Below are 144179 nucleotides of genomic sequence, written 5' to 3'. Positions count from 1 at the left end.
AGGTTATTTCTGAGGTGCTATGTTAAAACTACTTTCCATTTAAACATATCACATGTTTTGGTTTGTTTTTGTGCTGATATCTTTGAATCCTATCACTGCTTTCCTGAATTTCTGGAATCCAGACTTTATATTCCTCTTCTTTGTTTGAGAATTTATTCCTGGATATTTGATCATCCTTTCTGTACCAATTTAACAACTGGATTTAGCTACATAAAAGAGAGACCTACCTACAGGAGCTTTGGCAAATAATACTGTTTTTCTCATGCAACTGAAGTCTGGAGTAGGCAATCCCGAGTTCATCTAGCTGCCAAATAAATAAATAAATAAATGAATAAATAAATAAAGCTTCCTTCTACTTTCGGTATTGAACCTCTGTGACTTTTTTCCTCATGGTCCAAGAAGGCTACTCTGACTTCTGTCTATGTTTCAGACAGAAAGAAAAGAACAGGATGAAGCCGAAACTTTTCCTACAAACTCACATCTACCGATTTTACTTCTTTTTGCTCAAGAACTATACCACAGTAGCTACAAGACAGTCTGAGAAGGTAAGCATATTTAAATGGATATATTGCCTCTTTGGACAAAAGTATGGGTGCTAAAGAAGGGGAACACTGGAAATCAGGGAAGCAACCAGTATACTCTAAAGGTTATGTTAATAACTTCCTTCCGGGTTCCTCAGTACAATCATAATAATAAAATCTCTTTTTATCTATATCAATGGCTTATGCTTTCCCAGGCAAACAAAACAATGACTCCCACACAGATCTTATTCTGTCAAAATCTCTGATGGTCTACTAAATGCACCTGCCTTCCATCTCAGGACATGTACATACTCAATAGTCCTATTGCACTTTCATGAAACCTCACATTGGTGTGAAATCAGAATCCAGAAAATTCAATTTCCCTGATTCTTTTTCCTCCAGACGATCACATTTTGTCCATTTCATAATCCTTTCTCACAGATCTGAACTATAAAATCCTTGATCTATATCAAGAATTTATTTGATCTTTCAGTATACTGTACCAAGAGAATTTTAAAAATGCCCTCTTGCCTTTTGCATAGGTATTGCTAATATTTTAAAGTCCTGCTGAGAAAAATTTGATATATGTCAACAAACTATTCAAAATGTGTAATATTTGACTATTATTTAATTTGTCATTTATCATTCTCCATCAGTCTGAAACTAACCTTTCATTTTTCTTTTGGGACCTGACCTAAAATAAACTTTTGAATAAAATATTCACAGGTTTTCTTCTTACAATTTTATTATCAATTGGCTATTTCTGACTCTTTATTTTAACTAGCTTACCCACAACTCATTTTATCTTTTCCTTCATGCATTTCCTTCATGCATTTCTATATTCCTCTTGAATACTGGAGTATGGACAGAGTTCAATATTTGCTTCAGTTTTTTTTTTTTGGTTTTTTTGATATAATATTCACATAAAATAAAATGCATATATCTTTTTTGTGTTTGTTTTTTAATTTTTTTATTTTAATTTAATTTGTTTTTTTTTAATTTACATTCAAGTTAGTTATCATATAGTGCAACAATGATTTCAGGATTCCTTAATGCCCCTTACTCATTTAGCCCATCCCCCCTCCCACAACCCCTCCAGTAACCCTCTGTTTGTTCTCCAGATTTAAGAGTCTCTTATGTTTTGTCCCCCTCCCTATGTGTTAAAGTCCTCATATGAGTGAAGTCATGATATTTGTCTTTTTCTGACTAATTTTGCTTAGCATAGTACCCTCTAGCTCCATCCACATAGTTGAAAATGGCAAGATTTCATCATTTTTGATTGCTGAGTAATACTCCATTGTGTGTGTGTATACATATACATATATATATATATATATATATATATATATATATATATATATGCATTCCCACCAACAGTGCAAAAGAGATCCTCTCTCTCCGCATCCTCGCCAATATCTGTTGTTGCCTAAGTTGTTAAGTTGTGGTTTTAATTTCTACTTCCCTAAGTTGCCTGTTGTTGCCTAAGTTGCCTAAGTTGTGGTTTTATTTTTTAAAAATTTTTTTTTTCAACGTTTATTTATTTTTGGGACAGAGAGAGACAGAGCATGAACGGGGGAGGGCCAGAGAGAGAGGGAGACACAGAATCGGAAACAGGCTCCAGGCTCCGAGCCATCAGCCCAGAGCCTGACGCGGGGCTCGAACTCCCGGACCGCGAGATCGTGACCTGGCTGAAGTCGGACGCTTAACCGACTGCGCCACCCAGGCGCCCCTAAGTTGTAGTTTTAATTTCTACTTCCCTCATGATGAGTGATGTGAGCATTTTTTCATGTGTCTGTTCGAAATCTGGATGTCTTCTTTGGAAAAGTGTCTATTCATGTATTTTGCCCATTTCCTTACTGGATTATTTGTTTTTTGGGTGTTGAGTTGGATAAGGTCTTTATAGATTTTGGATACTAACCCTTTAACTGATATGTCATTTGCAAATATCTTCTCCCATTCCATCAGTTGCCTTTTAGTTTTGCTGATTGTTTCCTTTGCTGTGTAGAAGTTTTTTTTTTGTTTTGTTTTGTTTTTTATTTTGATGAGGTCCCAATAGTTCATTTTGCTTTTGTTTCCCTTACCTCCAGAGACGTGTTGAGTAAGAAGTTGCTGCAGCTGAGGTCAAAGAGGTTTTTGCCTACTTTCTCCTCGAGAATTTTGATGGCTTCCTGTCTTACCTTTAGTTCTTTCATCCATTTTGGGTTTATTTTTGTGTATGGTATAATAAAGTGGTCCAGGTTCATTTTTCTGCATGTCGCTATCCAGTTTTCCCAGCACCACTTGCTGAAGAGACTGTCTTTATTCCATGGGATGTTCTTTCCTGCTTTGTCAAAGACTAGTTGGCCATACGTTTGTGGGTCCATTTCTGGGTTCTCTATTCTATTCCGTTGGTCTGAGTGTCTGTTTTTGTGCCAGTACCATACTGTCTTGATGATTAGAGCTTTGTAGTACAGCTTGAAATCCAGGATTGTGATGTCTTCTGCTTTGGTTTTCAAGATTGCTTTGGTTATCTGCGGTCTTTTCTTGTTCCATACAAATTTTAGTATTATTTGTTCTAGCTCTGTGAAGAATGCTGGTGTTATTTTGATACGTATTGCATTGAATATGTAGATTGCTTTAGATAGTATTGACATTTTAACAATATTTTTTCTTCCTATCCAGGAGCATGGAATACTTTTCCATTTTTTTGTGTCTTCTTCAATGTCTTTCATAAGCTTTCTATAGTTTTAAGTGTATAGATTTTTCAACTCTTTGGTTAGATTTATTAGAAGGATCATACCTCGAGATCATAAAAGCCATATATGAAAGACCTAACGCTAACATCATCCTCAGTGGGGAAAAATTGAGAGCTTTCTCCCTAAGGTCAGGAACAAGACAAGGATGTCCACTCTCACCACTGTTATTCAACATAGTATCAGAAGTCTTAGCCTCAGCAATCAGAAAACACAAAGTAATAAAAGGAATCCAAATTGGCCAGGAGGTGGTCAAACTTTCAGGCTTTGCAGATGACATGATACTCTATATGGAAAACCCAAAAGATTGCACCAAGAAACTGCTAGAACTGATCCATGAATTCAGCAAAGTGGCAGGATGTAAAACCAATGCACAGAAATTGGTTGCATTCCTATACACCAATAATGAAGCAACAGAAATCAAGGAATCGATCACATTTACAATTGCACCCAAAACCATAAAATGCATGAAACTTAAGTGCATTGGCTGAGTTTTGATAACCGAATATTTCCATGTAACCCAAATCCTTATCATGGTAGAGAACATTATCATGACCTCAGAAATTTCCTTTATTTCCCTTCCCATTCGGGTCTTACCCATACTCTTTCAAATGTTAGAATTGCTCTGATTTTCCCCCATAAGCATTAGTTTTACTTGTTCTACAAACTCATATAAATGGAATCATTCAATAGACATTTTTTAGAGAAAGCTTATTTCACCGAACAGAACATTCTTGAGATTTGCCCTGCTGTTGTATACATCATTAGTTTGTTCCTTCTCGTTGCTGACTAGCATTCCATTGTGTGAATAAACCTTATTTATTTAGCAATTCTCCTATTGTAGACATCTGGGATGTTTCCATGGTTTTGACTATTATGAAATAGAGCTGTCATTAACAATGACAATGATGCACATCTAAATTGTGAAAATAAGTTTCATTTCTTTTGAATAAATATCCAGGTGGGGACTGCTAGGTAGAAGAGTAGTTTGTTTTTACTTTAAAAAAAAAAGGGAAGAAAAGAAAGAAAGAAAAGAAAAGCTTCCACATTGTCTTCCAAAGTTGTTATCATTTTACATTCAACCAACTATATATTGGTTGGTTATTCCAATCAATGATCAGATAGGTTTGGTTATTTCACATTTGTGCTGACATCTGATGTTGGCAGTCATTTTAACTGTAGACATTCTGGTGGATGTGTGGTAGATCTCACTGGAAATTACATTTATGACTAATCATGTTGATTTGTGCTGTTTTGAGTCTGCTACAGGTAGGTATGCATGATTTCAGAGTCAGCCAGAGATTTTATTGGAATTTATACATATATGGAGCTCCCATCTCTGTATTTTCGCATCTAATATTTCCAATGGATTTTCTTTCATTTTTCTATTTTCTGCTAATACTTCCTATATTTTCTCTCATTATAAGTATATTTTCCTTTACTTCAATGAACATAGTCAAAATAATTATTTTAAAATCTTGGTCTGACAATGGCAGCATCCGAGTTAATTAGCATTTACCATTTGTTGATAGTTTTTTTCTTTGATACTAGATCATATTTTCCTGACTATTGAAGAATTTGAGTTTGTCCTAAGCATTATGAATAGTACACTGGGTACATTCTAGATTCTGTTATGTTGCTTCAAAGCTTGTTTGATTTAAATTGCTGATTCATGCCTGCAGTGAATGGCAACTTAGATTTCTGTTCAGTTTGTTAATCTTTGATTGCAAGGTGCTTTCAGTTTGAGCTTCATGTACCTTGTTCAGGGATCATTCAGTGACATGGACTGAAAATGATCAGGAGTTTTCTCCTGGCTTTCTTCTTTCTGGAGACTCCTTTCCCACTTTCCAGCAGCTCTGGTTTCCCGGGTCTCCTTCATTTGGTTCCTCCAGCTTCAAAGTTTTCACATTTCTCTATTAAATTTTGGAATCTGGTGCTTCCGCTTCTGTAACTATAGTGGAAATTATTCCAGTTTGTTTAATTCTTCTAAGTTCTGTCCCCCACTCCCTAGACCCCACTAAAAAAAAAAAGTATCATTTTTTTTAAGCTATAGAGTTCTAAGGTAGTATTTTGTTTTCCCCCAAAGTTACTAATAATTTATCTGTGGGAGGACTAGTGCTCATTCCTCCAAGCAAACAAATCCTGGCTTACTATGTAGAAATTACTTTTAGTGTCAGAAGAACACCCTGACATTTAAAGTGTCACATCACAAATATCAGCTAATTACTAAAGGGACTAAGCTATCTAAAAGTATTTTTGTGGACCTTTTTATTTTTCTTAATTTTTATTGGTTTTTGAGAGAGAGAGAGAGAGAGAGAGAGAGAGAGAGAGAGAGATGGAGCACAAGTAGGCGAGGGAAAGAGAGAGAGGGAGATAGAATCCAAAGCAGAATCCAGACTCTGAGCTGTCAGCACAGAGACTGATTCCAGGCTCAAACTCACCCACAGCGAGGTCATGATCTGGGCTGAGTCAACTGCTTAACCAACTGAGCCACCCAGGCATTCCGTGGACCTTTTTCTTTCATTTAAACTATATTACTGAACCAGAATCAAATGAAATCATGTGTTTGAAATAAGCAACCATTCTATCCGTTCAATTACTTCAGTAGTACCTTTCATTTCTATGATGGTTATAAATATTTAGACAAGTATGACATAAAAAAAAGGATATATGATGCAGGTAAAGGAACTGGAAAAAATGAGTATTAATATATGTCTATATTCTACTAAATAATTTGTTAGAGAAAGGAACCCTAAATTTCTGGTCTTGCCTAAGCTTAACCCAGCTACTAAATTTTTCCACATGGCTCTGATAGCAAAACTTCAGATTTTAACTATGCAAATTTGACTTAAGAAGTGCAAGTACAGATTCTGGGAAGATGGCGGCATAGGAGGACTCTGGGCTCACCGCGCGTCCTGCTGATCACTTAGATTCCACCTACACCTGCCTAAATAACCCAGAAAACCGCCAGAGGATTAGCAGAACAGAGTCACCAGACCCAAGTGCAGACGAGAGGCCCACGGAAGAGGGTAGGAAGGGCGGCAAGGCGGTGCGCGCTCCACGGACTGGCGGGAGGGAGCCGGGGCAGAGGGGCGGCTCGCCAGCCAAGCAGAGCCCCCAAGCCCGGCTTGCAAAAGCGGAGGGGCCTGACGGACTGTGTTCCGACAGCAAGTGCGACTTAGCGTCTGGGAGGTCATAAGTTAACAGCTCTGCTCTGAAAGCAGGAAGGCCGGAGGACAAAGGGAGTGTGAGCTCAGTTTGGCGGGGAACAAAGGCGCTCGCCAGCGCCATCTCCCCCGCCCATCCCCCAGCCAAAATCCCAAAGGGAACCGGTTCCGGCCAGGGAAATTGCTCGCTCCGCGCAAACACCCAACTCTGTGCTTCTGCGGAGCCAGACCTCCGGCAGCGGATCTGACTCCCTCCGGCTGCCCCAGGGCCCCTCCTGAAGTGGATCACCTAAGGAGAAGCGAGCTAAGCCTGCCCCCCCTGCCGCCGTGCACCTTGCCTTCCCACCCCAGCTAATACGCCAGATCCCCAGCATCACAAGCCTGGCAGTGTGCAAGGAGCCCAGACGGGCCACGCCACCCCACAGTGAATCCCGCCCCTAGGAGAGGGGAAGAGAAGGCACACACCAGTCTGACTGTGGCCCCAGCGGTGGGCTGGGGGCAGACATCAGGACTGACTGCGGCCCCGCCCACCAACTCCAGTTATACACCACAGCACAGGGGAAGTGCCCTGCAGGTCCTCACCACACCAGGGACTATCCAAAATGACCAAGCGGAAGAATTCCCCTCAGAAGAATCTCCAGGAAATAAAAACAGCTAATGAGCTGATCAAAAAGGATTTAAATAATATAACAGAAAGTGAGTTTAGAATAATAGTCATAAAATTAATCGCTGGGCTGGAAAACAGCATACAGGACAGCAGAGAATCTCTTGCTACAGAGATCAAGGGACTAAGGAACAGTCACGAGGAGCTGAAAAACGCTTTAAAGGAAATGCAAAACAAAATGCAAACCACCACGGCTCGGATGGAAGAGGCAGAGGAGAGAATAGGTGAACTAGAAGATAAAGTTATGGAAAAAGAGGAAGCTGAGAAAAAGAGAGATAAAAAAATCCAGGAGTATGAGGGGAAAATTAGAGAACTAAGTGATACACTAAAAAGAAATAATATATGCATAATTGGTATCCCGGAGGAGGAAGAGAGAGGGAAAGGTGCTGAAGGGGTACTTGAAGAAATAATAGCTGAGAACTTCCCTGAACTGGGGAAGGAAAAAGGCATTGAAATCCAAGAGGCACAGAGAACTCCCTTCAGACGTAACTTGAATCGATCTTCTGCACGACATATCATAGTGAAACTGGCAAAATACAAGGATAAAGAGAAAATTCTGAAAGCAGCAAGGGGTAAACGTGCCCTCACATATAACGGGAGACCTGTAAGACTCGTGACTGATCTCTCTTTTGAAACTTGGCAGGCCAGAAAGAATTGGCACGAGATTTTCAGGGTGCTAGACAGCAAAAATATGCAGCCGAGAATCCTTTATCCAGCAAGTCTGTCATTTAGAATAGAAGGAGAGATAAAGGTCTTCCCAAACAAACAAAAACTGAAGGAATTTGTCACCACTAAACCAGCCCTACAAGAGATCCTAAGGGGGACCCTGTGAGACAAAGTACCAGAGACATCACTACAAGCATAAAACATACAGATATCACAATGACTCTAAACCCGTATCTTTCTATAATAACACTGAATGTAAATGGATTAAATGCGCCAACCAAAAGACATAGGGTATCAGAATGGATAAAAAAACAAGACCCATCTATTTGCTGTCTACAAGAGACTCATTTTAGACCTGAGGACACCTTTAGATTCAGAGTGAGGGGATGGAGAACTATTTATCATGCTACTGGAAGCCAGAAGAAAGCTGGAGTAGCCATACTTATATCAGACAAACTAGACTTTAAATTAAAGGCTGTAACAAGAGATGAAGAAGGACATTATATAATAGTTACAGGGTCTATCCATCAGGAAGAGCTAACAATTATAAATGTCTATGCGCCGAATACCGGAGCCCCCAAATATATAAAACAATTACTCATAAACAGAAGCAACCTTATTGATAAGAATGTGGTAATTGCTGGGGACTTTAACACCCCACTTACAGAAATGGATAGATCATCTAGACACACGGTCAATAAAGAAACAAGGGCCCTGAATGAGACACTGGATCAGATGGACTTGACAGATATATTTAGAACTCTGCATCCCAAAGCAACAGAATATACTTTCTTCTCGAGTGCACATGGAACATTCTCCAAGATAGATCATATACTGGGTCACAAAACAGCCCTTCATAAGTTTACAAGAATTGAAATTATACCATGCATACTTTCAGACCACAATGCTATGAAGCTTGAAATCAACCACAGGAAAAAGTCTGGAAAACCTCCAAAAGCATGGAGGTTAAAGAACACCCTACTAACGAATGAGTGGGTCAACCAGGCAATTAGAGAAGAAATCAAAAAATATATGGAAACAAATGAAAATGAAAATACAACAATCCAAACGCTTTGGGACGCAGCGAAGGCAGTCCTGAGAGGAAAATACATTGCAATCCAGGCCTATCTCAAGAAACAAGAAAAATCCCAAATACAAAATCTAACAGCACACCTAAAGGAAATAGAAGCAGAACAGCAAAGGCAGCCTAAACCCAGCAGAAGAAGAGAAATAATAAAGATCAGAGCAGAAATAAACAATATAGAATCTAAAAAAACTGTAGAGCAGATCAACGAAACCAAGAGTTGGTTTTTTGAAAAAATAAACAAAATTGACAAACCTCTAGCCAGGCTTCTCAAAAAGAAAAGGGAGATGACCCAAATAGATAAAATCATGAATGAAAATGGAATGATTACAACCAATCCCTCAGAGATACAAACAATTATCAGGGAATACTATGAAAAGTTATATGCCAACAAATTGGACAACCTGGAAGAAATGGACAAATTCCTGAACACCCACACTCTTCCAAAACTCAATCAGGAGGAAATAGAAAGCTTGAACAGACCCATAACCAGCGAAGAAATTGAATCAGTTATCAAAAATCTCCCAACAAATAAGAGTCCAGGACCAGATGGCTTCCCAGGGGAGTTCTACCAGACGTTTAAAGCAGAGATAATACCTATCCTTCTCAAGCTATTCCAAGAAATAGAAAGGGAAGGAAAACTTCCAGACTCATTCTATGAAGCCAGTATTACTTTGATTCCTAAACCAGACAGAGACCCAGTAAAAAAAGAGAACTACAGGCCAATATCCCTGATGAATATGGATGCAAAAATTCTCAATAAGATACTAGCAAATCGAATTCAACGGCATATAAAAAGAATTATTCACCATGATCAAGTGGGATTCATTCCTGGGATGCAGGGCTGGTTCAACATTCGCAAATCAATCAACGTGATACATCACATTAACAAAAAAAAAGAGAAAAACCATATGATCCTGTCAATCGATGCAGAAAAGGCCTTTGACAAAATCCAGCACCCTTTCTTAATAAAAACCCTTGAGAAAGTCGGGATAGAAGGAACATACTTAAAGATCATAAAAGCCATTTATGAAAAGCCCACAGCTAACATCATCCTCAACGGGGAAAAACTGAGAGCTTTTTCCCTGAGATCAGGAACACGACAGGGATGCCCACTCTCACCGTTGTTGTTTAACATAGTGCTGGAAGTTCTAGCATCAGCAATCAGACAACAAAAGGAAATCAAAGGCATCAAAATTGGCAAAGATGAAGTCAAGCTTTCGCTTTTTGCAGATGACATGATATTATACATGGAAAATCCGATAGACTCCACCAAAAGTCTGCTAGAACTGATACATGAATTCAGCAAAGTTGCAGGATACAAAATCAATGTACAGAAATCAGTTGCATTCTTATACACTAACAATGAAGCAACAGAAAGACAAATAAAGAAACTGATCCCATTCACAATTGCACCAAAAAGCATAAAATACCTAGGAATAAATCTAACCAAAGATGTAAAGGATCTGTATGCTGAAAACTATAGAAAGCTTATGAAGGTAATTGAAGAAGATTTAAAGAAATGGAAAGACATTCCCTGCTCATGGATTGGAAAAATAAATATTGTCAAAATGTCAATACTACCCAAAGCTATCTACACATTCAACGCAATCCCAATCAAAATTGCACCAGCATTCTTCTCGAAACTAGAACAAGCAATCCTAAAATTCATATGGAACCACAAAAGGCCCCGAATAGCCAAAGGAATTTTGAAGAAGAAGACCAAAGCAGGAGGCATCACAATCCCAGACTTCAGCCTCTACTACAAAGCTGTCATCATCAAGACAGCATGGTATTGGCACAAAAACAGACACACAGACCAATGGAATAGAATAGAAACCCCAGAACTAGACCCACAAACATATGGCCAACTCATCTTTGACAAAGCAGGAAAGAACATCCAATGGAAAAAAGACAGCCTCTTTAACAAATGGTGCTGGGAGAACTGGACAGCAACATGCAGAAGGTTGAAACTAGACCACTTTCTCACACCATTTACAAAAATAAACTCAAAATGGATAAAGGACCTAAATGTGAGACAGGAAACCATCAGAACTTTAGAGGAGAAAGCAGGAAAAGACCTCTCTGACCTCAGCCGTAGCAATCTCTTACTCGACACATCCCCAAAGGCAAGGGAATTAAAAGCAAAAGTGAATTACTGGGACCTTATGAAGATAAAAAGCTTCTGCACAGCAAAGGAAACAACCAACAAAACTAAAAGGCAACCAACGGAATGGGAAAAGATATTTGCAAATGACATATCGGACAAAGGGCTAGTATCTAAAATCTATAAAGAGCTCACCAAACTCCACACCCGAAAAACAAATAACCCAGTGAAGAAATGGGCAGAAAACATGAATAGACACTTCTCTAAAGAAGACATCCAGATGGCCAACAGGCACATGAAAAGATGTTCAGCGTCGCTCCTTATCAGGGAAATACAAATCAAAACCACACTCAGGTATCACCTCACGCCAGTCAGAGTGGCCAAAATGAACAAATCAGGAGACTATAGATGCTGGAGAGGATGTGGAGAAACGGGAACCCTCTTGCACTGTTGGTGGGAATGCAAATTGGTGCAGCCGCTCTGGAAAGAAGTGTGGAGGTTCCTCAGAAAATTAAAAATAGACCTACCCTATGACCCAGCAATAGCACTGCTAGGAATCTACCCAAGGGATACAGGAGTACTGATGCATAGGGGCACTTGTACCCCAATGTTCATAGCAGCACTCTCAACAGTAGCCAAATTATGGAAAGAGCCTAAATGTCCATCAACTGATGAATGGATAAAGAAATTGTGGTTTATATACACAATGGAATACTACGTGGCAATGAGAAAAAATGAAATATGGCCTTTTGTAGCAACGTGGATGGAACTGGAGAGTGTGATGCTAAGTGAAATAAGCCATACAGAGAAAGACAGATACCATATGGTTTCACTCTTATGTGGATCCTGAGAAACTCAACAGGAACCCATGGGGGAGGGGAAGGGAGAAAAAAAAAAAAAAGACGTTAGAGTGGGAGAGAGCCAAAGCATAAGAGACTGTTAAAAACTGAGAACAAACTGAGGGTTGATGGGGGGTGGGAGGGAGGGGCGGGTGGGTGATGGGTATTGAGGAGGGCACCTTTTGGGATGAGCACTGGGTGTTGTATGGAAACCAATTTGTCAATAAACTTCATAAAAAAAAAAAAAAAAAAATAAAGAACACCCTACTAACGAATGAGTGGGTCAACCAGGCAATTAGAGAAGAAATCAAAAAATATATGGAAACAAATGAAAATGAAAATACAACAATCCAAACGCTTTGGGACGCAGCGAAGGCAGTCCTGAGAGGAAAATACATTGCAATCCAGGCCTATCTCAAGAAACAAGAAAAATCCCAAATACAAAATCTAACAGCACACCTAAAGGAAATAGAAGCAGAACAGCAAAGGCAGCCTAAACCCAGCAGAAGAAGAGAAATAATAAAGATCAGAGCAGAAATAAACAATATAGAATCTAAAAAAACTGTAGAGCAGATCAACGAAACCAAGAGTTGGTTTTTTGAAAAAATAAACAAAATTGACAAACCTCTAGCCAGGCTTCTCAAAAAGAAAAGGGAGATGACCCAAATAGATAAAATCATGAATGAAAATGGAATGATTACAACCAATCCCTCAGAGATACAAACAATTATCAGGGAATACTATGAAAAGTTATATGCCAACAAATTGGACAACCTGGAAGAAATGGACAAATTCCTGAACACCCACACTCTTCCAAAACTCAATCAGGAGGAAATAGAAAGCTTGAACAGACCCATAACCAGCGAAGAAATTGAATCAGTTATCAAAAATCTCCCAACAAATAAGAGTCCAGGACCAGATGGCTTCCCAGGGGAGTTCTACCAGACGTTTAAAGCAGAGATAATACCTATCCTTCTCAAGCTATTCCAAGAAATAGAAAGGGAAGGAAAACTTCCAGACTCATTCTATGAAGCCAGTATTACTTTGATTCCTAAACCAGACAGAGACCCAGTAAAAAAAGAGAACTACAGGCCAATATCCCTGATGAATATGGATGCAAAAATTCTCAATAAGATACTAGCAAATCGAATTCAACGGCATATAAAAAGAATTATTCACCATGATCAAGTGGGATTCATTCCTGGGATGCAGGGCTGGTTCAACATTCGCAAATCAATCAACGTGATACATCACATTAACAAAAAAAAAGAGAAAAACCATATGATCCTGTCAATCGATGCAGAAAAGGCCTTTGACAAAATCCAGCACCCTTTCTTAATAAAAACCCTTGAGAAAGTCGGGATAGAAGGAACATACTTAAAGATCATAAAAGCCATTTATGAAAAGCCCACAGCTAACATCATCCTCAACGGGGAAAAACTGAGAGCTTTTTCCCTGAGATCAGGAACACGACAGGGATGCCCACTCTCACCGTTGTTGTTTAACATAGTGCTGGAAGTTCTAGCATCAGCAATCAGACAACAAAAGGAAATCAAAGGCATCAAAATTGGCAAAGACGAAGTCAAGCTTTCGCTTTTTGCAGATGACATGATATTATACATGGAAAATCCGATAGACTCCACCAAAAGTCTGCTAGAACTGATACATGAATTCAGCAAAGTTGCAGGATACAAAATCAATGTACAGAAATCAGTTGCATTCTTATACACTAACAATGAAGCAACAGAAAGACAAATAAAGAAACTGATCCCATTCACAATTGCACCAAGAAGCATAAAATACCTAGGAATAAATCTAACCAAAGATGTAAAGGATCTGTATGCTGAAAACTATAGAAAGCTTATGAAGGTAATTGAAGAAGATTTAAAGAAATGGAAAGACATTCCCTGCTCATGGATTGGAAAAATAAATATTGTCAAAATGTCAATACTACCCAAAGCTATCTACACATTCAACGCAATCCCAATCAAAATTGCACCAGCATTCTTCTCGAAACTAGAACAAGCAATCCTAAAATTCATATGGAACCACAAAAGGCCCCGAATAGCCAAAGGAATTTTGAAGAAGAAGACCAAAGCAGGAGGCATCACAATCCCAGACTTCAGCCTCTACTACAAAGCTGTCATCATCAAGACAGCATGGTATTGGCACAAAAACAGACACACAGACCAATGGAATAGAATAGAAACCCCAGAACTAGACCCACAAACGTATGGCCAACTCATCTTTGACAAAGCAGGAAAGAACATCCAATGGAAAAAAGACAGCCTCTTTAACAAATGGTGCTGGGAGAACTGGACAGCAACATGCAGAAGGTTGAAACTAGACCACTTTCTCACACCATTTACAAAAATAAACTCAAAATGGATAAAGGACCTAAATGTGAGACAGGAAACCATCAAAACCTTAGAGGAGAAAGCAGGAAAAGACCTCTCTGACCTCAGCCGTAGCAATCTCTTACTCGACACATCCCCAAAGGCAAGGGAATTAAAAGCAAAAGTGAATTACTGGGACCTTATGAAGATAAAAAGCTTCTGCACAGCAAAGGAAACAACCAACAAAACTAAAAGGCAACCAACGGAATGGGAAAAGATATTTGCAAATGACATATCGGACAAAGGGCTAGTATCTAAAATCTATAAAGAGCTCACCAAACTCCACACCCGAAAAACAAATAACCCAGTGAAGAAATGGGCAGAAAACATGAATAGACACTTCTCTAAAGAAGACATCCAGATGGCCAACAGGCACATGAAAAGATGTTCAGCGTCGCTCCTTATCAGGGAAATACAAATCAAAACCACACTCAGGTATCACCTCACGCCAGTCAGAGTGGCCAAAATGAACCAATCAGGAGACTATAGATGCTGGAGAGGATGTGGAGAAACGGGAACCCTCTTGCACTGTTGGTGGGAATGCAAATTGGTGCAGCCGCTCTGGAAAGCAGTGTGGAGGTTCCTCAGAAAATTAAAAATAGACCTACCCTATGACCCAGCAATAGCACTGCTAGGAATTTACCCAAGGGATACAGGAGTACTGATGCATAGGGGCACTTGTACCCCAATGTTCATAGCAGCACTCTCAACAGTAGCCAAATTATGGAAAGAGCCTAAATGTCCATCAACTGATGAATGGATAAAGAAATTGTGGTTTATATACACAATGGAATACTACGTGGCAATGAGAAAAAATGAAATATGGCCTTTTGTAGCAACGTGGATGGAACTGGAGAGTGTGATGCTAAGTGAAATAAGCCATACAGACAAAGACAGATACCATATGGTTTCACTCTTATGTGGATCCTGAGAAACTTAACAGGAACCCATGGGGGAGGGGAAGGAAAAAAAAAAAAAAAAAAAAGGACGTTAGAGTGGGAGAGAGCCAAAGCATAAGAGACTGTTAAAAACTGAGAACAAACTGAGGGTTGATGGGGGGTGGGAGAGAGGGGCGGGTGGGTGATGGGTATTGAGGAGGGCACCTTTTGGGATGAGCACTGGGTGTTGTATGGAAACCAATTTGTCAATAAACTTCATACATAAAAAAAAAAAAAAAAAGAAGTGCAAGTACAAAAAAATGAGGAACACCTGGGTGGCTCAGTCAGTTAAGTGTCCAACTCATTTAAAATTTTTTTTAACACTTATTTATTTTTCAGAGACAGAGCATGAGTGGGATAGGGGCAGAGAGAGAGGGAGACACAGAACCTGAAGCAGGCTCCAGGCTCTGAGCTGTCAACACAGAGCTCGATGTGGGGCTCGAATTCATGAACCATGAGATCATCACCTGAGCAGAAGTCAGACACAACCAACTCAGCCACCCAGGCGTCCCCTTGAGCATCCAACTGTAGATTTCAGCTCAGGTCATGATCTAACAGTTCATTGGATGGAGCCCCGTTTTGGGCTCCATGCTGACAGTGCAGATCCTGCTTGGGATTCTCTCTCTCCTTATCTCTCTGCCTCTCCCCATCTTGTGCATTCTCTCTCTCTCACTCTCTCAAAAAAATAAACAAAAAAAATGGACTCTCTTTACTATATAATTGTCAAGTTTAAAAGTTGTCATAGTAATTTAGTATGTTTTAATAGAAGTAAGTTCAAACTTTATGTTATAATTCTGGAGACAGAATGGAAGAAAAAATGGGTTGATAAAATAAGTAAACATATAGAATAATGTCCACATGTAAAATAAAAAATTTAGAAAGATAGCATTTTCTTCATTTGTACATAATATGGCACCAAGAATAAATATGCCTTAAATTTTACTCAGGTTAATATTTGATGAACCTTTGTCTAACATGCTGATTAAAATCAATTTCAAGTGTCAATTTCTCTTTCTTTTCATTTTCATATCAAATGGATTTTATATCTTATGAATTAGTAAAAGGACATCTACTCCAGATTTTAGAAATAATGTACTGAAATATTATTTAACTTAAATAATAAATGAATCTTAGACTCCCTGTGATTATTTTATAAGTGTACCACTTTTGTTGTATATTTTGCAATAAACTGAACTTAAAAATGCAATTAGTCTTTTGAGTTACTCCATTAGTATTTTAATACATTAAAAATCACACTATAGTTAATAACAGACTGAAAAAAAAGTCTTTCTGTTTAGTGAAATCCAATTATTCTTTGTGCTTCAGTCTACTTTCATAGTCTTTCCCATATCCTCACTTCTGATGACATCATGACACATCATTCACTTGGAATTAATCATGTGTCATCTTGTGACCTCACTTTCATTTGTGGCATTATTTCTATTTTTCACAGTTATGTCCTATTTCCCTAAATGAACTTAATCTCAGGGAGATTACATTGTACTTCAAACCATTTCTATATAAAGACACACAAAATTGCATGCATAATCTATTGATTATATATAAAAATGAAAGATATTGGAAGAAAAATTGAAATCTATCATGAAAACATGAAATGTCTACTCTTTTTTGAACTTGATAGAAGATTTAACAGGAATCTTACCTTTCTGAAGATACAGCTAGCAAGATCATTCTATAATTCCTGCAACTGAATTTAACTAAATATATATATATTTTATTCTGTCATTCTAAAATTTTATTGTGTATACAGTTTAGGTTGTTAGGGTTTTGTTTTTTTAAAATAAACTTGACAGGTTACATTTTGTAAATTTAAGGTATACAGCATGTTACTTTAACACATTTATACATTATATGATTGCCATTGAAGCAGTATTTATCACATTACATTACTATAGTACAATGTTATTGTCTATACCCATACTGTGCATTACATCTCTATGGTTTGTACCCTTAAGCAACATCAATTCTATTCCCTCACACTCCATCCCTTAGTAACCACCATCTTACTCTGTATTTTTTTTACAAGTTTGACTTTTTTAGATTCCACATATAAATGATACCATACAGTACTTGTCTTTATATGCCTCACTTATTTTACTTAGCATAATGTGCTCAACATCTATCCATATCACCACAGATGATAGGATTTCCTTGTTTATCTATGGTTGAATAATATTCCATTCTATATGTGCACGTGTGTATGTATAGCACACCTTCTTGATCCATGCATCCATCAATGAACATTTAGATTAAGCTTAATTTGTTCCTCTTTTTCTAGCTCTTTGAGGTATAAAGTTAGGTTATTTTGTTTGCTATCTTTCTAATTTCTCAATATGTGAAAAAATTACTATAAAATTCCTTCTCAGGACTGTTTTTGCTGCATTCCAGAAAATTTGATAATCAGTCATATTTTCATTTTCATTTTTCAAGATAATTTTTTATTTCCACTTTGATTTCTTCTCTGATCCATTAATTGTTTAGAAGTATGCTGTTGAGTTTCCACAGATTTGAAGATATATTCACTTTCCTCTTATTGATTTCTAATTTCATGCCACTTTGGTCAGAGAAAATAGCTAGTATGATTTCAATTTTCTTAAATTTGCTAAAATTAGTTTTGTAGCCTAATATATATGAAGATCTATCCTGGAGTACATTCCATGTGCATTGGAGAAGAATGTATATTTTGTTGTTGTACAAAATGTTCTATATATGTCTTCTAAGTCCATTTGTTCTCAAATGTTGTTCAGTTCCAAGATTTACTTGTTAATTTTCTGTCTGGACAATCTATTCACTGCTGATAGTGGTACTGGAATTCCCTATTATTAATATATTGTATATTTATCAGTTAAGATCTGTTAGTAATTGCTTAATATATATCAGTGCTTGGATGGTGGGGAGTGTATATACAGTTGACCCTTGAACAACATAGGTTTGAACTGTGTGGGTCCACTTATATATGGATTTTTTAAAATAAATATAATACAGTAATGTAAATGAATTTTCTCTTCCTTGTGATTTTCTTAATAACGTTTTATTTTTTGTAGTTTACTTTATTGTAGGAATATAGTATATAAAATACATAACATACAAAACATGTTAATCAATATTTTATGTTATTTGTAAAGCTTCTGGTCAACAATAGGCTATTTATAGTTAAGTTTTAGGGAAGTCAAAAGATGTACACAGATTTCCTACTACATGGGGGGGGTTGGTTCCCCTAACCCCCACACTGTTTAAGGGTCAGCTGTATTTATGACTGTTATATCTTGATGTTTTGACCCTTTTATCATTATATAATGACCTTTTTGTCTCTTGTTAACATTTTTGGCTTGAAGTCTATTTTGTCTGATATATATATATATATATATATATATATATATATATCATATATATATATGGCTGCACCTGCTTCCTAACATGTGTTTGGAGTATCATCTTCTACCCCTTCACTTTGAATCTGTTTCTGGAGCTGACTCAAAGTAGTATTAGAGTAGGGTCTTGTTTTTTTTAATCCATCCAGCCACTCTGTGGCTTTTGGTTGGTGAGTTCAATCCATTCACATTTAGGGTGATTACTGATATATAAGAACTTGCCATTGCCATTTTGTTTCCTGGTTGTATCTCCATTGTTTCTTTTTCTTTGTGTTTCTGTTTATTGAGGTTGGTGATTTTCTGTGATGATTTTCTCAGTTTTCCCTTTTTGTATATTTTGGTTTTTTTTTTCTAGATTTTTGTTTTGTGGTTACCATTAGGTTTGTATAAAATGCCTCATGGATAAAATAGTATTTTTCTGATGATCACAATTTGTCTTTATTTGCCTCTACAGGTTCCATCATTTTCCTTCTATCCTTTTATATTTTTGTTGTCACATGTATCCTTTTAATTCTCTGAGTTTGTTACCAATTGTAGGAGCTATGCTTGTTTTTAATGCTTTTCTCCTTTTAACATTTATGCTATAATTAAATGTTTAACACCCTATTCCAAATTAGAGCTACACTTTTCTATTTCTGTTTACTTATCAACTTACTCAAAGTTGTGTGTACTTTTGTCATTTTGTTTCAGGTAGAAGAGCTCCTTTCAACATTTTTTGTCAGGGAGATCTACTGGTGGTAAACTCCCTCAGCTTTTGTTTGTCTGGGAAAGACTTTATTTCATACCTAACAGATAATTTTGTTGGATAGAATATTCTTGGCTGGAATTTTTATCTTTCAATACTTTGAATATGTCATTCCACTCTCTCTTAGCCTATAGAGTTTCTGCTGAGAAATCTGCTGGTTTAATGGGGGTTCCTTTGTAGGTTACTTTCTATTTTTCCCTGGCTGTCTTTGAAATTCTTTTTTTTTTTTTTAATCATTGACTTTTAACAGCTTAATTATAATGTGTCTTGAAGAGGGTCTTTTTGTACTAAGATAGTAAAGTGACCTATTAGCTTCATGGACTTGCATGGTTAATTCTTTCCCCAGGTTTGGGAAGTTCTCAGCTATTAGTTCTTTGAATAATCTTTCTGCCTCCTTCTCCTTCTTCTGGTATACCCATTATTTCTATGGTGGCTTTCCTAATGGAATCTGATACTTCTTGTAAGGTCGTTTCACTTATTTTAAATCTTAGTTTGCTCTCCTCTTCTACCTGAGTCATTTCCAGACTCTTATCTTCCAAATCACTTATTTTTTCCCCATCTGATCTGCTCTAGTTCCAATGCTTTCTACTGCATTCTTCATTTCATCTCTTGAGTTCTTCAGCTCCAAAATTTGTTTGATTCTTTTTTAAAAATTTTCATCTCTTTGGTAAAGTACTCTTTCACTTGGTTAATTTTGTTCTTGAATTTCTTCATAACATCTATTTGAATTCTGTCAGATCCCAATCTTCTGTGACTTTGAATCTGGTTGCTGGAGAATTGTCATTTTCTTTTTGTAATACTGCATTGTTGGATTTTTCACAGTACTTGATGAGATGTGCCTCTGTCAGTGATTTCTTATTTAAGTAAAGTTTTGTTTACTTTGATTTTAATAGTTCTACAGGTTCAGAATTAGAGGCCTTGCTTTTATATTCCAGCAGGTGACACTCTAGCACAAGTTTTTGGCTTCTCTTACCTGAGTTGATATTGTGGCTATATTTGGGAGTGTACACTTTCCATTCTCCACTTCCTCTGCAAGAAGGGCCACTGGCACCAAGGTCACTGATTGTGCTCCTGAGGTCGTCAGTGCTTGTCAACATTAGGGTAGCCAGAGTTGCGGGCATTGCTTCTCCTGCCAGGGTTATAGTCTCTACTGCTGCTCCTGGAACTACTGGGCTCACAGGCACCAGCGCTTCTACTGCTTCCCTGGCTCCACTAGATCCATGATATCTAATCCACTCACCTTCAGATATACAGACATATGGATCTTTCTGGAATCTTGGTGTGCTGTGCACACCTTTATTAGAAACCTTTGTTAGATTATGGGTATCCTACTGGTTGTAAATCTGAAGGGGAGAGACAAAGGAATGACTTATGCAGCCATGATGCTGATGTCCTTGCCAAAATATCTATTCTAATAATGGTTAAAAAAAATATATATATATATATGTGTATATATATATATGTGTGTGTATATATATATATATAATATGTTTAAAGAACAATTAAATCTACATACCTATTATTCATAATTTGTCTCCTCAATCAAGTATCAAAATTTCAAGACTAGTATAATAAATCATTGAAATATTTTTGTATTTAAAGATCTCATGTTGAAAATATGTGGAAACTAATTTTTAAGTGACTTTGATTATTTCCTTTGTTATTTAGTTACCTGCATACATTTAACATTGAAAAAGAAATTTAGAGATCTCATGGCTGGGCATCTCAGAAAATTTCTCTTTAAAAAACAAAGTAAATCAAAACATAATGATTTAGATATAAAGTTCTATCTGCTACCAGCTTGAATATTGCAAAAACATTTGTTCTCTAAAAGTATCAGGAACCATTCTAAGAAAAATGGCTTATTCTTTTGATATTAAATGAAAACTTTTTTTAATCATATAACAATTACCCTGCTTAAATCAGGTTCCTACATGGGTTCTTTAAGAAAGTGTCATTGATAAATATAAATGGAGTGTTCTAAATAGGATTTTGCATGGCCATAGTCACTAAGTATTTGCAAGTATTTATATATTGTACAGATTAAAGCAGCAGTTTTTCTTAGAGAACATGAAATTTCTTTGATCTAACTTTGATCAAACTTCTTAGAAGTGTAAAATGTACTTCAAATAATCAATTTTTATGAAAATATCTACTATATATCTATATATATATTTTTTCTTTATATATATATTTTTTATTTTCTCATATATATATATATTATGTAAGACAAGATTTGCCCTCATATTTAGCACATTTATAACTATGCCATATGTAGAATCAAACATAATTGCATAACATATATGGAGAGCTGTACTCTTAAGCCCATGGAAGAATCTTGTTGCTAGTATGTAAAAAATAGCACATTAAATTCTGAATTATATAGTACTAAATATATATTACTTGCTTATGTTAAGTTGATAGATGTTCATTAAAACTTAAATATTATAAAATAGAAATGTTTTTATACTATAAAAACTTTCACAGACATTAAGTTTTAATGAAAAGATTATTGGAATTACTCTTCACTGAAGCTCATATCTTCTCTTCCTCCCATATTTCCATTCTCAATAATTTGTTTAAGCCACAAATTTTGATGTCGTCTTGACTTTCTTTCCTTGTCTACCCTTATACTAATCAAATAAATCACTAACATTCTTTATTCTACTTTCTTAATATTTCTAGAATCTATACTTTTTCTCCATTATGAAGACAATAGTCAACTAAGCCCAGGATCTCTAGCTTGGTTTACTTCAACAGCTTATGAACTTAGCTACCTATCTCTTGTAAATGAACTCTTGTAATTCACTCTCTGTACTGCATTCCTTCACTCATTCATTGAACTAATATTTATTTAACCACCTACTATGGAACAATGCACTGTTCTATGTGTGACTAACCTTTCTAAAACTCAGAATTAATCATATTATCTTCCTTAAAACTCTTCAATGAATTCACTTACTTCTATGAAATCTAATTATTGGGAATTCCTTGTATATCCTCATTTCTTTGCTTTCTGTCAATACTGGTCTATTGCAAATGTTTAGATGTCTTCTCTGGCTAAGATCTTCCTTTCCCCCAGTGCTTTGTTAAGACTCTTATATATCCCCATGTAGTATTCATGAAGAGCACTCATTATTTAGTAAGTGCCTCACTAAAATGTCTCATCTCTTAAAAAATACGCTCCTTGATAATAGAGAATGTGCCTTAGTATTCATTATATGTAGACTATTCAGCAAGATTTGGAAACATCAGAATCTCAATAAGTAATTACTGACTAAACAAAGTCCTGCTCATATGCTAAGTTTACTTTTCCACCAATTATGTCAAACATTTTAATCTTAAATACAATATTAAAAGTATATACTGAAATGCTTATTAGGCAAATTTCCAGTCTCTCTCTTTTTTTTTTTTTTTTCCCCTAGAGTCTGGACCACTCAGGAAGGATAATAAACCAAGCGGTATTCGAACCTCACAAGAAAAGTAAAGAAAAATTCTTGTGACTGGCAGAATCCTCACTATTTGGGTATGACCTAAGAAGTCATATATATTGTGGTAACATGTTATGAGAGCTCACACTTCAACACTCCTATCAATAGTGGCTTTATAGCAGAGAAACCTGAAAATACCACCTTTGCCCAGTTACCTAAGTTAAGAGCACAAGTAGTAGGATAAACTAACTTCATCATCTCCTGATAAGATATACTGGGAAGAATGCAGTGCAGTATCTGTGGTAGTCCAGTCAAATATGCTTAACCTGAATCTAATCCCAAGAAAATATTATACAAAAACAAAATAAGGAAAATTCTTCAAAATAACAGGCATCAGCCGAAAATTGTATCAAGAACTCAAAAGAGAAGTAAAGACTAAGGAACTCTTCCATATTGAGGGAGTTGAAGTAGACATGACTTCTTTAACACATGATCCCAGATCCTGGGATCCTGGATTAGAACTTATTTGTTTGTTTATTTTACAATAATTGGTATCATTGGACAGTTGATGAAATTTGAATGAGATATTTGGATTAGAAGGCACTGTTAGTGTTAAATTTCTGATTTTGATCAATGTACTACATTTATACAGAGAATGCCCTTCCCTTTCAGTAATTATATGCTGAAATGTTTAGCAATAATAGAACATCATGATTTCAAATTGCTATCAATTGATTGAGAAAAATCTAATGGGAGTGTATGTCTGGGAACTTGTAGGTCTGTGCAGAAAGAGAGAAAGAGAGAACAAATGTAGTAAATGAGTAATACTAGAAATAACTGAGGAATCTGGAGGGGCATCTGGATGGCTCAGTCGGTTAAGTGGCTGACTTTGGCTCAGGTCATGATCTCAAGTTCCATGAGTTCAAGCCCCGCATAGGGCTCTGTGCTGACAGCTCAGAGCTTGGAGCCTCTCTTGGATTCTGTGTCTCCTTCTCTCTCTGCCCCTCCTCTGCTCCTCTGTCTCTCTCATTCTTAAAAATAAATCAACATAAAAAAAATTGGGGAATCTGGAATTTCTTGTAGGATTAATATTATTTCAAAATTTAAAAAAGTATAAATAACATCAGAGAAATGAAAAAAGAACTTAACAAGTGGAGAGCTATAGTCCATTAATATCCTTAAATGGAAAGCTGTTCCTGGAGTGGAAGACTCAATGCAATAATGTACCTATTTTCTTGAACTTGATCTATAGTTTCAATGCAATTCCAATAAAAATTATAGTACATTTTATTTTTGTAGACATTTACAAGCTAATTATAAAATTTATATGTAAATGCAAAGGGCTAATATATCTAAGATTGTTTTGAAGAAGAAAAACATATCTAGAGGTTATACCATACCACATAAATCTACAGTAATTGAGAGAGTGTGGTAAAGGTGCAAGGATAGGCAAATAGCTCAATGAAACAGATAAGCAACACATTGATGCGTATTTCATCACCTGATTTATGCCAAAGTGTCTCCGCACAAAAAAGAGAAAGGGTGGTTTTTTCAATAAATGGCATTGGGTCAGTTGGAATCTATATGAAAAAATGAGTGTTTACCCCCACCATACACAAACATCAATTCTAGGTAGATTATAGACATAAATTTGAAAGTTAAAATAAAGCTTTTAGAAGCTAACATAGGAAAATATCTTCAAGACTCTAGGATAGGCAATAATCTCTGAATAAATATATAAGAAGCAAAATATTAAAGGAAAGAAGGATAAATTAGATGTCAAAAACTAAGAGACTTTATCAAAAGACACCATCAGAAAGTTAAAATCAGGCTACAGGTGACAGAAGATATTTGCAATACATGGAAACAAGAAATAACATATTCAGTTACATGGAGAACTGCTACAAATCAATAATTAAAGGGGTGCCTGAGTGGCTCAGTCAGTTAAGCACCCGACTTTTGATTTCAGCTCAGGTCATAATCTCATGGTTCATGGTACCAAACCCCGTGTTGGGCTCTGCACTGGGTCTGGAGCCTGCCTAGTATTCTCTCTCCTCCCTTTGTCCCTCCCATGCTCACTCGCTCTCTCGCTCTCTCTCTCAAAAACAAAATAATAATAATAATAATAATAATAATTAAAAAGGCAGTTATCTCAGCAAGAAGTCAAAAAACCTGAACACTTCACAAAAGAGGATACACAAATGGCCAATAGCATATGAAGAAAGGTGCAACATCATTAATCATCAGAGAAATGAAAATTAGATACCCCTTCACCATCTACCAGAGGGCGAAAGTAAAATAACAACAACAACAGATTAGGCCAATTTTGGGTGAGGATGTGGGGAAGTAGAACTTTTTATGCTACTGGTAGGAGTGCAAGTTAGAAATCCACCTTGGAAAATAGTTTGCAGTATTTACTAAAGCTGAAAATATTCACGCTATTGCTCATCTATTCCATACCAGAAATATATTATGTGTATCAAAGAGCATGTACAAGAATTTTTATGGCATCATTATTTGTAATATCTCTAAACTGGAAAGAATTCAAATGCCCATCAATAATGAAATGGAAAAACACAGTTTACTATATACATACAGTGAAATATCATTCAATGAATGACTCCTATATGCAACAACAGGGATGAATCGCACAGACATAATAAGGAATAAAATCAGCCAAGCACAAATGATTCATACTGTTACACTCCATTTATGTAATATGCAAAACGTTTAAATTTCATCAATAGTGACTGATATCAGAATATTTTGCTTGGAGACATCACTGATAGTCTTCTGGTGTACTGATAACACTCCACATCTTGATCCAGGTGACAGTTACACAGGTGAGTTCATTTTGTAAAACTCAAAGACATATGCCTAATATTTGTGTATTTTACTGAGTATGCATTTGTGCATTTATATAGAGTATGATTCAATAGAAAACACTAAATGAATGATAAGAAATCAAGCCCTAGCTCACGCACAGTTTGGTCAGCTTCACTGCAATTGGTAGCTCAGCAAAGATTAATAGCACTAAACCACCATATATATTCTATTTATTTTATTAAGTTAAAGAAGCTGTTATAATACTTTTGAAAACAAGTATCAAATACAAATTGATGGCACTATGTGATGCTCAACATTTAACTAAAAAAAAACGTTTTTTCTAATTTTATACCTAATAGTTTTAAGATTGCATTCTTCATACCTTCAAAGATTACCTTCAAAGAAAGATTGCAACTTGGACTGACTTTTCTACCCAATATAGAAACACAAATATAGAAGAAAACGCTGGGAAGGAATTATTAACATAGTGTCATATTAAAGTTCTGATCACTTATTATTTGACTATTTATATTTCATTTTATTTTAAGCACATACAGCATCCTCTGTTGTAGAAATAAGAAGGCAAAATGCTTATTTGATCAAATATAAAGAAAACATTACCATGCTAGATTATCTCTTGGGTACTTGTCTCTATCATACATTTCAGTAAGGATAAGAATTACTACTTCTGGAATCTTCCCTGTGTGGCTCTAGGTTAAAATTTGCTAATGAAATTAATCTGTGTAAGATATGGAAGGCAGAAGTGAAGCAAAAGCCATTATTTTCAGAGATCAGTCATGGTGCTTTAATCAGAGCAACTCTGCAGATGACTTTACAGGCTCACACTGTCCACTGTGGCAGATTTTGCAGAACTCTCCATGAACTCCCTCTTCATGTCTCCATCTTTTGGCTAAATATATCTCATTATTGGACTTCCCTTTGAATACTAGTTTTTCTTCCTGCTCCAGTGTGTTAGGCTGAAGTTGTTAGTTATTGTTCCACTGATCTGGAGCATTCCAGATGTTCATACTAGCTCTTCCTGCTTTTGTGTCAGCTCTAATTCTTTTTATTAAACCCCTCACTCCCATAAAATTTTAATGACTCAGTTTTGCCTACTGAGAAGTCACTTTGATATTTCACATATTGAAGTTTTCTAACTTTACTGCCACATTCATGTATTTTTTAATTAAAAAAAAAGAACAAGATAACTTATTGACAGATTATTTAAGTATTTCAAAATAACTTAAAAAGATAAAACTCACAAAAATAAGTACAATGTATGAATGTTAGCAGGGAAAGAATATTTTCTATACTGTATATGCCAACTTTAGATTTCATTAGTATCCTCACTTAATAATGTAACAATCTTCCTACTTCTAAAAGTGAGTGGCTTCCTTTATTGATCTAAATGTCTTTGCAAACTTCACCAGGTAGTTAACAAACTTGAATTATTTGCCACAAGAACGATTATTTTTTTAATTCTTGCACTTTATCAAGGCTATAGGAATATTTTCAATAGTTTGGGTTTTGAAATATATTCCACGAAGCATAATAGCTATAGATATTAAGATACTACAATGTTAGCATTTGTCATGTTAGAACAATGTCAGTTAACAAAGGTCAAAAAGTATCCTTATTTATGATTAGCTTCAAATAAAGTAGGAATTTAAGTGTACTATCTAAGTATCTTTTGACAACCAGGTATTCAGAGGTAAAGAGTTTCCTCCTTAGTAACAATACAGTCTCCAAATAAATGATGAAAATTACTCTTTCAAGTAATTTCTGATAAAATTTGATAAAACTCATAGAAAACTGCATTATTTGAGTTAAAAAATATTGAGGAAAGTGAAAGTTGCTCAAAAAAAAAAACTGAATAGCATTTGAATCTTAGGGCCACAGGTAGGCATTATATATTCAAATTCTCACAATATTATTGTTCCATAGAAGGAAGAGGAAAAAAAACTATATAGAGGAGAAGAGGAGGAAAATAACATTTATTGAGGGCTATCTATAAACCTTTGCAGAGCTCCTTTTCATATGCTATTTCGTCTTCTTAATATCACAATTATTTAAAATAGACACTAGTATTATTATTATTTCCATTTTATAAATTAAAGAACTGAGATTCATAGTTCATTAAGGGTGGGTAGAGTAAAGATGAATTTAGGACTGCCTTGTATAAGTCTGTTAGGATTTTTTTTTATTAGTGTGACATAGTAAATTATTTTTATGTGCATACTAATACAGCAGAACGCTGGAGTGAGGGGCACCTAGGTGGCTCAGTCAGTTAGGCATGTGACTCTTGATTTAGGCTCAGGTCATGATCTCATGGTTGGTGGGATCAAGACTGGAGTCAGCAGCGTGGGATTCTCTCTCTCCTTCTGTCTCTGCTCCTCACCTACTTGCTAATGCACCTTCTCAAAATAAATAAATAAACTTAAAAAAAAAAAAAAAGAGCCCTGAGGTGAGGTAGGAATTATTCTCTAATTCTGTAAACTTGAGTAAGTTACTAACCCTGAGACGACACAAAGGATTCCATTTTAAAATCAGACTTACATGATTCAGAGATCTCATCCAGGATAAAGCTTTCCTAATAATTTCAAGAATACAATCAATTAAGCACAGAAAATCAAGGGAGGGGTCTTGAATCCTGTTTGTATTCACCCTCTGGTCCTTTATTTGTAAACTATATACATTATATAATGTATTTTTTTCAATTTTTTAATGTTTATCTATTTTTGAGATAAAAACATAGCACGAGTGGGGGAAGGGCAGAGAGCAAGAGGGAGACAGAATCTGAAGAAGGCTCCAGGCTCTGAGCTGTTAGTACACAGCGGGAGGCAGGGCTTGAACTCAAGCACCGGGATTTCATGACCTGAGCTGAACTTGGATGCTTATCCAACTGAGCCACCCTGGTGCCCCTATGTTATGTATTTTTATGTATTATATATAAGTATATAAAATATATATAATATACTATGCCTATATACATCATATATATGATTCTATATCTAATTTATAAATATCATACTGATATATGGTATATATCTACACCAAATAGAATACATATTAAATATATATGTAGGTGTATATATATATTTATCAGAGTAATAGATGAGATAATTAAATAAGATGTGCAGGTCACCCCACATCAGTTAGCATTTAGGGTTTGGTAATCTTCATTTTACTCCTAGAAAGTTACATACTTTGTGACATTTTTCAAGGATCCATAACACATAAATCCATAGATACTACATATGTTTACCATATACAATCTAAACCAGGGACATCCTGCTTAGAGCATTCCATACATAAGAACTCTTTTCTAAGTGAATACTATCAATTTAATCTTCAGGAAGCCAGTTGTTAGCATGCTTCAAATAAGCTTTTATGAAATCACCTGTCCTATTCTCTCCCAGAAGCACCCTCCACCTCTACCCTGCTATGGGAAAGAAATAAATAGCAGGTTTGCTGCTTTTGTAAGGATCCAATGAGTTAATTCATGTAAATCCACACTGGTAAAATACTAATAATGCCAACAGCAATTATTATCATTATTGGCTACACTATATTACACGGAGTTTACAAATGGTTTAAAATAATTTAATAAGAGCTAAGATGTACTTAGTTTTGTGAAATGCAAAACTGTTGGTATCCTCTTGCACTCATTTTGGTCTAATGACTTAGTGGAAAATATCTTTTTAGCAAGCATATTTTAACAAAAAAGCTACAAACCACAAATTACCATCTAAGTATTCCACAACAATGAATCAATAAAAGGAAGAAATAAGGAAAAAGAATGAGTGGGAAAGGTAAGAGACAGGAAGGAGAGAGAATGAAAGAATGAAAAGAATCAGTAATATGAAAGGTTTAGATAATTCAATTTGTGGTAACATGTTATGCTATGGTAACACACAAAATTTTGTCAGTAATTTGACACTTTCTTCTAAATGATTAACTCAAAGGTACATCACTAATAGTTCACTTTTATTTAATAAAATAAATAATATAAAACATACTTCCTTCATATTTCAATTATATTGTTTAATATTACCAACTTAGAGAAATTATAAAAATTATTTTCACTATTGTTATAATTATAATACCAATAATCCTATAAAGATATATTTACAAGTCTATATTTTGTTGCAAAGCAAATATATTTTATTACAACACTAAACCATTTGTGAGATGGAATTATATTTAAAGAAAGTTTTTAAATTGCACACTCTTGATAAAACATGGTGAAATCATCTAAACATTAAAAGCTAATTTAAGTAAATCAATTGCTTTATTCTCCTACTACTAAACAAAAAAAGAAAAAAATCTAGGGAAATAAGTTTAATAAGCTATTACCCAACATCCTAAAATCTTCCAGTGTAAGGATTGTTTTGCAAGACATAATTGTTTCCACATAATTAAGTACCTACACAAATAATGGTTTCAATGATTACCAAGGTTACCCAAGGCAAACACAATAAATTTAAAATGAGAACTAATCTAAAATGTGTTTCCAATATTCAGATCCATCAGAGACTAATAAGATCATACTTGAAATGAAGTAGCTATGTAAATGAGGGCACACAGAATATTCAATCCTTAAATGACAAACTTTCTCTGAATTTCCTCCTCTTTCTCACTTAAAGAAAACATTTTATTTTCTGTATTTTCAAGATCTTAGCAAGAAACAATGGCTCTGATGGCCTCTTAAATTTGGACAGAATTTTGAATGGACATTATTACCTTTTAATTTCCGTTCCCTGGGCCAGAATGAAAATGTTAAAGCATATGCTTATGAGTCTGTAATTCAAAATGATTTTACCATTCTATTTGTGTAAAGATATCTAAAAAAAATAGAAGCAATATTTACAAGGCAGCTAAGGTCTTTAACAAGGTTAATCAAAAGAGACAAAATCCTCTAAAGAATCTTAGTAAATAGCATAAACTAGTTTGATTGATTAGAATGTATATACAATTATGTTAATAGGTAAAAATGGGTTAATCTATTAAATTTTTAAAAATAAGGTTTCAAATTATCCCACAAAAAACACCAACTGTTTTCTGTATGTAAGAGATATAGCTAAAACAAAGTAATTCAAAAGTAGGTAGGCAATATTATAACAAACATGCAAACACTAATGATATAACAGGAGTAAGCTGCTAACATCAGACAAGGTAGAATTCAGACAGAAAGCCTCAAATAAAAAAGCAAAGAATTGGGAGAATTTTTTTTTTTCTACAGAATGTCTTCTAAGAATGTCTTCTAAGGTCATTTGTATTCCCACCTTCATTAGTTTTGGAATTGCTAAAAATAAAACCCTTCTCAGAGTGTTCACTAATTAGGTGAAAAAACTAACCATCCAAACAAACCAAAAAAAAGCCCCAGACCTGATAAGCTGCTTCCTGAAATAACCCTTCAATGTTAATATAAAGGGCCAGCTGGCAGAAGATGATAAGGAAGTAGTAATATTTTTAATTGGCACTTATTCTGAATACTTATAATACCAACTACACGAAAAGGTGAAAATTATTCCATGTTAACAAAAAACAAGTTTCTCTTAATTCAGTATCAGAAGGATTCAAAAGTAAAGAAATTACATAGCCACAATTAGAGGTACTTTATTTAAATGAATATTCTTTAAACAATTAGAAAAGAACAACCACATTTCTATGGTGATTGAACTTACTATAACAAATGTGTTTACTGGGAAAAAAAATAAACTTAACTTGATGCCAGTTTCAGTCTAATGAGTAGAACAGACCCCAAATTACATGCTGGGACAGCATGAAGCATAATATTCTCTTTAGCTGTATGATTTGGTGGTAAACTGACAGAAGACTTGAGTGATAATTTAAAGCTCCCACTAATCTAATTTGTAATTTTGGAAGACTTCACTTTACTGATCCCTTGTATCCTTACTTGTAAAATAAAAGTATCCACTTAAAAGATAACTAATAACCTTTTCTGTTCTAATATTCTGAAGGGTTTTCACTTTTTAGAATCTTTTATTGAGGGGTTCCTGAGTGGCTCAATCAGTTAAGCAGATCTCACAGTTCACTGGATGGAGCTCTGCATCCAGCTCCGTGCTTACAGTGCAGAGTCTGCTTGAGATTCTCTCGTTCCCTCTCTCTGCCCCACCCCTGCTCATTCCCTGTCTCTCTCTCTCTCAAAGTAAATAAATAAATTTTTAAAAAAATGAATCTTTTTTTGAAATATAGATGCTCATAATCCATTATCTTGTGTTACTTCAAAACACTCCTTCCTTAAATTCACAAGATATACATTATATATCGTACATATTTATATAAGCAAAATATGTAAGTTATATATCTATAATTAAAACAAATTTTCATAAAGTGATACTCTTGTTAAACCTGAAGCTCACTATTTTCTATTCTTTCCTCTTTTGTTGTAACTTTAAAAATATTGCCTTGATCTACTGAGTTAATTTCACAAGATACTAATAGTTTTTGTTCTTCCATTTAACAAAATAGCTACATTTATGCACATCAATAAATCCCGTAATTTATTTAATCTGCATATACTGATAGCTTTTGTAAGGATTAATATATGAATGCTGAACAAACATGATTAAAATATTCCAATTCAGTCAAGGAAACTATGCAACAAAGTTATTACTACAGTTTAATAATGTACCTAGTCTTTAATAAATGGATGAGATAAAGAATGGTAAGCCATCACATGGTGTTTTTACTATTCTATACATCATGTTCTTAACATTATGTAGGAAAACAGTAATTTAGGAGTTAAAAATGTGGGATTCTATCTAAAAGGAGACAGTGTCAGTTAGAAGTATGGGTTCTCAGAGATGGATAAAAGAAGAAAAGAAAAGAAAAGAAAAGAAAAGAAAAGAAAAGAAAAGAAAAGAAAAGAAAAGAAAAGAAAAGAAAAGAAAAGGAAAGAAAAGAAAAGAAAAGAAAAAAGAAAAGAAAAGCTATTCTGAAGCACACACTGGCACTATTTAAGCAGTGACTGGGGGTGGGGGGGGAGAATTGATTCACTTATTTTCTGAAGTGTTATTTACTAAATATCTACTATTGAGTTTTTTCTACCTAATAATAATTATTGGGTACTGCTCTAGTTATTGAAGAGTACATTGAAGAAGACAGACAAAAATTTTCCTTAAAGAATTTTCATTTTATTGTGATTAGACATACCCATGTCTTTACATGGTCTTCCCTCTATGCCTATCTGTGTCCTAATCTCTTCTTCCCATAAAAATACCAGTCATATTAGATTAAGATGCATGTTAGTGACCTCATTTTAACTTAATTACATGTATAAAGACCCTCTCTCCAAATACAGGTACTGACAGGATTTCCACATATGAATTTTAAATGGACACAATTCAACCCATAACAAAGCCCAAGGTTTTTAATGCTAGTTTATCATGTAAGCACCTGCTGCCTAGTACATATCAAATTTGCAGACCCCCAGACAGAAGGCATATGTCCAGCATAAACCATATTGATTTCATAAGCAGTTTAGGCACAGTGAACTAGTTATCACTTCATGAATGGCTCAACTACCAAGTTCCCCAACTCCAATCAAGAGAGAACTTTTCAAGTAGGCTTTTCTAAAAAATGCCAGTCTCAGACCAACTGCATTAACTCTTTTGCGCATAGTCAGGCTGGCAAATTCAGGTTTTTTTTTTAAATTTGTGATACATTTTAGGCCAAAAGTATACATATGTTTATTACAATTACTAAATTTTGCATTGATTTAAAAAAAAATACAAAAATTATCTTTTGCAAGTTAGTCCATACTAAGCAACTTGGTCACTACTTTCATTTTACTTATCCTCCAAACTTACATAATTTTAAAAATAACAGAAAAGTAGTGATTTTGCTTGAAGTTAGCAAAGATTTCAAAATACAAAATCAAAAATAAAGAGGGGAAAGAATCTCCACTGTCTTTAAGACAAGCAAACAAAATTAGAAAAACTAATTTTAGCCATTACTTGAAACCACAGCCTATGAGAAAGATTTATCCAACATAGAAAGAAGATATTAACAGCAGGCACATACCTTATCCAATCTCCATTTGTGGGAGGATAAACCACAGATAAATCACAAAGCAGTGTAATTTCTTTGAAGGAAACATGACAATATCTGTAAGAAAAATAAATGAAATCAACATACTCTTTAATCCAGAAATCTATGTAAAAGGATGCTTATTATAGAATTTTTGTAACAAAAAAAAAATCTAAAAATTCATAAATAGAAGACTGGTTAAGTAAATAATAGTAATGACAGCATTAAACACCACTTAAGTGTAGTTAAAAACTAAATTAAATCAGTGTACTCATATTGAATAATCTTCAAGACATACTGGTCAGTAAAAAATGGAACATGTGAAACATGCTTTATAACATAGATTTGCATATGTTAAGGAGGAAGATTTTCCTCTGTCCTTCAAGGTTCTTCTAGCTTGACTAAATCAAATTGACATGAGACAGATTAACAGGAGAAAATCAAATTTCATAGCATATGTACTAGAAATCCACACAGACATGGAAATTCCAAAGTGAGGCAACATGATGTTTTTGTGAACTATCATTAGCAGGAAGGTAAAAGGAGATGTTTGGAAACCACAGGTTGCTCTACTATTCAGATCAGTTTCTTAGGTAAAGAGGAATCTCTGCTAATAGCTCTCTTCCTGGTACAAACAGACCAGGGGAGGGAAAGAGATTTTTCCCTCAGATGAGGGGAGGGAAAGAGATTTTTCTGAATCTGCTGTGCTTAGATTGCTTTTAACTCAAAATAATGTTCATGCCAAAGTGGCCCATGAGGCAGGGGGGATGATCTTGGCCCCTACACATATGTATAATGACATACAGACTACTATTGTTTGCTTTTGGGTTGAGAGTCTTAAGATCTTGGAATAAGGGTAAATTATTTTACTTTATATTGTTTCAATGTTTACCCACACATGTTATTACTTTACCACTACAAAATTCTGCCTCCTCTGCCTCTGAGGGACACCAAAATGATTAAATAAATTATTGGAAGGCTGAAATTTGAGGACTATCATAGGAATCAATATCTCTTGGAACTTAAGATAACATAAAGGGTCATATTGATAATTCAGACTAACATCACTCAAAGATTTGACTCTGTATCAAGTTTTAAGTGTCAATTAGATACTAATAATTACAAGGATATATGTCATCATGAGTCACAGGTAAAACAAAGAAGTCTATGACCCCTAGTCTAGTTCCCCAAGTCCTATTATACCACATTGGATACACATGTTAATAGATGAGATTTCTATGAGGTTTGCATTTACTTACTTCACTTTCATATAATAATCCATTCAGGTTATAAGCAATTTATATTTTACACTGAGAGGGTTACATTGATTATGTAACATTTCCCAACCAGCTATTATCCATAACTTCATATATTCCAGTTTGTTTATCATAAACAAATCTAGACAATTAGGCACATCTTGCTAAAAGCATTCCATAATAAAAAAGTCTATTTTACCAGCAAAAACCTTTGTTGTTGCTGCTGTGCCAATAGGATTGTCATCAGTATGTTTCGAAGGGGATTAATTCAGCTTCCTTGCCTTTTTTTCTTTCCCTGGAGCACCCCCAATACAAGAAGAGACTGTATTGCAGACCTGCAACTTAACTTCTTTCTTTCCGGATGACAAGATACTTTGAACATATTGATCAAATATATTTACATTATAATGAGAAGACAGGTGGTTAATTCTTAAAAGCCAAGAAAGAAATTAGAATATAATTCAAAATGTAGTGAGTTTATATTCTTCTTAAGAACAAAAAATGACTAAAATGGATAAAAATAAAAATAGACTTTGATAAATAGATGAATAGTATCAGTGAATTATTGAAGTATGTAAAGTAGTTTTGAGATTATATCTTTAATATCTGAGACAGTATTGAGAAGAGAAATCAGTACATCAATCCTGCCCCTCATGTCTTATTCAGGCTTGGTCCAGATCATAATGGTACACAGTACAGATAATAAACTATATCATGTGGTAGTTTTATTGTTGGTTTTCTATTATTCCCACTAATTTTATACTGATGAAGTCTAATGTGAGAAGTACATAATGCATAGTTCATCAAGATTTAAGGGCAGGGGGATCTGGAGAAAGGTGGTCAAAATGTGAAAAGTTCCTGTTATAAGATAAACAAGTGCCAGGGATATAATGTACAACATGATGATTATAGTTAACACTGTGTATAATATATAAGAAAGTTGTTATGTAAGCAAATCCTAATAGTTCTCATCACAAGGAATTTTTGTTGTTTTCTTTTTTTTTTAATTATATCTATATGAGACAGTAGATGCTAACTAAACTCACTGTGGTAAAAATTTCACAATATATGTAAACCAAACCATCATACTGCATGCCTTAAACTTTTATTGTGATGTATATCAATTATATCTCAACAAACCTGAGGAAAAATATTTTTGATGTAAGATATAATTTTATTTAAAAAATGATGAGGAGACAGAATAATTGTTTGCTGATTAAGAATCCCTTAGAATAGAGCCAATTTCAGAGCTTTAAGATGACACGCAAATTCATTTTTCCAAGCCCAAATTTCCTGTTTGCAAAATGGAGATTGTAATAACTGTCTTACAATGTTAATGAAAGGGTTTCATAATACACACTTTGCTAACTACCTAACACAGTGAATGGTATATCATAAACATTAGTTATCTGTTGTTATGTAAAAAAACTGTCCCAAAATTTAATGGCTTAAAACAACAGACATTTAGTATCTCTCAGTTCTTATACCACAGGAATCTGGGCACAGCTTAGCTGTGTGCATCTAGTTCAAGGTCTCTCACAAGGCTACAATCAAGCTGTTGGCCAGAGCTGATATTTAAAAAAACAAACAAACAAACAAAAACTGTAGCTACTTGACAAATACGGCAAAATTACTCATTTTACTGGATAAAATTTTCCAATAATTTCAAAAATATTTTCTCCCCAAGCATCAAATGTAGACAACATAATCAATCTCATTAATAACAATGATTAGGACTGTGAGGGCAACATATGCCAACAATTAAAATGAAAAGAAAAAAATCTTAATAACCAGAAAGTCCATTCCCTCAAATATCTCTATGATTTTAAGCTAGAATACATAATACAGTGTCTAGTACTATACTTAGCTGGGCAGATTGCCCACCATTTAAATTAATCATGTCCTTCATTCACCATGATCAAATGAGATTTATCCCTGGGATGCATGGATGATTCAACATATGCAAATCAATCTGTGTGACACATCACATCGATAAAATGAAAGAAAAAAAAAACAAATGATTACCTCAATGGATGCATAAAAAGTATTCAACAAAATTCAATATTCATTCATGATAAAAACTCAACAAATTAGGCATGAAAGGAATATATCTGATATAATAAAGGTCTTCTATGACAAGACCACAGCTAACATTATGCTGAATGGTGAAAGGATGAAGGCTTTTCTTCTAAGATCAGGAAAAAGACAAGCGTGCCCCCTTTCACCACTCCTATTCTACATGGTACTGGAAGTCCTAGCTAAAGCAATCAGGCAAGAAAAGGTATCAGAATAAAGAAAGGAGCAAAAATGTCTCTATTTGCAGATGACATAATTTTATACATAGAAAATCCCAAAGACCAAAAAACAGTTATGTCTAATCAATGAGTTCAATAAAGTTGCAGTATACAAAATTAATACACAAAAATTAGTAGCATTTCTATATACCAACAATTAATTTTCTGAAAAAGAAATAAATAATCCCATTTATGGTAGCATCAAAAACAGTAAAATAACTTGGAGTAAATTCAACTAAAGAATAAAAGATCTCTACACTGAAAACTATAAGACATTGATAAAATAATAGAAGACATAAATAAGTAAAAAGGTATCCCATGTTCGTTGATTGGAAGAATTAGTTATTAAAATGTCAATACTACTAAAAGCCATCTGTAGGTTCAATGCAAGCCTTATCAAGATTCAAATGGCATTTTTTTTAAAGAATCAGGGGAAAAAACACTTTTAAAATTTATAAGAAACCACAAAAGACTCCAAATATCCAAAGAAATCCTAAGAAAGAAGAATGAAGCAGGAGGTATCACACTTCCTAGTTTCAAGCTATACTATAAAACTAAAGTCATCATAATAGTATGGTACTGGTATAAAACAGATAAATAGACCAACAGAACAGAACTGATAGCCCAGAAATAAACCCAAGTATATAAGGTTAACTACTATTTGACAGGGAAGACAAGAATACTCAATGGAGAAAAGACAAGTCTCTTCAATAAATGGTGCTGGAATAATTGGATACTCACATGTAAATGAATAAAACTCAACCCACTCACAAAAATTAACTCAAATGGGTTAAAGATGTAAATGCAAGACCTGAAACCATGAAACTCCTAGGAAGAAGACATAGGAACCAAGTTCCTTGACATGGATCATAGTAATGATTTTTTTGGATATGACACCTGAAGAATAAGCAACAAAATAAAAAATAAAACAGGACTACAACAAACTAAAAAGCTTCTACATAGTATAAGTAACTATTAACAACTTAGAAAATGGGAAAAAAATTTGCAAACAATATACCTGTTAAGGAGTTAATATCCAAAACAAAGAACTCCTACAACTCAATAACCAAAAAAAAAAAAAAAAAAAAACAAAAATTCCAATTCAAAAATGGGAAAAGAACCTGAATAGACATTTCTCCAAAGAAGATATATAAAAGGCCAAAATGTACATGAAAAGATGCTCAATATCACTAGTCATTAGGGAAATACAAATTAAAACCACAGTGAGATATAAATCACACCTGCTAAAATGGCCATTAACAAAAAGACCAGGAATAACAAATACTAGTGTGGATATGGAGAAAAGGGAACTCTGTGCACTGATAGTGGAATTTTAAATTAGCACAGCCACTATGGAAAAATAGTATAGGAGATCCTCAAATAACCAAAAATAGAACTACCATATGATCCAGCAATTCTTCTGAAAATACATGCAAAGGTAACAAAAAACACTAACTCAAAATCATGGTTCCACCCTCATATGTACAGCAGTATTATTTACAATAGCCAAGATGTGGAAACAACCTAAATATCCATCAATGGGCCAATGGATGAATGGCTATTTCACACACACACAATGGAACATTATTTAGCCAGAAAAAAGGAAACCCTACCATTTGTGACAACATAAATGGACCTTGAAGACATTCTGCTTAGTGAAATAAGTCAGACAGAGAAAGACAAATACTGCATGAGGTGGAATCTAAAACAAACAAACAAAAAAAAAACAAAGAAATGAAAAACAATACCACCCCCCCCAAACTCGTAGAAAGAGATCAGCCTTATGATGACCAGAGGTGGGGGTAAGGGGAGGGGGAATTATAGGAAGGTATCAAGGTATATTTCCAGTTTTAAGATAAATAAATAGTAAGGATGTAACATACAGCATGATGACTATAGCTAACATTGCCATATAACACATAGCTAAAATGATATAGAAAAATTATTAAGAGAATAAATCCTAAGAGTTCTCATCACAAGGAGAAAAAATTTTCCCCTTTATTCTTTCATTCTTTGTTTCCTTTTTATTGTATTTACATGAGAAGATGGATGCTAGCTGAGCCTACTGTGGTAATCACTTCATAATATATGTGAATCAAACCATCATGCAGTATGTCTTACGTTTATACAGTACTATGTCAATTATCTCTCAATGAAACTGGGGGAAACTTTTAATTAATTAATTAATTAATTAATCATTTCCCTATTAATGCTACTCAAAGTGATGCTTATAATAAAATTATCACCTATTGAGCATCTCTATAGACCATGCATTTTGCTGTTTTTATCAATTTAACTCATATAATGGCCCTATAAAATAAGAGTTAGCACTATACAAATTTTGGAGCTGAGGAAACTAAAGCCAAGAGTTGAAATAAATAGGATTTAAATCCCAAGTCTACACTATTAATACTGTACTATGTATTCCTGTTGCCTTTTACTATCATGGAATTTTCCCTACCTGTGACTGGCTACCTTAAATTTTATGTTATTCTCAATTGAAAGCTTAAACTGGACATAATGTTTGAACATTACTTTTTATTTAATATTTCATTATGATTCATTTGTGTTATCATCTAAAATATATATATTGAGAATATAAGAACAATTTTCCCAATTGATATTTAATTTGGTACCCTTCTTTCTGCATGGTCTGTACCACTTAACAAATCAGGAATATGTATTTAATATCAGCTTTTCATCATCAAGATAAACATAATATTAAAAAATAATAATTCAAGTGTAAAGTATTTAAATGGGTAGGATACTGGCAAAGAGATATACTTTATAATATGAAAAGATACTGTGTAGTCCTTACCAGACTCTGGTGTGTGTGTGTGTGTGTGTGTGTGTGTGTGTGTGTATGCACTATTTAGCAATTACTAAAACGTAATCAAGAAATGAGCAGCCTGAATGCCTAGCACAGTGCTGGGCACTGCTGACCCAGGGGATCCAATCAATGTAACTCTCATCAAAAGCACCTAGAATCTTATTAAGGGCCTAAGACCCACAGAGAGTCATCAAGTAATGAGAGATAAGGGCTAGGCAATAAAAAATCAGGTGCTAATTTGTTCTGCTGTAGAGGTAGTATTATACTAGTGATAGGGACAAAATTTCTCTTACCACATTTTTTAATATAATTTCCATTTTCTCTTTTGTAAAGATGATAATTATTTGAAAAAAAAATCTAAAGCACCAGCAAATAAGTTATTTTACAGAAATATAGAAAAGCAGTTAACATTTGATAGATTATATTCAGAGGATGGTTTACTTCAATATTTGAGTCAGTTCTGTTGGCAATAGGAGGCATGTTTAATCAGGCGCAGTAACTAATCAAAAGTTAAGTAAGCTTTTACCTACCCAAAACAGACCACTTTAGAAAGTATATGAGGGTGATACTCATTTATTCTTTTTGCCTACATTTACCGAATCAGTTATGGGAGGTTAGATAATACCATTCTATCTCTATAGGTTTTGGAATCACTTAGAAACATATACATCAGGATGATTCTGATATCTATAATTTTGTAATTTCTAGACAAATTCTTATTTTGAGTCCTCTGTCAAATCAATTATCCCAATAAAGCCTTTTTTGAAATGTCAATATATCATATTTTCTCCATTAGCAGGAGAACCTTTCTGTACTTGGTTGAATGGCAACACCCTAAAATTTAGTCCACTCAGAACCTCAGACTATGAAATTATTTAGAAATAGAGAATTTGCTGATGCAGTCTGGTTAAGATGAGGTCATACTGCATTAATGTGGGCTCTGATCCAAGGATTAGTATCCTTAGAAAGTATTATACTAGTGAAGATTTGAAAAGCACACTAAGGTTTAACCCTTCTTGATGCTGAAACCCCAAGACTTCCATGTAAAAAGCTTGATCTAACCACCTGGAATATGAAAAGAACATCTGTACAGAGTGGTCCAACATTCCCAACCACTCCAGCCATCTTAGTTGAGGCCCTGGACATGTGAGTGAAGCCAACTAGATTATTCAGCTCTGTGTGGGCCAACACAGAAGACCCCGAAGTTCATGAAACTTCAATCACATGCTCCTCTGTCATCTCTAAGAATACAACAAATTCTTCTTCAAACATAATTATCATGGGCTTTCTCTTCTCTATTCTTACTTTCTGCTTTCCATATAAAAAGAACTTAACCTGTTGGATGGGTTTTTTTGGGGAATTAATTTACTTTTCTGATTTAACAGTTCTTCTCTAAAATTCAAGATTATCTACTCTTGTCAGCTTCACCATAACAATCATCCCTCCAACTCTATTGTTTTTAAAGTAGGTGAGATGAGGAAGAAACCAAAGTTATTACAATGTTGCCTCAAATCCATTCTTTCCCCTTTATTCTTGTAGATTCCTTATTTCAGGACTTCAGTGTTTCTTGCCTATGTAACTATGCATAGTGAAATCTCTCAGGCCTTCTAACCCCAGAAATCCATCCCCCATATTGTCACCAGAATAATCTTCTAAATTGAGAATTTGCTTAAAACGCTTTGATGGGGGGGGGGGGGGCGCCTGGGTGGCTCAGTCTGTTAAGCATCTGACTTCGGCTCAGGTCAGGATCTCATGGTCCGTGAGTTGGAGCCCCGCGTCGGGCTCTGTGCTGACAGCTCAGGGCCTGGAGCCTGCTTCGGATTCTGTGTCTCCCTCTCTCTCTGCTCCTCCCCCGTTCATGCTCTGTCTCTCTCTGTCTCAAAAATAAATAAACATTTAAAAAAAAAAAACGCTTTGATGGGTTCTCATTCATGTATGCCCAAGTCAAGACAACAAAAATATACTGGGGGCTCACTAAATGCTTGCTAGGCACTATACTAAGTGTTGTGCATAAATAAGTGTGTGAATAAACCAATAGCTGCTTTCAAGGAGTTTCCATTCCCTTAAAGGGAGACTGACAGGTAAAGAGATATTTTTGATGTAATATGAAAAGTGCTAAAATGGAGGAAAGCACAGAGGAAGCAAATTTGGCCAAAGCTGAGAATGTCAGAAAAACTTCGTAGAGATGATGACACTTAAGCAGTCCTGTGACTGTGAATTCCAAGACCTGTGAATATGTGTTTCATGGCAATGAGGAATTAAGATTGCTAATGGAAATAGGGTTGCTAATCAGCTGACCTTAAAATAAAGAAATTATTGTAGGTCATCTAGATGAGCCTAATATAATTAACAGATTTTTAATTATAGAGAGGGAGGCAGAGGTCTGAATCAGAGAGACAATTGAAGATGCTACGTGCTGGATTTGAAGTGGGAGAAAGGGAAAGCTTCTAGAAACCATAAAGAGGTAGGTCGTAGATTGTGTCCAACAGCCTCCAGAAGAATGCAGCCTTGCCAACACCTTGTTTTCAGCAGAATGAGATTCATTTCACGCTGCTGACCTCAATTATTGTAAGATAATACCTTTGTATTGTTTTAAGCCACAAAGATTGTGGTAATTTGTTACAGCAGCAAGAGAAAACTACCACAGGGCCAAGTCACAGAGGCTGTTATATGCTTTGTTAAGTCTTAGGGCAATTGGAGATTTACTACAGGGGAGAGAGATGGCATCAGATAGCACTTTGATAAAAGATGGATTGCTGGGGTAAAGGTGGCAGAGAGATAAGGCTGTGGCGATCACACAGACAAAAGAATGATGAGTGGCTTAACTGAGGGAGTAGTGTACAGGTGGATAGGACAGGTCCAATTAATTTCAGTGATAAAATCATTAGGACTACGAGAACAACTGAATGTGGGGAATATGGGGAAAGTTAAGTATCTAGTACTATTTCTCAGTTTCTGGCTTGGGTAGATACTGATATCGTCACTGAGATGGGAAATGCAGGAAAAATAGGGCATTGGCTTTGTCCTGTTTCGGTAAAGGGAGGGGTTGAGATTTGAGTACGTGGAATTTGATACGATTGCGAGACATCTATGTGGAGAGGGGCAGTGGACTGTATCTTAAAATCAGAGTTCAAATTTAGGAGTACTTTGCATATGAATGCCCATAAAACAAATAGAACAGATGTAAAACTAGTGTATTGATTAAGAAACTGCCTCTGGGGCCATTATTAAATAGTAATTATAATTCTTCTTTAACCTTTGCAGAAAAAAGAGGCAACTATTGGGAAGGCTGTTAGAAAGATTAAATGTGGCAAGTGTTTAGCACAGTACCTAGAGTTAGTACATTAGTAAATAGTAGGTATTATTACTAAATAGCCCAGAAATAAGAAAGAACAACAGTGGGTTAAAGAATATTAAAGGTCTAAATCCACATTGCTGACAAATCAGATACAGTCTGGGCCTTCAAAGTACTTCTAGTCTAGTTAGCTCCTTGAAGGAAGGGGCCAAATTTCACTCACCACCGTATCCCCAGTGCTCCACTCAATGATGGGCCCAAGGAGTCAGGTATTTTATAAATTCTGGCTGGATGGTTGACGGGAGGAGAAAGAGGGATCATGGAGAAAGCGAGGGAGTCAGAAAGAAGGAGGGAGTAGGAGAGTGAGGGAAGAGAGCTAGAAAGAAAGGAGGAGACTAGAGGGAGGACAGGAGAAAGGCAGTGAGCCTCAAAGGAAGTCAAAGGATCTTATGTGAACCTGGAGTGGGAACCTGGGGATGGAGTGCGATCACAGTGTCTGTAAGGAGGCACATATAGAAAACCAGGCCTCTGTCCCTACAGTGGGCTGTACAATCACTCCTGGATTTTGTGTTTTGCCCTGTTACTCCACTTCCCCTCCCCCACCCCCACCCCCACTAACTCCCCCCCTCCCCAACCCGGGCCAAACCATAGCTTCTTGGAGGCCAGGAGAAATTAGACAGCTTTCAAAGTTTGGATTTTTGTTTGGTATGACTGCGGGGTACTGGTTTGAGACAGAAATGGTACACTGACTGTGACTCTCAGACCAGGCCCCTGGGACCGACTTCCCCGAGCCTGTGACGCTCACGCCGCAAGCACCTCGGGGAGGGCTCCACCCTTCCGGCGCTTCCAAGTTGGGAGCCTCGAATGCCAAGAGGGTGGGGCCTCGCGGACGCGGGGTACTGACCATTCTGGATCCAGTGGCGACGGAGGGACGACGACGGGGAAAGGGGTGCGAAGGAAGGACACAGGAGAGGGCGGCTGAGGGTAGAAGGGCCAGGGGCTGGCGATGGAGCTGTACCTCAGCGCCTGTTCTAAGGCTGCCAACGTCGCTGCCACCAAGACGGCCACCAGTGGCCTAGCCTCGGAGAGCCAGCAATGCGGAGACGTGAGTAGCAGCCAGCCCGGCGTCGTGGTCCTTCGCCCGGGCTTCCGGCCCTGTGGGGCGGGGGCAGGGATAGCCACCGACCGGTCTCGCGATTCCTAACCGCCCGCTTCTGGCGCCCTCGTGCGGCGCAGCCGGTGGTGGTGGCTCGGGTTGCGGTGGCCACACCTGGCTGTGGCGCTGGGGGCGAAGAGCGGGCGGTGTCCCGGGGAGCGGGAGGTCTACAGGGCTGTCTGGTAGGGCGGGACCCTTCGACCTTGACCGTAGGAGTTCATTTGGTTGGAGTAGGAGTACACTGGCCTAATACCTAAAAGGAAAGACCAAACTCTCCCAATTGCATCTGACAGGGCGTGCACAAAACCCACTTTCCAGGGGTCGGAGCGGGTCAACTACTGGATCTGCCTCTTGGGGTCAAGTTGCCTATGATCCCAGGAAGCAATACTTTATACTATACTACGAAGTTAGGTGAAAAGGTAAAGTAATTTTTAATTGTCTTACATTGGTTTTCTTTGCACTTTTCTACTTGCTGTTAGATACAGGAACTACATCATACAAAGTCCATTAAGGGAATCTGCACTGATATACAGACGAAAAAGATAACCAACCCCATATCTAACCTAAGATATTGCTTAGGATGCCTATCAGGCAACTTCATCTGTATAGTTTGAACAGAATCGTGGGCTAGAAAGATTCTTAGCTCTGTCTTAATTTATAATTTATGGAACCATATTAACATGTCTTTATACTATCACTTTACATCTACTTATTTAGTGAGGTTTTATTGCAAACATATTTGGTTGAGAGGGGGAAGGTTATCAGGGATAGCTGGATATTTGATTGTGTTATGATTTTAACCAATAATAACTTGGACAAAACTAATTACAGAACACTTTTCTACTATTTTATTTTGAGTTGCGTTCTATTTCATATACTAAGTGAGAAAGAAATGAAGTTGAAATGAGTTAACATGTTCACTGTTTAACTAATGACTGCATGATTTGCCCCAACTTCCTCATCCAGTTTTTTCCTCCAATCCAAAGCCTCAGCTTTTTCCAGTTGGGGTCTTTTATACCTACTCACACATACTGCATTAGTATTTCTGTGCCTTTGTTCCTTTGTTCTGTGCCTTGTCTGCCAAACCTGGCATATTCTTTCTTCTTCTGCCCAATCTATGAATCTGAACCATCTTTCAAGATTCTTTCTGAAGTATGATAGCCCCCAATTAGCTGTATTTCCTTAAAATTTGCATTGCTCTTGGTTTATATAGTTTCACTCAACAGTATAATTCTATGTTTATAATTTAAATCATACTGGGGTATAGTATGCTTCTCTCAAACTCTTTCATATTTTTAGTCCTCCATACCTCTACCCTCAAACCTCCCCAGCCTTTGACCCAGTAACTAATGCTGAAGAAAGTTCAGTGCATTCTTGTTCAGTGGTTCTTTGATCAATATTGAAAAAAAAAAATTAGGAGAAAGAATTCTGAGTGACCCCATGCCCTTCTTCTATCTATGATGTCATCAGAAATAAGCCTCCCCCCCCCAAAAAAAAGGGGGGGGAACCTGGGTGGCTCAGTTGGTTAAGTGTCCAACTCTTGGTTTCAGCTCAGGTCATGATCTCACAACTGGTGAGTTCAAGCCCTGCATCTGGCTCTGTGCTGACAGCAAGAGCTTGTTTGGGATTCTCTCTCTCCTTCTCTTTCTGCCCCTCCCACTTCATGATTCTCTCTCTCTCTCTCTCTCACTCTTTCTCTCTCTCTCTCTTTCAAAATAATTTTAAAAAAATGAATAAGGTCCCTTGGTATTTGATACTTGCCTAATAAACAGCTTTAACCTTACTGATCCTAATAAACATTATTTCTTAAAGTAAGTTTTGTTTTGGGGTATCTGGCTGGTTCAATTGTTAAACGTCCAGCTTTGGCTCAGGTCATGATCTCACAGGTTCATGGATTTGACCCCCACATTAGGTTCTGTGCTGACAATGTGGACCCTGCTTGGGATTCTCTCTCTCCCTCTCTCTCTGGCCCTCCTTGCTCATGCTTTCTCTGTCCCTCTCTCAAAATAAATGAACTTAAAAAAAAAGTATGTTTTTTTCTGGAAAATATCTAATTTTTCTTTTTAAAAACAAATTTGTTCTATTAGAACTAACTATGCCACCTCACACTGTTAGACTTAGTCACATCCAAACAAACTAGCTTTCCTAAAACATGCTTGAAACCTCTAATATCCCTTCTGAAGGCTAAGTGTAAACTTAGCCCTGTCTATTGTTTGCTTATTCAAATATATTGTTTGCTGAATTACCATTTCTGTCAAATAGTAATTCACTTGTCAATTACTTTTTTAAAATGTGTCCCCTCTATTCTTTATTATATTTATTTCCCCCAAACTATCTTGATTTAATCATAATTAGGCACCAGACTGTTTCCCTGGAGAATGACTTTGTGAGATCCTTCTTTTTCTTTCAGTACAATCTCCTCCATAAAGTGGTGCTTTATGTTTATACTTTTAGTTTGTATGTGTGTGTGTGTGTGTGTGTGTGTGTGTGTGTGTGTGTGTTTAAGGGAAACTAATCACTTTAATTGACAACAGAATGGTTACGCTGGCTCCAATGAATGGATATGTCTAAAAGGTGTTCTTTGTTTACAGGTCAGTAGCCCAGATTTGGTCTTGAGAAATATACTGTCATCACCGTTAACGTTCAACATCTCTTAGATGTTAACATCTTTAAAAAAAGATGTCAGTATCTTAGAAAAATATAATCGGTCCACTCCTTGACTCATGATTGTTGATTGTTCCCCTTACAGGAAAGATATGGTCTTTATATCTGGTCTCACTGAATTCAAAACATTGTCCAATGGGATTCTTTTCTTTGCCTCCTCAGAGAAGCATTGGTAACTGGGGAATTGTGCTTTATAATTTAGGGCCTTGGAAGAAATTGAAGCCTGGTGTCAAACAGGTCAAAAACTTATCAAGGAGGCTTTTAAATGGAAAAGCATCCTATCAGGTTCCCGCAGCCTGCCCCTTTGCCCACATGTGAAACATCCTCCCGCCTACCTTAAGGGAGTTCTTTATAGGGTCCCACCCGGCCAGGCTCGGTAGTATTTGGAATCTGACTGAGTTGGCTACTGCCAGACTGAACACAGAGGTCACAAATTGGTACCCGCAGGCAGATCTGGGTTGGTGTACAGTGTGTGGGGTCTTATCAGTTGAACTGAAGGCCCTCAAGCAGCACAGGCGCTCTCAGGGTCCCACATCTTACGCACATTCCAGTTGCCTTTCACTTGAGACAGCTGCTGCTTTGACTGTACTTTAGACTAGAACTTCCATTTTTCTGGGCAAGAAAACTTAAAGGAAAGCAGAAAGAAAGAATGCAAAGGCAATATTAGGACCACTTCCACACCCACTTGTATCCTCCACTTTTTCCCTTTGAGAAATTCCCCCATAACCCATTATCCCACCCTGCCATTGAAAAATGGACTAAGAACTCACACACAAAACAATCCACCTCACTTTGGTAATGTAATTTATAAATGAAAGTAGATAATTCATCCGTTTTCTCTAAAGTAACAGAGAAACATGACTGTTAGCTGATATTTCCCTTCTTTTATATGCTAATGATTATTGTATAAGGTGGTATTTGGTCTTTACACATATGAAGAAACTTCAGTCTTATCAAGATCTATTTTTTGACGTTTATTTATTTATTTTTGAGAAAGAAAGAGAGAAAGTAGCAAGTATGAGTCGTTGGCGGGGGGGGGGCAGAGAGAGAGGAGGGAGACAGATAATCTAAAGCAGGCTGTGCACTGTTAGCACAGAGCCCAATGCGGGGCTTGAACTCACAGACCATGAGATCATGACCTGAGCCTAAGTCGGACACTTAACAACTGAGCCACCCAGGTACCCCATTATCAATATCTTTTATAATTGGTTTTTCAATATGTTGAACTTTGTAAGACCTTGATTTTTTTCCTAACTGTAGCATTCAGGGATCGTTGGGTTTCTTGCCTTAGATAAGACCCCCCAATACAAAATAACTCTTTAATCCATTATCTTTAAAATCTGATTTTTACTTCTACTATTTTTGTTAAAGCTGTTTCTGGAGAGTGTTATGCTAAGTGAAATTAAGTCATACAGAGAAGGACAGATTCCATATGTTTTCATTCCTATGTGGATCCTGAGAAACTTAACAGAAGACCATGGGGGAGGGGAAGAAAAAAAAATGGTTAGAGAGGGAGGGAGCCAAAACATAAGAGACTTCTAAAGACTGAGGACAAACTGAGGGTTTATGGGGGGTGGGGGAAAGGGTGGGTGGGTGATGTGTATTGAGGAGGGCACCTGTTGGGATGAGCACTGGCTGTGGTATGGAAACCAATTTGACAATAAATTTCATAATAAAAAATAAAAATTAAAAACAAAAAAGCTGTTTCCATGAATCTTCATAAAAGACTTCTATTTTCTTCATTTTCAGTTTATTGATATATAATCATAATATTATCCCTTTATACTTTAAATGAAGTGAGTACGTTGACCTGGAAGAGGGAGGAGGAAAAGAAAGTTTTAGCTTTCTTTATACATTAAAACAAATTTTATCCTATTCCCTTTCTTTCCTTTCCCTTCTTTCTTCTCTGGCTCAGGGCCAAGGACTGATGGAGATCAGAGAAGGAATTAATTGAATGAGAGTAGGTTTTTAGAATAGGATCATGTGGAGAAAAGAGGGAGAGATAATAAATTTATGTTGCCTAATCCAAGTCTTTTCTGTTGCTGATTTTACTCCACACCAGATTCTTCATGCATGCTTTATTTTCGATGAACAGTGTAGTCATTTTGATAGGTTAACATTTAAAAGTGAATTTCATTAGTTTTCCCTTTATAATATTTTTAAATCTGTGTTTGCAGCTTTTTCGACCTTCTTACGGTTTTAACCTGACTGATCCTTACTGTCGACTTTTGGAAAACCAATATAAAAGTCTCCATGATCCACATTTAAGAGCATACTATAAGCGCAAAGATATCCTGAGAAGATTAAAGAAGGGTGGCTATATCACCAGCAATAATAAAGTGGGTTGAAGATTAATTCTTTTTAATCATTGCAAATTTCTAAGACTTGATAAGGCTTGCTTCTGTACCTTACGGTGTGTGGGGGGGAGATCTGTATCACCTTTAATTTGGTCAGAAGAAATACTTAATGGGAAATTTCATAAATTACTCAGTATTTGGGTCAAAGGAAATCAGACAATCGTTTTTTTCTAAATGAAACTACTTCTTCCCTCACGTTTTTTCTTTATAACATCAAAAGATGATTACCAAATAATTTGGGGAGGTAAAGGTAATTTTCCCAATTGTATCATAGTCCTCTTTCTCTGCCTCTAATGTCACTATATGCTTGTCAAGGATTATGTCCCATACACTTTTTAAAAACTTGAGACAAAATAGGAACCTAGCAAAATCAGTCTGATGGAATATTGATGGACTATTATTCTTACTGGGGCTGAACATTTTTATTACATTGGTCTTTTAATAACTCCAGTTGTGGGTACTAAATCCTCTATCATGGCATAATGCATATTAATAAAGTAATGGTTTGGAAAAGATAGTTCCTCTGGGTTAAAAATTATAGAGAGATCCTGCTTGCAAAATTGTTAGCACTTTATTACTCTTAATACCAAAATATTATCAAATGGTATTCCATTACTGTTCTTTCCTCTAGAAAGTAATTGTTAATGATTTTTAAATATTTGTATTCATATATTTTTGTTGTTATTATTTTGTTTTGTTTTTTAGATTGTATGTACCTTGAGGGAATTGAATAAGTACAGGCAATATCTTACCAGTTTAAAATTAGACTTTGAAAGAAACTATATGAGAGATCAAGTAAGTTAAATACTTAATATGGTTTCTTTACCTAGGGTTTGGAAGAAAGCTTTCTTTGTATGCAAAATATTTTCTTTTAATATTTTTACCTTTAATTTTGACAAACTACTTTTTCCAAATAAAATTTAGAAGAGGAATAAATAATATTTTGTTACCAACACAGTTGCTATATTGAGCTAAAAAAAAAAAGGGACCAAGTCATCTATTAATATGCCTGTGGTAGCTTAAATAATTTAGCAATAATTTAGCAACTCAGACATGTCACTTCTACCTGAGCGAGGACCAATAGGAAGAGTCTATTGGGCTAGCAAGATTCTTCATCCGTAACCCCCAAAACAGTGGGAATAACAGGAGAGGAAGTATATGATAGTTATAATGTCCCTACAGGTGACTCAAAAAACACGTACATTGTGTATGTGTACCCACACACATGCAGCTGTGTTCATTCAATAAAAAATGTTATTAAAGGTGAAGTGGAATGCCTTGATGTAGAATAAGTGGGTGTAGATAGTGACTTCCTTTCAATTTTTGACTCAAAGTTTGTGTGAGAGTGTGTACACACATGCACATGTGCATGAGTGAGCTCGGGTTTTAGGCTCGAGTGAGTTGGATAAAAATGAGAAATGTATGTGTATGTGTACTTTCACAAATTTATGTTCAAAGGTTAAGAGTTGTAAAAGAATGATAATGACTTCCCTATACTATTAAATGTTCTATATTTTCCCCAATTTTTCTCCTATGCCTAGAGCTTCTCTTCCCCCTTCTTTCTTATTTTCACTTAACTTTTTCAGAATAGGTAGAAAAATATGATGAAATATTTATCATTTATTTTCAGAGGAAGACATCTTTATTTTGGGTCAGTTGTCCATGTCTATAATAGGTTCAAATGCAATTAAACAGAAGTAGCTATTCACAAAGTACTAAGCACTAAATAAAAAGGCATATCGTAGGACAGTTTTATTTCTGGAGAATGCAAAAAGAGTTTATATACATATATATGTATATCTATATTCACATTTATGTACATATATGTCTATGTGTGTATATATTACATACTTTTTTCAATAGGAAATGCTTGCAAAGCAAGTAAATAAACTACAGGAAAACAGTCAAATACCTAGACGTTCTGATGTTGCACGGTTCCAAAATTGGTTGTTACAGGAAGACACCCAATCTATTAAGGACCAAGAACAATTAATAAGGAACAGGTAAGATTGAAGTTAATGCATATTTTATGTATATATTGTAGACCCAAATATGGAAGAAGGTACTAGAAAGAATTGAAAGTAGGAATTTTTTTAGATAACAAGACACTATTTAACTCCACTACTGTCCCCACTATGGAGAGGAAAGGAGACCAAGAGGTACAGGAATTGGGAAATTATGGTGGCAAAGGTATGAAGAGGAATTTCTACCAGAGAAGACAGGGTTTCTGGGAATCCAAAAGGTAATCCAAGCTGATAACTGAAGAACAAATCAGATCCAAAATCTTTCCTATTGTAGGAGATGAGGGAAAGTATCTTTAGCACATGCTTCCTTTTCTTTAATGTTTGTTTACTTATTTTGAGAGAGCGTGAGCAGAGTAGGGGCAAAGAGAGAGGGGGAGAGAGAGGGAGAGACTCCGTCGCTCTGCTGTCAGCGTAGAGCCCAAGTGGGGCTCGATCTCAGGAACCATGAGATCATGCTGGCTTGAAGGTCTGTGAACAGAGCTGATAGAAAGTCCATAAAATTCTTGTAGTTTAAGAAACAAAAACCAAACCAGAGGGTGGTTTGGGAATATCAAAGCAGATGAAGCCATCATAAGGGAAACAGCCAATACACCTTTACTTGTATTTGCACTTTTACTTAGATATTTGGATATGATAAGTAGGGAATTAGAACTTGAGCGTACAGCAGAAGAGCAACACCTGCTCCGAATGGATAGAGAAGAAAGACGACAGCGAGAACACACAAGAAGAAAACTTAGTCTTCGTAGAAAAATTGAAGAGGTGAGATAACAAATTTAAAGTATTGAGAGAAAAACTGTATACAACTGTTTCATTTGTAACTAGTTGTCCATCATAGTTCCTGAAGTCATTTCAGGTCTGAATCATATATCCCCATTAATCTTTCTTCACAGCTATAATATACAAGTTGTTACATAAAATAATGAGGCTGATAGCGCAAACTATGTATATGAACCAATACCTGCTCTTAAAGAGATGATTGTGAAAGTTAATAGACACTATTTAACTCCCTTAAAGTCTTCATTGTTGGCGGGGGCGGGGGGGGGGATTTTTAATTCAGCTTTAGTAAAAAATAACCATCTTGCATTGTTAATAGGACTGCAGTAAGGAAAGCCCATCCTAAACCCAATGTATGACTTTCATTATGCTTGACCTGATGTCTGTTGGGCCCCTGATGTGTTCTAATTTGCTTGGCGGTGGTGGGCAAAATACAAAGGTTTATTGTGAGCATGTACTGAGTATGTAACTCCGTGCTCCCTAGGAATGGAAGACAAAAGAGATGCTACTTCTGATGAGGATTGGAGAAGATGTTAAAAGAGAAGCTAGGATAGAGGAACAACGGCGTCGCAGCAGAGAAGAGAGTGACAGGAAGGTGGGGTGAGCTTTAAAACCTCTAACTGGGACTGTTTGAGGAGAAGCTTTTGCTAGTTTTGGTATTTGAAAGTACACTTTGCGAGATAACAATGGACCAGTTACCCCAAATGATATGCATTATACAAAACTGAAAGCTACGGATATATTTTGGCTATATTATATTCTGACTATAATCAAAAAAGTGCTGCCTTATTATTTGATACAACTGCTTTTGACTTTATCTCACGACGTAAACTAGTAATTGTTCTAGGAAAAAAATGATAAACTGATTTTTCTTACTCTCAGAATTTCTTGGAAAAAGTTCTCAATATTTCCCTACCAGCTAATTTTTTTAGAGTAACTATTTTTTATTTTAAATGATACATAATATTTTATGATTTAGAATGTAAACGAATGTAAACAGAAAGAAATTATTTGTAATCCTAGCACCACCTATTGTATGGTACATGCACACATTGTGTGATATTTCTATGAAAATTTATTACAATAAATAAATTCATGTTATTACACCTTACAGGGTGTTTTGTAGATTGCTTTTTCATTTAATAAAAGAACATTGACAACTCTCCATGTGGATTAATGCTTGTCTAAAATTACAAGTAATTTCAAAGCTTATTGGTTTTTATTTTTATTTATTTATTTTTAAGAGAGAGAGAGAAAGCAGGGGAAGGGCAGAGGGAGAGAAAGAGAGAGAGAGAGAGAGAGAGAGAGAGAGAGAGAGAGAGAGAGAGAGAATCTTCAGCAGGCTCCACACTCAGTGCACAGCCCAGCACAGGGCTTGATCCCACAACCCTGGGATCATGACCTGAGCCAAAATCAAGAGTTGGACACTTAATCAACTGAGCCACCCAGGCGCCCCTCAGTAGCTTATGGTTGACAAACTAGATGTAGTATAAGATATACATAATTTGGTTATATTGATATATACTGCTATGTAATATATTTTATTAATGTAAATTTAAATATGTATGATAATCTTTTATTCTACTTTGGTACATATACCTTTTAGTATTTTCAAGGTTCATATGGTGAGCTCAGCTTATCCCACTTTGTTGTAATTATTATTTTCTAATAATCACTTTTTTGCAATGGGAATTCTCTCCAAACTGACCTTTTTGTTTGCATCCAGACATTTCTGAAAGTATCTGGTTTGTAGAGCAACAGAATGTCCCAGGTCTCCCCTTTTTGCCTCATGCCAATTACTATTCAAGGAGTCCTGACCAATTTTCGTGGCAACCAGTGCAATGGGACAAGTTCTGGCACTGGAAGTGCTTTTAGACACTACCGCTGATGGTAGACATGGTGACAACACAGGAAGCTTGAGCCATGTTCATGGCAGAGAGATATCTCAATTATTGATATTTCCAATGAGTTATTCTAAATTGTTTCTCTTGAATTGTGTTTTAATAGAAGTTTTCAATTCATTGGTGTATCCTTCTTAATATTTTAATATTTTTTTCAGATTGACACCATTTTACATTGACATACATTTTACTCCAGTGTATGTGCTTAAATTACAATTATGGAAATCTTTAAAAGATTTGCCTTTGTATCTTTGTCAAAAATCAGTTGTATAGTGTATTTTTGTATTCTTTTCTACTCTTTGATCTATGTCTATTACACTGCTTTGATTACTGTACCTTTTATAGTTCTTTAAATCAGTAGTGCTAACCTTTTAAGTTTGTTCTACCATTTTAAAGTTGTTTTGGCTAATCTAAATCCTTCACATTTCTGTATAAATTTTGGAATCCGCTTTTAAGTTTCTACCAAGAAATCTTACTGAGATTTAGATTAGCATTATGTTGATTCTATTGGTCAGTTTGAGCACAGTTGATCTCTTGATAATATTGAGTCTTCCAACTTGTGGACCAAATATTTCTCTCCAATTATTTAGGTTTCCTTAATTTTTGCAGTTTTCAGGTCTTACACATCTTTTGATAGATTCATCCCTAGGTATTTCATAATTTTTATGCAATTATAATTGGTATTTTTAATTTTAAATTATGATGATTTGGTGTTAGTATCTAGAAAAGCAAATTTTTTAGTCTGCATTGACAAAATCATTCTAGTAATTTATTTCTAGATGCCAGTTGACATTCTACATAAATGATTACGTTGCCTATGAATAAAGGTAGTTTTATTTCTTTTCTTTGGATGCTTTTTAATTTTCTTGCCTGATTGCACTGACTTATAACCCCTGTTATAACCTAGACTAGAAAAAGTGATAATGGACATTATTATCAAATATTTCTTTTGTCCCTTCTCTCCTCAGTACAGGCATATATTAATTAGGTTGCTTGATGTTCCACACCTCACATATACTCTTTTCATTTTGTAACTTTTTTTCTCTCAATATTTCCTTTTGGATGGTTTCTTTTCCTTAATGCACTTTAATTAATCTCTTCTGCAATGTCTATTCTGCTATTAATGCATATCTTATATTACTCATCTCATACGTTTAAAAAAATGATTTTGGTCCTTTTTATATCTTCCATGTCTTTTCCTTACCTTGTAAATATATGGAATACAGTTATGCTTTAATATTATTACCTTTAATTCTAGCATTTGTATCATTTACGGGTCAATTTTAATTGATTGATTGACTCATTTTATGGATCATATTTCCCTGCTTCTTTATATGCTTGGTGCTTTTTTATTAGATGTCAGATATGAATTTTACTTTTTGGATGCTGAATATTTTCATATCCTTCTAAATATCCTTTAACTTTTTTCTTGAATGTAGATAATTTCTTTGGAAACAGTTTGTTTTAAGTCTTGCTTTTTAAGATTTGTTAGATGGGACCAGAGCCATGTTTAATCTTATACTAGTTATTCCTCACTACTGAACCAAGACCCATTTTAGTACTCTACCCAATGCCCTGTGACTTAAGACGTTTTTCTGGAGTGGATGGTGAAAATAGGCATGATAGACAGGTACCAAGCACTTTTCTCTCTAATCCTTTAGGATGGCCTTTGTTTGTTTCCTTGCATACCTGTACGATCCATTCTCTTGCTAAATACTCTAGGGAACCCGTGGAGGATCTCTAGGGTTCTTTCTCTGTGCAGTTATTTTCTTTCTGTTACATCGAGGGTCAATATTAGCCCAGAAGCTTAAGACAGGAGTGACTGTTGATTTCCAACATATACTCTCACATTTTAAATGTTTGTTTTGCATTTTTAAACAGAAAGCTGACATTAATTTTATATATCTTAATATTTTAGAAACAAGCCCTTCTAGAGAAAAAAATGGCTTATCATTTACAAAAAATGCAAGAAAATGGCTTTAAAAGAGAAGCGATGAGAAACAACACATTTCATTACAGAGGACAAGATGGAACATATAGTGAATGTGAGAATATTAAAAAGCTGATGGAGCTATGTAGAAAATGCTTATCTATGTATTTACGTAAAAATCCTTTCATAAAACTCTGATTGCTTACAATTGCTATCTGCTTTGTGTTAGGCACAGTTCTAGGAGTTTTTCTATTACGGTTCAAGTGGAAAAATAGACATATATGTAAAAATTAAAACAAAGTAAAATAATCTTATCAAGTGGTCTAGTAAGCAAGCTTGCCTATACTGTAGTTCTGACTTCCCTATACTAAAAATAATGTATTTTTTGCTACTGAAACTTTAAAAACTTGCATGTAAGATAATTGCTATTTTATAACCAACATGGTATTCTACTATTTTCCCAGCCATAATGAATAGACAGTACCAGAAGAAGGTGGGGGGGGGCAGGCAGGAGGTCGGGGAATAAAGAAGGGAGGAAGTGGAGAAGAAGGGAGCGTAAGGAAGAAAAGACAAAAGAAGGAAATGAAGAGTTTAAAGGAGGGATATCCAGTCATGACTTTGCTATGCCCAATCTCTACCAGCTTTCTTTAAGCTCATAAAATACATTAAATTTGTTAAATTAAATTAGTGATGTTAACTACAATTTCATAGCCAGAATGCAAAAATGTAGATTTGCTTTAATTATCCTATGTGGTATCAGGAAAGAACAAGATCATCCTCCGTCCTATCAATCCTCTTTCTAGACGAAAGCCTCCTTATGTCACTCCAGTAGATTACTAACTAGTTTTCATTGCCTCTTTTTTCAAACCTACTTCAAATCTATTTTTCAAACTGCTACTGATTACACTTTAAATCTGTTCTGAGGCTTTCTTCTGCTCCCAAAACATAAAGATGTCCATCACCTCTTAACTGAAGCTCAGACTTTTGAGGCAACCATTCATCACTACCTAGAGCCCAACTCAAACCTAAATTTTAAGCTTTATTTCATACCACCTCCTTGAAGAAGGCAGCTATGATCTAGGGGTGATGTACTTAGGCTCTAGAGCTAAACTGCTAAAGTCCATAATCTTTACTAAACTGCTTTACCATAATAATCTATCCATTCAAATAGCTTGGACAAATTACTTAACCTCTTTGAGCTACAGTTCATGATCTAAAAACAAAAATAGTACTCCTAAGTTCTCACAAAGATCTCAAAAGTCTATAGTAACTACTCAATTTATTTCATTGTCCAATCAAATGAGACTACTGACCATTCCTAACACACAAGGTCCTTTTCTTACTTCTGTACCTCTCTGTCCAATTTTCTTAGCCTGGAGTGATGTGCTCAGTGTCCATCTATCCCAATCCACAATTCTTTAAGCCCCACTGTAAGTGACATTCCACAAAGTCTTTCTTTTTTTTTTTTTTAACGTTTATTTATTTTTGAGACAGAGAGAGACAGAGCATGAACGGGGGAGGGCCAGAGAGAGAGGGAGACACAGAATCTGAAACAGGCTCCAGGCTCTGAGCTGTCAGCACAGAGCCCGACGCAGGGCTCTAACTCACGGACCGTGAGCTCATGACCTGAGTCGAAGTCGGATGCTTAACCGACTGAGCCACCCAGGCGCCCCCCACAAAGTCTTTCTTAACAGCCCTAATTGGAAGATCCTTCTTCTTTGAATCCCTTATAGTACTTTGTATTATTCTCAATACACTTATTACATACTTCCCACTGTCTTAATCACCCATAATATCATATCTCCCACTTTTGTTTTCACAGAGCAGATAGTACTGTATTTATGTATGTATGCATGTGTGTGTGTATAAAATATATATTTGCTAAATAGACTAACTCAATTTATTCAGCTCATCAAAATAATGAAAACAATCTCATGCTTCAGAAAAGAAATCACTTCAGTAACTATATACATTCCTACAAACTCAACTGTTAACTTTCTAAATAGGAAAAGAGTTCCAGGTAGACATTTTAAACATTTGTTACCTCAAATTCCCTTTTGAAGAAGATGTAAAGGGGGTGCTTGAGTGGCTCAGTTGGTTAAGCATCTGGCTCTTGATTTGGGCTCAGGTCATTATCTGACTATTGTGAGCTCAAGCCCTAGATTGGACTCTGTGCTGAGCAGGGAGCCTGCTTAAGATTCTCTCTCTCCATCTCCCTCTCCATGTGCCCCTCCTCACCCTCATGTGCATTCTCTCTCTCTCTCTCTCTCTCTCAAAAAAAATAAAGATAAAATACATTAAGAAGGTATAAATGAATCCAATTTATATTATCAAGGTGACACAAATATCTATCTTACAAAACAAACAATTATACTTCCAAATAATATTGTCATCTTCCACCAAGTTGACAACTTCCAGAGGGACAGAGAGAGAATGAAAGAGGAAGGGAATATTAGGTGAAATTTGCTCCAGTGGGCAGACAGATCACTCTCACATTTACATCTCTAATGAAAACCCGTTGAGTACCCATTATGTGAGGAGACTTTGCCCTCCTTACGTGGTTAAAAAGAAGAACTATAATTACCTCTATCACAAAGGAGTAATATATATACAGTTGCCTGTGCCAGGCTGGGAGGCACATCCAAGAATGCAATAGTAACTGTGGCCCAGTGGGTCTCTAGCCAGTAGTTACATTGGTATGCATCCCAGCAGATAGGAAATGACATGTTACAGTTTGTCTGGGTGTAGCTTTTCTCTCTACCAGAAGAAAATTCTGTCCCTTCAAGTATATCTTTTAACTTGAAGTGATAATATTTCAAGAATTATTACCTTCCCATTTCACATCTTTCCATCTTCTCCAATACCTCCCTATAATCCCACATACAAATTAGTATAAGGCTCACCTCCCTTGGGCTTGATAAAATAGTTTATCTTGGGTAATTCTGTCATCACTCTTACTAAAAATAAATGTTTTATTACATTTTTTAAGCTTATTCTCCAAAGAAGAAAAAGAAGTCTTTTGATAATATGAACTTAGTTTACCAAGTTGGTGACCAGAGACCAAATAAAGGAGTATATGGTAATTTAATATTTTGATAAGAAATACTGTAGTAATTTGAGAAAGACTGAGTTTGGATAGAATCTTTTGCTTAAATGCTTTAAATGCTTAAATCTTCTGTTTTGTGTTGTCAAATGACTGATTTAGAATGATGCTTACCAATAATGACACAACCTCTATTGCTTCCAGAATTTGATCTCTAGTTACTGATTTAGTGTTCTAAACTTAATATTATGTCATAATTTTAGAAAAATAAAATGAAAAATCTATTGCTGTTAAACAGTATATGATACCTAAAAAAAAAAAACCAAACTAATTTTTATAATGTTCAAAATGATTTTAGAAAACTCTGAAGTCAGTCAGAAATTAACTCCAAAACTACTCTGAACCCTATTGAATTTTACTTTATTATGTATCCTATACTGTTACTTCATGTTGTCTATTAGGGCTCACTGGATTAGACCAGGAACACAAACGGCAGCATAAAACTTCTCCAAATAATACACTATCAAAGTGTGGGGCTGTTAAAAATTGAACAATATGAATCTCCTCCCACTACCAAATTTCCAGGAAAAAATCAAAGCAAAAAAGTTAAATTACTTTGGCATTATTAATTCAAATTTAAAGAAGAAAAGTCCACAATCTTTCCTCCCTGAGTATGTAATTTGATTAGTCTCATCAAGACTCTGAAACCTGGGGAGCGACAGAGTTGTCTTAGCAGAGGATGTCTTCCACTTTCAGGACCACTGAGGTAGATTTAACTCTTAAGCTTCATGGGTCCTATTTTTAAAGCTCAAAGACTTTTTTAAAGACACCAATAGTTATTACAGGGCACACAATTATGACAACACCAGCCCCACCTCTACAAAATGTGTACATTCATCAGTTGAAGGAGATTTGGGTTGTTTCCAGGTTTGGGTGATTATGAATAGAAAAATCAGAAGTATTTGTAGTCAGCTTTTTATGTAAACAAGGGATTGTTGAGTCATAGTAAATGTATGTTTAAGTGAACGAAGTACTGTCCCAACTGCTTCCATAGTGCCTGTAATATTTTTCATTCCCATCACTAATGCACGAGAGATCCATTTGCTATGCATTCTTGCAACCATTGTATTATCAGCAATTTTTTACTTTAGTCATTCTAATAGATATAGTGTTAGCTCATTGTGATTTTCATTTGCATTTCCCTGATGGTTAATGATGATGAATATCTTTTCATATGCTATCTGCCACTTGTAAATCCTGCTTAGTAAAGTATCTGTTGAAGCTTTTTGCTCATTTTTAATTGGGTAATTTTCTTACTGTTAAGTTTCAGAAGTTATTTATATACTCTGAATACAAATCTTTTTCAGATATGTGATTTGCAAATATTTTCTCTCAGTCTCTGACTTGCCTTTTAATTTCTGTTCCATTGATCAATGTATGTGTCTATCTCTTTGCCAGTACTGCACTGTTAATTAGCATAGCTTTTTACAGTCTTGAAATCAGGTAGTATAATTCTACCAACTTAATTTTTTCCCCTCAAAATTTTAGGACTATTTTAATTTGCTTGCCTTTTGCATATAAATTTTTTGATCAGCTTGTCTGAAAAAATTAGGCTGAGATATTTTAGTGAAGTACATTAAATCAATCTACAGATCACTTTAAGGAGAAAAGAAACCTTCTACAAATCTTGGTCTCCCAATCCATAAACATAGTATCTTTTCTGTTTAGGTTATACTTGATTTCTGTCATAAGTGTTTTTATAGTTTTCAGCATAAAGATCTTATGTATGTTGTGTCATATTCATACATAAGTACTTCATTGTTTTGGTACTATTATACATGACGTTTTTAAATTTTGTTTTCCTGTTGTCCATGACTATACTTTTTACTATACCTCTTTTTACTTATTTTTTTAGTGGTTGTTCTAGACAACACTGTACTTATCTTTTCACAATTCCACTTCACCCTTTAAGTGGAATGTACATCTTTCCACTATCTATGACTTCTTATCCCCCAACCCTTTGTTATAGTTGCCCTATGTATTACATCTACATACATCAAACATCCATTCAGACAACGTAACATGTTTTATTTTATTTTTTTAAATTTTTTTTTCAACGTTTATTTTATTTTTGGCACAGAGAGAGACAGAGCATGAACGGGGGAGGGGCAGAGAGAGAGGGAGACACAGAATCGGAAGCAGGCTCCAGGCTCTGAGCCATCAGCCCAGAGTCTGACGCGGGGCTCGAACTCACGGACCGCGAGATCGTGACCTGGCTGAAGTCGGACGCTTAACCGACTGCGCCACCCAGGCGCCCCGTAACATGTTTTATTTTAAATAACTAAATAGAAGAAGACTAACATATTATATTTACCCAGATAGCTACCATTTTGAATGCTCTTTAATTTCTGATATTCCAGGTTTCTTTTCCAGTATCATTTTTTTCAGTCTATAGAACTTCTCTTTGTATTTCTTTTAGAACAGATTTTCTGGCACTGAATCATCTTATTTCCCTTCTTCTAAAAATGTCTTTATTTTACCTTCATTCCTGAATGACAGTGTTTTCATTCGATATAGAATTGTAAGTTGACATTTTTTCCAGAACTTGAAAACTGTTTTTCCGTTTCATTGTGTTTCTGTAGTTCTGATGAGATATTGTCTATATTTGAATAGTGATCCTCTATAAGTAAGGTGACATTTTTCTCTGGTTGTTAAAATTCTGGGGGGTGGGAAATAGCTTTTAGCAACTTAATTATGATATATCTTGGTGTGGATTTTTATTTTTTTGCCTGCTTTAATCTTCACTGAATTTCCTTAAACTTAAGTTTATATCTTTTGCCAAATTTCATTTAAGCAGACTTCCTTATCTCACAGAAAGAACTACTATCCAAATCTAGTGATTATCATAACCATTATTTTTTAAATATATTTTTTAAATATATTTACTACATGGGTGTATATCCTTAAACTACATATATACATATAGATAGAAATAAATACCATTAAAAATATTTTAATGTAACTGATATGCTGTTGTATCCAGTTGTATGTGATGTGCTTTTTACACTCAGCATTATGTTTCAGAAGTTTTATCTCTGTGTTGCCTGACATTTTATTTCATTACTGATATATCCCATTGTGTGAATATACCACAATATACATATATTTCTCTTGACGGAAATTATAAACATAATATTTATATTGTATTTTTATGTTATATATATTTGTATTATATGTTACTGATACTATATTTATATATTATATATTATATTTATATAAATGTTTATATAAATATAAAATCTCATGGTACTCATTGAAGAGATTCTCTAGGGGTTATATGCCTAGATATGGGATTTCTGCATCATGTTTCCTTTTCTGAGAAATCATATTTTCAAATCTCTTGTCCATTTTCCTAAGGGGTTTTCTTTCTCCTGTGGATGTGAAAGATTTTTAAGCCATACTAGATAATTGTGTTAATATATATATATATATATATATACACACATTACAATAAATATCCTCTTCCAATTGTGATTTGTTTCTATCCTTTCTTTTTATCTTTTGATGTACAGTTCTTAATTCAATATGGCTGATGTTAATCTTTTGTCTTATTTGTAGCAAATATTTCCAGTTTGTTAATGGCTTTTTTAGCTGTTCTTTTTTTTTTTAAGTTTATTTATTTATTTGGAGAGTGGGGAGCAGAGAGAAGAAGAGAAAGAATCCCAAGCAGTTTCTGTGCTGTCAGCATGGAGCCTGATGCAGGGTTTGATCTCAGGAAGCATGAGATCATGACCTGAAGCCAAAGTCAAGAGTCACACATTCAATTGACTGAGCCACCCACACACAACAGTTTTTCTTATTAAACATTTCAAACATAAATAAAAACCAGCAGAACCCATATGGTGCCTCCATCTGACTTGTTTCACTTAGCATAATACCTTTTCTATCTATAAAATCATGTCGTTCACAAATAGTGACAATTTTACTCTACTTTTCCAATTTGGATGACTTTTTTTTTTTTTTTTTTTTGCTTAATTGGAGTCCCAGAAGGTCCCTTAAGCTACCCATCAGTCTCTTAATCTATATTTTAAAATTCTTTTCTAGGTGCCTGGGTGGCTCAGTCGGTTAAGCATCCATCTTTGGCTCAGGTCATGATCTCATGGTTCGTGGGTTTGAGCCCTGCATCAGGCTCTGTGCTGATAGCTCAGAGCCTGGAACCTGCTTCAGATTCTCTGTCTCCCTCTCTCTCTGTCCCTCTCCTGCTCATGCTCTGTCTGTCTCCCTCTCAAAAATAAATAAACATTATATATATGTAAATTCTTTATCTCTTTTTGGGTGAGTTCCACTGCACTCAATTCCAGATCACTAGCCCTTTCTTCGGTTCCACCCATTCTGCTGTTGAACCCCTATAGTATCTTTTTCAGTTCAGTTATTGTATTCTTTAGCTCTATGACTTATGTTTCACACTGTCTTATATTTTCTCTTTGTTGATCTGTGTTCATCCATTCATCTCTCAAGATCTGTGAGCATCTTTATGATGATTACTTTGAACTCTTTATCAGGTAAATTACTTATCACTTTTTCATTAAAGTTTTCTTTGGGAGTTTTTCTTGTTCTTTCATTTGGAACACATTCCCCTGTTTCCTCATTTTGCTTGTTTTTTGTTTTTTGTTTTTTATGTATTAGGCAAAACAGCTATCTCTCCCAGTCTTAAGGGAGTGATCAAAAGAAGACTGGGTGTGTGTTTCACTTGTCTGTGCAGCATCCTGCCAAGAATTGGCTCTCCGATTGTTTCAGTCCCATGGGGCCCAAAACACAAGGACCCCTGGCCACTAGAGCCAGACAATCAAAGGGTATCCCTTGTGAACTGTGTGTACCTGCTGGCTTTGATAGGGCCACAGGGGAGGGGTTGGGGCAGGCACGCCCACCCACTGGCTTCAGTGGGGCAGGGCCACAGGAGTTTGCAGGGGTAAGGCAAGCAGAATTAGCAGGGTAGAGAGAGTGCAAAAATGGCACTTGGCAGTGCCAACACTTGCCAAGATAGGAGACTATAAAAATGGGAACGATCAGCACCTCCTTCCCTGGAGAGAGTTGGAACAAACTTCTACCATTCCAGAAGATGCTTTAAGAATAGCCAGTGGATCTTCTTCCTGTATGGTCTACATGCTTTTCAGCCCGCTGTACCTGTGCTGGGTCTTAGGGTAAGTAGTCTGTGTACTAACCTTTTAGGAACAGAATCTTATTTCCTAATGCCCTTTGAGTCTCCTGGATGTAAGCTATGTTGATGTTTTGTTTGGTTTTGTGTTTTTTTAAGTAGGCTCCATGACCAGTGCAGGACCCAACATGGGGCTTGAAATCACAACCTTGAATCAAGACACAAGCTGAGATCAAGAATCAGACATTTAACTGACTGAGCCACGCATGCTCCCCCATATTGATTTTTAAAGCCAGATGTTTGGAGGCTCATCTCTCCAGTGCAGGTCCCAAGGGCTAGGGAGTTCAAACTGCTTGCTTCTCAGGGATATGCTCCATATTTGTGAATCCCTCTCACAGGTCGGTTGTCATACCGCAGGTGGGGTTTTTGGCTAGACCACACCTCTGCATGGTGTATCTCATTCCCAAGCAGATGTGGCCTTTTTATCTTTTGTTGTGGAGGAACTGCTCAGCTAGCATTAAGGGCTTTTTCAGAGAAAGTTGTTGTGTATGTAGCTGGAGATTGGTGGGTCTACGGAAGGAGGTGAGGTCAGGGTCTTCTTATGCTACCATCTTGCAGGTTCAATTTCTCTAGCAAGACTGATTCATAGACGGTGGCATGCCTTTCCATCAAGAGGCATATAATATCTCATTTCCTTTCTCTTTGTACTGTTAGCAGCCATTTATGTTCAAGGCCTAGATCTATGAATTAATTAAGGGTTTCAAGTTGGGATAACTTAATTCTATCATTCCTTCTTCTTAGATTAATTGGAAAAGTTGTATTGAAAGAAATTTCCTCTTGGAAATTTCTGAGCCTGGGTGGCTCAGTCGGTTGAGCGGCCGACTTCGGCTCAGGTCATGATCTCGCGGTCCGTGAGTTCGAGCCCCGCGTTGGGCTCTGTGCTGACAGCTCAGAGCCTGGAGCCTGTTTCGGATTCTGTGCCTCCCTCTCTCTGACCCTCCCCCATTCATGATCTGTCTCTCTCTGTCTCAAAAATAAATAAACGTTAAAAAAAATTAAAAAAAGAAATTTCCTCTTAACTACTATTGGTTACAGTGTGGTATAGGATACTTCGGAAAAGCAGATTGAAGCTTAACATTTTACAATCATTTATCAGTTTTCAAAGTAGTAAATTGTTTCAGTAGCATCCTTCAACAGTGAGCAATTAGGTTTGTTTTTTTCATTGTGAATTTACAGATTTAAATAAATTTAATGTACTTCAATAAAATTATGTTAATGTGTTTATTAATGCTAAAAGGGTGATAGTTCCTGCCAGTGGGATCTCCCATTAGTATAACTCTTGAGTCCTTTGTGACATAACCCTAATGATTTTTTATAGCTTCCTTGCTATCTGGGAAGACAGGATTATTCAAGCTTATTTTGTACACATTTAATTGCTTCAACATCATTGAGTTTCACTGGCATCTTTTAAATGATAAAGTGAACATATATAGATGATAGACAGATAGATGATAGATACATAGATAGATAGATAGACCTATTTCTGGACAGTCTCCTGTTTTATTTATCTATTTGTTCTTACATGAATACAGTGTTCTCTTAATTACTATAGCTTTATAATAAGTCTTCAAATTTGGTAGTTTGAGTTCTCTAATATTTGTGGTTCTTCTAGATTGACTGTCTTGTGGTAGGGCCTTTACTTCTCCATATAAATTTCAGAAACAGCTTTCCAGTTTCTACAACATAGTCTGTTGGGATTTTATTTGGGCTCACCTTTCATTTCTTTTTCTTCCTGGCTAGCACCTCCAGGATAGTATTGAAAAAAATGGTGATTGTGTACATATTAATCTTGTTCCAAAATTTAAGGGAACATGATCAATATAGAGTGTCAGCTGTAGAGATTTGAAGATAGCTTTTATCACAGGAAGGACATATCCTCATATTGCTAGTTTGATCATGAGGTTTGATCATGAATGGCTATTAAACTTTATCATTTTTTCCCTGCATCTTTGAGATAATCATCTAAATTTTCTCCTTATTTCTTTTAAAGTTGTGAATAACTTTGACTTCTTTTTAATGTTATATGTTAAACCAGTCCCACATTCTTGGGATTAACGTTATTCATTCATCATGCATTATCTTTATCATATATTGTTAGATTCAATATATTTCATTTATAATTTTTGCAACTTTGTTCATGTAGGATGGTGACTGAGGTTTTCTTGTAATGTCTTTTAATGAATTTGGTATTAGAGTGATTTTGGTCTCAAAATATGAGTTGTGAGAGTAGAAGTATTCCTCTTTAATTTTCTGGAAGAGTTTGTGTATAATTAGTGTAATTTCTTCTTTAGATATTTGGTATAGTTCAGAAATGAAGTCAATTGAGCCTGGAGTTTTCTTTGTATACATGTTTTTAACTACATATTCGATTTCTTTAATAGATATGTAGTTCTTCATATCATCTATTCATAAATGAGATTAGTTTGTGTTTTTCAAGAAATTTGTCCTTTGTATATAAATTTTTAAACCTACTACCATACACTTATCATAATATTCCTTTATTATTATTTTTTAGTATTATCTATATAGACTTTTGTTGTGCTATTATCTCTAATTTTCCTGATGCTACAAATTTGTGCTTTTTCTTGGTAATCTGGCTTATCACTTTTATTGAACTTTTCAAAGAATTAGCTGTTTCATTATTTTCTTCCTTTTTTTTATTTCTTTGATATTCACTTCAGTCTTTACTATTTTCTTTCTTCTGCTTACTAAATATTGACAAGGAGCTGGAAGAATTGAAACTCTGATACACTGCTGAATGGCTTGTAAAATGGTATGGCAACTTTGGAAAACAGTGTGTTGTTTTGTAAAAGTTAAACATATACCCACTGTATGATCCAGTCGTTCCACTAATAGATATTTACCCCATAGAAATGAAAACAAAGTGACTTGTACACGAATTCTCATAAAAGTTCATTTGTGAGAGGCCAAAATGGAAACAACCCAAATAACAGGTAAATGAATAAAAACTGTGGCGTATCCATATAATGAAGCACTTCTCAGAAATAAAAAGGAACAAATTATTAAAATATGTGAAACCATTATACTGAGTAAAAGAAGCTAGGCAAAAAAAGAGTACATATTATATGATTCCATCCATATAAAAGTCTAGAAAATTCAAGCTAATCTTGTGTGAGAAGTATAGAGTGGTGTTGTCAGGATGGGAGGAGAAAGATAGATGGATTACAAAGGTGGATGAAAAAACTTTTAAAAGAGTATTAGAAAAGTTATTTGATTGTAGTGATAGTTGTAGACATATTTTAAAGTTGAAATATTTTCAATTTAAATGAGTATAGTTTATTATACTTCAATTACACTTCAATAGATTGTTAAAATAAAACAACTATGGTTTTTCTCTCTCATTTATTTACTTTTAGGGCCTGCAGCAAATGCCATTTATCAATCTCTAAGTAATACAAAGAATGTCGTCAAAAAATCAGCAACTTTAGTTGGCCAGTCAGATGTACAAGTTAATAGTACTGAACAAAAGGTATAAAATTATGTCTCAAACTTTTGTATGATGATTACTTATCTAGTTAATTTTTCACTTCTATGATCTCTTTCACTAGCATGATACCAATTGGTTAGGGATATTAGGGTCTATTCATGAGGCCAGATTTCTTTCCTTGGGCGTATTGAGTCACTATGTAATTTAACAGTAGTAACTAATCCAAACATTTAGCAATTACAATGATAATAATAGCTAAAACGTATTCACTGTTGGCCAAGCCCTGTGCTAAACCAGAAGGAAGGGAAAATGAGGAAATTTGGGACACATAAGATATAAAGATGAATAAAACATAATCAATTCTCTTGAGGACTCATTGCCTAATAGGACAGACAGACTCAAAAATGTTATCACAAGAAAATGATGTTCTCAAAATCAAAGAGAACTGTGTTTAATTAAGCTGTAGGCTGGATTGGAATAGGTTACATTGTATTTCCCTGAAATAGACTGAATGACTCTAAACTTTGTAAAACCAACCATTGAATGGATTACTATGCCTTTAAACAAAATATGGAATACTAGAAAGGGAACAATTTTGTACACTGCTACATATTGAACTCAATTTTAAACTAGTTAAATTTGAGATCCCTATAGAAAGTATTCCAGGAGGTTGTTAATATATATTTTCCTGAGACAATTTTCATGTGAGATTAGGGGATAAAAGAGAGAGAAACTATATTAATTTGGTTGATTGATAGTGACAAAATTTCTTTTATAAGTGCAGTTACTAATGAATGTTTTTCTCTTTAATGTACCATGTAGAAAGATGGAGTAACTAGAAAATCAAATACTTCTGATGATAGAGGTGAGAAAATGAAAAACAGTCATACTTGTTATATTGTTAATTTCATAATCATGACTATATATATATACACAGTTTCATAATCATGACTATATGTATATAATATATATATACACACTATATATATATATATACACACAGTTTTTCAATTTGTTTTGCTGATTATAACAATCATGGTTATTTTGGATAATAAAAAATGGTAAAAAAATTGTTTATGAATATAGATATAATTAGCTCACATGTCAGTGCTTGCTTGATGAGTATGGCTTTTGAACTTTGCTAAGTATGGAAAAGTTAGGGTCCCTGCTGTGGCTGTTTATAGTGATGGAGTACATTACTCACATATGTGACTCAGTAAGTTACAGTACAGAGAACTGTCTCTGGAAGGGCCCCACACTCCACTGCCATCAATTCTCCATAAACAATACATTGTATTTCTCATTTCCCCTTCAGTAGACTATACAATAGCTAAATTTCCCCATACCTTGTTAGATTTCTGGAAGGCACTAAAAATACTCATATGCATATCCTACATATACATAAAGAAAATATTAGGCACCTCCATTCAGTAGCCAATGATCACTTCAAATTCTATAGAATATCAAACTCATCATCTTCCTGATCCTTCTTCTGTTTCACCTAGGCACAAAATGTTAATTATTCTTTGACTCTTCTTTATTGTATTTTGCATCCCAAGGTTGCTACTTTCTTTCTAATCTACCCCCTTAATTTCTTTTGCCCTTTCCTCTCTTTTCATTCCCACAGCTTCTACCTTGTTTCTTTCATCCTTGTCTATTTCAGTACCTTCCCCCATTCTCCTCCTCCTCTTTTTAATCCCCATAAATATTGCTGTGAAAGCAATCTTCCTAAAACACAGCTTTGGTTATTCCCTTATCCAAGTAGTGAGTGGTTTTTGATTGCAGACTGAATGAAAAGAAAGCAGTTAATTCTGGCAGTGGTCTGTGTTTAATTATAGGGACTAAGCTAGCATAATATTAAATTAATTAGGATCAGAGGTTAAGGGTTTCAGACTTGTCTCTAAAGGCAATAATGAACCATTTGAAATTTGTAGCCAGTGAACACTAAAAACAGGTCATGTAATTCCTGGAGATACTTCTTTACTTCAAATAAACCCCTGATTGTGGTAATTCAATGATTGTTGCAGCTCAGCAGAGGGAACATTCGATCAAATCTATTCATCAGCATTCACCCTTGTTCCAGAAATATGATCTTCTCATATGTAAAATTAATCTCTTCTTTCTCTAGGAGCTGTAAACATCTCAACTCAAAATTCAATTATTTCAGCTCAAACTTCACCCACAAGAAATTGTCCAAGATCTTCACAGTCTTACTTGGATCCTCCAAAAAATAAGGTATATAATATTTCTTTTTGCCCCAAAGGCAAGCAGAATTAATGAAGTACATTCTTATGATCAGCATGAGTATAAAAATTTTCATTCATGAAGTGGCCATACAAAACAGCTTCTTCATTCCCTGAAATTAGTCATACCATAACAAAATTTTAACATCCCTAGGATAATCTTCCTAAATATAGGCTACAACATTGTAGTTCACAGTGCATACCTGCAGCCTTCAGAGGAAGTATTAATTTGGCTTTCTTTGGTTGTGCTTCTACTAATACGGATGGACTGTTCAGAGGTAGTCATATTCTCTCTCCCCTTTGTTTTTGACTAGCCATCAGTTACCTGCTTTTGGAAAGTTACCATCATAAATTCAAGGTGTGTCTTCTGATATACATTACATTTTGTTTTTCCTCTGTGAGTTACCAACTGGTTTTAGGAGTCAAAACCACATTCCATTACCAGCACAGTGTTAACTGGTTCACCTGTACTGAAGAGTTAACTTGGTTTGAAAATGGAAATTAACTGTTTTTCCCAAATGAATTTGTACTTGAATAGGGTAGGAAGTGGCATCATTTTCTGTTTCTTATAATGCACAGAAACTACACAAACTACACATAACTTCTAAGATGTATGTTTACCATAAAATGCTTTTCTATAGTGCAGTTTTGTTACAAACATTTTACAGTTCAGCATTTTACTGTGTCAATATCCACTTTAAGTATGCTAAGAGTCAAAAAAGAAATTTCTTAACAACTTTGACATTTAAAATTCTCAGATTGCCTAACAGATTCCAAAGGCCATGTCTTTTACTAAAAACAAACAAACAATGGGGCGCCTGGGTGGCTCAGTCGGTTAAGCGTCTGACTTCAGCTCAGGTCACGATCTCGCGGTCCGTGAGTTCCAGCCCCGTGTCGGGCTCTGGGCTGATGGCTCAGAGCCTGGAACCTGTTTCAGATTCTGTGTCTCCCTCCCTCGTTCATGCTCTGTCTCTCTCTGTCTCAAAAATAAATAAACGTTAAAAAAAATAAATAAATAAAAATAAATAAATAAAAACAAAATAAAAACAAACAAACAAAAACTCCTGTAAAAACAATCTAAAGTTTATTACTGACCTTTTTTGGTTAATGTGCATATTATTAAATTTGCCATCCATATTGATCTCAAATGAGTACCAAATGTCCACAAATTCCTAATTTATTATGAGGAAAAGCCTGTTTTATTATGCTAAGTATTACACTCTGTTTCCAACATGTTATACGTAGCCTACCACTGTCATAAAATATATTTTTTGTGACCTATGTTCAGCTCTCAGATCTGGTGGGCAAAAAAAGAAGCCTGCTTCACTTGATTTACCTCCTTGAGCAGATTGAGTTCTTGAGCAAGTCTAGAGAACCACATCCCTCTGTAATCAGAGAACCTGTTATCTGCTTTCCACCTCTAAAACTTTTGTTGTAGCTTTGTCAAAAAAGCACAATGAGGTGCCTGGGTGGCTCAGTTGGTTAGTCTTCTGACTTCAGATCAGGTCATGATCCCGTATTTGTGAGTTCAAGCCCCGTGTTTGGCTCTGTGCTGACAGCTTGGACCTGGAGACTGCTTCAGATTCTGTGTCTCCCTCTCTCTGCCCCTCCCCAACTTGCACTCTGTCTTCTCTCTCAAAAAAAAAAAAAAATACTTAAAACATTTTTTTAAAAAGCACACCTATTCTTTTATCCCACTGAGTTGATTAACATATTTACCAATCAGTGTATTCCAAAGATAGTTCATTTTAGGATGCTAGTGAATATCACTGTCAGAAAAGAGTTAAAACAGGCTTGAGACTTGTGTCTTTAGAAGGGCCTGTTTGCAAGGTTACCCCTTTGGCTAGCATTGGGAAGTTGACTTTTCCCAAGTCCTGAAGTAATATGGAACTTTCCATAGCTGAATGGATGGTGCACTGTACTGCAAATAATGTGATTTTTGCTGAACATCTGATTTCCTTTTAAGAGGCTGGAATTTTGATATGCACTAAGGCACAGGGTGTCCTCATGACCAGCCTTCAATAAAAACCTTTGAGTGCTGAGATTCTAATGGATTTCCCATGGTAAAAACATTGTACATGTTACTGAATTTTTTTTTTAATTGCTGGAGAAAAGAGCATGCATAGAGAAGGGAGCGAGCATAAGAAAAACTGCACATGGAGTTTTCAAGACTCGGCCTGCGCCTTTTCCCCTTTCTTTATCTTATAGTGTGTTCTTTTACTATAATAAATTTTAGACGTGAGTACAACTATATTCTGAATCCCATGAGCCTTAGAAAATCACCAAATGTGTGGGCATCTTGTGTATCTCCCATGATACAACTATGAAATTTTAAATTATGTAAATATCACAAAATGTGTGCAGTTCTTAAAAACTGACATTTAAGGGAAATTCTCAGAATCTTAAATTTCTGTATTTTAAATATATAAATAATAGTTGATGTTCAAATCATGGAGGGGGAAATCTTTTGAGGATGTTTGTTTTGTTGTTTGGATTATATAGAAGGAGATAAATGCTGAATGGAATGAACGATCAAACAAGAGATCAAGCTACTTCTGTGAACCAGGTAAACATCAGTAACAGCTACTGAGTAAGTTATGAGATCTATTAATTCATTCTTTTAACTAACATTTATTGAAGTCCTGCTTCATGCCTGGTATGGTGCTACATATTCCTGGAATGTTTGGTACAAATTACTGAAAAAATATTTAACCTCGCCCTGGCTCTCTTAGTAAGAAAAACGATTTTTAAACTACAGATTCAATTAAATCTGAAACTATTCATATTTTCTCTCTCTCTTATCCATATAAATTTTCAAACTTCTTGGCAGAAAGTTACCATATGTCCTATCCATATGGATTAGATTATTGAAAGGCAGTGTAGCATAATGGGTAGGAACATATAATCTGACCCAAATATTTAAGTTGAATCCACACTCCAACACTTAAAATTTATGTTTGGGCAAGTTACTTAACTTCTCTGTTCTTTGTTTTTTCCAACTATAACATGAGAATGTTACCTAACACAAGTTACCTAACACAAGTTCGCTGACCACCGCTGGAAAGATCAATAATCAAGAGAAGAGTTTTGATTGGAAAGGAATTTGAGCTTTATTCAGGAGGCTGGCAACCTGGAGAGAGATGTACTCTTGTCCAAGGTTTTTGCTTGGTCAAAAGATTTTAAAAGGGGTTTAATCAGTTAAGGTAAATGCAGTGGTCTGTGACATTTCTGGATTACCTTGCACACTCGATGGCACCAGTTATCTCAGAGCTTGGAGGTTGTTCAAGTTCTAGTTCCTTAGTGCCCAGGATGAGGGCTGTGCAAGAAGGGCCAGTTCCTTGGTATCCAGGGGTTGTGCAAGATTACTCTGTTCTTTCTGCATATGAGGGCAAGTTCTACTGATGTGCAAAGGGAGGACAATAAAGTTATTTGTGTGACCTTGCAAAAGAAAAATATTTTGCTAAAAGATTGCTGGGCCAATCAAAAAGCTAAAGTGGCTTCAAACAGACTTCTGGCCTCTGTGGCCTGGGAACGTTCAGGTCCTTCATTTCCCCCATGGCCAGTGGTCTGCAAATCTCAAAGAAAGTAAATTAGTTCTGCTACAGATCGAGGGTCAGGAAGCAAGGAGTGTGTTAACTTGAAGCAAGTTAACCCTTAGGACTGGCTGGAGTATTGTTACAAGAACAGGAATTGTACATCATTCATACAATTCCTATGGCGATTCAATAAGTTAATATTTGTAAAAGTGCTTAGAACAGTGTGTGGCACTTGATTTGTGATATGTAAGATTTTGAAATGTACTGCAAAACTTTATATGCAATATTTTCATTTTTTTTCTAATTCATATCTATATTCTAATTGTCTTATTTTGTATTTGTGAATTCGTCTTAAAATTTTAAGTATATTGGATTTCTAGGTTCCCTTTTGTTATTTATTTCCAATTTAATTGCTTTGCAGACTGAGATCATGGCCTTATTGTACCAGCTTTTTCTTTTTTTTTTTTTTTTGTTTATTTATTTTTTTTGAGAGAGAGAGAGAGACAGAGCATGAACAGGGGAGGGGCAGAGAGAGAGGGAGACACAGAATCTGAAACAGGCTCCAGGCTCTGAGCTGTCAGCACAGAGCCCGACGCGGGGCTCGAACTCACGGACCGTGAGATCATGACCTGAGCTGAAGTCAACCGCTTAACCAACCAAGCCACCCAGGCGCCCCTGTACCAGCTTTTTCAAATATCTGCAGGATTTCTTTACTGGCTTAGCACACGTGATTAGTTTTTAAGAGTTGTATATGGTTGAAAACAATAAACATCAATTTGGTAGTACCATGTTCTAAATATTTCCATTCAATCAAGATGTTTAATTGTGTAGTTCAAAAAATCTATATACTTACTTTTATTTACTCTGTTCTAAAAATCATTGGAATTGGACATCTGTGTGGTTCAGTAGGTTAAGTGTCCAACCCTTGATCTAGGTTAGTTATTAGGCACATCAAGGACTATCCTGATGAATTGAGGGTTTTTTTTAAGCTTTTATTTAAATTCCAGTTAGTTAACATACAGTGTAATATTAGTTTCAGGTGTAGAATTGAGATTTTTATTATTGTGTATGGTTTTTACCAGAAGTGATGCTTTTTGTCTCAAATTTAGTAGGTCTGATACTAATATAGCAACATTAGCTTTCAGTCTTAGTATATTTTATGGATAGATGTGGCTTTTGTAAACACTCTATCCCTGCATCTTGTTTCATTTTTATTGAGTCTTAGAATTTGACTTTTAACTGAATGTAAGCCACTTACATTTTGTTAATTACAACCTTTGGAAGATTTTTACTGCCATATTGGTGTTTTGCTTTGTTCTGCTTTTTGATATTTTGTTTTAATTTCTCCTTTCTTGCTTTCTTTCAGAGTATTAAATTTGCTCTGATATTCTCTTTTAATTTATTAAACTTATTTTTTAATCCAGTTTTCCCTCTACAGTTTTAGGAATTGTATGCTGTGTATATTCCTTTTGACAATTACCTTTGAATTTTAACAAGTATACTTAAAGTAAAAGTCAAAGTTAGAATAATTTACTTCTAAATCACTATCTCACATTTAACCAGTTATTTAGTTTTGATTTTTATTACCATCTAAATTAATATTCTGTTTTTATACATCCAGGTTTTGTTTATATTTTTCCATGTTTACCAATATTTTTTTGTTGTTGTTCACCATTCCTTTTTGCATTTTGTCCTTTACAGAATCACCTTCATTCTTCCTAAAGTAAATCCATTCTTCAGAAATGTCATTAGTGAATGTATTTTGGGAATAAATCCTCAGATTTTATTTGATAAAACTCTCCTTATTTTACCCATGTTCTGGGATATAATTATGGCTGGATATACAAGTTATTAAGAACAGTTATTTTTCTCTTAGCACTTTGAAGATACTGTTTTACTTAAATGTTCTACTTTTTCTGTACTTAATAATTCTTGTGTAAATGATTCTTCCCCTCCCCTCCATACACACCTCAGTCTGCTTTTAAGGTCTTGCCTTGGTTTTTCGTTAGTATCACCATAGTGAACAGGTCTGGACAAGTTTCAGCTATTTTTCTCTCCTATATTGCTTCTCTCCACTTTATTATGTCCTTCTAAAACTCCAGGTATATATATGTTAGATATCTTCTTTTTCTTCTACATCCTTTAACAACTATCATATTTTCCATCTCTCTGGTGCTGCATTCTGGTTAATTTCTTCCAATTTGACCTCCAAATCACCAATTCTTTCTTCAGTTTATCTAATTTACTATTTTATCAATTCCATGCACTTTGAAATTTTTCTGGTTAAACATTACATATATATATATATATATATATATATATATATATATATATATATCTGAGTAGATATTTTTCAAATTTGACTTGACTTTTTTGATAGGTTCTTGTCCCATTCCTGTATTTTCCAATTCCATCTTTATATATTTTAACAGATAAAATTCACTTTTTAAATATTCTGTATCTAGTAATTCAAATATTTTAAAACATTGATGTCTATGCCTAATGCTATTTTTTCTGCACTCATGGTGTTTCTTCATATTTGTCTGTGTGTGTAGTGTGTGTGTGTGTGTGTGTGTGTGTACAGGGCATTATTATATATGTGAGCTCATTTTTTAAATTTATTATTATGTTTTAAATGTTTATTTATTTTGAGAGATAGCAAGCATGAGCAGAGGAGGGGCAGAGAGAGAGAGAGAGAGAGAGAGAGAGAATCCCAGGCAGGGCTCAAACTCAGGAACTGTGAGATCATGACCTGAGCTGAAATCAAGAATCAGCTGTTAACCAACTGAGCCACGCAGGTGCTCCATGAGTTCACTTTTAAATTTTATTATTTATTTTTGAGGAAGATAGAGAGAGTGCATGCAGGGAAGGGGCAGAGGGAAAGAAGGAATCTCAAGCAGGCTCAGCATTGTCCACACAGAGCTGGACATGGGTTCAAACTCATGAAACTGTGAAATCACAACCTGAGCCGAAATCGAGTCAGACGCTTAACCGACTGAGCCACCCAGGTGTCCCTGTCTGTGAGCTCATATCTGGCAGAAATGTATCATTGGGAATTCCATATTTGGATAGTATATATTGCTCTATAGAATCAAATTAGACACATTAAATATGTTATACTTCTTTGATCACCAGTTATGGTTCAATAAAGCAGTTAAAATTTTACCATATGCTTCTGGTAGGCAACTGGGAGAGATATCAATACAGGTTTATTTAAATTTTTATGGAATATACAGTATATTTGAACCTCAAAGTTATATAAGAATTAATCATCACAGATTATCTCTTAAGAGATATTTCTGGGGCACCCGAGTGGCTCAGTAGGTTAAGTGACTGACTTTGGCTCAGGTCATAATCTCACAGTTTATGGGGTCGAGCCCGCGATGTGCTCTGTGCTGACAGCTGGGAGCCTGGAGTCAGCTTCAGATTCTGTGTCTCCCTCTCTCTGCCTCTCCCCTGCTTGCTCGCTCTCTCTCTCTCTCTCTCTCTCTCTCTCCCTCTCTCAAAAATAAAATAAACATTAAAAATTTTTTTTAAAAAGAGAGATTTTTATTTTTTCCTCTTCCTTTATCCAAGGCTGAAGCCAAGACATAATTTATTTGTGCTGCTACCTCTGTGGCATGAGTTTACGTTTAAAGACATCTCTTCTAACAAGGGTATAGCTCTTTGGGATCCCGTACATTTTTAGAGGCTCTTAGTTTTGATTCTCCACCTTGTTTGCAGGTATTGCCGAGTCTCATAAGGAAGACATCAGCTTTAACACTTGCTTACCCTTCTAGATTTGTGCTACCCCCAATTTTTTGTTTGATTGTTTTTAAGAGGTTGGTTTCAATGTTTTATATAGAATTTTAGGCAATTTTTTTAAATTTCTAACTCCCACATATTAATGGAAACCACAGAAAAGGTTTTTTTTTTGTTTGTTTTCTATTTTGTTTTTAAAATAGTACTGTCTTCACACTTAATTTCCCAGTTACTCACTCTTAATTCCAGTTACTTCTCCAAACCTAGCATACACAAAAACATACCCACAAAAACAAACCCCAAAAAGGTTCATGAGATTTAAATAAGACTTTTTCATGCACATGATTAGTACCTATTGATTACTCATTTATTAGAAGAAACAAGAGTTACCATTTAAACTTGACTTTGAACTGGTTCTAATTACTGATAATAGTTTCTGAAATCAGGGCATCCTTTTTGTCTACATCTTTTATTCATTTGGTTTTTTTGCATAGTTGACATATACCAATCCAGCATGCCTGTAGAGATGTACTGCACAGACTTCCTATATCACTTATATATAAAGTATTTACTAAAACCCAGTAATAGAATCATGCTGGATTATGTACAAAGCAAGTTAGCTAATATTCAAGCAGGAGGAGATTAATGGCAGATAAACCAATGAATAAATGGTGAGGAGCATATTAATCAAATAATGCATTCAACAAATAAATGTTACTGTATACTGTGTGTTAAGTGCTGAGGATATAGTGGTAAATTTATGTCATAGTCAGGAAGACAGAAGAGTAAACATTTAATTATGATATAACATAATGAGTTTTATAATAGAAACATGTGTAGAATGCTTTAGGAGCACTGAAGAAAGATATTTATTTATTTACTTAGGCAAGGGTTTCTAGTGGAATTAACACAAACTGAATGAAGCCTAGAAGACGAGAAGTTTAAAGAAGGCATAGGGTGCTTGAGACAAAGGAAATGGCAAAAACAAAGGCCCAGAGGCATGGAAAACATGTTACTCAGTAAACTATGTTATTGTGTGTCTCTGGACTATAGAACATACATGAATATATAGAGGCTAACCAGAGTAGACACTACAGAGGTAAGTAAGAACATCAGATTGTATGGTATATTTTATGTCTTACTAAGGAATTTGGACTTCATTGTGGAGAGTGTCTGGAGGCTTTTAAACAAAACAGTCCGAGAGAATAAAGATCTACTAGAGGATATTAATTTCCACTTTACAAGTTTCTGGGGAAGAATACAAACTAATTACAATTTTCTTTTTCTAATAATTAGGACCTCAGGTTCATGCCAGATCCAAGGGTACTTTCCCTTGTCGTATTTTCACAAATACGTAAGTATCTAAGAAAATTAGTGTATAATTATAAATTAATACTTTAATAATCACATGAGTGCTATTCAAAAGCAAATGATTACATGTAACCTTCTAGTAGTTCTACTGAAAACTTCTGTCTTTTGCAAACTCTCAGCACTAAGCGTAAACTGTAAAGCAGACAAAGCCAATGTTCTTCCTCTTCCTTTTCTGTTTCCTTATCCCCAGTGTGGTTCTACACTTCCACTATATTCAGAGCCTTCGTGCACCTTTCAAGTATATCCTACATTAACTCCCCCACTACAGGAGATTTCCAGGATCTAAACCTGTTTCTTTGCTTTTATTCCCTTTGAAGCATTTACCATTTCTTGGCTTTTTGAGATTGTTGGCTTCCTAAGGATGGTAAATTAGTTTATTCCCAAGTATTAGCTTCATCAGTTATTCTTCTCCTAAAGGGTATTTGCAGTATAATCCCAAATAATAACCACTAACATTGGAAATTGCAAGTCTCTGGAGAAGAAATTTTGGGGGCCTGGGGGATTTCTATTCCTCAAACTCTGGTGGTCACCTATTCTGTTAGTGGTTATGTACGATCTTCTCAACTTTAGAAGAAAAACTATTATTTTAGGTCCGTATCATCACCTTTTTAAAAAAGTAGTATGCCAAAAAAATGTCTAGCATATACTTTAGAAACCAAATCACTATGAAAATGGTTGGGTAAAGTTAAGTGATGTATGGCAATAGAGGGTGTCAAAATATTCAGATCAAGCTTCCTTGGAGGAAGGATCTTGATTTTAGGACTGATGTCAGTCTGACTGACTTACTGAGACTTCATAGGATATGTAGCACTGTAATAGATGCAGGAGGAAGAAAACTGACTAGTTCAGTTTAAAGCAATAGTATGGAGTGGAGGAATGATGATCATGTTTATATAATGACCATTTTTATTTTATTGAATAAATAAATTTTTTTAATTGAAAATATAAATACCTCTTCATTAAAAAGTTTGCAGGAGGTTCATAAATCTTAATTTTTGCCTTCTTATTTTCCCCACCCAAGATTACAGAACTACAGAATCATTTGAATCTTACATAGTAAATATTTCGGCTACTCTTTCATTAAAAATCTTAGCTTGGCTAAGATGACTAACTCAGTGCATGGCCTGGAGCTTCTTTACCAGTTCCTCCCAAATTGACAGGAATACTTACGGCTGCATTACCCAGCCTAACCTCAGGTCAGAATACAAATAAAACACAACTAAAGATACTTTCTGGTCTGACTATGCCCATCCATCATACACATATCACATTCCTCTTGTTCTTTTTTTTTAATTTTTTTAAATGTTTATTTATGTTTGAGAGGTGGGGTGGAGCAGAAAGAGAGGGAGACACAGAATCCGAAGCAGGCTTCAGGCTCTGAGCTGTGACCACAGAGCCTGATGCAGTGCTTGAACCCATGAACCATGAGATCATGACCTGAGCCGAAGTCAGATGCCTAATTGACTGAGCCACCCAGGTGTTCCATACATTCCTCTTGTTCTGATTTAACTCCATGGGGCGCCTGGGTGGCGCAGTCGGTTAAGCGTCCGACTTCAGCCAGGTCACGATCTCGCGGTCCGGGAGTTCGAGCCCCGCGTCAGGCTCTGGGCTGATGGCTCAGAGCCTGGAGCCTGTTTCCGATTCTGTGTCTCCCTCTCTCTCTGCCCCTCCCCCGTTCATGCTCTGTCGCTCTCTGTCCCAAAAATAAATAAACGTTGAAAAAAAAAATTAAAAAAAAAAAATAACTCCAGATTTTGTAAGACTTTACTATGGAATCATTATATCTGATCTACTGTCCACCTCCTCTCCCCTCCCTTTCTTCTATTGTTTAGTTCTAGTTTTTTCTAATGTCAATACAAAAGGCACAGAAAATTTTTATAAAATAGACATGGAAATTCAGGACCAAGAGAACGAAGACAAAGCAAAAATGTTTACCCCACGATAGCGGGGGGGGGGGCAGTAAACAGAGTTGCAATAATTGTGTACTGCACTTTGATAATGAGTAAGTTTTGCATTATTGGAATGGAAGATGTAAGGGGTAACAGAGTGAAGAAGGCAATAAGTCTGCAGTTGTGCGGACTGTGGTCAGGAATTTGTAGTTTATTTAATGGGTGGCACTCTGATGGTTTGGAGGGGGAAGTAATGGTCACATTAGTATGCATGATAGATAACTCTGACAGAATTATATAAGAAAAATTGAAGGCAAGAAACCAGGAACCAGTTCTCAAAGTCCATTAGTGGCATGCACTAATTTTGTATTAGACAGTAGGCCTAGATCCAAAAGACTTTAAATGGGAATTTATTTATCAAACATTTATTGAGAAGCTTCTATGTTCAAAACATAATGCTAAATGTTAGGCAGATACCACAATGAAGAAAACCATGCCCCTGTGTTTGGCAGGTGTTGCTTTTCACGGATATCATGGAGCTGGAGAAAGGGGATAGAAATAGGGCAAGTTAAAATAGCACAGAGCTCACTGTTTTTGTCTAGATCAACCATTTTTCTTGAATAAACATTCTCTGGCATGCTGAAAGCCTTTGGTTAATTTTCAGAGTTCAGAAAACTGAAAAAAAAAGACAATTACTATGAAATTGTAATTTTTTGCCAGTTTTTCATTACTTTTATAGAGGAGTAGATTTTAGAGCTTTTTACTCTGCCTTTTTCACCAATGTCATCCTTTATCTGGTTATTAAAATTGCTTGAAGCGTTCTTCATAAAACTTTATGTTATTTGGTTAATTTTATTCTTAGGTCTTTGCTGTTTGTTTGGATCCATATACAGGCCTTTGGGACAGAAAGCATGTTGGAGACAGTTATTAGTAAATAGGTTGGACTCCTTGAGTTCTATTTGGTCTCTACAGTATAATGTGAAGGGAACAGAAAAATGAATCTGGGAGAGCTAACTTGCAAAATATCTAAAAGAAGAAAACTATGCTTAGGTTGACCTGAGAAATCAGATCCTGAAGAAATAAAGAAGGCCAAAAGACATGCCACTGACATCAGCTTTCATTCTCCACGTTCCATACTGCAAAAAAGGTTTTAGTCTAAGTATGGTTTTTACCAAGCCCAATTTCTGAGCTGAAACCAATGAAGGTGTTCTTTGGGGTGTTTTTTTTTGGTGTTTTTTTGGGGGGGGTGAGGATGGGAGGGTTGGTTTGAATTTGGTTTTTGTTTTTTCTGCCAAGATTTAGGATGTAATTCCCAGTCTTGCTGTCTCTCATTGAATTTCAGACTTCAGGAAAAATTGAATTTTATAATGGATAGTACAGGCCTTCAAAACTGGAAAGGGGATGTCAATTTTCTTTTAAGAAAGTAGGAAGAGGGCCTATGTTGAAATATATGAGAATATCATATACCTGAATATAAGCAAAGAGCCCATGTTGAAATTTATGAAAGTATCATATGGTCTTAGAGCTTGTTTTATTAATGACTTGTTTTTCCTCTAATTTTAATTATTGTTATTTTACTTGTTCTAATTCAGAAACTGTGTTTTCTATTTCATTAGTGTGTGATGATAAATAATTCTAATTAGAAAACATGATAGAATATTTTCATATATAGAAAAGGTCTACATCTAAGTTGGTATTCCATGGCTAGAAACTAATTATTTTAACACGTAGTTATTTTTTTTTTTATTAAAATTTTTTTTTCAACGTTTATTTATTTTTGGGACAGAGAGAGACAGAGCATGAACGGGGGAGGGGCAGAGGGTCAGAGGGTCAGAGAGAGAGGGAGACACAGAATCGGAAACAGGCTCCAGGCTCTGAGCCATCAGCCCAGAGCCCGACGCGGGGCTCGAACTCACGGACCGCGAGATCGTGACCTGGCTGAAGTCGGACACTTAACCGACTGCGCCACCCAGGCGCCCCTTAACACGTAGTTATTGAATAATCATTCACATATTCCCTTCCTGCTGTTTGATGAGAGCATAGAGTTGTCAGAAAGGTCTTCTCAAATACCTTGCCACCTTATGGTGCCTTTTAGTGAACAAAAAGGACAAGTCCCCTTCTCTCTCCAATTCTGTGTCTTCCTCCAGAGAGCCACAAAGCAGGCATGGCAAAGGAGGGTCAGAAGTAGAATTTTTAGATAGATGTATTTTTTATGCATCAGCTACAATTCTATACCTTCAAGCAATAAAGTATGTGGGCCAGTATCAAAGGAGCAGGATAAATTGGAGAGAGGGGGAGGAGGTGACAAAAAATAAAGCTTATTCTTTCTTTTGAATTTCTATAGAAAAACTCTCAGATATAAAGATAAGAAGCAGGTGATTAATGATTAGAAATTTTGGAAAAAGTTATATCAATTCTTGACCCTAGACAATAACTAAATGCTCAACCTTTCTTGACTTTACAGAGAACAGAGCTTCTTACAAAATTGCTGGCAAGAAAAAGTATGTATCATTGATGAACAGCATATTAATCATACTTTCTAATGTGTCATAATAGAAAAAAAACTGTGAATAAAATAATGAGGAATCACCTATTGATACTAATGTCTTCCTCTGCCTTTCTTTAAAGTTTACTTTCAGTTAATTCTTAAATTTTTCAGTGATCTAAAGTTCTTATCAAAAGATAATGTTGGCCCTTCAGAGAGAAGTTTCATGGGTATAGAGGTGTGTGGAATGACATTAAAGGACATAGCCATCATGACAGCAACAAATACCACAAACCTATTTTATCATGGGAAACCATTAGGTGACATGGCTTTGCAGACTTGGCTGGTAAGCTGGGATGCCTGGGTCTAGCTCTAGACATTTTAGTAAGAAGTGGCCTGGTCACCATAGAATGTCACATTAAAAGGTACCTTGTCACCTATGAGTTGAGACTTGGAATAGGCAGATAATATGGTCCAATTTACAAAGCCCTAGTCTGGAACTAGTCAGACCACTCAGGAAATAGAAAGGGGTTGGAGAACAACACATACTCTGACATACTTTTTCCCATGGACACTTGCTCAAGTCATAGAGTGTGTAGCAAATATAAAAGCTTTGATTGAAGGGAATATTTCTTAGTTTAACATTAAAATGGAAAGCAAATGAAAACTAGGTTTTAATTCCTATACTTCACTACTTAGAAAACTTTTGGAATATCTCTCTTTCATATATAAAATTTAGAAACTCTTTCTCACACCTAGCCTAAGAATAATAATGTAGATTTTTAAAAAGTTATTCCTGGTAATGAAGTTTGAATACAAAAGTAGTGTATATAGAATGTCTTAGTTTATTATGTATTGCAGTGGATTATAACAATTACTTTTTCTGTTAAAATTTATATTTTATTTTAAAAATGTTTGATTTAGGATGTCATTATATAAAACAAGTATTATACAATATATTCCTTCATCCAAAATATGTTTTCAAATCACTAGCCATTGTACAATAAGTGAAAAAAATATATTGGAAGACTCATGAATTAGAATAAGATAGAATTGCTCTCCCTAGGGTGCCTCTAAATACTCTCCCAATATATCAGGAGAGAGTATGTTGTATAGATGTTAAATTTTCTTTGAATGTTGCCCTGAAATATGAATACTTCCATGCTAACTTAAGGTAATATGTGGGGTATCAGCAGCCTCTTTACAGGAATCATACTAGCCTTCCAGACTTTGAGGTCAATTACTTATGTTTATAGCCTTTATATCTTAAGAGTAATAACAATTTAAAAGCAGATTACTCATTTATTATAGGCAAAAGAATTTTTGCAAGCTCAAATTTATTTTCAGGAAATAAGTCGTGGTTGATAGAATTCTACACATGCATTCTATTTCTGCTTTTGGTCCAGTGTAATCTGTGACACCACCATTAACTACTAAGAAAATGGTTATCCAAATCTGGTCCTTGGGTTTATATTTCTGGCTCAAAATGAGGAATTCAATTTCTCTACCCTTCTCCTCTCCTGACTCTTTCAGACCCCAGTCTAGTGGAGCCCTTTTTTTTTCTATCTAATTTGTTCTTTCATTGCATCATCATTTCTCAGCCTTCCTACCTAAAATAGTTTGCATTGATACTCTTGTTCAATGCAAAGTGATTCAGTCTCCATAAGCATTTCCTTTTGTTGCTATCAAATAATTCTTAACGTTAGCTGCAGTCATTTCCATATATATATATAAATCACAGATTCACCTCTGCAGCAGAGAATGGGAAGGAGAGATGGCTTATTTTCATCCTTACATCTTAGCTAGACAGACAGATGCCTCTGAAAGCACCCAAATGTTTTGACCACATCTGTTTTGAGAAATACTTCGTTGTAAATAATCTGGTATATTACTAAACAATATTTCTGGGTTGTAGACACTGTTTCTTCTTGCCAACGCTTGCAGAAGCATTGTTATGTAGCTAGACAGCAGTTTGGTGAGATTTTTTTTCTATTTCATCAAAAAGTCATTTATCTCAGCAATGAATGCTGGGAAAAAACAATAAAAAACTTCTGAGGGAATGTGAATCAAATGAAAACCTACAAAAAATATTTTACTACAGTACAGAATAAGTCAATTTGAAATTAATCTGAGATTCTAAATAAATTCATTATGTTCTCTTTATGATAGTATCCAGCTATGCACTGTTCTATATAAAAAATTAAATGTTACCCTCTGTCCCAGAATAGAATAAGTTATTAAATGATTTTCTCTTCATTCTTCTTGCCTCATTTCCAGGTAACTTCTGAAGAACTGAATAGTATAATTCAGAATGTAATGACCTGGGTTGTAGCTACAGTGACCAGTATATTATACCCAGCCATCACGAAATACGAAGAAAGGTTCCGGAATAAAGCATACCCAGGGTCTTCTGACTCCATCCTCTCTTCAGAGAGTTCAAGTTTCTGTAGCACATGCAGTGGAGAGCTTGCATACAGAAGCTGCGCATTTGCTACTACTAAAACATTTCAGCAAGAGCCCTGTGCCTTTGAGGTTGACGTCTCAATAAGGCAACCAACCACACCTTTAAAACCACCTTCTGCTCACATCGAAAGAACATCTGTGGGAGAAACATGCCACATGAAAGGGCCAGCTATAACATCAGAACTCAAATATGATAAAACCAGTATGGTATATGCAAATCCTAAGCTCAGAATTTGTAAATCGGATAGCCACCTTTTAACATCATTTGAAACAGGCACAAGAAAATCTAAGGATGCTACTACTGAAACAGATGGCTTAGAGAGTCTACTTGTTCCTGATCAAAAAGCAAAAGCCATGGATGAAATGAAGAATTTGAAGAATGTTTTTGTTAACTTTAAATGCCACTTAAAAGGGGAAACTGAATTGATTTTGGAAAGCATTTTTCAAGAAATAATGTCTGATTTAACACAGGCCATTCCCTCTATTTCTTCTGTTACTGCTGAAGTTTTTGTGGACCAAAGTGAACCTGAAAAGGGAGACTTGCTTTACAATGTTGATATCTGCTCAACAGCCTCAGAGATAGTGGAGAATATGCTCGAGAAGCTACAGTCTGCAGTTGAGAAAAAATGTGTTGAGATATTTTCACAAGAAGATCTGTCAGTTGACATTAAGCCGGGCTTAATACCCAGTAGAGAATACCTCAGTCCATCAAATGGAAAACCTTTAAAAGCTTCACTGCCTTCTAATGTGGAACCCATGTGTGACATTGCAGAGGATATGGTACATGCCATTTTAGAAAAGCTGATGACTCTTGCATCTTGTAAGCGAAATGAACTGCCTCATCTTGAAGATGCAGTTGAACTTTCCGATCAGCAACCTGTGACAGACCCAACATACATGTCCCTCAAAAGAGCCGACAAAAAGAAATGTAGTCCTGAACCTGATGCTGCTAATTTAATTGTTAAAGATGAAATAAAAAGTTTAATGTCAAATATTTTTTCCCAGTCCTCTTTGGTCGGCTATATAGAGGAAGCAATCAGCACTATACTAGGATACATACAATCTGAACTTAATGACGAGAGACTTATTGCATCTGAAGAAACAGTAATATTCCTTCAGCTTCTTGATGATATTTTCACTCAACTGCATCAGGAGCCAGGAAAAGGAGATGTTAAACAATGTAGACACTCTAGACTAAGAAGTCCTTCTGACGCTGAAGGAAAGTACAGACTTACTGGCACTAGATTATCAAATGGCCCTATGTCTAGAAGACCATTTCCACCTGTTAATGTTCCTGGCATGGTCCTTTATTCTGAAGATGATAATGAAGAAATAGACAGAGTTGTGAAAAATGTGCTTGATTCATCTTTTAAAGATGAAAAGCCAAAATCTCCGGAACAAGTTCCTGAGAATTGGTTTAAAAAAGGAAACACTTGCTTTGAATACAAAAGGAATAGCAAACCACTTAAAGGAGCTACTTCTCAAAGAAACAAAGTTGCATTTTGCGATGAGGGATTAAAGACTGGGCTACCATCTTTTAATAATAAAGAAATTGTAAAGGAAAAACCCTGTCTGAATAGAGACAGTTTGATTTTCAGCCAAGATGAAAAGCATCACATACAAAAGGCTTCAGAAAACATAGTTAAAAGTATTTTAACAGAAATGCTCAAGGACCTATCTTCTGATCACTTAGACAGTAAAAGTGGCAAAGCAGCTTCTTCTGTTCTTGTTTCAAAAAAATCTCAAGGACTGTCACATCAAGAATGGACGGACAAGATGTTCTCCATGTCAGAAATTGGTGCAGTGGCTCAAGAAATAACAGACGCTGTGTTAAATATACTCCATAAGGCCTTAAGCTGCATTCCAAATACCACCGAAGGTTCCATTTCATCATCAGTTCAAACTTCTCTAGATAGTTCTGATACTCCTCACATGGTCAAAGAAGCACCAAATAAAAAGCCATTAAAAATATGGCTTGACAGTGAAAAGAAAGTGAAATATTTATCTTCATTCAGTGTAGATACTGTGAGGCCTTCTCTGTTAAAATCTGAAAAAAGTGAACCTCAACCCATAGATGACATTGCCGATAAGATCATTAATACAATTGTTAAAAAGCTGAAGTTATTCATTTGTCAGAAATTGCAGATGGTCTTTAAACCTTCAGTTGTGAGGCAATCTTCATTACAATCTCAACTTAGTACTTACACAACTAAAGTGGTAAACATTGTTTTGCGTGCTATCCAGAATGAACTAGAACTCAGTAACAGAACCCTAAATCATAGGGAAATAGACCCTGCCAAATTGCTTACAGGTAAAGGATTTTTTGCTGACACTGATAAATTAGAATCTCTTGTCTCAAATCTCAATGATGACCTTATGGAATCTCCGTTATTAACTTGTATTTGTGAAATGTTATCTAGTGGACATTCAGATCAAAGCAATATTTCACTCCCTTCAGACCAGCCAAAGCCTGCAACTTCCTATGGATCTGACGATGTTGATGAACAAGACATTTTGCCAAGTGGGCAGGATAAAAAATCTTTTCCCAAATGTTTGGCTACTCCCTGTGCTCTCCATAGTGTTGTAAATGCAAAAGATCTCAAAGGCAATGCCAGATTGCAAGTGTTAGACAGTATTGGAGAAATACTATATGAAATGTTATGTAAGCTCATAGGAGCCCATCCTCACCATCAGCCACCTTGTGGTAGTAAACAAGGCAGAGAAGAGAATGAAAATCCTCAAATGGCTCCTGCATTGAAGTCTAATATTCAGATCATTTCCAAAACAATTTTGGAATACATCCTTGCAAAATTATGCAGTTTTGATACGGATACCAGTTTTGTAAGTTCTGGATTTAAAGCTGTCTCAGAGTCTCAATCTCTTGATATCGACAGCCTGTCATTTGCTTCAATTATTAAGGAAATGGCCAAATGCACTGGCATGATCTCCAGCATAGTTTCCAGGATGATTCAGGAGGGTAATAAAGAGGTGACAAAAAGCACAACAAAAACCATGGCTTCGGTGACTTCCAAAACAGGAAAAACAAAAGAAATGCATCCAAATGAACTGAAAAATGTAGCTTCAGATATTCTTAATATGGTTTTTGCTAAACTGGAAAGGTTTGCTAATGGAAATTTAGAAACTCTGGGTTGTGTTAATGATGGAAATGAAAAAAGCAATAAGATCGACTTGGAATGTGAAAGTCCCAGTATTTTCACAGACACACATGAAGAACTATTGCAGTCTGCTTTATACATGAATGCAAAAAAGATATCAAGTACTATTTTGAAAGCTATTCAAACAGAATTAAATATGAACTCATTAGATTTAAGGACAAGTGTAAATACCCTACCACCTGAGAAACAAGTGCTTAAGAATATAGTCAATTTAATTTTAGATGCAGTGTCCTCAGATATGTTTAATGAAACTGAATCTGAAGAGGGAGTCACTAAAACTTATCAATACAGGCCAACCTATGGAAATTTTCTTCCTGGAGGTGCTGAATCAGATTCATTTCCTGAAGATGCCTCACATACAGAGAAAGAATTCACTGTGGAGAGAACATTATTAAGAGAAGAAACTAAATCAGATTCTCTTAAACAGTGGGTTCTAGAGAGAGCCTTAAGCAAAATTGAAGTGAAACTCAAAGAACCACAGAAATCTCCAGTCGTTCCCATTATAAGAAACATTTTGAATGAAATTTTCCACAGTGCGTTGGTCAATCAGTTAAACGTGCTTTCTCTATCCCACTCTCATTTAAGTGGTATCTCTCACAACACTGATGAGCCAATTCCTCAAACATCTGTTCAATTTATAGATAAAATAGATAAAATGATGGGTCCTTTAGTGTCTGAAGCAGATGTAATCATAGTGGCAGATGATGTTGTTAGAACTGTATTTCATAAGCTTTATGCAGCTGCCATGCCAGAAAGAAACACAGGTGAAAATAGGTATAAAACCATCACCTTTAGAGCAAATGTTTCTTTACATGAACACACCAATGGAGGGAAGTCTTCTGTTACTGTGCTAGACAAGAACCCTTGTACTCCTAAGTCCAGATTCAGTGTTGACAAACAGGCTAAAGTAAATGTAGTTGAAGATATTGTACAGGCAATATTAACAAATTTAGAAACTTTTGCTACTTCCAAAGTAAAATCTCTCTTTTGTCCCAAAATCAACTTCACAGTGCCAGTGGCTTTGGATAAAAATGCATTAAGCAAAGCATTATCAGTCAAAGATTTGTATTCTGAAGACCAATTTTCCCCTTGCTCAGTGGATCGTATTACCTCAGAAAAAACCAACTCAGTGTGCCAACTCTCCTTAAATAAATTAAATACATATGCAACAGAAGTGGCTAAAAAAATTTTACAAGGACTCAAACATGGGTTAGATAAAGAAAGGGGAAGAAGTCCTTTCTTAACACATAACATTGTGGTTTCTGAAAATATTGCAAGTCAAATTGTTAACACGGTGTTAGATATTGTGTCATCTAAAGGAAAATGTGACGAAAACAATTCTGAGGAAGAGATTAATTCAGATCACCAAGAAGGTATTATTGAAAAGCTGTTTAATAAGACTGAATATAGAAGAGTACTTCAGTTTCAAATACAAGATACCATTGAAGGTATCTTATGTGATATTTGTGAAAAAACACTGTATCAGAATAATCTACCTTGTGCCACATCCACTCGGAAATGTAGCATAGCTAGAAAACATTCTGGAGCAAACTCTGAGATATTCACTGAGGATGCAAATAAGATTATCCCAAAACTTTCAGTGCCTAAATCAGATGTCATTTTGATATCTAATGATATAGTGGATATTGTTCTTCATAATCTCAGTTCTATTGTCATGCTTAGCATAAATGCAAAGAATCTTACTTCTGCAAAATTGCCCCTGACTGTTTGTGACATATCTTCAAAAGTAGAGTGTCAACAGCCTCCTCTTATGGGGTCAAAAAGTGAAAGACAAACAGAGCATTGGCCATCCTCAAGAAATCTGGAATCAGCTTATGCTGATGATTGTCAGATAACAATAGAGAAAGAAGACAATAAATCTGCTCCTGACCCATGTGAGGAAAATGCCAACTTCATTACTAAAATTATTTTCAATAGGTTAGAAGCTTTTGCCACAGAAAGAATAGATTCACTAATTATTCTTGCTTTCCAGCCTAAAGAAGAGTCATTTGATAGCCTGGAACTGGAAAATTATAAACAAGATGATAGCATCTTTCATGAATCAAGCCAAGTGGAATCAAATGTCCTGAAAATATCCACTAAAACTATCCTCAGCCAAGAACTCACAGATTCCACTTTTGCAAGGTACAGAGAAAATCTTGAGTCCCCAATTCATCTATCACAAGCTACTCTTAAGGAATATGCTGATATCATTGCCAGTGCCACTTTGAAACTTATTAAAAATGACTTAGACTTAGAAATCCAAAAGATGTATCCATATCCAAACAACATTTTATTCCAAGAAAACATCATTGTGAGTGGAATTGTGAACAGTATCTTAGAGAGTTTATATGATAAAAGATCTGCAAAGGAAATTAGTGTTTACTCAAAAGACAATCCTCAATTATTTTCACAACTAACTGTATCAAATGAAATATTGCTAGGACAAAGAGAGCAAGAGAAAAATAAACTATCTCAGTTTTCAAAATATCCTTTAGAACAAAACCAAATGGCATTGGAAAAAGAAAGCCAGAATATTTTTTTGGAAGAAATATTTATGAGAAATGGAAAATCAAAACAAAAAGAAAAGGCTGCACTGCTCAGTGCAGTGGAAGAAGTGTTAACTACAGTTCATCAAAGAATAATGGAAATCATAGGCCATTTGCAGCCATTTAATGAAATCCCCCACTTTGTATCTAATTCTAAAATTAAAACGTCAGACATAACACAAAAAAACTTTCAATCACAGATTAACAGCGTAACAAATAACATAGTCGAAAGTGTTTTGGGGAAAATGTACTCTATAGTTACATCATTAAATGAAAGTAACAAAAAAGAAGCATCTGACAACAATGATACCTTGTCTAAGAAAGCAGCATGCATCAAAGAAACTAAACAAGTAGGAAAAGGGTGTAATCCCACCAGATGTGTGATACCGCAGGTTTATCCTTATGCAGGCAGTCAAAATGTCTCTCTATTAGAAAACAATTTTTTTCAATATTCACCATTGCAAGTGGGGAAAGATTTAGTCCAAATAGTTCTTAATAAGATCATACATTTTGCCTCAACTCATCTAGAAGAGACCTTGTCCCCTGAAAGTTGTTCTGATGAGTTGCAACCTCTAAAGCTACACAGTTCTAAAGTGGGCTCTAAGGGCAGCCCTAAACCAGATTTTAAAACAAGTTTAAAAGCAAAATCAAAAGTTACTCCTTTGCCTAAATTTAAAACAAAATCACACCTAGGACCTAGTGGTTCTAAGGTCAAGATCAAGACCAAGTTAGGTCCTAGAGAGAAGACTCCAAAAGGCAATCAGTCCAAGGTTACCACTGGGCTGCCACACACCCAATCAACAGGTGATGCCCAAAACTTACTGGAAATGAAACTGCCCACTTCAGAACTAAAAATGTATGCCAAAGATATAGTAAGTAATATCCTGGAAACAATTGTGAAAGAATTTGAAAAGATGAAGCAAACTAGAGCAATGATAAATGTTAAAGCTTTACCATTCGATCAAATCATGGCAGCAAATAAAATAGTTAACACAGTTTTGCAAGGATTATATGCTACAAGTAACCGCAATGTGGCTTCTCCAATCAAATGCTCACATGTGGATGATCTCAGACTTACACAGGGGAATTCGGATGCAGAGTATATTGCCAAACAACAAGCATGTTTTTACTTGGAAAATGTTTCTTCACAGCTAGAACAGATTTTTCCTAAAGAAGGTGTATTTAAAAAATTGTTTGACAAATGGCAAGCAGAATCAAATGATATGGAAAATGAAAAGTATACACTAATGACGATAGCTGAAAATGTGCTGACTGAAATCCCAATAAAAACAAAAGAATTAGAACATTCTCTTTCACTTTTAAATTTGCCACATCTTAAGGATTGCGAAAGCAGGTTCTATAATCATTTTAAAGGAACCTCTACTAGAGTTGAAGACACCAAAGCACAAATTAATATGTTTGGAAGGGAAATTATTGAAATGCTGTTTGAAAAATTACAGCTCTGTTTTTTGTCCCAGGTGCCCTCTCCAGGTAGGCAAGAAACTCTAGCAAGTAGAAAAGAACATATTAGTACTAAAAGTAAATATGATTTGCCAATCAAGGACATCCTCGGCAGTGTACCAATATCTAACACAAAGACAATAAACCAAATTTCTCTGGGATCTAGCAACCAAATTGTTAGAGAAATTATAGAAAGGGTTTTAAACATTTTAGAGTCATTTGTAGATTTGCAGTTTAAATATATCTCTAAATATGAGTTTTCGGAAATAGTGAAAATGCCTATAGAAAACTTTTTCCCTATCCAACAGAGGCTATTAAGCAAAAACATGCTGCCAAAATTACAACCATTGAAAAAGTTTTCTGATGAACCCAATTCAAATACTATTATTTCCAAGGAAAACATACAGAATACCCTTCTACAGGTTCACTCATTCCATTCAGAATTATTTACATATGCTGTTAATATTGTGAGTGACATGCTTGGTATAATTAGGAACAAGCTAGATAAAGAAATAAGCCAAGTGGAACCATCTTTAGTTAGTACACTGAAAGAGACTGTTATAGCAAGTGAGATCATTGGCACACTAATGGACCAGTGCACTCATATCAATAACCTTCCAAAGGAAAGTTTGTTCCAAGGAAAAGAAAATACCTATATTGTTAATCAAGTTGAATTGGCAACCGATATGAAAATGCCCATGTCAAAATTAAAGGAAGTTACTTTGGGAAATAATCCTTCACAAATCAGTGTACCTAGTTTTGTGTGTTATCCAGAGGAAAATACGAAAAAAAGGCATAAGCCTTCATCGAACTTACCCTCATATTCCAGACCCTCTGTAGAAGGTACAATTAAAAGCTCAGAGCCAATGGAAATGCTTGATTCAGAAAATATAACATCATGCTCTAGAAACCCAGTACAAGACTACAGCCCGAGGGAATCGAACTTTGGCCTTTTTGACCAAACCATGAAAGGAATCAGCTCTCTCCCTGAAGGAAGTGTCTTACAAAAACTGTTTAATAAAGCAAATGAATCCACAGAAGCAGCATTAAAACAAGTCATGTCATTCATAGAAATAGGAAAAGGTGAAAATCCAAGAGTATTTCATTATGAAACTCTAAAACCAGTTGAGCCAAACCAAATTCACACAACTGTATCTCCACTCAAAATATGTTTAGCTGCAGAAAATATTGTCAGTACTGTGCTATCAAGCTATGGTTTTCCAAGTCAACCACGCATTAATGAAAACATGGAAACAATGAAACCATTTTTCATATCAAAGCAAAACTCTGTGTCTATAATATCCGGACAAAAGAATGAGGAAAAAAGTCTGCTTAGAATGTGTGATAAAAAAAACAGCTGTATACCTGAAGAAGAAAATAAAAAACCTAAAGCCAGTAGAGGAGATTTTTCTTTATTGCAAAAATGGGAAAGTAAGAGATACCCAAAGATAAAGACCCTGAAGGAAGTTAAAGTCATCACTTTTGCTGATCACGAGCTGGGTCCAAATGAAATTCATTTGGTAGCAAGACATATCACCACATCTGTGGTCACATATTTCAAGAACTTTGAAACTAGAGGTAAGCAAGAAACAACCTACTTTAAAAGTTGGTATAATTCAGAAAAAAATAGATATGTATAAAAGCTCTTCTATCCAAGAAGCTGCATTTATTGTTTTTCTAAAAATAGCCTTGGAGGTGGAGTATTTAATTACTTCTTAATATATCAGGATACAAAAAAAAAAAAAAAGAAAGAAAGAAAAAAAGTTTAACATACACCTGGCTTGAATCTGAACAAGTAAGTCTATTGCTGTTTTCCATATATGCAGATGAGAAAAAAATGGGATTATTTTAAAGGAGGGGATTTGGGTTGATTATGAGATACAAGTTCCAAAGCGTTTTTAAAGTTGTTTTTTTTTTTTTGCATGACTTCTTTATACCCATACCAAATACACAGTTAATTGATTGAAGGTTAGCAATTTCTCTTTCCAAGGTGTACAGTTGAATTCTTTGCCATTATTAGTCATTATTTATAAGGACAGAGGTATTACCAATCTTGTTTTGTTTGTATTCCACTATTCTTACAATCCTTAAAGTCTAAACATATGTTCACAAAGTTATTTTCACTTCTTTTCTAAGAGGTTAAATCATATGTAATAGCCATTTTTGCATCTCAAAACCTATTGATTATTGGAAATTTCATAAAATTTAATGTAATAATACTAAAATGTCCCTGAACTGGATCAATAATTGCAATAATTAGTTGCTGTAATATCAGTTCATATACATCACTTGCCAATCATTTTAATAGGAGAACACATACTACCAGTCCTACCCACCTGCATAGGGAGATCATTTCTCATCCTTAAAACTGAAATTCTTTTTTTTAAATTTTTTTAAAACATTTTTTACTTATTTTTGAGAGACAGAGAGAGAGTGCAAACAGGGGAGGGGCAGAGAAAAAGGGAGACACAGAATCCAAAGCAGGCTCCAGGTTCTGAGCTGTCAGCACTGAGCCCAACGCGAGGCTCAAACCCATGAACCATAAGATCATGACCTGAGCCAAAGTCGGTCACTTAACTGACAGAGCCACCCAGGTGCCCCAAAACTGGCATTCTTTCAAGATGGATAGTTGTGTGTCTGCAATTTCAAGCTCATAAACAGACTTTCTCCAAACATAGCCTAACTAAATTTAGAGACTAATAAAGGGGAAAAAAAAAAGAGAAGATTCATGAATTCATCCCATTGGTATTTGTCCCTTTCTATCAAATCTATTCTCTATTTCCAGACATGTTCAAGGCCTTCCAGTGATTTTACTCCTGCTCCTCCTTCTCCTTAGAATACTCTTTTTCCTCATTCCCTTCATCTCAATATGACCAAATCCTGTCTAGCAGTCAAAGCCAGGCTTAAAGCTTCCATCTCCACAGAGTGTTGCCTGACCTTACATGCAGATATATAATAGATGATTACATTTGGAGGATATTTTGAGGAAATAATAGTGTGTTTTTCTGGCTGCCACTTCCAAGAAGCTGGCCATCCTAAGTAGGTATATGATTTTCAATAAATACTTTGTTGAATAGAAAAAAGAGTAGAGTTATGACAAACTATAATCGAGGGGTTACAGTTCTGCTGACATTGCAACCTATCCCCAACCTTCCTAGCACATTTTCATTTCAATCAAGTCATTATTGCATCACATCCTAAAAGTAATGAATAGCCTAACATTAAATGTTTTCACTAAAAAAATTTAATTACATGAGCTCTCTAGAGATCACTGGATACATGATAGATTATAACATTAAACTTGGAAATCATTTCTCTGTATGATTTGCAGCTTCTTAGAGCCCCTACCCATTTAAGCAAGACAGATATCAGCACTTGACTTGGAGACTTGAATTCTTTAGGATTATTTTCTCAATTTTTTGGCTAAAATTAAGATTCTACAGGTGAGGAAAAAAAAAAGATTCTACATGTGGGAAATAAATATCTGAAAAAAAATCCAATATCTTTCTTGATTATGTTTTTCATTTTCTTTAGTGAGATATTCCATAGGTGAAATTTATATGTAAATAATTTCCAATATATTGAATTTTATATATTTCTCTTCATGTGTGCTAAAAATGATCATGTTTTTTTTTTTCAGCTTCCAGTGAGGAGAAATCTATTATTTCTACATTATCAAAGAAAAAATGTGAATCACAACAGCCTCTAAGAAGCATATACAATGATTCTTCACTTAATCAATTTTGTGAACATCTTACTGAGTCTGTCATTTGCCATTTAACTTCAAGCATTTCTGGTAACACCAAAGATAGTAGAGAAAAAGAGAAAACATTGGAAAGCCAAAATGCAACATTTAACAAGATTATTTCAATTGATTCTCAAATGTTTGAGAGTAGGTCAATTTCTATTGGAGAACTTGCTTTAAGTATTTCTGAAATCATTACCAAAATCCTCTTTAACAGTAACATTATAGAGGTTGACATTGCACAACAAATGTGTCCTTTAAAAACAAAGTACATTTACTGCCCAGGAGTAGCTGCTGATGACTTTGATAATCTCTTTCAGGATCTTTTAACAGGAGTAATTCATGTAATGTCCAGAGAAACAGGAAAAAACCATCATCTTGAAAGCAATGGAAGAAAAAAATCATTTTCCGTGCTTAGAAAAAATAGTGTGCCCATTTGCAATGAAACAAATACCATGGAAAGACAGAAAGGATCCAGAAATTGTGAAGCATCTACTTACCAAATAGATCGTCTCCTTCAAAAAAATAAATTAAATTATCTGGCATGTAAGTTAGACAATCTGGTTGGTAGTCTAAAAACTTGTGAATCCAAAGAAGTAGTCAATAAAGTTTTTAATATTGTTTTAGATTTATTTTCACCAGATGAATATCCAGGTGAGGCCATGAATTCTAATAAAAAAGCAGGAACATTTTCCTCATCCTCAAATGAGCAGCAAACTAATAGCGTACTTGGAAATAACTTTGGCCTCACCCCCAAATCAGTTTTTCTTCTCAATGTCGTGTGTGAGAAACTTATCAGAACACTTTTGGAAAAATGCACAAGCACTGTTTTTCTTGATAATAGCCCTCTTTCTGATGAAATATCAGCAGAAGAATGTAAACTTTTAAAAATACTGCAAAGTGTAGAAGACAAAGAATTTGATTATTGTAAGGGAGCAATGGACTGTGAACAATTTCAAGGAGATTATATGTCAGACTATTTGGAAAATCTGGCAGAAATGGATCAAGATTTATTATCATCAGACTCTATGCTTACTATTATTTCCCACAGCTTGGTTAAATCATTGATGGACAAACTATGTCACAGTACACAACTCCCCCAAAGCCCACCTTTTGCAAACAAGCATTTGAGGCACACAGGAAGAGAAATACAGTCTAGTTTCATAAATGCACAAAGGCCAGAATTAACAGAATTAGGACAAGGTAAAGCCTTTTTAGGATTCATGAATTATGAAGGTAATGCTTTGACAGGATCCCTGAATAATCTCAGAGGGTTTAGCCCCCAAAAGCAATCACCATTTGGCAAGAAATGTTCAGTAAATTCCACTTCTGTGTCCCTTCTCAAAAGACAGGGAACAAAGGATATGGATTCAATACCCATCCATAATAAGCTATATCCAGGAGATATAAATATCGGTGTGTATTCAGCCACATTTTTGGAGGAGATAATTTCAGAACTGTTTTTTAATCTCTCTACTTCACTGTGGGGAAAAAATGAAAACATCACCGAGGGCCGGCTCAATGAGATGAATACATTATTTGTCAATGGTGTAGTAAATAAGTTTAATAACGCACAAGTCATTGTCTTACGGGATGTTGAAGAAAGGCTGTGTTTTCCACCAATCCATAAAGAAACGATTAGTAGAATTGTTGACTCAGTTTATTATGATGTTTTACAGCAATATAAATTGAAAGTGACTTGTGATGATAATCTGGCATGTGACAATACCTCAATAGCAGAAAAAATAACTAATAACATATTGTTAGAGATTTTAGACTACCAACTCCCATCTTGCTTCAGAGAAAAGCTCATACCAAATTCATATTACCCTCTCCAAGCTGAAATTATATTGCAGAAACTTCAAAATAACTTGAGAAAATTTACTTCCCAGTTCAGGTCTTCAACAGGCTACAGCACCATGTTGTCACATTCATTTTTAGAAGACATCATCAGAAGACTTTTATCTCAACTGATTCCTTCACCCAACAAGACCTCCCCTTTGGGAAACAAATATTTCATGAGTTCAGATTTCAATGAAATGTCTACTTGTATAATAAATAAGGTTATGTCAGCCATTTCAAAACATAAAATTTGGTTCACTATATATGATAATCAGTATCTATGTAGCGGAAAAAACCTCCAGAAGATGGTGGATACCGTTTATCACAATATTATGCAAATGTCTGATTCTCTTGTTTCAATACAGAAAAGTATAGCCAGCCGAAGCCCAATTATGATTGACCGAATAGCCGGTTTTATTATCCAAGAGATTATTGAAAATCATCTTCAGCCATTTTTGTGTGGAGAAGGTTTACCTCGTCCAAAGACTCCATCGGATGCCGTATCAAATATGGTTAAACAGGTTCTCAATGAAGTTATAGAGTCACAGAGACCCCACACGCCATCACCCTCAGGTATTTATCCTGATACATTTGTAGGGGCAATTGTTGCCAGACTTTTATCAAAGATTTTCAGTCCAAAGCATAACACTAAAATTGAACTAGAAAATATGACCCAAAAAATAGTAAACTCAATAAATAACCATTTTAACAAAGCTAAAATTCACATTCTATATGATGGCAAAGAACAGTCTTACACCTCTACAGATACAGATATTGTGGATAAACTTGTCACCTCGATTTATAGAAATGTTTTAAAACAGCATGGGCTAGACCCTGAGGTTGATAAAGAGTCTGAAGACAGTGATATTTTTGTGGAAAATATTACAAAGTTAATTGTAGCAGCTATTTCAGATTACCTTCTTCATCCTCTATTTTCTGGGGATGTGTCATCATATTCCTCTTCTATTTCAATGGCTGAGAATATTGTTCAGGACACTCTTGGTAACATCAGTAAATCTACCAAGACAAGTCAGAATTTATCTCCATATAACACCTTGCTGCCATACACGTTTTTGGAAGACATGGTAAGAGTACTATTATCTAGAATCTTTCCTCCTGCATCTAGCATTGTTCCAGATAGAGAAAGCCCAAAAGACAGATTAAGAATGAATTTCAACGAAATTGCTTCAGAGATAATCAGTGATATTAGGATGAAAATTTCCCAACATGAAATTCGGTTTTCAAAAAATGAAGAAGAAACCAAGTTTGTTTATTCCGAAGATGATGTTCAGCATCTCGTGGACTCAGTATTCAAAAATATTTTGCAAAACTCTGAGTCTCAAGAATTAGTTGAGCAAAATATCACAAGCAGTAATGATGTTCTTATTGATAGAATAGCAGGTTTTATCATTAAACATATCTGTCAACAACATCTTCAGCCATTTGTGGATGGAAAGTTATTACCTTCTTCATCATATAAATATTTTGATGATGAGAGAAAACAGTGGTTTTATGCCAGTGTTTATTCCTCAACTTTCTTGGAAGATGTAGTCTCTGGGGTTTTAAGCAAAATATTCCACAGGGTGTTAGGCATTGTACAAACAACATCAGGAAGGGATTCAGAAGATGAACTGTTTGATAAAGCTGAAAAACTCATCCATTTGATAGCAGAGGAATTCTCAAAAGTTGAAGTTAGCATTCTAGAGAATGCTGAGGAACAACTGTGTTTGCCTCCAGTGGAGAGAGATGCAGTCAAGAACATTATTGATATGGCATACAGCAAACTTCTTCAAGAATATGAAATGGAAATAATGTCTCCTAAAGATTTTCTAAATGACACAAAAACATTGGCTGCAAGGATAACTAAAATCATCCTTGCTGAAACTTTTGATTTCCAAATTCATCCACACCTCATAGGAAAGATTCCTTTTAAGTCACACTCCAAACTCAATACTAATGTTTTAATAAAAAGACTTCAGTGTAACATTACCAAATCAAAATTTCAAAGGCAGGCATCAACAATATATACTACCATGCTATCACATACTCATTTGGAAAAAATTGTCACTCAGCTTATATCTCAGATGACTCCATTGGCCTCCATGACAGAACACCCAGATACTTCTCAACCAGACATAAATAATACAGTCACAAAACTGATAAATGAAATTATGTCAATAATTTCAAAACATGCAATATGTATTATTAAACATGGGAATGAAAAACAAAGTATGATTTCAGAAAAAGATATCCAGTCTATGGTTGATTCCATTTATGCTGATCTTTCATGTTCAAATCTATACCAATCCCTTACAAGAGATAAAAAAGGTATAAGTAATATAGCTGTTTCAAAAATAGCAAGTTTTATAATAAAAGAAATCTTTAACCACCATCTTCAGTCATTTTTATCTGAAGATAAAACTCTTGTTTCAGCTGCAGTTGATCAAACATATAAACAGAAAGCAATAGATCCTAAAAAGAGAGAGTTATCTTTCATTGTGAACTCGGCTGTGTTTTGGGAGGAGGTAATTTCTGAGCTTTTATGTAAACTCCTTTATGCATTCTCACACAATTTCTTGGCTGCTGAAAACCCAGATACAGTAAAAGCCAAAATTACTGGTATTGTTACAACATTAGTAAATTCGATTGTTCTGGAGTTTACCACATCAGAGGTTTTAGTTGCAGATAACTTTGATGATGACATGTGTTTTTCAGAAGGATATAAAGAAATTGTTAAAAACACAGTCAACCTAATTTATGAAAAAATTTTAGATGATTATAAATCTCTGATGCAAGTATACAGGGCTGTACAAAGTGACACTATTTGTTTTGGGAGAAAAATATATCATTTGCTATTGGAGGAAATTTATGAATATCAGGTGCAGTCATTAGTTTCAGGAGAATTAGTGTCTTCTTCCTATTCTTCCCCTCAAGCTGATAATATCATCAGAAATGTGCTCAATGTCATCACAAAGGATAGCCATACCTTGCCATCATGTATTACTGTGTTGCCTCGTTCTCTTTTGGAAGATATGATTTACAAGCTGCTAGTGCATATCTTCCCTTCAACTGACACTGAAAGTGAACTAAAAGAGGAAGAAGTTATATCCGATTGTGAGTTTGTAGATGCAACTTCGAAACTGACAGATGAAATTATCAAAGAAATTTCTGAACATGAGATCCGCCTTGCCACAGCAGAGGAGAGTGCAGAAAGTATGCAATTAGAAGTGATTGAGAGTTTGGTTGACTCTATATGTAATAATATTTTGAAGAAATCTGAATTTCAAGCTGAAGTACAGAAAGGTACAGACAAAAAAGGAGGCTCATTCCTCAGTAAAATAGCTGGATTCATCATGAAAGAAATCGTGGATCATCATCTGCATCCATTTTTACATGGTGAAGAACCATCTTCCAGTGACTTCTCTGATTATGAGCATGTGTCTGTACTTAGTAAACCTGATAAAGAAAAGACACAGCCTGCTCTTTATTCAGCTACATTTTTGGAAGATGTAATCGTTGAGCTTGTTCATAAATTTTATTCTCTTCCAAGTATTACTAAAGATTCTAAGAAAAAAGAAATGGTAGAGCCAGACCTTGTGGGCTTAGCTATAAAATTTGCAAACTCTCTGATAGGAGAATTTAGGAAAAGTGAAATTAAAGTTCTACCAAATGCTGAAGAAACGCTTTCTTTTCCACCAATTCATAAAGAAACAGTTGACAAAATATCCAATTTTGTGTATGATCAGTTCATAGGAAAGTATGGATCTAGTGATATTCAGAAGGTTGATAAAAGTAACATTGTCATAGAAATGATTGCCACTTTAGCTCAGAAGGCAATCTCTGCTTTTAAGATTCAACCACTTTTTTCAGGAGACTGGTCTTCCACCTTCTTTTCATTTCTAAATCCAGATAACATCACCCAAAGGGTTCAGCATTTACCGCAGCAAACCTCTACACAGATAAACAAATGCTTAAAAGGGAATGAACTTGCTTTACCAAAACATTCATATAAACACAGTTTTGCAACCATAAACGAGAAAAACGTGCTGGACACTTTGGAAATAGACAGAGGTACAATAAGTAGAAAGACAAGACTCAAAACTGAAGAGACCTCAATGAAAAAAGGTGACATCCAAGATCCAATAGTTCCCTCTGCAACTAGAATTATGAAAAGCAACATAGTTAACCTGTTATCAGGGTCAGCTGAAAGTGTGGCAAACAAAAAGAAAGAGACAGAAAATAAAATGGAAACTTCCATTAAAAAACATGAGAATTTATCAAGAGTTACTTTTCCAACCACCAGTGTGAAAAGTAAAGTTATGCAGGAGCCAGATTTAAAGATAACTCTAAAAAACAATCACATTGAGAAGAAAAACATACCAGTTTCAAAATATAAGAAGAGACAATATAATAATATAGACGTACAATTTCCTACTGATGATACAGAATATAAGGAGGAAGTACTTGGACCAAAATTTGAAATAAACATTGAAAAGAAGATTGACTATACAAGAGAAAATACACTTAAAAAAGAAGACACGCCCTTTCAGTTATCTTTGACATCTGAAGCAAGAAATACAGAGACCACAGCAGAGAATTTTTTGAAAACAGTTACCCAAAAGCCAAATAATGAGGATGGAAAAGACTCTCCATCTCAAACAGATATAAGTGAGAAACAATACTCAGATTATGAGTATGTTCAAAATGTCACTGAAAACATTTACGACAATATCTTCGAAATATGTAATTCTCTGGAATCAGCAAATTATTCAAAACCCCGCAGTCTCCCAAATGATACAACATTGCTTGCAATTCAAGAAGTTGGTGAAGATTTTACACAGTCTGTTTCAACAAAGGATTCATCCCTCTCAATTAACAAAAATCTCCCTGTCAAAGAGAAAGAGAGAAATAAAGAAAGAGAGAGAGAGGAAGAAAGAGAGAAAGAGAAAGAGAGAGAGAGAGGGAAAAAAACAGAAAAAGTGAAAAGTAAGGAGATTAAAAATGAACCCAGTAAATCAGACTGTCCTCACTACCCACCAAAAACTAAACCCGGAATTGCTCCTGCTAAATTTTTAGAAGATGTTATCACTGAAATGGTTAACAAATTGATCTTTTCTTCCTCATCAGAAACACAAACATGTGATAGACGTCAAAATGTAAGAGATGATGAAAATCAATCTGAACTTTATGACACAGCTGCGAAACTTATGCACTCACTGTTAAAGGAATTTTCAGATGCTCAAATTAAGGTATTTAGGCCACATAAGGGAAATCAGTTTTTTCCACCTGTAGATAAAGTGTCATCAGTTCCTAAAGCACTTCTTTGGCATAAAGAATCAACTACAGATGAAACACCATCCAACATTAAGAAAATAACTGTGGATAGAATGCCACATGTGCATAAAGTGACTAGAAAACCCTCATCAAATAAGATATCTTTAGATAAAATACAAGCAATTGATAAAACACTGGTTGACAAAGTTGTTCATTCTTCTGTATGCAATATTTTGAAGGAATATGGATCTCAGGATTCCATTTGTAAAAATATAAAGAGTAACGGGGAAAATTTAGCAAGAAGACTAGCCAGTACAGTGATAAATGAAATTTTTCAACATCAACTTGATTTCATATTTTGTGATGAAGTTCCAGCTTCAGCATGTTTGCCTCTGGAATCTAAAGATGTTAAAAACATCCGAAAGGTGGCACAAACAGCCAGCAAAGAATGTCAAACATTATCACCATATACCATCCTGCTGCCTCACAAATTTTTGGAAAATGTGATTTTTGCTCTTTTATCCAAAATTTTCTTAACAGAATCCAACACGGAAGTAGAAACATCTGAGTACAGTTGGTTCACAGAATTGGACTTCCTTCAAATGAATTTATTAAATACAGTTACAACAGCAATCTCCAATGATAAAGATATGACTATACAATATGTGGAATGCTTGCATCCCAATGATGATGAAATTATTCAGTTAGTGATGCATTCTATTTATAATAACCTCTTATCACAGTTTGGATCACAAGAGATTATACAAAACTGTGTAGCCAGTGGATGCAGAATCCTTTCAGAAACCATAGTTGACTTAGTTATGCGAGAAGTGGCTGGCAATCAATTGCAAAACTATTTTTCTGGAGAGCTAACTCCACATCAGTGTGCAGAAGTTGACAATGTTGTTGAAAACATTCTTAAAGATGTTATCCAAACTGCTGATGCTCCCCAGCCTCAACCATCACATGTTCATATACTGCCTTATAACATGATAGAAGAAATTGCTGTAAAATTTTTATCAAAGCTTTTATCTGTGTTTCCAAAAGTGGATAAGGAAAGAACCAAATCTCTAGAAACTGACATGCAAAAAATAAGCTCAAAAATAATAAATTCAATACAAGAATTTATCTCCAAAAGTAAGATTAAACTTGCACCGCCAGCCAAGGAATTGCCTACTGTACCTTTAGCCAACAATGAAACTATTGAAAAGGTAGTTAATTCTGTTTACACCAGTGTTTTAAAGCACTCTGGCTCACACACTTCTATATTTAAGGATTTAATGGGTAAAAGCAATGTCCTCTCTGATGTAATAGGTTTTTTAATGGTGAAGGAAATTTCCAACTCTGAATTTCAACCTCAAGTAGAGGACAAAGCATCAAGTTCAGAATTAGTTCTGGAAGCTGTCAAAATTATGGAAAAAGTGGTCAAAATTGTTGATGAATTTAAGTCCCAGGAAAAGTCTTCATCCAAAAAAGAGTCTATGTTAGATGCCAGGTTGTTAGAGGAAGCACTGGCCTTGTTCTTGGCTAAAATAGTAAGGTTGCCAAGTGCCTCAAGCAAAGATGCAAAAAATTTATCAAAGCCTGAGTTAAATAAAATTGCATCTCAACTGACAAAATCAGTGACAGCTGAAATTTCCCAAAGTAACATTAATCTTGTTGCTGCTGATCCTGAAGGACACTTTTTAAATCCAGAAAGCATAGAAATGATTTCTCAGGTTATTGATTCTGTATACAGTAAAGTACTGCAACAATCTGGAACCCATAAAGAACTCTATGATGATATAAAAGGTACAAACACTGTTTTCTCTAAAAACGTGGCTGGTTTAATTATTAATGGAGTTTCACAGTTTCCATTAGATACAGTTAGCACAAAGAATTCAAATGCTAATCTCTGTGGAAATCTAGATGTTAATAAAATTATTCAAAAGGCACAAGAGCATGTGGCTATTGATACACTCCCTGAGTTAGAGGAAGAAGAGGCAGATCAAGATTCAAATGAAGAGAATTTTCCAATTAAAATAGTTCCACACGTTGGGAGTAAAGCAATCAAAATAGATCCAGAAATTATCTCAGAACACTTAGCAGTACTTTCTGTAAAAACCCAACCTCTTGAGAAACTCAAGATGGAGTGTTTGAGAAAAACTGGACATAGCATAACAGAACTGAGAAAAGCATCAATAAGCGGGAGAAGCTACTCCTTACCAGACACATCTAATGTAGAAAATATACAGAGAGAAAGACGTATCTCATTGAATCAGGTGGGACGACTGGATGTAAAACCCTTCGAGGTAAGTGCAAAAGCAATAGCAAAACCATAAGTGAATAGTGATTGTCCTGTGATTTCCTTCCTCCAACAGGTATATGGGAATGCACTTTTTGTTGTTATTCCATGCCCAACAGGAAAACTGGTTGCACAGGTTCATTCCTTTAGTCACATGATTTACAGAGACTTGCCATGTCAGTTCAGTGGATCACTCTAAAAGTCTCAGGCTAGTTTTCCTAAGGAAATCAGTTTAAACTGGCATTTTTAAAGAACAGAAATACAGGGAAATGCCCTTAACAGTAAAATAAGGATGACTGAAATTATAATCTTCATTTGCAGATTCAGAGGAAACACAGTCTCCTATAGTTCCTGTTATTTTTTGTGGATATCTACATTCTTTATTGTGGATAGCTAAAGCAGTTTTTAAAGGCCAGTTAAAGAATATCAGGATATATGAGGTTTCAAAAACTATCTAAAATAGTTTTAATTTCTCAAACTTACGACTCTATAACAGTGGTACTCTTTACTTTTAGCAGCGTTCACTAACAAACATTACATTACAAATGCTAGATTATACTTGTTTGTTATCATTTTATTTTAATTAGCCTTCCTCGATTTTTTCTATATCCTCTATAAGTGCCCAGTTTCCTCTTCTGTCCATATTTGAGACCCAGTTGCCCTAATGCTGCCATTTTGGTAAACTGGACCTAGTTCTGCCCTAAATTAGCTACACACTAGGGCATCAAACATATTATTTGATTATGTGATTAAATATATTATTTGATTAAAGTCCTAAGGACTTTAAAATGTCAAAATGATGTCCTTGTTACATGGAAACTATAGCACTGAGGACAAAGGAATTGTCTGGCCTATAGAGTTACACTGATCTACACGTTTTGATTTTTGTCAATCCCCTTAAATTGATGGTGTTCACTCATCAGAAGACTGGGTATGCTTAGGGATATAATCTGTGGCCTGGAAAATGAGCAACGTTTGATAGAACCCTTCTCCCTGGAGCATACACTTGAGGTGAATGTTTTGCCAGTACTATCTTGTAAGGCACTGAATTCCATCTTAGGGTCGGTAAGTATGTTAATTAGTGCTTTATATTTTCATACTCAAATACTGAGATCACCATGGGCTGAGGCACTAATTTAATCTCCTTTGCCCTAAATTTTCTGGACCAGATGACAGTTCCTTCCAGCTCTAAGATTTACTCTTCCATATGTGTTCTCATCACTGTATTAGCATATTGCTTAGCAGTCTTCATTTATATATAAGTAATCCCTTGGGGTAAGACTTGTATGAACAGACTGTAAACTAACAGTACTCAAAATCTGTTTTTAATTATCTGTAGAATTGTCTGTCACAAATCTTACTCTTAGTTAATGCCTCTCTTTACTTAAGTCATTTATAGACCACACACAGTGGGAAAGAGAATATTTAAGCCAAAAAAATTACCCCTGTCCTTTTAAGGGGAAGAAAAGCCATCCTAAAAAAAATTTTTTTAAAGCAGATACATAGAACTTTATCAAGACATATTATTTGCACGAATCTGGGTTCCAATACTGGATATCTTTAGCATAGGGACAGAAAAGAGACAAAAGAACAATAGATTAGTTCAAAGAATCTAAACATTTGTTGGCTCCATGTCAGTACTTTGTTTTCTTTTTTGAGTACTATAAATTCCCAACACACTAGGAATATACATATCAAACTATATATAATAACAAATTCCAAAGCCATATGGAATTATTTTTGATTTCTAAACCACTAGTTCCCTCTACTAACACAGAAAATCAAAATTGATTGTGTTTTATCTTCTTGAAAAAGCTGTTTCTATATTTTGTTTCCACAGAAGATATTTTTTTAGGGCATCATTATCTGAAAAACTGGATCACAGTGTTACAAAGGGATGTTGAAGTCTAAGATTACTAACTCAGTTTGGAGGTTCTGTGGCATCATCAAAGGCTACAGAAATTAGAGAAATTCTGTTATTTAATTATCATTGTCTTTTCTTTGATCTGTCCTTAAACATTGAAAATGGAAAGCTTTCCACTGACTTGACTTGGGAGGGTAAGAAAAACATTAAGAGTTATGTTGTGAAGATTCTTTTGGAAAATATAACCAGGATCAGGAGTGGAAGAACAGGGATTGAAGAGTCAAAGACCTTCACAAGTTTGGTTATTCATCGTTTTTAAAAGCCAATATCAGACAATACCTTGCTTTTTTATTACAAATATGTACATTTGGATTCTCTATGACTGCCTATGTAGAATTTTAGAAAAGTGGATTATAGTGTCTACTTCTGTCCCCAAACTTCAAAGTCAATGAAAAAACAAAAAGTAAATTATTATGCAACAAAATATAAAATTTAAGCTAAATAAATAAATAAATAGAAGGAAAGAAAGAAAAAGAAAAAGACTAGAAGGAAACCTATGTTAGACCTTCCTCTATACTTGGGAGTAAATTCTGGCAGATTAATGTGATCTCTGGAATATTAAAAAAAATGCTAGATACTGACAAATATTTTTTATAACTTTCATTTGTTTCTTCTTTATACGAGTAGTGGCATTGAAAGATAATACTACTTAAATTGAAACTATAAATCATATTAAAATAGCTATATTACAATAGAACCACAGAAAGAGTGAATGAAGCATTGGTTTTTAATATTCATTGTACCTTCAATTCCAGGCTGTTTGCAGAAATTCATTTCAGAATATAAGAAAGCCTGATATCACCAAGGTAGAGCTTTTAAAGGATGTTCAGACCAAAAAAGATCTTATCATTCGGTTAGTAGCTCATGATATTGATCAAGAAGATTCAGAAAGTATCATAGAAGAGGGACTAATGTCTGAAGATGAAGTTGTTTTAAGAGAGGTTGTAAAAGAAGAACACTTCAGAGAGCAATTTGAAGACCAAGTGAAAGAAGCCATGAAGCCAGTTGAAAGCAAAGTTGTTTCTCCCAAGCCAACACTAAGCACAAACACCCTGAAAAAATTTTTTTCTTTAAGAAAATGTTGTCAGTCCACATCCAGTGCAAATATTGAAAGTACTGAAGGAACCTCAAATCATATAATAGAACTTCAGGGGAGAAAAGTTAAAAGAACCATTGCTGAGTTTGACATGGCCACGTGCTCAACAGCCGTGACTGAAACAGACTCTTGGAAGAAAAAGCCACAGAGTAAGGTGAATGAGAAACATAACTGTCAGTGACCAGATATCTATGCAAAGAATAGAGATCTTCAGATATTCTGTCCATGAATGTATCTTAATTAGGCAGTAAAGAATACTTACATGGTTCCAGTCTCTTCCCAAGCCTGGTATTAATTACAGTATAACAGAATTATTAACAGATGAAACCATGAAACTCAAATGAGGGAAAGCAGATAATTGAAAGAGACCTAGATTAGTTAGAAGCCCAAGGAGAACAGAAAATGAAAACCACTGAAAAGAAATGCAAGCTACTTATTTAAATATATCATTTAATCGATTCCAGTCCTTTTTGTTATTTTGGCTGGTAAATAACAGCCAAAATTGAACATTTTGTGTAAGAAGACTTACACAAGTAGGATAGGACTAGATTGGGTCAACATAGGAGGAAGTGAAAAAAAGATCCATACAAATTCAAATTGTCTGGGTTTGATTCCTGACTCTCCTTTAATAGCTATGTTTCCTTTGGGCAAGCTACATAGCCAACTTTTTTCTTAAAAGTTACTTAGCCAACATGCCCAAAATAAACAGGCTAATCAAAATATTTTAAGTATCATCCTTGTAATCAGCCCATAAACTCCACCATTATCGTGGGGCATAGCTCTTGTCCCTGGAATCATAACTCTGAAATGACAGCCTCAACTTCAGTGATCATAGGGGGTTGGCCATGTCCAATAATTAGTACCAAAACATGTTTTTGTAAACTTTGTATGATTTGGGATTTCCTGGTGAGACAACTCTATTGATTATCCAATTAAAATGATTCATGTGTAAATACAGAAGCTGAGATGAGCCAGAGAAAAAGAAAAGAAATACAACTGTGTTCAATTCAGAAGCTTAACAAGTAAATTATCTTCACACAAATTTTGATCTATTTGTTGGGAAGCTATGTGTGATTTCATGACCAGATGCAGTCTGCAGAATAGTTTTATTGAGCCTCATATTCAGAAATGCTGGCTTTATAGGTAGCCAAAGAAATGTTATAGCATATAGCATAATTTTATATAGCAAACGTATAGCAAATTGTATATAGCAAAATTCAAAATGGATTATATGAACAATAATCTCAATATTCGCTTTTTTTGAGATTTTAAGAAAAATCACAATAATGATATTCTCGTAAAAAATATGGTCATGAAATCACACGTGACTTCCCAACAAATAGATCAGAGTACATGTTAAGATAATTGATCTGAAAAGCATCTGAATTGAACAGAGTTATGTCTCTTTTCTTTTCCTTTTTGAAGTCGGTAAGGTATGATTTAAAATATTTGTAAAGTGCAGAAATGGAAAACTATATTCTTCAAACAATCTGAAATTTAAAATCTATTCAAACTCCCATATTATAATAGATCATCCTCACTAAGTCATTCCCCAAAAAATACATATTGGAAAGAGATCTTTTAATGAGAATCATGGGGTTCATCCATCTTTTAAGTGATTTCTAGATATTTTTTTCATTGTAGTGTAGACTAGAGTTTAAAATATGCCAATAAGGTGAGAAAGTACATGTCAATCTCTATGTGACAAATGTTTTTCACTTTTCCAGAAAGAAGAAAGGAATCTTACTACTGAACCAACACATCACTTCATACATAGAATTATGAGTTCATCTTCATATAACCTAGAAGATCTGATTTCATCTTCCAGGTATGTGAAATTTAAGCAATATAAAAACAGAAGTTTGAGATGAAAGTATTACTTATTGGAAGAATGAGGCCCCTGGTAAAACTATGGTTGGGCAGTATTCAGCCTTAGACTTTCCTTCATTCCTTCATATTCTTCCCACCTATAGCCTCCCACTGTGAAGACTTCCTGAGGCATTCCCCCTTCTACCTGATCCCTAATTTATAGTTACCTGGTTTGTACATTTTTTTTCTTGTAGAGCAGTATTTTGGATCAAGAATTTGCATATATATATATATATATATATATATATATACACACACATATATATATATTTTTTTTTTACCCTGGGAGACAGGCATAACAGTATCTGCACTATCAGCCCAAAGGGTTCCTGTTCAACTCTCTTCATGAATTAAATGTTCCAGTGTATATAACTGCCTGTAGGAACGATTCAAAGATGAAAGGGAGCAGTGTAAGGTAGACGGTTCATAGATGAACTCTAAAAAACAATGGAGTTTGATGTCCTCTAAGGATAGAAAACATTTACATGAAAAGACAATTCAGGTTTGGACGACTATAGAGGCAAAGTCTGGAGTATGTGGCAATTATAGAGGACAGAGAAAAGTATACTGTAGATTTGAAATCTAATAACTGTATCTAGAAGAGCTCAAATTTCTTCAACATTGTTCTTAAGTTTATAAGACTATAGGAGATGCAATAGGTATAAGAAGAAAAACTTGCCTGGTTACAGTTCTTTCCACATACCATAAAGGAACTGTTTATTTTCAACAGTGACACTATTTTTGTGACATCTATTCCTGGCCCATCATTGCCTCTTTTTCCTGCATAATGGTTGTTTTAAAATACACTAGTAATGCAGGCACCTCTCTACTGTTTATTTTAATGATGAAGACAGAAGGCACAGATAACATCAAATAAATGTAAATTTAGAGCAAGATGGCAGACCAAGAAACTGCAGTCCCTTATTTCCTCAGGAAGACAAACAAAAAAAAAAAACAACTACATACTGATAAAACAACTTTATACGAGCTCTGACAAGCAGTCAAATATCTGCAGCAACCAAGTGAATGTCTCATCAAGGAAAAGGCATATTCAAACCAGTAGGAAATTCCACAGATTTTTCTTTGCCTTTGCCCAATCCTCTCTGCAATGTGACAAGACACAGTTGGGAAGAAATGGCTCAATTCTCAGTTCCCTCCCTTGGGTTGGAAAGAGCAGACTGGAACTTGTTTGCATTGTTCTGGCCTACCTGTCAGGTGCCTGAGGGAATGTTTCTGTCTCACCTAAATAGACTGAGACAGTGGCACAGTTTGGATCCATGCCTGAAATCACAGAAGGCAGCTGATGGGTGCCACAGTGCATGAAAATCACAGGGGACTGCAGATGCACCTGAGAGTAAGAGCTTACAGGCAGGGGGATGTAATGAATATTAAAGGGCCTGAGAAGAAGTATGATGGGAAGCATTCCTGGAAAATAAAATGTTTAAAAGCATATCAGACAGAGGGAGTCTTTGAAGTTCAGCTGAGAAGATGGCAGATTAGGAGGAACCTAAGCTCATCTTGTCCCATGGATACAACTAGATAACACCCATGCCAGCCATAATTAAACCAGGAAGACTGGTACAAGAAACTCCATAACTAAAGGCAAGGAAGAGGCCTCATCAATAAGGTAGAAAGGGTAAAAACATGGTGTGCGAACAAAACAGACCATGGGCTTCTGTGATAGGGAGGGAACTGGTGGCACCTAGAAGGGCAGAATACAGACTTTCACACAGGGAAGCCAACAAAAGAGGAGAATGAATCTCTGTAATATTTGCCTTTGAGACTAAGAGGAGTCAAATTTCATGAGTTCTTAAAACTAGCAAGACTTAAAGTCTGGAATTTTAAAAATCAGCAGGTTTGGCTATGATAGAGCTCAGAAGGTGTTAGGAAGTGGCATCCTTGCCCTAAAAGAGACAGCATGACAAACAGCCCATGCAGATACAGCATAGAACCAGCATTTTGAAAAATTCAGGGGGCAGACAGGGGAGAGAATGATCTGCTCTTGTCAGAGCACAGCCCAGAGACACAAGGATCTTGGGTAGGCCCCCTCAGGAACAAAGGAGCTAGCAGGTGCCATTTCCCTCCCCTTCCCCCCAGCATAAACAAGGGCCACCTTCAGGAAACAACACAGCAGTTCTTGCCTAACTTGCTTGCACCAAGCATCCCCCCATACTTCAGCAGATCCACCCTTCCCAGTCATGCTAACCTCAGTCTCAGCACTGCAGGCCCCTTCTCCAGAAGACCAGCACAAACCCTGTAAATACCACATTATTTGACCTCTCAAATTTTTCAGGACCTCAGTTCCAGCAGTAGCAGGGGCAGGTCTCATTTTGCAAGCAGACCATTGCACATCTTGCTGCCCACAATAGGCAAAGACAGCCTCCGCAAACAATTGGACTGAAGGAAAAAGAGGCCAAGACTCAATAGCAGAGCACACGCAATACACATAAGAGATATTCCCTGAAATGCCAGGCCCTGGGGAACAAGGATACTGCACTGCAGGGCACTACAGGACATCTTCTCCATAAGGCTATGATTATTAAAGAGCAAGGAGTGGCTAACTTTTCTAACACATAGAAACAGACCTAGTCACATGTGACAAATTAATGACCTGGAAGACAGAGTAATGGAAATCAAGCTGTCAAAAAGAGAAGAAAGAAAATTACACAAACTGAGAATTATCTCAGGGAACTCAGTCACTGATTACTTGATACTTAAGAAAGTATCAAGTATAATAACATCTGCATTATAGAGATCTCAGAAGAAGAAAAAGATAAGGGGGCAGAAAATTTATTTTAAGAAATATAGCTGAAAACTTCCCAAATTTGGGGAAAGAAACATATATTCAGATCCAAGAGTCACAGAGATTCCCCCACAATTCAACCCAAGGAGGTCCATACCAAGACAGAGCAATTAAAATGGCAAAAACTGTGATAAAAACATTTTAAAGCAGCAAAAGAAAAGAAGACAGTTATATACAAGGGGAAACTTCATAATGTTATCAGTGGATTTTTCAGCAGAAACTTTGCAGGCCAGAAGGAATTGGCATGATATATTCAAAATGCTGATAGGGAAACATCTGCAACCAAGAACACTCTATCCAGCAAGGCTATCATTCAGAATAGAAGGAGGAATGAAGAGTTTCTCAGACAAACAAAAACTAAAGGAACTTGTGACCACTAACCCAACCTTACAAGAAATATTAAAAAGGACACCTGGAGTGGAAAGGAAGACAATAAGTGAGACTAGGAAAAGTAAAAAACACAAAAGAAGTAAAAATAAATATTTCTGTAAAAATCAGTCAAGGGATTCAAAAATAAAAGGATATGAAATATGATACCATATATCTAAAACATGGGAGGGAAAGGAGTAAAAATTAGATTTAAACATAAGCCACCATCAACTTAATATAGACTGCTCTATACATAAGATGTCCTATACAAACCTAATGGTAACCATAAATCAAAAACCAGTAATACATATGTAAAGAAAAAAGAGAAGCGTATCCAAGTGTATCACTAAAGAAAGCCAACAAACCATAAAAGAGAGCAAAAGAAGAAAGTATCAGAGAAAACATATAGAAACAACCACAAAACAAATAAAAAAGTGGCAATAAATATCAATAATTACTCTGAATGTAAATGGACTAAATGCTCCAATCAAAACATATAGGGTGTCGGGATGAATTTAAAAATAAGACCCATCTATATGCTGCCTACAAGACACTTCAAAGAAAGACATCAGTAGACTGAAAGTGAGGGGATGGAGAAACACCTGTCATGCAAATGGATGCCAAAAGAAACCTGGGGTAGCAATACTTATAGTTGACAAAGTAGACTTTAAAACAAAGACAACAAGAGACAAAGACATTATAAAATAAGAAAGGCAACAATCCAACAAGAGGATATAACAATTGTAAATATTTATACGCCCAACATGAAAACACTCAAATACATAAAACAGTTAATAACAAACATAAAAGAGATAACTGATAGTAAGACAATAATAGTAAGGGACTTTAACACCCCACTTACATCAGTGGACAGAGCATCCAAACCAAAAAGCAGTGAGGAAACAATAGCTTTGAATAACACACTGGACCAGATGGATTTAACAGACATATTCAGAACATTCCATCCTAAACATCAAAATAATACACATTCCTTTCAAGTATACACAGAGCATTTTCCAGAATATATCACACATTAGGTCACAAAACAAGTGTCAACAAATTAAAAAAAATCAAAGTCATACCATGCATCTTTTCTGACCACAACACTATGAAACACTATGAAACACAAGAAAAAAATCTAGAAAGACCACAAATATGGAAATTAAATAATATGCTATTAAACAATGAATGGGTGAACCAAGAAATCAAAGAAGAAATTACAAATTACATGGAAACAAATGAAAATGAAGACAAAATGGTCCAAAAATTTGGGATGCAGCAAAAGTAGTTCTAACAAGGAAGCTGGTCACAACACAGACCTCCCTTAAGAAACAAGGAAAATCTCAAATAAACAACCTAACCTTAATAGAAGGAAGGAAATAATAAAGTTTAGAGCCAAAATAAATGATATAGAAACAAAGAAAGAAATAAAGAAGGAAAGAAAGAGAGAGAAAGAGAGAGAGAAGAAAGAAAGAAAAAGAAAGAAAGAAAGAAGGAGGAGAGAAGATGGCAGAAAGAAAGAAGTAGGAGGACACTGGGCTCACCGTGTCCTGCTGATCACTTAGATTCCACCCACATCTGCCTAAATAACCTAGAAAACTGCCAGAAGACTAGCAGAACGGACTCTCCAGAGCCAAACGTAGACAAGAGGCCCACGGAAGAGGCTAGGAAGGGCGGAGGTGGTGTGCGCTACACAGACTGGTGGGAGGGAGCTGGGGTGGGGGTGGGGGTGGATGGGCAGCCCGCCAGGCAAGGCAGAGCCCCCAAGTCTGACTTGCAAAGTGGAAGGGCCGGACGGAGTGAGTTCTGACAGCCAGCGGGACTTAACATCTGGAATGTTATAAGTCAACAGCTCTGCGCGGAGAGGGGGAGAGTGAAAGGACACCAGGAGGGAGAGGTGTTGAGCCCTGGAAGACAGAGCTCAGCTCCACAGGGAACAAAGGCGCTGGCCAGCGCCATCTCCCTTGCCCATCTCCCTCACCCATCCCCCAGGCAAAATCCTAAAGGGAACCAGTTCCCATCACCAAACTTGCTTGCACTTCACAAACACCCAACGCTGTACTTCTGTGGATCTATCCCTCTGACTGGTCGGCCTCCCTCCCTGGTGCTTCGGGGCCTCTCCCGCAGGGGACCACCGATGGCAAAGCGAGCTAAACCTACCCCTCCCGCCCCTGTGCACCTTGTGGATCCATTCCAGCTAATACGCCAGACCCCATGAAAGCAGCACCACAAGCCTGGCAGTGTGCAAGTAGCCCAGACAGGGGACACAGCACTCCACAGTAAGTCATCCCCTGGGAGAGGGAAAGATAAGGTACACACCAGTCTGACTGTGTCCCCAGCGCTGGGCTGGGGACAGACATCAGGTCTGACTGCGGCCCCGCCCACCAAGGCAAGTTACTCCAGAGAGCACAGAGGAAGTGCCCCGCAGTTCCACGCCACCCCAGGGACTATCCAAAATGACAAAATGGAAGAATTCTCTTCAACAGAAACCGCTGGAAGTAGCAACAGCTAATGAATTGATCAAAAACAATTTAAGCAATATAACAGAACAAGAATTTAGATTGATAGTCATAAAATTAATGGCTGGGCTTGAAAAAAGTTTAGAGGACAGCAAAGAATCTATTGCTACAGAGACCAAGGGACTAAGAAATAGTCATGAGGAGTTAAAAAATGTTATAAATGAGGTGCAAAATAAAATGGAGGTGACCACAGCTCGGACTGAAGAGGCAGAGGAGAGAATAGGTGAATTAGGAGATAAAATTATGGGAAAAGAAGGGGCTGAAAAAAAGATAAAAAAATCCAGGAGTATGAGGGGAGAATTAGAGAACTAAGTGATGCAGTGAAACGGAACAATATCCGTATAATAGGAATTCCAGAAGAGGAAGAGAGAGAAAGGGGCTGAAGATGTACTTGAACAAATCATAGCTGAGAACTTCCCTGATCTGGGGAAGGAAAAAGGCATTGAAATCCAAGAGGCACAGAGAACTCCCTTCAGATGTAACTTGAATCGATTTTCTTCTCAACATATCATAGTGAAACTGGCAAAATACAAAGATAAAGAGAAAATTCTGAAAGCAGCTAGGAATAAACACGCTCTAACATATAAAGGGAGACCAATAAGACTAGTGGAAGACCTATCTACTGAAACTTGGCAGGCCAGAAAGGAATGGCAGGAAATCTTCAACGTGATGAACAGAAAAAAATATGTAGCCGAGAATCCTTTATCCAGCAAGTCTGTCATTCAGAATAGAAGGAGAGATAAAAGTCTTCCAAAACAAACAAAAACTGAAAGAATTCATCACCACTAAACCAGCGCTACAAAAGATCCTAAGCTGGATTCTGTGAGTGAAATGTTGCAAGGACCACAAAGTACCAGAGACATCACTACAAGCATGAAACCTACAGACATCACAATGACTCTAAACCCATATCTTTCAATATAACACTGAATGTAAATGAACTAAATGCGCCAACCAAAAGACATATCAGAATGGATAAAAAAACAAGACCCATCTATTTGCTGTCTACAAGAGACTCATTTTAGACCTGAGGACACCTTCAAATTAAGAGTGAGGGGATGGAGAACTATTTATCATGCCACTGGGAGTCAAAACAAAGCTGGAGAAGCCATACTTATATCAGACAAACTAGACTTTAAATTAAAGGCTGTAACAAGAGATGAAGAAGGGCATTATATAATAATCACAGGGTCTATCCATCAGGAAGAGTTAACAATTATAAATGTCTATGAACTGAATACAGGAGCCCCCAGATATGTAAAACAATCACAAATTTAAGCAATCTTATTGATAACAATGTGGTAATTAAAGGGGACATTAACACTCCACTTACAACAATGGACAGATCATTTAGACACAGGTTCAATAAAGAAACAAGGCCCCTGAACGATACAATGGATCAGATGGACTTTACAGATATATTTAAAACTCTGCATCCCAAAGCAACAGAATGCACTTTCTTCTCAAGTGCATATGGAACATTCTCCAAGACAGATCACATATTGGGTCACAAAACAGCCCTTCATAAGTATACAAGAATTGAGATCATACCATGCACACTTTCAGACCACAATTCTATGAAGCTTGAAATCAACCACAGGAAAAAGTCTGGAAAACCTCCAAAAGCATGGAGGTTAAACAACACCCTACTAAAGAATGAATGGGTCAACCAGGCAATTAGAGAAGAAATGAAAAAATATACAGAAACAAATGAAAATGAATATACAGCAATCCAAATGCTTTGGGATGCAGCGAAGGCAGTCCTGAGAGGAAAATACATTGCAATCCAGGCCTATCTCAAGAAACAAGAAAAATCCCAAATACAAAATCTAACAGCACACCTAAAGGAAATAGAAGCAGAACAGCAAAGATACCCTAAACCCAGCAGAAGAAGAAAGATAATAAAGATCAGAGCAGAAATAAACAATATAGAATCTAAAGAAACTGTAGAGCAGATCAATGAAACCAAGCCAGACAGAGACTCAGTAAAAGAAGAGAACTACAGACCAATACCCCTGATGAATATGGATGCAAAAATTCTCAATAAGATACTAGCAAATCGAATTCAACAGCATATAAAAAGAATTATACACCATGATCAAGTGGGATTCATTCCTGGGATGCAGGGCTGGTTCAACATTCGCAAATCAATCAACGTGATACATCACATTAATAAAAGAAAAGATAAGAACCATATCATCCTGTCAATCGATGCAGAAAAAGCATTTGACAAAATTCAGCATCTTAATAAAATCCCTCGAGAAAGTCGGGATAGAAGGAACATACTTAAACATCATAAAAGCCATTTATGAAAAGGCCACAGCCAATATCATCCTCAATGGGGAAAAACTGAGAGCTTTTTCCCTGAGATCAGGATCACGACAGGGATGTCCACTCTCACCACTGTTGTTTAACATAGTGTTGGAAGTTCTAGCATCAGCAATCAGACAATAAAAGGAAATCAAAGGCATCAAAATTGGCAAAGATGAAGTTAAGCTTTCACTTTTTGCAGATGACATGATATTATACATGGAAAACCTGATAGACTCCACCAAAAGTCTGCTAGACTGATATATGAATTCAGCAAAGTCACAGGATACAAAATTAATGTACAGAAATCAGTTTCATTCTTATACACTAATAATGAAGCAACAGAAAGACAAATGAAGAAACTTATCCCATTCACAATTGCACCAAGAAGCATAAAATACCTAGGGATAAACCTAACCAAAGATGTGAAAGATCTGTATGCTGAAAACTATACAAAGTTTATGAAGGAAATTGAAGAAGGTATAAAGAAATGGAAAAACATTCTGTGCTCATGGATTGGAAGAATAAGTATTGTTAAAATGTCAATACTACCCAAAGCAATCTACACATTCAATGCAATCCCAATCAAAATTGCACCAGCATTCTTCTCGAAGTTAGAACAAGCAATCCTAAAATTTATATGGAACCACAAAAGAACCCAAGTAGCGAAAGTAATTTTGAAGAAGACCAAAGCAGGAGGCATCACAATCCCAGACTTTAACCTCTACTACAAAGCTGTAATCATCAAGACAGCATGGTATTGGCACAAAAACAGACACATAGACCAATGGAATAGCGTAGAAACCCCAGAACTAGACCCACAAACATATGGCCAACTAATCTTTGACAAAGCAGGAAAGAATATTCAATGGACAAAAGACAGTCTCTTTAACAAATGGTGCTAGGAGAACTGGACAGCAACATGCAGAAGGATGAAACTAGATCACTTTCTTACACCATTCAATAAACTCAATGGAGTTTGCGTTCAATAAACTCAAAATGGATAAAGGACCTGAATGTGAGACAAGAAACCATCAAAACCCTAGAGGAGAAAGCAGGAGAAAACCTCTGTGACCTCAGCCGCAGCAATTTCTTACTTGACACATCTCCAAAGGCAAGGGAATTAAAAGCAAAAATGAACTATTGGGACCTCATGAAGATAAAAAGCTTCTGCACTGCAAAGGAAACAATCAACAAAACTAAAAGGCAACCAATGGAATGGAAAAAAATATTTGCAAATGACATATCGAACAAAGGGCTAGTATCCAAAATCTATAAAGAGCACACCAAACTCCACACTCAAAAAACAAATAATCCAGTGAATAAATGGGCAGAAAACATGAATAGACACTTCTCTAAAGAAGACATCCAGATGGCCAACAGGCACATGAAAAGATGCTCAACTTCACTCCTTATCAGGGAAATACAAATCAAAACCACACTGAGATATCACCTCATGCCTGTCAGAGTGGCTAAAATGAACAAATCAGGAGAACTATAGATGCTGGCGAGGATGTGAAGAAACGGGAACCGTCTTGCACTATTGCTGGGAATGCAAACTGGTGCAGCCACTCTGGAAAACAATGTGGAGGTTCCTCAGAAAATTAGAAATAGATCTACCCTATGACCCAGCAATAGCACTGCTAGGAATTTACCCAAGGGATACAGGAGTGCTGATGCATCGGGGCACTTGTACCCCATAGTTTATAGCAGCCCTCTCAACAATAGCCAAATTATGGAAAGAGCCTAAATGTCCATCAACTGATGAATGGATAAAGAAATTGTGGTTTATATACACAATGGAATACTACGTGGCAATGAGAAAGAATGAAATATGGTCTTATGTGGATCCTAAGAAACTTAACAGAAGACCATGGGGGAGGGGAATGGAAAAAAAAAATAGGTTAGAGAGGGAGGGGGCCAAAACATAAGAGACTCTTAAAAACTGAGAACAAACTGAGGGTTGATGGGGGGTGTGGGAGGGAGGGGAGGGTGGGTGATAAGTATTGAGGAGGGCACCTGTTGGAATGAGCACTTGGTGTTGTATGGAAACCAATTTGAGAATAAATTTCATATTTAAAAAAAAAGAAAGAAAGAAAGAAAAGAAAAGAAAGAAAAAAGAGTAGTTCAATGAAACCAGGAGCTTGTTCTTTGTAAAGATCAACAGGAGTGCCTTGATGGCTCAGTTGGTTAAGCATCTGACTTCAGCTCAGGTCATGATATTGTGGTCCATGATTTCAAGTCACACATCAGTCTGTGCTGACAGCTCAGAGCTTGGAGCCTGCTTTAGGTTCTGTCTCCCTCTCTCACTGCCCCTCTCCCACTCACACTCTGTCTCTCTCTTTCAAAAATAAATATATATTTTTTAAAAAAGAAAAGATCATAACCTCTAGGAAGATTCATTTAAAAAAAGATATCCCAAAGAAACAAAATTAATAATGAAAGACGAAAAATAACAACCAACACTACAGAAATACAAACAATTTTAACAGAATATTATGAAAACCTAAATGCCAAAAACTTGGACAACTTACAAGAAATGGATAAATTCCTAGAAACATATAGCCTACCAAAACTAAAGCAGGAAGAAATAGAAAATTTGAACAGACCAATCACTAGCAATGAAACTGAATCAGTAATAATAAAATAAAAAAAAACCTCCCCAAAAACAAAAACCCAGGACCAGGTAGCTTCACGGGCAAATTCTACAAACATTTAAGAAGCGTTAATACACATTCTTGTTAAACTATTCCAAAAAATACAAGAGGAAGGTAAACATCCAAATTCATTCCATGAGGCCAGCATCAGCCTGATACTAAAACCAGATAAAGACACCACATGAAAGGAACTACAGGCTAATATCTCTCATGAATAGTGATGTAAAGTCGCCAAGAAAATACAAGCAAAACAAATCCAACAATAATGTAAAAAATCATATACCACAATCAAGTGGAATTTATTCCTAGGATGCAAGGGTGGTTTAATATGCACAAAGCCATCAACATGATACATCACATCAATAAGAGAAAGGATAAGAACCATATGATCACTTCAGTCAATGCAGAAAAAGCATTTGACAAAGTACAACACACATTCATGATAAAAACTCTGCATAGTAGGTCTAGATGGAACATATCTCAACATAATAAAGGCCTTATATGAAAAACCCACAGCCAACATCATTCTCAATGGTGCAAAACTGGGTGTTTCCCCCTAAGGTCAGGAATAAGACAAACATATCCACTCTTTCACTTTTATTCAACAAATTACTGGAACTCCTAGCCATAGCAATTAGACAACAAAAAGAGATATAAGGAGTCCAAATTGGTAAGGAAGAAGTAAAACTGTCACTATTTTCAGATGGCATGATCCTATAAATAGAAAACCATCAAAACTCCACCAAGAAAAGACTAGAACTGATAAATGAATTCAGCAAAGTTGCAGGATACAAAATCAATGTGAAGAAATATGTTGCATTCCTATATACTAATAATGAAGCAGCAGAAAATGAAATTAAGAAAACAATCCCATTTACAACTGCACCAAAAACAATAATATGTCTTGGAATAAACTTAACCAAAGAAGTGAAAGACCTATACTCTGAAAACTATAAAACACTGATGAAAGAAATTTAAGGTAATGCAAAGAAGTGGAAAAGAATTCCATACTCATGGGTTGAAAGAACAAATATTGTTAGAATGTCTGGGCTACCCAAAACAATCTACAAATTTAATTCAATCCCTATCAAAACACCACCATCATTTTTCACAGAGCTAAAACAAACCATCCTAAAATTTGTACAGAGCCACAAAAGACTTCAAATTGCCAAAGCAATACTGAAAAAGAAAAACAAACTGAAGATATCACAATTCCAGATTTCAAGTTATGTTGCAAAGTGGTAGTAATTAAAACAGTATGTTACTGACATAAAAATGCACACATAGATCAACAGAATAGAGCAGAAAACCCAGAAATAAACCTGCAATTATATGATTAATCTTTGACAAAGTAAAAATGAATATCCAATGGGAAAAAAGACAGTCTGTTCAACAAATAGTGTTGGGAAAATTGGACAGCAACATGCAAAAGAAAGAAACTGAACAACTTTCTGTCACCATACACAAAAAAAAGCCCAAAATGGATTAAAGACCTAAATGTGAGACCTGAAACCATAAAAATCCTTGAAGAGAGGACAGGCAGTAATCTCTCTGACATTGGTGATAGCAACCTTTTTCTAGATATGTCTTCTGAGGCAAGGGAAATAAAAGCAAAAATAAATATTGTGTCTACATCAAAATAAAACATTTTTGCACAGCAAAAGAAACAACCAAAAAAACGAAATGGAAACCTACTGAATGGGAGAAGATATTTGCAAATGCCATGTCAGATAATGGATCAGTATCCAAAATATATAAAGAACTTATAAAACTCAACACCCAAAAACAAATAAATAAGCAAATTAAAAATGGGCAGAAGACATGAACACTTATTTCTCCAAAGAAGACATACCGAAGGCCAACAGACACATGAAAAGCTCAACATTACTTATCATCAGGGAAATTAAAAAAAAACCTGAATGAGATATCACCTTACACCTGCCAGAATGGCTATAATCAAAAACACAAGAAACAAGTGTTGGTGAGGATGTGGATAAAAAGGAACTCTCTTGCACTGTTGGTGGGAATGCAAATTGGTGCAGCCATTGTAGAAAACTGTATGGAGGTTACTCAAAAAATTAAAAATAGAACTACCCTACAATCCAGGAACTGAACTACTGGGCATTTACCCAAAAAATATAGAAACACTAATTCAAAGGAAACATGCACCCCTATGTTTATTGCAGTATTGTTTACAGTAGCCAAACTGTGGAAGCAGCCCAAGTATCCACTGATAGATGAGTGGATAAAGAAAAGGTGGTGTGTGTGTGTGTGTGTGTGTGTGTGTGTGTGTATACACGCATATATATGTATATATACACACATGTGTGTGTATATATACATATACACATATATATGTATATATACACACACATATATTATTCAGCCATAAAAAAGAATGGAATCTTGCCATTTTCAATAAAATGAACAGGGGTGCCTGGCTGGCTCAACTGTTAGAGCATACAACTCTTGATCTCAGGTTTGTGAGTTTGAGCCCCATTTGGGTCTAGAGCTTATTAAAAAAAAAGACACATACAATAACATTAACAGAACTAGAAAGTACGATGCTGAACAAAATAAGCCAGTCAGAGAAAGACAAATACCATATTATCTCGCTCACCTCTGTAATTTAAGAAGCAAAACCAATAAGCAAATGGGAAAAAAAGAGAGAGAGAGAGAGACAAACCAAGAAATACCCTTAACTATAGAGAACAAACCAATGGTTACCAAAAGGGGATAATATGGGATGAGGATTAAAGAGTACATTTATCATGATGAAACAAAATAAAATAAAATTATTTTTCAAAATAAGCAAAAATAAAACAAAAACAAAAACAAAACCAGATCAGACAAATTGAAAAAAGAAAGCATATACATAGGACCAAAAGGATGTATGCTGAGAAAAGATATAAAATCTTAAGGTTCTGCCTCAGATTGTTCTCAAGGTTGAGTCCTGTTAATTAGTAAAGGGCTTCCACACCAATCTCTAAAAACTGGGAGAGGTAGTTGTTTCTTCAAATGCCTAAATTTCAACATAAGTTCACTATACATACAAAGAAACATGGAAAGAGGTCCCATTTAAAGAAACTAAACAAATGTCCAGAAAATGTCCATGAAGAAGCACACAATTGGACATATACAACAGACTTTAAAATAACTATCTTAAATATGTTCAAAAGTTATATGAAAACACAAAGAACTAAAGAAAATTGGGAAGTATATGAGCAATATGAGAATAAAAACAAACAGAAATATAACTTCTAAAAAAGAACCAAAGAGAAGTTCTGGAGCTGAAAAGTATAACTGAATTTAAATTTCACTAGATGGGTTTAAGAGCAGACTCAGACAGAAGAGAACATGAACACAAGTCATTTGAAATTGTAGAATCTGGGGAGCAAAAAAAGATAGACTAAAGTGAATAGAACTTGAGGAACCTATGGGATACCATCAAACATATCAATATATGTATCACGGGATTTCCAGAAGAAGGAGAGAAAAGGGCAGGGTGATTATTTGAGGAAATGATCTTTAAAACCTCCCCATATTTGCAAAATGTCATGAGTATACAAATACAATAAGCTTAATGAACTCCAAGTAGCATAGATATACAGAGACGAAACCAAGACATATTGAAAACAAAGTGCCAAGAGCCAAAGATAAAAAGGGAATCCTGAAAGCATCAAGAGAGAAATGACTTGTCATTGTCTATAAGAAATCCCCACAGAACACTCGGGCAAATTTTCAGAAGAAAGCTTGCAAGTCAAAAGGCAGTGAATGATATATTTAAAGGCCTGAAAGAAAGAAAAATATCAAATGAAAACTCTATAACTAGCAAAAATACTCTTCATAAATTAAAGAGAAATAAACACATTATAAGATAAAAAAAGACAAAAACAAGAATTTTATTACCACCAGACACGGTACAGAAGAAATCCTAAAAGAAGTCCTTCAAGTTGAAAGTAAGAGATGCTAAACAGTGACTCAAAGCCATATAAAAATATAAAATTCTCTAGCAAAGGTAAATACATGGACATATATGTAAAAACCAGTATTATCATTTTGCTTAATAACTCCACTCTTTGTTTTCTACAAGATTTAAAAGGTAAATACAAAAATAAGTATAAACCTCTGCAGATGGGTACAAAAGATGTAAAGACATTACTGGGGACAACAAAAACATGAAGGAAAGGGGGTTAATCTAAAAGGAGTAGAGTTTTGTATACAGTTGAAGTTAAACTGGTGTCAATTTGTCATCATTTTAGGATTCTGTATGTAATCCCTATGCTAACAACAAAGAAGATATCTATAGACTACTCCTGAAATAAAATGCAAAGGGAACCAACTGTGTATCTGCAAAATATCAACTACCACAAAGGAAGGCAGCAGTGAAGGAAATGAGGGATAAAAAAGCTATAAGACATACAGAAAAAAACTAACCAAATGACAAAAGTAGTGCTTCCCTATCAGTAATTTAGTATAAATGGACTAAATGCTTAAAAAAAACCACAGATTAATAGAAGGAACTTCAAAAAGAATATCCAACTACAGATAGTCTCTAACTTATGATGGTGCAACTTACGATTTTTTGACTTGCTGATAGTGCAAAAGTAATACCCATTCCGTAAAAACTTGTACTTTGAATTTTGAATTTTGAGCTCTTCTCAGGCTAGCAATACACTGTACAATACTCTCTTGTGATACTGGGAAGAAGCAGTGGGCCACAACTCCCAGTCACCCACACAATCATGAGGGTAAACAACCAATATATGAACAGCTATTCTGTACACATATAATCATTCTGTTTTTCACTCTCAGTTAAGTACTCAATAAATTACAAGAAATATTTAACGGTCTATTATAAAATATGCATTGTTTTAGACGATTTTGCCCAAGTGTATACTAATGTTTTTTCAGCATGTTTAAGGTAGACTAGGCTAATCTATGATGTTCAGTAGTTTAGGTATATTAAATGCATTTTTTATTTATGATATTTTCAACTTATAATGGGTTTTTCAGGACTAACCCCTTCATAAGTCAAAGAAGATCTGTATATATTGTTTATAAGAGACTCACTTTAGAAATAAAGATACACACAGGTGGGAAAAGATACCCCAAGCAAAGACAAACTGAATGAGTGCAAGGTTAGCTATACCAATATCAAAATAGACTTTAAGTGAAAAACAAGAGACAACATTATTATAATGATAAAAGGGTTCATTCAATAAGAAGACATAACTAATATAAACATATACGAAACAAACTTGAGAGTTCCAAAATAGATGAAGCAAACACTGACAAATTTGAAGAGAGAAACAACAGTAATAGAGGACTTTAATAGACTACTTTCAATAGTGGACAGAACATCCAGATGGAATATATGGAGGACTAAAACAACACTATAGATCCGTTGGAACTAACAGACCTAAACAGAACACTCCACCCAACAACAGCAGAATGCATATTTTTCTCAAGTGTACATGGAACATTATCCAGCATAGAACATAGGCTGGGTGATCAGGATACCACATATAGATCACAAAACAAGTGTTCATAAATTGTAAAATATTAAAATTATACACTGTACCCTTTCAATCACAATGGAATGAATTTAGAATTTAATAGCAACAGAACTGGAAAATTTATTTTTGGGACAGATCGACACAGAGTGTGAGTTGGGGAGGGGCAGAGAGAGAGGGGAAACACAGAATGCAAAGCAGGCTCCAGGCTCTGAGCTGTCAGCACAGAGCCGGATACGGGGCTGGAACTCACAAACTGTGAGATCATGACCTGAGTGGAAGTTGGATGCTTAACCGATTGAGCCACCCAGGTGCCCAAAACAATACATTCTTAAACAACCAATGGGTCAAAGAAGAAATCACTCAGGAAATTAGAAAATACTTGAGACAAATGAAAATGAAAACAATATACTAAAACTTATGGGATAGAGTGAAAGTAGTTCTAAGAGGGAAATTTATAGGTGTAAATTCATTAATAAAGATCTTATAACAATAACTTACCTTTATATCTTAAATAAAAGAAGAAAAACAAGCTAAAGTCAAAACTAGGATAAGGAAGAAAATAATACAAAGCAGAGATAAGCAAAATACAAAATAGAAAAACAATAGAGAAAATCAGTGAAACCTAGAGTTAGTTCCTCAAAACCACCAACAAAATTGACAAAATTATTGCAAGATGGCCTCTGGAAAAAAATAGAAGACTCAAAAACCTAAAACTATTAATGAAAAAAGGGACATTACAATTTATTTTACAGAAATAAAAAGGATTATAAGTGAGTATTATGAACAATTATACACCAACAAATTGGATAACTGAGAGGAAATTGATAAATTCCCAGGAATACATGACCACTGAAACTGAATCATGAAAAAAAAAAAATAGAAAATCTGAACAGACTAGTAAGGAGATTGAATCAGTAATCAAAAACCTAACAGAGATAATCTCAGGACCAGAGGGTTTCACTAGTGAATGGTGAATTCTAGCGAACATTTAAGGAGGAATTAACATCAATCCTCCTTAAACTCTTGTCAAAAAATTGGATAGAAGGGACTATTTCCAAACTCATGAGGCTAGCATTACTTCGATACCAAAACCTAGAAAAAGGCACTACAAGAAAACTACAGATTAACATCCCTGCTGAATATTGTTGCAAAAATCTTTAGCAAAATCCTGGCAAACAGAATGCAACAGCACATTAAAACATTTTACACCAGGACTCAAGTGAGATTTATCCCAGAAATACAAGGGAGGTTCAACATATAGAAATCAGCCCATTTAATACAACATAGAACAAGATGAAGAACACACATCTCTGATCTAAATTAATGCAGAAAAAAACATTTAACAAAAGTCAATACTTTTTCATGATAACACTCAACAAACTCGGAATAGAAGGAAATTACTTCAAAGTAATGATAGCCATATGTGGAAAACCTAGAACTAATATTTTACTTAGGGTGGAAGCCTGAAGGAGTTTCCTCTACGATTGGAAACAAAATTGCCCAGTCTTACACTTCTATTCAACATACTGGAAGTCCTAGTCAGAGCACTTAAAAAGACATAAAAGGCATCTAAATTGGAAGATAAGACGCACAATGATCTCTGTTCACAGATAACATTATCTTATATGTAGAAAACCCTAAAGAGTCCATACAAAAAGAAACAAAAATTTTAGAATAAATGAATTCAGGGCCACCTGGGTGGCTCAGTCAGTTAAGTGTCTGACTTTGGCTCAGATCATGATCTCACAGTTCGTGGGTCCGAGGCCCATGTCCAGCTCTGTGCTGAAAGCTCAGAGCTTGGAGCCTGCTTCAGATTCTTTCACACACTTGTTTTCTCTCTCTCTCTCTCTCTCTCTCTCTCTCTCTCTCGCTTTCTCAAAAATAAATATTTAAAATTAAAAAAAAAAACGAGTAAATGAATTCATCAAAGTTGTTGGATACAAAATCAATATAGAAAAATCAATCACATTTCTTTTTTTTTCCCCAATGTTTATTCATTTTTGAGAGACAGAGAGAGACAGAGCATGAGCTGGGAAGGGGCAGAGAGAGGGAGACACAGAATCTGAAGCAGGTTCCAGGCTCCAAGCTGTCAGCACAGAGCCCAACGTGGGGCTCAAACTTACGAACTGCGAGATCATGACCTGAGCTGAAGTCGGACGCTCAACCGACTGAACCACCCAGGGACCCCTCAATCACATTTCTATGTACTGACAATGAACAATCCCAAAGGAAAAGTAAAAACTATAAGTGAACATTCCTGAAGGAAAAGGAAGGAGACAAAAATTAATGGAAAGATTATGCTAAGTGAAATAAGTCAGACTGAGAAAGACAACATATTTTTACTCATAAGTAGAATCTAATAAAAATATGAATAAACAAAAAGCAGAATTAGACCTATAAATTCAAGACAGAGAACAAACTGATGCTTGTCAAAAGGGAGGGGGTAAAGATGACTGGAAGCTACAGACTTTGACTTATGGAATGAATAAATCACAGGAATAAAAGGCACAGCATAACGAATATAATCATTGATATTTTAATAGCATTGGATGGGGGCAGATGGTAACTACAATAGCCGTAAACATAGCATAATGTATAAACTTGTGGGCTGTACACCTGAAACTAATGTAACATTCTGTGTCAGTTATACTCAAATTAAAAAAAATAATTTAATAATTCATGGATTGGAATATTCACTGTGGTTAAGATGTCAATATTACACAGTATTCTACAGATCAGCATTTTATAAGAATTGCATTTGATGGCATTTTTTGTAGATACAGAAAAGATTCATTCCAAAATATTTTTATATAAAAAATTCTTACTAAATTTTATATAGGGACTCCTAATAACCAAAACAATCTTGAAAAGTAAGAACAAAGTTGGACTTACTGATTTAAGAACTTACTGCAAAGACATGGTAATGAAAACAGTATGGTACTGACATAAAAACAGACATAAAAAACAATGAAATAAAATAAAAAGCATACAAACAAATCTTTCATTTATGACCAAATGATGTTTGATAAGCATGCCAAGGCCACTTAATGGGAAAAGAACATTCTTAAAACGGTGTTGAGAAAACTAACCACACACACAAAAATGAAGTTAGACCCTTCCCTTACACCATATGTGAAAATTAACTCAAAATGAATAAAAGACCTAAGTAAAACTATAGACCACTTATAAGAAAACGGGGGGGGGGAGCTTCATGGCATTGGATTTGGCAATAATTTCTTGGATATGACACTAAAAACACAAGAAAGAACAACAACGACAAAAATTAGATATACTGGACTTCACCAAAATTACAATTTTTTGTGCTTCAAAGGACAGAGTGAAAAGTCAACTCATAGAATAGGAGAAAATACTTGCAAATCATATATCTAATTAGGGGTTGCTACCCAGAATATATAGAGAACTCCTGTAATTCAGTAACAATAAAAAAATCAAACAACCTGATTAAAAATTGGGCAAAGGATTTGAATAGATATTTCTTCAAAAAATATACAAATGGGCAATAAGTACATGAAACGATGCTCAACATCACTAATCATTAGGGAAATGCAAATAAAAATCACAATAAAATGCTATTTCACACTCATTAGGATAACTATTGTCAGGATATATACCCAAAAGAATTGAAAACAGTGACTCAGATAGCGGTACTCTCATATTCATAAGCAGCATTATTAATAATAGCCAAATCATGGAAGCAACCCAAGAGTCACCAATAAATGAATGGTTAGGCAAAATGTGGTATATGCATTCAGTAGAATGTAAGTAAGGCTGAAAAATGAAATTCTGACACATGCTACACACATATGAACCTTGAAGGCATTATGCTAAGTGACATGTCAGTCACAAAAGGGCTGATATTACATAATTCCACTTATATGAGATACCTCAGGTAGTCAAATCATAGAGGCAGAAAGTAAAACAGCAGTTCCTGAGAATAGAGAGAGAGGATAATGCACTATTAAATATTTAATGGGTAGAAGAGTGTCAGTTTTGGGGAAGATGAAAATGTTCTGGAGAATAGATGGTGGCAATGGTTGCACAACAATGTGAATGGACTTGGGGCGCCTGGGTGGCGCAGTCGGTTGGGTGTCCGACTTCAGCCAGGTCACGATCTCGCGGTCCCTGAGTTCGAGCCCCGCGTCGGGCTCTGGGCTGATGGCTCAGAGCCTGGAGCCTGTTTCCGATTCTGTGTCTCCCTCTCTCTCTGACCCTCTGACCCTCTGACCCTCCCCCGTTCATGCTCTGTCTCTCTCTGTCCCAAAAATAAATAAACGTTGAAAAAAAATTTTAAAAAAACAATGTGAATGGACTTAAGCACAGAACTGTACGCTTAAAAATGGTTATGGTGGAAAATTTTATGTTATGTGTATTTAACCAAAATTTTAAAAGTGGAAAAAAAGTTAATTTAGAAATCATTTTCATTTGATTTGGAAATTAGGTGATAAATTACTCTAGGTTTACGTCCATATGAAGAATAACTGACAGGTTGTTCTTTTGCTTAACCAGTAATTTCTTCATTCATTAAATGCACAGAAAATGAAATGTTCTTTTTCTTTTGTTTTAGTGAGACTGAAGATTTTTCCTCAGATACAAGTGCCAAAATATTAGAAGGTTTGGTTTATTACTTTTCTTAAATTAGAAAGCATTCAAAAGAAGACTGCTTTACTGCTTTGATAAACTTTTTACTAATTACTTATTGTTCGTTTACCGCCTTGTTTACTGCTTTGATGATTTTTTTAGTTACTAAACCTGAGATTGATATTTTTTTCCTGCAAATTTATCTATTTTGGAGGAAAATAATCCATTACTACATCACTCAGGTGTTAAAATGAGCCAACTAGTTTGCCTTTTCTGAATTACTGTTAAGATTTTATTAATGATTTTGATCAAGAAAATGGTGTGATATTATGAATTCAGTTACCATGTTCCTGTGAAAAATATTCATAGAATAAGGTTGCACCATACAATAGTTTTTACTTCAGTTGGAACCCATTATACTAGCATTTAACGATTTCTTACCCTTCCTTTGTACTTAGTCCTACCATAATGTACAAGAAAGGGGAGGGGCCTTTTAGAGCTAAATGTATTTGCTCACATTAATATCTGACTAGTATGGACTTCACTTGAAAAAAATAAATCTCTATTTTTATTTTACTCTAAGGAGTGATACCTACTCCTTCGAACATTTGTGAGAACTTTTTGGTGAAACCTCAGAGGATCAATGTGGTTCTAAGAGTGATCATAGGTACAAGAGGCAGAGTGTCATGTTTAACACAAAGCGGCCTTAAAATTCAAACCACAGTGGGGTGCCTGGATGGCTCAGTTGTTTAGCATCTGATACTTGGTTTCAGTGTAGCTCATGACCTCACAGTTCGTGAGATCAAGCTGTATCTCAGGCTCTACGCTGATAGCGGGAAACCTGCTTGGGATTCTGATTCCTCTCTATGTCTCTGCCCCTCCTCTGCTTGTGTTCTCTCTCCTTGTCTCAAAATAAATAAACTTAAACAAACAAAAAACCTCAAACCACAGGTTTACCCTGGCTATTCCAAACACACAACACCTCTCAAGGAGTTACTTTAAAAACCTAGTTTCTTATCTTCGAAGTGAAATTATTTTAATTAAGATGATTCATACAATAGCAATAAATATGCCAGAATTCCATGAACATACCATAATCAGAAGATATCACAATAATCACTAATCACACCTGTATTATGGAATCATAGGCTGCTAGAGAAACCATTCAATACAACCCCATCATGTTTACATGAGGAAACTCAAGCTCAGGGTGAGGAAGCAATTTTGCCAAGGTTACTTTGAGTCAAAGTCAGAGTCAATTCTGGATCCTAAATCTCCTCACCATAAATGTATTGTGGGTGTTTTTTCCCATTTTTTTTTGCAATGATCATGCTTAATTCTTATATCCTTCTGCAATATTTTAGCTGCCCAATTCAATCTTTTATTTATTCATTCATTCAAATATTTACTAAGCATCTCCTTTGTGCTCTAGGATCCTATATGTGAACAAAACTGACAAAGTCCTTAATCTCATAGAATTTATACTTGAGTGGGCATCAAAGGGTAAGGACATGAACAAGATGATTCCAGATATTTATAAGTATTTCCCATCTCATCTGGGACAAAAGCAAAAGAAATTACAATGGCTTGTAAAATCTTACATCATCTGGATATCACTCCACCCCCTTTTACTTCTCTAACTTCCTCCTCTGTTTCTCTTTTCAGCTCTCTGCCCCAGCCTCATTGACCTTAAACATTCCAGGCATTCAGGCCTTTGCGCTTTCTGACCCTTGTGTCGTGCTCTTCCCCCTACATCTCCCTTGCTCACCCCTCACCTTGAGGTCTTTGCTCAAGTTTCACCTTCTCAGTGAGATCTTCTTTTACCATAGTCTGAAATTGTACCCTTATTCTCACCATGGCACTAACTCTTCCACTTCTTGGCTGATTTTTCTCACTGGCACTTATAACTTTCTGATACACTGTTAGTTGTTGTTTTTTTGTCACTATCTCCTTCTAGAATGTAAGTTCCCACAGTATTCCCAAGAACCTAAAATAGGCTTATAGTAGGAGGACCATTTAGTAAAATAAGAGAAATGATGGGAATAACTAATGAGAGGCACAAGAATTTTGTTTTGGTTATGTTGAGATTGATTTACCCATTAGATGTTCAAGTTGAGGTGTCACATAAGAAACAGGATTTTTAAGATGGAGTTTAACAGAGAGGTCAGAGCCGGAAATTTATATTCTTTGTTTCATATAGGTATACAATAAAATAAGTGAACTCTGAACATCTGAGATCCTCAACTATCAGGAATTTTTCTATGACTTTTCATCAAAACAAACTCCTAGTATATCCTGGGAAGTTGACAGCCATTTAGCCTAGAAACTTAAAACCTATGTTTGGAATGATAGGCCTAGAAGTAAACCCAATACCCTCAGTCATTTAAAAGCAAAAGTCAGCCAATTATGTGCAATATAGAGCCAGGTACTTTTAGAAAGATGATCAAACAACAATAAATTTTTACCAGTATTGTCAGATAAGTGCCATAATCAATCCCTGTCGTATTTGAGTTATTTGAAGTTTTACTGCTACTCCCCCCCTCCAAAACCTACATTTGTCCAAAGGATAACTCAGAGAATGACCACTTGTGTTGGCCCTTGATGATGACATGTTTATAAAATGCAAAATTCTTATGTATAAGATATCTCATTGAGCCCTGTTGTCAGACAGGCAGGGAAGAATCTCAATCACATTCTACATAATTAGGAAACAGTCAAATAAGTTAGATTTATTTGCCAATGTTCTTCACTCTAAGAAGTAACGCTAAAACTCAAACTCAGATTTTCTGCCTCCCTAGTGGTTGGTTTTTGTGAAACTTTTCTAATAATTTCTCTCTCTTTGTTTTTAATGTTTATTTTTGAGAGAGACAGAGAGACAGAGCACGAGCTGGGGAGGAGCAGAGAGAGGGGAGACACAGACCCAAAGCAGGCTCCAGGCTCTGAGCTGTCAGCACAAAGCCCGACATGGGGCTTGAACTCACAAACTGTGAGATCATGACCTGAGTCAAAGTCAGACTTTTAACCGACTGAGCCACCAAGGAGCCCCAAAATTTTTCTCTTAATTTCTAACTCCCTTAGTTTAAATTTGTTTTACAGGCATACTAACATCCCCTGGAATTTAGGCAACTTTTGATTCTGTAGCAACTTCTCCAGATTTCCTCTTGGTATTGCCTCAAAATTCTCCTGGTTCTCACTCAAAGTATTTCATAAGACCAGCACCTTCTTCTTTGTTCCAATAATCTGCTTTTATTTTTTTATTTTTAAATTTTTTTTTTCAACGTTTATTTATTTTTGGGACAGAGAGAGACAGAGCATGAACGGGGGAGGGGCAGAGAGAGAGGGAGACACAGAATCAGAAACAGGCTCCAGGCCCCGAGCCATCAGCCCAGAGCCCGACGCGGGGCTCGAACCCACGGACCGTGAGATCGTGACCTGGCTGAAGTCGGACGCTTAACCGACTGCGCCACCCAGGCGCCCCTGCTTTTAATTAGCTATGTAGAATCAAAGAGTGTTAGAGCTGGAAGGCCCCTAGGAATCATTTATAAGGTAATCTCTTATTTTACATGTAAACAAATAAACCTGCAGAGATTGAGTACTTATGGATAAACATGTGGCTACTAAGTAACAGAGTTAGCCTTTCCTACTAAATCATATTTCATCTTATAATTCCTAAAGGAAAGTCTAGGACATGCCCCAGAACTCTAGAGATCTTACCTATTTCAATTGTGTTCCCAATGTCTGTACAGTGAAAGTGATAATAATTTCTTCTACCTAACTAAATTCTAGAACTTTCTGGTGAAAAATAATAAGACCAGGTTTGTCTCAATACTATTCATGCCTAAAAAAAGAAAAAAAAATATTTTTTCCTTTTCTTTTTCCCCTTCCCAACAGGAAATTCTCAGGAGCAAAAGCCAGAGAATTCAAACAATGTGAAGGTAAATATTTTTCAATAAACTCTAATTAGCATACATGGAGTCCAGTTGAATATAGCCCAGTTTTCAAGGCCACATCAGGGCTTGGGGTGGTACAGTTTGTGGAACATCAGGAAACCTACCCCTGTTCAGTATTTCTTCCTGCTCAGATCTTTCCCTCTGGCTAAGAACTATCCATGGAACTGAAGAAATCCTTAATCAAAATTTTCACTTTACAGGTAAGTTATTCCTTGCTTACGTGCACAGAGTAACCCACTATTCCTCCCTAGAACCTAAATGGACTTCCACTGTTTAACTGTGTTACTACTGACTCTGGAGAAAACCGTACAGGGAGTCACTTAGCCCTGTCTAAGGCAGGTAGACCCAAGTGAGGAACTTGGTGGAGGCAGGGAGGGAATAGAAGCTTTCAAAAATGGAGGAGAATGGCTTGCAGGAAATGAGCGCTGACTCCATCTATTTTTCTGTATTCCTAAGGACTGATTGTTTAAAGGCAGCTTTCCAAGAGGTTCAGCTACTCTCCACTATGAACTCAGGAAAAATTTTCCTCCTAGTTCTTTTTAAAAGTTTCCAATGAGAGCCAAAGCTACAGATCTTCTTTTGCTTTTATCACTTTGTTTCTTGGCTCAATTTAACCCCACTTCTGAATTTCCCCTACACCATGCACATGAATCCATCAATTACCCAGTCCCTTATCATCAGAGTCATCTTCTTCATACTAATGCCAAACCCTGAAGGTGCTGGGAAGTTTCTTATTCAACCTAATCCTCATTTATGAATATAAACATCTATCTGACAACCTCGGGCTTACTTAGGCCATTATTTTCCAAGTAAAATTATATGGAAATAACAGGGAGACAGAATCTGTAGACTGATTCATGACAGACTATTCCTTGTGTCAGGCTAAATTCCTTGCTAATCTGGGCCTTTTTTGGCTTTTTGCCCTTCCCATAACTTGCAGCTTTTTCCATGGTAAAACTATAGTTGAAGTTGTTATACCCAATCCAATTCAAAGTAAGGTGGACTAAGCACATTCTATCCCATCTCTATCTCTGATTACAACTAAAAACTCTGGACAACAACTGAGGATTCTGGAAAATAAATAATAGCAGGAGTTTGAGGGGACAAATAAAAACTCAAAGAATCACCAATTTCATTATGAGTTTCCTGGTTTTGTACCCCCTTATCTCCTACTTTAGACCTAGAGCAATTCAAATCCTGGAATTGCATAGAAAGAATGGGCAGAATAAATCCCCAGGAGAAATCATTGCTCTCTCACCAGAATTAAGATATTCCTGTGGACTGGGAAGTAGAAGAATCTCACTTATTTCCCACTTTTCCCATCTCTTGGCTCTGCCTCAAGGCAAGTTTCAGACACGAAGCTATATGGCAATGGCTGCAGAGGCTTGAGGCACTTAAAACTCTGAGAGAAAAATCCTTCCCTCTGACCAGAAGAATTAGGACAAGGTCTCCAGTAACCTGAAGATTAAAAGGAAATCTGCTTTTTTTCTCTGCTTCTTTTTGCCACTTTACTCTAGACATAAATGCAATCATGGGATGTGTGAGACAGCACACAGAATGGGTAGCCACAGCATTCTAGCCATAGAACCAGAAAGGAGACTATTGAGCGTTAGGGATACGGAAAAAAAAAGTCACAGAATATCATCAGAAAGGATCCCCTACAAATCTGTATGTCTCTCCTGTGTTGTTCATGTATGGAACTGGCCTGAATTTACATAAACAAAGCTTTGAGAACTTGAACTATAGCTTTAATAGTGGTGCACACACAGGGATGCTACGTATATATACTGCCCAGGCTTTGAAAACTGAATTTACATTGGAAACAGCTATAGAAGGGTAGGATGTGTGGTTTAAATCTAAGTGGGTTAATTACCTACGTAAGCAAACAGACAAAAAACTAAACCATCTCCAGAGTACTCTAACAGTTCTTAGAGACTCATAAGTTGTTTAAAATGCTCAAGATAGAATTCAAAATTACTTAACATACAAAGAAATAAGACAATGTCTACAACTTTTAAGGGAGAAGACAAGAGATACCAAGTCTGATGCAACTAAAATTTTGGAATTTTCAGACAAAAACTTAAAGTGGTGGTTATAACGGTGTTCCATGAAGAAATGGCAATCTCTTATGAATAAATCTTATGAAAAGATAGATGTTCCTAAAATAACAAGTATATTTACTCATCTCAGACACTTGGTAGCATCTCCCTGCCAGCGTTTAGATTAGGGATTCTGAAGTCAGTCTCACACATGTGGGCATTTTTTAAGAGATACCAATATCTGTCCCACCCTGAGAGATTTCAATTCAATTGGAGGTGTGGGACCTTGGGATTCATATTAAGAAAAAAAGAATTTCCACAGGATGCCTGGATAGCTCAGTCGGTTAAACGTCCAACTTCAGCTTAGGTTATGATCTCGTGGTTCATGAGTTCGAGATCCATGTCAGACTCTGCTCTGACAAATACAGATTCTGTGTCTCCCTCTCTCTTTGCCCCTCTTCCACGTGTACTCTCTTTCAAAAATAAATAAAACATTTAAAAATTTTTTTAAAAAATTTCCACATGTAACTATTGTGCTGCCAATACTGAGAATTAGTGTTTTAGATAGTCTTGGTTCCATTTTATTCCTCAGGTATATATTTGTTTTGAAATATATTAATAGATAAGCTACCTCAAGTCCTCTTTGAAGAACTATGATAAAACTCCTGTAATACCTGGTGGTTTTTTACATAATCTATATGTAACATATTTTATGTTTCTTCATGAATTTAGGCCTTTTTAAAAAACTTCTCATCATTGACTTCCTTATTTAATAGCTAGTTTTATAAAATATATACAAGGTAGCCCAATTACCTATCCCAGTCTGTTTTATGCCTTTCTGAGAAAATTGCTGCTTCTCTGTTCAAAGAGGTGATATGGGCCTACAGAGTAAAGCTAGTATCTGAGCCATGTTCCATGCCCAACTAGGTCCAGATAGTCTGCTTACTGCTCCAGACTCCAAAATACCTAAGATTTCCATAACAGGAAACTGGAGTTACATAGTGAACAGCCATTTTACCCCTTAACATTATCTCTCATATCATAAAAAGAATTTATAATTTGTTACTTATTTCAATACCCCCAAAAGAGGGAGGGGGCAGACAGAGCTGGCTTTTTTTGTGACTTAAGATGGCTGAGCATTTGATCATCATTGAATGGTATCCAAGGCCCACATCTATGACAAGGGTCAACCCTAGGTGCCATAATTGGCAAAAATTATGATCCTGTCTCAGTGGATAATTCTTTGAGACTTCAGAGCACAGACATTGTTGATGTAAGGTGCTACAATGGTTGTACTACATCTTTTGGGGATTTCTAGGTATCTTAGTGTGTACTATCCAATAAAAGATTAAATAAGTACTTTACTTTGTCTTGGCAGATTATCACCATCTTTGAAGGAAACAAGGATATTGTTGGCAGTGTACGTTCCTCAAAAGAAGTCATTTCAGGTACAAAATATACTATGCTTTAGCATTCATCCTGGAATGAGTGGCTCCTTCCTTGAAGTATTGATGCCTATTATCAATATGAGGTTGAAATAATATTCTTACTATGTGTATGTTTGTGTGTATAACAATTTGCAGTTTATTATGGGGTACTTTTATTTTAACTTCAAATCATAGTTACAAATAATATAACTAACATTTATTAGGAACTAAGTATCCCCTTTTTATCAAAGAGGGAAGGGCGAGTCACCGAAGAAGAAAGTAAGAGTATATTATTCAAGGTCACCCTGCAGCTAATAAGCTGCAGAACTGGGATTCAAACACAGATCTGCCCAACTTCAAAGCCTAAGATTGTTCAATATAACCAGAATTCATACACTTAAATGCCCACAGGAGCCATACAGGTAATGTTATAAACAAGAGCAGTAGGTTGAGCAAGGGTCTGTGGTGCACTGATGATGGCATGTCCCATCTAAAGGAGGGAGCTGCTACTCAGCAATCACTGACACACTGGCTTGTTGCCAGGTCTTCCAATTGAAGTCTTTGCATTCTTCAAAAGAAGTTAGAGGTGAAAATTCCTGACTTTTAAAGTTTAACACATAATTCAAAGTTCTTCTGAAATGTTTTGTGGACCAAACAAAACTTGTCTATATCCCCTACACCATACTATTCTGCCTCTGTGAATCATAAAGCCCTAGTTTAAAAAAGAGAAAATGGAGGGAATAACTATCTGAGGTTACACAGTCAACAAATACAAAGCTTTTAGGGCTTAAAAACAGATCTTCTGACTTTGATCCTCCACTCTTTCTTCCCTCCATAATGTGGTTTCATATTGTTGCCATTGCATATTGCCATTGCCATTGCATATTGGGTAATAACCAAAGATAGTCTATAGTTTTGCTACAGAAAGAACTACTAACAAGATAAACGCAGGGTTCGTGACTTTCTCATGTAGGTTATTAAGCTAAGATACCAGGCACCCTCCGGTCTTGAACAATATACAGTCATCTAATAAAGCATGCGGATTTGAGGCAGTGTCCCAAGTGTGTTTCCTGGAGCTGCTCTGCATTAGAACCACCCAGGGTACTTTTTTCACAATGTAGATTCCTGGACCCTCTCTAGCCTAAGTTAGCATCTCTGAGTAATGGTGCCCAGAGATCTGAATTTTTTACAGGACCACAAGTTTCAAGAACAGAAATTATTTTGTACCTCCAATGACAATTTCAGAAGTCTTGCAACAATGCCTCAATCATGTCAGTAAAATTTTATCTTACTTTTTCAGAAAGTACATCTTTCTCTTTCATCTATGCTTTTGTGTCTTATCTGCTGCAAATTTTGTGGGTTTTTTTCCTTTTAAATTCTTAGGTCATTTTAAAAAATAATAGTAGAGTAAAAACCCTGAATATACTTTTTTGTTCTTTATTTTTAGTTAAATTTACCATTGGCTATCTTAACTTTAACTATAGAAGATTATCTTGCTAGAAAAGACAAATCTAGGTAACTACAAGATGTATAGTCATGAACTTTGGCACATGATGGAATTAAGAAAATGGGGGTGCCTAGGTGGCTCAGTCGGTTAAGGATCTGACTTTGGCTCAGGTCATGATCTCATGGTTCCTGAGTTCAAGACCTGCACTGGCCCCTGTGCTGACAGCTCAGAACCTGGAGCCTGCTTTGGATTCTGTGTCTCCTGCTGTCTCTGTCCCTTCCTCACTCACACTCTGTCTTTCTGTCTGTCTCTTAAAAATTAATAAACATTAAACATTATTTTTTTAATTTAAAAAAAGAAAATTTGGTCATGTGTGTTTTCATGTCTTATCAAAAAGTTTCAAAAAAGTACATAAATGTTCATTTCTATCTTTACATATTTATAAGTAAAATTATAATTTTGTGATAATTAAAATATGAAGAATGTAGAAAATGTGAAAAATGAATGTAGAAAAATGTAGAAAAATGAATCTAAGTGAAAATTCTTTTATTATCTATACAGTCTTATCTCACATGATAAAAAAAAATCACTTGAAGTTAACCAATTGAAAATTCACCCAAAGTAGGTGAGAAATTATGACAATTTTAATGCACTTGTGCTTTCACTTGAGTACTCTGAAATAGATACCCTTGTTGTGTAAAGTTGAAAGTTACTTTAAGTTTAGCTCATCAGGCTTTTTCCAATAGTGTTCTGATAGAAAAAGAAAGACATTCTTTGTACACCTAACTGGAGAAGTATCAAAGTGCGGTAGGTCCATGAGAGTCAAAAAGCTGGCCCCTATTCCCAGAGCATCCATTTTCTACTCATATGACCTTAGGCAAGGTATTTGACCTTGCCAAGATTCAGTGTCCAAAAATGGAGTTATCACTCTTCCTATTTCCCTTACAAGAGTGTTAGAAGGATCAAATTAGAAGAGCCTTTGTGAGGGGCACCTGGATGGCTCAGCTGGTTAAGCATCTGACTCTTGACTTCAGCTCAGGTCATGATCTCATGGTTTGTGGGTTCAAGCACCATGTCAAGCTCTGCACGATAAGTGCAGAGCCTGCTTCGGATTCTCTCTGTCTCCCTCTGGCTCTGCCACTCCCCTGCTCTCTCTGTCTCTCAAAATAAATAAATAAACTTAAAAAAAAGAACCTTTGCAAATGTTTTTAAATCCCATAAAGTATTTTATAAACATCACTTTCTTAATTCTAAATCATCAATTCTATAGTATAACTGTCTCAATTAGAATGCCTAATAAATACTGTCTCAATTAGAATGCCTAATAAATATTCGTATTACTTTTTTGCTTTTTCCACAGAAACTCCCAAGCCTAGTATTTCCAAACAAGGATCTAAAATGTTGGCAAAGGTATCTTCAGCTCTCTCAAAGGTGTTTTCTCGAAGTAACACCAATATTTCCAAATCTTCCTCACCACCTGACCAAGATGAGCCCTGAAGCTTTTATACCTGATAGAACTATGCTTATTTCCCTTAGAAAATAAAGTGATTTTTAAAGCATAACATATTGTCCTAGAAGATGATTTTTATAATACTGAGCAGAATTTTAAGATCAAAGAAAGTACAATAGAAATTTGGATAAGAGAAAGGTTTGATGAATGCTTTTGATAAACATTTGGCATGAAAAGAGGCACAGTGTTAGTATTACCTGTGTGCCATAAATATGAAGCGACCAACAGTGTACCTGGAAATGACCTTGGAGGTTTCCTGTTAAATTTTTAGAGGGTATTTTCACCAAAATAGTTAGCAAATTGAGATAACACTCAAGTGAATTCTGTAACACAGATATGAAACTGAATGGTTCACTATTAAAGGTGTATTTGTATGTTCAAATAAAAACATACCAGATATAAGAAATCAGCTTTTCCCACCTGCAGATAAAGTATCATCAGTTTATAAAATACCTCCCAAGCAAAAATATCTAACTATGAATAAAGCACCATGTAGAAGTAATTAGTTACCAGTAATTTAATTACTAGTAAAATACATAGTATTTTATCTATGTATGCATAAAATAACTTCTACAACTTTAAAAAAACTTTTCAGAAAAGACAAAGGGATTTTGTGGGTCAAATACTATCAATAGGTAAATTGTTGGTCAGCAAAGCATTAAATCCTTTATATTAATATTTTCTCATGAATATAAATAAATATTTGTAGGAACATAAAAATGACAATTTAACAAGAGGAATAGCTAGTAGAGTGATAAAATAAATTTTTCAAAATCATTTAACTTGCTACTTTGTAGCATATTTGCCACTAGTTCTAAGGATCTTGTTTAAAAGATCCAAAACAGCAAAGAGTGTCAGTGATCATCACTATCTAACCTAATGCCGATTCATGAATTTTTAGAAAATGTGACATCTTCTCTTTCATCTAAAATTTTCTTGACAGTAGCCAGCACTAAAGTAGAAACATCTGAGAAAATTTTATTTTATAAAACTGAATTTCCTTTAATAAAGTTAGGTTATGACATTGAGCTCTGGAGAAAAAGATGTGATTATATAGTAGAATTTTCACATTCTAATGACAATGTAGTTACTCAATTGGTAATTTAATCTATTTATACTAATCTCATGAATTATTTGATCTCAAAGATACACAAAATAATGTAACTTACAGATGCAGTCATTTTCAAAAATGATAGTTAATAAGAAATGACTGGCAGTCCAGTTCAAAATTGTTCTCAGAAGAATTCTACCAATGGGCTTATATTGACAAGTATTAAGTTGAAAGTATTCTTACAGATGTCACCAAAACCACTAGTGTTCAATGTCACATGCTTTTAATAAAAACTGCCTTTTAACATATTGTTTACAAAGCTTTTATCCATCATTTCAAAAGTTGATAAGGAAATAAGCAAATCTTTCATAGGTGAAATTCACTCTGATTTCAAGACACTCTGATTCACACAGTCCTGTAGTTAAATATTAACTATGTAAGGATAATGTACTCAGGGACACCTAAGTGGGTCAGTGGGTTGAGCAACCAACTCTTGATTTGGGCTCACATCATGAACTCACAGTCCTGAGATCCAACCCCACCTGTGGCTCCATGCTAGGTATAGAGTCTGCTTAAGACTCTGTCTCCCTCTTCCTCTGCCCTCCCCACCTCTTCACATGCTTTCTGCCTATCTCTCAAAAACAAAACAAAACAAAACAAAAAAAGATAAAAAAACAACAATAACACAGAATAGTGTACTCATATGAAGTTTTTTTAATGGTAAAGGAGACTTTCAGTTTTCTCTACCTCAAGTAGAAGAAGAAGCATCAAGTTCAGGATTTGTTGTTAAAGCTGTCAGAATTATGGAAAAAGTGGTTAAAATTATGGTTAAATTTAAGTCCCAAGTAAAACCTTCAACCTGAAAAGGTTCTGTGTCAAAAGTCATGTGTTAAATGAAACTTTGGGCATATTTGGCTAACGTAGTGAAAAAGATGCTAAAAGGATCAAAGATTAATTAAAAAAAAAAAGCCTATTACCTGATAGTGGCACATGGGTGGTTCAGTCAGTTAAGTGTCCAACTTCAGCTCAGGTCATGAGTTTGAGCCCCTAGTCAGGCTCTGTGCTGACAGCTCAGAGCCTGGAGTCTGCTTCACACTCTGTGTCTCCCTCTCTCTCTCTGTTCCTCACTCACTCATGCTCGCTCTCTCTCTCTCTCTCTCTCTCTCTCTCTCTCAAAAATAAACAAACAAGAAAATTTTTAAAAGCATATTACCTGATAAATTTTTGGTAGCTGAAATTTCTAGAAGTACCTATCTTTGAGCTGTTGATCCTAAAGAAGGC

At 35.6% G+C, this 144179-nt stretch overlaps 1 protein-coding gene across 1 annotated transcript; it reads left to right on the top strand.

Annotated features, from left to right (window-relative positions):
- Nucleotides 1-44244: 44244 nt before the first annotated feature.
- On the top strand, nt 44245-141834 carry FSIP2 (fibrous sheath interacting protein 2). Its single transcript, XM_047082214.1, has 23 exons — nt 44245-44343; nt 44688-44813; nt 49236-49397; nt 50121-50210; nt 51279-51418; nt 52060-52198; nt 52698-52808; nt 56033-56159; nt 59034-59123; nt 67680-67792; nt 68573-68615; nt 69879-69985; nt 72496-72559; nt 78567-78624; nt 82995-83031; nt 85293-94242; nt 96305-105816; nt 108489-108983; nt 110557-110657; nt 131461-131507; nt 135366-135409; nt 138842-138911; nt 141698-141834. Exons 1-23 carry the CDS (start codon nt 44245-44247, stop codon nt 141832-141834), a joined length of 20862 nt encoding a protein of 6953 aa, XP_046938170.1.
- The last annotated feature ends 2345 nt before the right edge of the window (nt 141835-144179 follow it).

This window comes from Lynx rufus, unplaced genomic scaffold, assembly GCF_022079265.1.
Source record: "Lynx rufus isolate CCGP_SWC_20201006 ecotype Redwood Valley unplaced genomic scaffold, mLynRuf1.p SCAF_2, whole genome shotgun sequence".
Classification (NCBI taxonomy): Eukaryota; Metazoa; Chordata; class Mammalia; order Carnivora; family Felidae; genus Lynx; species Lynx rufus.
The sequence above is the reverse complement of the archived record's forward strand: the minus strand, read 5'-3'. Positions and strand labels throughout refer to the sequence as shown.

What these genes read in the sequence shown, in the direction of transcription:
- FSIP2 (XM_047082214.1), top strand. Translation starts at nt 44,245, where the DNA reads ATGGAGCTGTACCTCAGCGCCTGTTCTAAGGCTGCCAACGTCGCTGCC. An exon ending in CTACGAAGTTAGGTGAAAAG is followed by an intron (nt 44,814 to 49,235) that starts GTAAAGTAATTT and finishes CTGTGTTTGCAG; the next exon opens with CTTTTTCGACCTTCTTACGG. An exon ending in GAGAAGAGAGTGACAGGAAG is followed by an intron (nt 52,809 to 56,032) that starts GTGGGGTGAGCT and finishes TTAATATTTTAG; the next exon opens with AAACAAGCCCTTCTAGAGAA.